This window comes from Platichthys flesus, chromosome 1, assembly GCF_949316205.1.
Source record: "Platichthys flesus chromosome 1, fPlaFle2.1, whole genome shotgun sequence".
Taxonomy (NCBI): Eukaryota; Metazoa; Chordata; class Actinopteri; order Pleuronectiformes; family Pleuronectidae; genus Platichthys; species Platichthys flesus.
The window spans coordinates 18,143,574-18,271,234 of NC_084945.1; the positions used below are offsets into that span (position 1 = coordinate 18,143,574).

A 127,661-nucleotide genomic window follows, 5' to 3' on the forward strand; every position below is an offset into this window, starting at 1 on the left:
GCTTCCTCAAGAAGTTCACCTTCCTCAAAGGTACGAGGGCAGATCAAATACATGGAGTACAAAAAATATGTGTTATAATGAAGTATTAAAGAGTAAGTTCGGTTTCTACGGCAAGAACTTTCCCAAGGAACTATAAATGTTTGCGAGACCAGGGACTAAATTAGTCACAGGTACTTTAGTACTTAGTACTTTGCAAAAGTACACAAAACTTAAGGTTGTCGTTAGCAGCCCTGAACATTCTGATTGGTGGAGTATTGCAGCTTTTTCTGTCTGTGGCTGCAAATACAGTTTTCATGGTGCTTCAGTGCATCAACATGAAGTGAAAAACAAAACCATTTGACAGATGAACTGACGCAAAGTCCAGGCCTAATATTTATGAAGAGGATTGTTGTATGGTCTTCTGCAATACTGCCACCTGCTGGACTAGCTGTCAGCTTTTATGTCAGTAGGCAAATATGTAGAATCCTTCCATTATCCAACAGCCTGAAGGAATCTTTGACTTCCTTGGACAAAAAAATTACACGGAACATGGGGTCTTGTGTTTGAAAAACTATCCCAGTGAATTATGATTACATTGGGGATCAGGTCATTTTAATTGGCACATCATATTCTAAAGTGTCTCTGGCTCCTGTCTGCCTCCCTGCAGGTGCCACTCTGTGTGTGATCAGTGCAGACCGCAGCTCGCTGAGGCAGACGGTGGGCAGGCTGGAGCTGGAGGAGGAGTGGAGGTTCCGGCTCAGCGACGAGTTCCAGACGGCCAACGCCAAAGAGGACCGACCGCTCTTCTTCTTGACTGGGAAACATATATGACGGGAACGCGTGGACACAGTGAGCTACAAACAGTCAGGACTTGAATTGCCAAAGAGAAGCTGCAGTGTTGAATGTACTCACTCACTTTGATGGTCTGGCTTGCTCCATGAATTGTGCCTTTCAAGAGTTCACACTAAAGCCTGAAACATGCTTCTGCGACTGCGTCTGCGTCTTTTCACGCCGCTGTGGCGCAAGACTCGTTTTCATTCATGCTTCCCCAACCGTTGCGCGTCTTACAAAGCAATTCCGCGCCAGAACACTAGGCGGAGTAATGCTTTTTGCCGAGAGACGCCTTCTTTCTTCTTCGTCGATTGTTTATTTACAAAGCCACTGCGGCTCCTCGTAGCCTTTTCCTGGCGAACAAATCCGCCAGTCAGTGACAGGTTATACAAGTGATCATACTATCGGATATCTTCTGCCAAGTGCTCTTCTATTTGATCCATATTCGTTCTTCTAAATCTTCCATGATTTCTGCCGGTATTATGGGGCATGAAACCGGAAATGCAGCTCCAGAAGGGATGTAGAGCAGACCAATCACAGCCTTGCGGGCTGAGTGAGCTTGCGGAGCTTTGCCGTAAATTTTAGAAAAGGGGGTCGACACCCGTCAGCACGTAAGGAGGGATACATAAGCACGCAAGGGACCCGGAAGGGCTCTTGCGCTTACGGGCCCGTGAAAACGCAGAAGCATGTTTCAGGCTTCAGCGATCGGAGACGGCCCACCAAACGACAATTTGCTTGATAAAATCGGGCTAAAAATCGCGTCGAGTGAGCGAGGCTTTATCATGTTACGATTTTTTAATTACGTGTAAATCTTGTCGAGAGGATGCAAAATACTCACCATTGCGGATCATTTCACACTCACATACACAAATAGGATTTATGTCATGAAAGTCATGATCTATAAAAATGTGCTCTGGTAAACGAGACGGCAGGAAACAGCGTCATGATTTTTCTGTGAAAGAGTTCAGATAGTTCAGGAAGTATTCATGAAGGGGCGTTTTGCTGTTTATATTCTCTGTGGTTTGTTTGCCGCTCCATAAAACACTCGATTGATGATGGGTCTAAAGATTATTTGTTTCATAAAGAAGTTACCATTATCTCAGTGCGGGGATAAAAATCAGCTTCTTTACAGATCTGGGATAACAATATATTGGACGCAGAAGGATATACGCAAAATATTGAACCCTTTGTAGAAACGTATTAGTCTCAGTAATTGCTGGTGCTGCTTTTGTATTTCTTCCTGTTGATGTTCTTGCTGCAAACGTCCTCCCAGGTTCACAAAGCATGAGAAGCTTTTAAATGTCAGACACAATCATTTGTGTGCAATTGTAGCCGATTTTTGGCAACAAATGTTTTTTTTTTTTTACTGATTTTCTTGTCGGTTTTACATATGGAATATTTTTGAACAGATGGTATCGTGTAAAAAAAAGTACTTATTTTCTGTGTGTGTAAACGAAAATTGATTAGTGGAGGCGTTTCTCCGTTTGGATGTATTTTGTTTTTTACGCTCTCTGTGACGATTTTATTTGTACTCGTGCACAAATCCTCTGTGTACTGGCAGGGTTTTTAAATGTACAGTTTCCTATGACTTAAATTGTATAAATGTACAGATGTTGTAAATTGCTTGTGTGTGTGTGTGTGTTAATATGTCTCTTCAAACACAATCACAAACACAGGACTTAACCAATCACAGAGGTGAAAGGTGAAATTACTCTGGACTGAGGGTAGCAGCCTCAAGATGGTGTGTCACCTTAAGAAAACAACAAAGAATTTGGAGCTGTTTTGACCCCAGCATCATATTTGTCCATCGAATTTGGAGGTAACCATGTTGCGTATATATGACTCACAAACATGACATAAAACTAAATTACAGTTAAATATGGCAGACCGGGTAAAACAGGTTTCATATGCACAACATTGATATGGTTCCCTGGTTGGAAGAGCAGTGTCCTGTAGAGCCTGAGAGGTCAGGAGACATTCAAGACTGCAGGGTGGACCCTTAGCATTTCAAGTTGTCAGCTGTGGTGTCACACGGGTTTGAAGTCACAGGGTAAACTTTACCTTTCGATAAGAGGCCACGCTGCTGCCCTCAGATGCCCCCTCTGTCCTCTGTCCACCCGCTGCATGGGGGTTTCAACTGTTCACATGGACGTTCTAAACAAGGAGCTCTTTAATGCTCGGAGACAGAAGTTTTTAAATCTGGAAACGGTGTGCTTGGCCAAAAGTGAGAGTCATATACTGGACTAAACTACAAGTGCAGGATGATCTTGATCTATGGCTCACTGGGAGGACTGCCTGTGTTTAGTGAAATCCTCCAAATGGTAATACTGCAGGACAAGTGAGTGGGTGCTTGCCTTAAAGAGAGAAGGAGAGTGCAGCAACTCTGGACCCTCTCAGATTTCCTCCTTGAACTCCATTCCCAGAACACACTCGTTGATAAATTTAGTCTAAAACTCTCTCTGCTTGTCAAACAAGCAACAACTATCCACTCCAGCCAGTCCACAGATTGAAGACTCGGGGCTCATCCAGAACCAGTCAGAAGAGTTCTTGTGCCATGTGGAGAGGACCAGTCAGAATTGGAGGAGCAGGACCTTCAGAGTTCAAGGAGATCTCTGCATCTGTCCACAGGTGCTGTGTTAAACCAGGACAATAGAGACTTTATGAAAGGCGAAACCAGGAATTGAGGAAGCAACCAGTAAACCGATTTTTGGACCACTATGTCTGAGATCCTGTCATGGTCGAAGACTGTACACAATATAGTGCAAAGCAGCACAGGACTGTGAACCCCATGGAGCCATGTCCAGTCAGAAGAGCAAGACATCCACAGTGAGGATGACAGCCTCAACTGGTCCTGGGTCCTGGGTAAACAAACTAAAATACTCTTCTGTATTTCTTCTGCGCCGTTAAATGAACTAAGGACAATTTCATAAAAAAAGAGTAAAAGAGCATTTTGAAAAAACAAACTGTTCAGAGTAGTAGTAGTAGACAAGTTATTTGTATTGGCCTTACCATGTTTTGCTGGAGGTATTACAGTATATAGAGTATATTATCAGTATACTATCAGTATAAACTGTATATACTATATTATACTCTATGTAGTGTTTCATAAAATGTCCTCAGACCCCTTACCTGTGGCAGGACTGTTACTACTAAATAAAAAAAAAGAAACTCAGATTGAATTAATGACTGCAAAAAAAAAAACATTGACTTCTTAAAGTATTTCTCCAAAATGAATCTCCAGCGTGCACCTGTGTATGAAGAGAGGCTTGAGGGTTCACCAGACCGGTCAGAGGGTTTAAAGTTGACTTCCAAGAAATCTTGGCAATGTCCTTCAAACACCGTGATCAAATAACTCGCTCGTTCTGTGTGTGTTTGTGTGTGTGTGTGTGTGTGTGTGTGTGTTTGCATTTGTGGGAGTTGGTGTCGGTGTGTGTTTTTGTGTCTCTCTGTCGTGCAGCCGTATACTTTACAGCCAGTTCTTAGAGTGGGTCTACTGGTTCCAGGGACAAAGTGTAGGAGCTTTCATCTGTGTGTGCAGTATGTGCCAGATCAACCGCTCATAGCTCCACGCATGACCTCAAGCCCACATGCATACTTATTAAGGCATATTACAGCACAGTTTGAAAAGCTATTACATAACGGACTCACCATGCTGCGAGCCTGAGAGGAGCCTTGTGGCAGTGTTAGGTCTCTACATGTGCTGCTCCTCCTTCAGAGTACATCTGCCTGAAGTGAATCGAGTTAACTGCATTAGTTTGTTCATCTGGTTACTTTGACTGGTATTCACCCTGTTAGATCCTTTTTAGTCTCAAACATAAAAACTTCAACATTTAATACTTGTTTAGGCTTTTAAAGTTTAATTACTTCATAGTTAAAACTTTAAAACCTTAAACCAGTAGTTGTTTCCGCCCACACATTATGCAAACATGAATAAATGGTTAAAAATACTTTTGGGATGTAGCAGAAACCAGAAATGGCCCATATTAAAGCAAAAACCAAAATATAAAAAGTATCAATACAGGGTGTTTATATATAAAGAGAGAGATTGAGTATTTGTTTAACATAAAATAAATTCATAGAAGGAAGAATATTTGCTATTAATACAAAATGAATAACAGAGTCTAATAGAGCTTTTTAACTCTCTTTGTGTACATGGAAAATTACTTGGAAGAATCCAATAAATATATGTTTTTATTCCACAAGGTAACTCTGAACTATTCTCTTGTTGAAAATGTTGAAAATGTTGAAAATGTTGAAAATGTTGAAAATGTTGAAAATGTTGAAAATGAGCGTCCTATCTTACAACGTAAATTAGTGGGAAAAAAATCCAGGGTCCGCACCTGGATCCAAATGTGGAACACTGCATCCTTTCTAACAACTTTCTTGGTAATCCATTCAGTTGTTGTTTTGTAATCCTGCTAACTAACAGACAAGCCAACCAACATCAAAACATATGTGAAGAAAAATCATTGTCAGTGTAGTAAAATATCTAATATACTTCATAATCTATATTGGCAAATTAATTATAATTATGCATTTGCACATTCAATTTTGAAACGTTTGTTGATAGCAACCTCTTATTAAATGCAATGCTAATGAACTTCATAACAGCCTGTTGTATTGCTTAAGATAACTCAAGGTCCTCATGAACTGTGAAGACAGACCCATGCATAGTTTATGATGCTCATAAACCTTGGAATCTAACAACTGCTCCACATTACATAAGAGGATTTACATGTATCCTCCAGTCGGCCAGAAGCAGGGAGAGACCACATTCACATCAGGATTAGAGGTGAAAAGAAAAAAAGGTATTAGGACCAGTTCATAAAACTAAATGAGAGACAATCCTGTTTGTCCTAATAGTTTAGTACTACATTTGTTCCAGCATGTGTCGGATGTTGTTGTTTAGTTGGATTTGTGGCTGTGGTCACAGAGCTTTAATAGAAGTTATCTGGCCCCCTGGAAACCAGACTAATCAGATTTCTCTACTCTGCTCATGTCTGCTGTACGACTCCATGTTGGAGGGCGGCCTCAATGGTCAATATGTGATGTGTGTCTCAGGCGAGCCCTCTGATTGGCTCACACAGCCCATACCCCCCTATAGACACCATCTCTATGGCGATGAAAATGAATGCATTCTTGACCTCAGGGAGTGTTCCTGTCAGGCTACCCCTGTCTCAGCAAACCACCTTTTTCCTCTCTCACGTGTCTGTCATGCCCCCCCCCCCACACACACACACACACTCATACACACACACACAGTTCATGCATACAGAAAGTCAATATTAACCCAACTAAATAAACAAACAGAGCACATGGCCACGACCTCAACCGATACAATGCAAAAAAACAAGGTTCAACATTCACAAAAACGCTTATCTCTTTTAAATACATTTACTGAGTCTATACACTACAGGTTTTTTATGTACGCTTATAATATACCATAAGCAACAGTCAACGCAACTTGCAAACTGAAGCAATTAAACCAGTTCTTCTCCTCCGTCACAGATCAGTGGCTTTTTATTGGCTGCCGTACATCCACGCTCACACTGCACTGACATTCTGCAAATTCTCTCTATCTCTTGCCCACTCGTTTCTCTCTCTCTCTCTCTCTCTCTCTCTCTCTCTCTCTCTCTCTCTCTCTCTCTCTCTCTCTCTCTTTCTCTCTCTCCAGCCTACTTGTGTATCCCCCTCTCTAAGCCCCACCTTCCACCTCCCACCCCCCTGTAGTTGGCTACTTGTTGCTCCCTGATGAATGACCTCAGTTCTTAGAAAACTCAACACGTGCTTCCTTGTTCCCGCCTTGGCTGCCTGGTGTTGATCGTGTGTATGTGTGTGCCTGTGTGCTTGTGTGTGTGTGTCCAACAATGGAAATGAAGAGGTGACATGTGAATGTTCAGTACTGTTATGCAGTCCATTTATGTATGTATTGACGGAGAGAGCAAAAACTGATCCATGGCCATGAACTTACTCACATATTGGGTTTGGGGTTTCATACACACACACACAAGTACACACAAAGTCATACACACACACACCTCATTCTTCGGCAGCGGGAGCAGTTGGAGACCAGTTCTCAGAATCAGTGAACAACAACAAAAAGCCATGAGTCCCACGTCGGGGAATAACCTTACATAACCTTACTATGTGTTCTGTGCAACAACTACTGGGGATTGTACAGTGTTTGTGTAGAAGCAATATTTGTAACTTAACTGTTAATGAAATGGAAACCTGGTTTGCAGCCACGCACCAAGCATATACATCCCATACAACAAACAGTCATTTTCAAAACCATTAAATCACATTTTTATGGTTAGAGATTTGATTTGGATGTGGATTCCTGAGAACAGCTCAAATGAACGGAGCATTTTGCATATGTAGTTTGAAATGTGTATGTGTGTGTGTGTAGTTGCATCTTTTTATTTGAGGAGGTCTAAGCGTGTGTGGGCATGTTCCTGCGCCGCTGGCAGAGAACCGAAGCCATTAGATGATTTACATGAGTTCTGGTGCATGTGATTGATCTGCAGTTACTCTTTGTTTAGACAACCTCTGTCTCTTTCTCTAATGGATCCAGTGCTGTATCTCTCTCTGGTTGCTGTGAGAGTGTACATCAGGTTTGCAGTCTCCTTCTCTTTCTCCAGAGGGCAGATACCTATCATGCAGTACCCATGCAACATGTCGATAATTGAGGCAACTGGCCAAGTGAACTGTTGAGAAAATATTAACATACCACAGGCAGTATTCATGCAATCATATTCTAATTATGGGCTACAAGCAGCTGTCAATATAAAGTGGGTCCAATATCATGCATGTGATTTAACTTAATTGTTTTGCAGTAAAAGTTTAGCAGTTTAAGCTTTCTTGATGAGTCTTAAACAGGAATTGTGATGCCAATGGCTGGATGAATTATGTTTTCTGGTTGTCGGTTAATTCGGCCCATTCTATCTACTGTGACCTCAAACCCACTTTTGTGGCATTTTATTCAAAGACCTCCTAAAGACATGGTGACCTCCTAAAGTTTTTAATGCAATATATCAGAAATAACCTGAAGGGACTGAAACTGCACTGATAAGCAGAGTCATGCATTCACAGGGCAGACATTTTTTGTACAAATAAGCAGTAACTACAATGTTTAGGCCTCTTTGTAGTCTTTATGCTAAGCTAAGCTATATGCTAACAAATGGCTGGCTGTGGCCTCCTATTTACCATGCAAATGCAAGAGGCTCTGTAAAGGCTGAGTATTGCTCTGGACTCAAAGCATCACAGCAGGTGGATGGATTGACATTTTGGCAACTGAGACCCAGTCAGTGCATAGCACAGATACGGATGCCTTTGAGCTCCCTGAATGTGACTATTCTTATCTCTGCTCCACTTGTGTGTCCTCAGAACCCTGTTTACTTTTGCTCTCCTCGCAGTCAGACGTCATTCACACATGCATGTAGGATTAGATTAGAATATGTCTGTCTCGGTTGAATCTAGGAAGATGCACAATTTGTTTAAGACAAACTATAAAGTTCATAGTATGTAGTATGAATAACTATGGAGTTTCAAAGGAGAATGTTTTGCTCAACATAAACAAGGCAGTGGTACAATCCATCGTCTCATCATACTCTCATTACTTTATATCTACTGTATTAACTTATCTACTGTTTTAAGAAGAGAGGAGGAATGCAACTGAGACAGCAATAAGACATCTGAACTTCAGCTAAAGCACTGCTGCTACTTAAGCCTCAGGCTTCTAACCACATCTCACTCTAATCAGCTTTCAGCATCAGGGAAAGGAAAATGAAATAAATCAGAGGCCACCTTTTAAAGAGGCATCTTTAAAAAATAAATAAAGTCTACAGTTGATTTCTGTTAAATAAAATAAGTTACAACCATTAACAAGAACCTTTTGGGTTACCAGGAAATGGAATTCAGGGTGTTTAGTTGTGAATATGTCAGGTCATCACAGCAGAAGTCAGCAAGTGATTTGTAACTGTAAATACATTATTACATAATGAATAAAGTGTTGTAGCAACAATCCAAGTGTGCAGTTGTCAAAGTATATTAATACATTAATATCGCTCCATATGCCCAGCAGATGTAGACTGGAGGGGTCTATCTGTTGAATTAAAACTGAAAAAGACCAAGCACATGTCAAGGTGTTAGATACTTTTAAAAGCCAAGACCTACATTTTAAGCCTGACCTCGATTTTGGATTTGATTTATTTATCAGTATTTCAGCCTGTTTTCTTATAAATTATCTAACCATTTTAAGATTGTGTTCCTTTTTTGTATAAAACGGTGAGACAGCATTTCCTCAGTTCCTGTTGTGTACTTCTCAATGTTCTATTAAGCTCTTGCTTTGTATGCACACTTGTGCATGAATGTGTGTATGCACATAAGTATATGTAAGTGCTTTTATGTGAGTCAGTTACGTTTTGTTTGTATTGATAAATGGTACATAAATAAAGTTGATATAAGAGAATAAACAGGTCACCCCAATGATCTCATCATAATAAATCAATAACAAATAAATCAATATTTAATCATACATGAGACAGCAAGGAGGAGAAGTTTACAGTGAATACTGACCAGGGACTGTAGGCAATGAAGATAACATCAAAAATGTATAGATGATTTAGAAAGGGAAAGGTATTATGTCAACAATATGTGACGTCGACACGGGCTCAGCCAATGGGCTCGATGTGTGTCTGCAGTGGGAGGAATATGTTAACTTCGGTTTTAAAAAGCGAAGCTGCTCTCGGTTTTAAAAATAACGTGAGTTGAGAGTCGGCGTCAGCCTGTGATGAGAGGAGCGCACACCGAACCGGAGCAAAACGGCACCAGTGCACCGGGCGACCGGGGGGAGCGGGTCATTCTGGTTTCCTTTGAATGGCGGAAACGCACCCTGAGATACAAGACGCGTGAATAAGTAATGTGAGTAAAAGACGAGAAGAGCGATTTCTATACGATTACAGTCTATGAGTGTGCGATGTGTGTGTTATGTGTTTGTAATGCGTTCGTAATGTGTTTGTTTGAATGACGACACACTGCAGAGCCTCACCCCGTGTGTGCAGATGTTTACATGTCGCCTCACACACACACACACACACACACACATGTCTCTACACCACCGCTGTGTGATCCGCATGTTGATGCACCAACATCACAAACATCTATTTATGTTTGTTGTGTTGAGGAGGTGAAGATGGAGGATGAGGTCAAATGAATACGTGTGTGTGTGTGTGTTTGTGTGTGTAGGTATGACAGTCAGGAGCACTGTAGTGTCAAACTGCTTCAGTCACACTAAATTGATTTATTTTGATAATCCTTATCATCGTGTGGGTGAATCGGCCCGTCTGCTTCCTCCGTCTCAAGCCTCTGTGTTTATATTTGCTTATAGCTGTGCTGTAGTGAGAGAGAGAGAGAGATAGATGGAGAGAGGGAGAGAGAGAGAGAGAGAGAGAGAGAGAGAGAGAGAGAGAGAGAGAGAGAGAGAGAGAATGAATCAAATGAATCAGCCTCTGTGGGGATCGTGTTGTAACTTTGACTCTGCATTGTTGTTCACTTTGGATTCCAGTGACTTTGGAATGTGTTGTTGTTATTGTCGTATAACGATACAGCAAGTCCATTGAATGACTGAGTGACATTATGAGTTGTCTCGTGATTGGTCATTACATAATGGAGGAGCATTGTGATTGGCTGTTTCAGCAAAGATGTCCTGGGAGGAGTGGGCAAGGCTTTGGTAGTAGTAGTGTTTGTGTGTGTGTGTGTGCGTGTGTGTGTGTGTGTGTATGTGTGTGTGTGTGTGTGCGCGTGTTTGTGTGCGTGCGTGCGTGTGTGTGCATGCGTGTGAATACTTGTACTTGTGTCTTTTGAGGACCATTTTGAGCATAGACCTACAGATTGAGGACATTCTTGTTAAGTTGTTAGTTTATTTTGGCCAGTCGTCACTCTTTCAAAGGGCTGTTTAAGTTATAATTATATAACTAGTTTTAGTTTTGGCTTGGGTAAAGTAAATGCTCATAGAGGAGGCAGGGGACTGAGATGTTCATTATTGAAACCACAAAAAGTTAGTTAAAATTGAGTTAAAGTTAGGGTCAAGGGAAGGTTAGGGTCTCTTTAGGACCTTTTCCATAATAAACACTGACCTTGTCAGGTACAGTGGATGTCATGGAGACTGAAGCTCAGTACCAATGAGGCTAAAGGTAATTTCTGAGGTCCTGGTTACGGTTAGAGATTAGAGGTAAGATGTGAATTGTGGTTGGTATAAAATTAGTGTCGGAATTGGTCATGGTTAAGTTTAGTGATAAGGTTTTGGTTAGGGCTGTCCACAATGAAAGGAAGTCAATGTGGTGTCCTAACAAGGTTTGTGTGTGAATGAACGTGGCCTATGTTGACGGTGATATCTGTTCTGAGGCCTGTCCGAGAACGACAGCATGTGACTTTGTGTTTGTACGATTCATAGAAAAAAAACGGGATAAGGGAGCGAGAGTGAGACAAAGGGTGCCATAAAATTATGTAATCAGCCTCTGACACCTCCACTCCCAGTTCTTGGAAAAAAAGTCGGATACACCAAGAGTATACATTCAAAAAATCCATCCTCACATAATGGAATTATATGGAATTTAAATTTCTGAGAATTCCATAGCCCTCTCTGGGAACAGTTTAACTGGAGCTAGTCTCTTCTGAAGTCATAGTCAAACTAAACTATCTGTAGGGCTCAAATGGCTGAGGTAGGAAAATGTGTTTTATGGCATTCGGACTAACTGTTCAAAGAAAGATAAGTCTTGAGACCAGTATGTGTTGCGTATGTGATATTTTTATAAAGATATTGTTATATGTGGTCTGGACAGTGTTAGATTAGTGTTCAAGTGTGTTGTTATGTTACAGCAGGTCGGGCTATATCCTGCTTTAACATTCTTATTATTGTCATCATTATTCTTATTATCATTCATATTGTTATTCTTATTAATCAGAGCTGAACAGTCCTCCTCAGTGCTCTACATTGTGGCCAAAATATTATTCCCTGAGTCAGCATACAGGGATATTATATTTTTTCTCTTCTTCCTTTCTATCTTTCTTTCTGTCTTCCATCCTGATTTGTTGAATAAGTAGTTAGAACAGACTCATGATTACATATTTTGGATTGCACAACGGAGCTGTTTACCATGTACTTGTACATGTGGTTACTTCCACGAATCAACAAAGTACAGCTATCAACAGAACATAAACTAAACTCCTCAGTCCCCTGCCACTCGGAATATGTTTCCCTGCTCTTGTCTCCCTCCCTGTCTCCGGCGGTCCTGCCAAATCAACAACCACACATCGCTCAGCCCCGTGAATGCGTTTCCCTGTCTCCTTCTCTCTACACGGCCATGTTTGGCATTCTAAACAGACAGCATTAGAGGCTGTGGATGAAAAAGACTGGCACGGCACCACAGGATTTAATCTTCACCCTGATGAAGTGTACTGCAGAGAGGAAAGGGCATTTCAGTCACAGTTTTTGTTTGAAATACTTAGAAAACGTATAAGTATTCCTTGAAAAGTAGAATATTTTATTATATTCATGCACCCACACATACACAAACAAAATATCGACAGCACCACAACAATGGAGGATAGAATGTGAAACTGTGGACGGCAACCTCAGCAGCTCAGTATTGCAAGAGTGGCCTGCCTGTGCGGGCAGTGACCGGACTCAGTAGATCAATAATGTATTTTTGATGTAATGGGAAGCAGGAGGGCTCTGTGGTCCATTTAAGGTCATTTGGTCAACATGATGTAAATAAAACTTAATTTCTTGGGCTGAAGAAATGATGAATAAGAAATCAACAAGGGTCCCAACTTTCCTTTTGCTTTTCTCTCCCTGTATGTGTCCAGTTCCAGACCATGAACTATGTGGGTCAGTTGGCGGGCCAGATGTTCGTGCAAGTCAAGGAGCTGTACAGAGGTCTCAACCCCGCAACACTGTCTGGATGCATCGATGTCATCGTGGTGCGGCAGCCCGATGGCTCCCTGCACTGCTCCCCCTTTCACGTCCGCTTCGGCAAGATGGGCGTCCTGCAATCCCGTGAAAAAGTGGTGAGATCAGAGTGCTCGCTCCCTCTCTCACACCTCCCTCATGCACAGTTCATTTGTGTGTTAAAACTTAGTCCTGAAGTATTGATACAAAAGTGCAAAAATAGGAAAGAAAAAATACAGAATTTGCATTCGAACCTGCGGGCACTGGTGTTCTCTGTGTTTTCCTGCGTCCTCCCACAATCCAAAGACTTGGGTTAATTGGCGAATGTAAATTGCTTGTGAGTCGTGTGATTGGCTGGTGACATGGGTGTACCCCACCTTTCAGCACAGTGTCAGCTGGCCTTGGCTCCAGCCCACCGCAGCCCTTAGAGGACCAGCAGAATGGATAATGAATGGAACAATGAATATTCAGCTGGCTGAATTAGGATGAGACAGAACTGGGTTACAGTACATTAAAAAGGAATGAAAGTACAGCAGCTCCGTGTATTGTGTACTGAAGGATGCATCTCTATTTCTTGACAATTGACAAAAGTTTGAGAAAGCTGTTGGTTGGTAAATTCAATTGATGGAAGTTATTGGAAATGTTCGGCATAGAAAAGAGAATTTGATTAGTGGTAGTCAAGGTAAAGGAATCTGTATTTGTAAGAGAAAAAGTTGATCTCAGAGTGAAGTTTTGAATCCATGTTAGTGTGGTTTCAACATGTTAAGGACTGTTTCATGTGTCCTGCAGGTGGACATAGAGATCAACGGGGAGCCGGTGAGTCTGCACATGAAGCTGGGAGAGAATGGAGAGGCCTTCTTCGTCAAAGAGACGGAGAACATGCTGGTGAGTAGTGATTGACAGGGTCATTAGGAGACATGCACAAATATAGGAGGGGACATAACTGACTGACACGAAGGTCGTATGGTTACAGCTAATAAGAGGTGGTGCTACACTGGGAATCTTCTTGCTTTGTGGTCGCTCTTCACTAACGACTGATTTTGTACATACAAAAAATTCGGGATCCACACTCTGTTATAAGGCATTCTTTTTTGTTGTTGTTTTCTTTCAACGATATCCCAGGGAATAAGTCATGGATCATGAAGAAATAATCGCACACATTTAGGAACAAGTACTGCAGCTTGATTAAGTGTAAGGGGACGATGAGTGGGTGAAGCATTAAAGTTATTTTAGTAACTTCAGGATCGACTGTGGAAACTAAAACATTGACACAAATAGTGAATATTTTTTAGCTTTTTTAATCTTTGTATTTTTTCTAATACGATGGTGTCTGGAAAGCAGCTTGGTGATACAACACAATGTTTTGGGATGGGTGTGTTTATATAGTCTGAATATAAAATATGAATCAGCTGTTCATACTGCTATCAAACCAGATTATATATCCTTAGAAATATTTTCATGGCCATACAATTAGTGTTTTACTCAATCAAGATCCCATGCTGTGCTTACTACAGTGTATTCTTCTTGGTATTTGTGCTTGAATGCATTTAATGTGGTTCACTGCTAGATGCCAGCAAAGTCCATTGTGGAAAATACAGAGGCATATGCACAGCCATGGGTTTTTTCTTGGACCCACCTTTCAATTGTCAGTGTGATAATGCCTCAACTAAATCATACAAAGAAAAAATCCTTTCCCATCAAACTGCTGCTGTGCAAGTGGGCACCAACTCCTTTTAAGTGCAAGCAATCGATACCAGGGAACCAGGTTTTCCTCCAGGTTTATGGAGGGAAGAGACAGAAAGAAAGGAAGAAATAAAGAGGTGAGGGAAGGAGAACATGACAGAAAGATGGATGACCTTTCCAGGCAAATGACAAATGCACAAGTTAAATCTCTCTGTTTTGAATGAAGAGTAAAAAAAAACACACACAAAACAATACTGATCTGAGACCCTGCAAAAAATCAGGGAAAGTCTTAAACATGGCATCTGAAATATAAGCTCATGGACAACAAGGAACAAGTGCATCTGTCCCTTTGTGGCATCCTGTCTGCCAGCAGGACGCATCCTGGATATAAACCAACATGGAACTACACTGTGTGCCGCAAAAATGCAAACGTAGCAGAAAATAATCTGACGTGGGAACATTTCCTTTTCTCTGACAACTGATTTTGTAAGGTGATTAGCAAGGACTCATGGGAGGTTTGGGGGGATTTGGAGGGGCTGCTGTGAAGACGTGAACAAGGATAAGTGACAAATCAGGAATTAAGAGTAATAATGTCACAATCCGAGAAGAGCCACTTCCTAATCGGAGGTATTACTTTGGTTAGAATTAGTTTTCATTACTTAATGTCTCCCACGGTCAATCGTTTTCATTTCTCTTTAGAGTGGGTCCTTCAACAATGTTGTGATGCCTCAGCACTTCATAAATTATAAAATAATGGCCTGGTTTGTGTTCGTCAGTTTCGGCCTCGTGTCAAATCCTCTCCCTGCTGCTATTCCCTCTCGGCAGAGTGGAAAACCACCCGGGGGGCTATTAATAGCTCCAACAAATTCTCTGTTTCTACCAATGGTTGCACAGAGACTACTCCCAGACACTGGCTGTTACTGATCTGTGTACAGTCCACACAGAAGGGGGGACATACGTCATACACACATACAGATACTGGGAGAGAGCAGGGCCGGGCAATCAGGTCACACAGCATGTGGCCAGCACAAGACAGACAAGGTCACATGCACACACAAACACGCACACGCATACAGGCCAGTAATGGTTTACTATGTTATCACCTTAATCGACCTGAATGTAAAATGATCAACAGCGTTCATGAGGAACTACTTGACAAGGAGCCCAGTCCCCTGTGCCTCTGACCTTATCCTCCTTCACAATCTCCACCTCTCTCTTCCTCTGGTTGTGGTCTTTTGCTGGGGCTTGTGGTCTGTCAAATAGATCCTGCATGTGAAACATTAACCAAATGTTCCTGCAGAAATGAATCTTCACGCTGTTGAGCATCAGGCGCTTCTAAAAGCCTCAGACATAAAAGGACACGTGGTGTGATCTCTCTTTATATGTATTGTCGGTCAGCTGAACGATTGAAAATATATCCAAAAAGTGGCACATGTATTTATTTAAGTGTGCAGAAAATCCTATGGACAGAAATTACATTTGCAGCTTTGAGAGAAACATTATGTTCTTAGTCTTTGTGGCCTGAGGTACCAAAAACAGTGAAATTAACTGAATGAGGTTTCTGGCATGGATGTCTGCACTGAGGCAATATGTTGTAAGTAGATTAACTGTGACCCGTCATCGTGCACAGTCTGAGCACTTCTCCTCACCCTTCAAAATAAACTTTGTGGAACTGTGTCATAACACGTGCACTGCAAAGCACGCGTCGGCCATGCTCGGATCATCCCTTGAGGTCACTCATTTCCCCGTGTGTCTGTCTTTCTCTTTCTGCTGCAGTCACTGTGGAGAGACGGCTCCAGTGTGATAATGCTAATCTGAGCTCAACAGCAAATCCCCACCAGATCATTTAGACCCCAAAACTAAATTGTATCTCTTCAGTCAGAACCATTTTCTACTCTCACACACATGATATATTGTTTAAGCTGTGCCAGCTTCATTGATCTTCATTGTATAGCTTCATTTGATCTCATGAAGTGAACCATGATGTTGGACCGCAGCGACCTCATGTTATAATGTCATGCTCCTCTGTTGGCAGGAAGTTGTGCCGTCCTACTTGGCAACATCACCCATCATGTCAATCGGAGAGGAGTTAATGGAGTCCCAGCTGGGCAGGGGCCTTCCTCGTCACCATGGTAGGACCTAATAATAAAAAAAAAGAAAACATGCTTGTGCTTTTTTTAACCCCCGTACTGACGACAGTCAAATGGGGGCTTCTGGTTTCATGTTGTCTGTCCCACTCTTTAAAACATGTTGTCTCAAAGAATGCCTTGAGGGAAATTCTTCAAATCTGGTTAAAGCATTCACTTAGACTCAAGGATGAACTGATTGGAGTTTAGTGGCCAAAGGTCAAGGTCACAGTGACCTCAAAATATGTTTTTGATCTTGTGAACCCATTCGCTTAAGATCACCTCGAGATGAATCTATTTAAATTTCGAACAAATGTTCACTTGATTGACTGATTGGATTTCAGTGTTCAAAGGTCAAAGGTCACAGCAAGCTAATATGAGTCTGGGAAAAAATGTATTTGGACTGAAACTGCACTGGTAGATGGAGACATACAGCCACATTGCAGTTATTCAAGTTTTGAACAGTTGTCATGTTTCTGTCTTCGCATAGACACTTTACCCTGCAACTCGCTTCCCGTCCAGAACCTGGGACATCAGCAAAGTGATGGTGTGGTGAACAAGAAGAGGAGGAAGAGGAGGAGGAAGATACGGCAAGAGGGAGGCGGAGGTGGAGGAGGGAGACGAGAAGAGAGCGGGGAAGAGTTCTCGGAGGATGAGGACATGTTTACTATTGACTTGAGCTCGGACGAGGACAGAGACGCTGATGTCAGCAGGTGTGTGTCTGTGTGTGCGTACGTGAGAAAGGGTGTGACTGTGTGTGTGAGGCCTTCAGGGACGAAAATTCAAAACTCCCTTAGCATTTGACTATTTCTTTTGTTAATCTTTATCTGTAAGAGGAGTTAGAGGGACCAAGCCTTGTAAATGCTAGTCAGTCTGTTCCATTGCTGTTGTCAACAGCCTTCTTCATCAGGCACAATGTTGCTTGTGACCCACATTCACAAACACACACTCATCATGCAACATTCCTACACACAGCTATCAGGGGTAATTTGGAGTACACAGTGTATCTTGCATGCAGACTGGAGGAGCCAGGGGATCAAACCACCTGTCTGGTGAGGACGATCCACATGAATGTGCCTGCACGATGACAGTCTACCTACATTCATAACCAAATGTGTCAACTTGAGTTGTTAGGGTTTGTGCTTAATTTATTAAATCCTTTGTGATATAATAAATATTGATTTAAAAAGCATCTGTGAAAGCAGTGAGAAGAGCTTTGGAAAATATCATGAAAATACCAGGAACATAATTTCTCAAAGTAAGATGCTGATGGAGAGAATACAGATATCATTTCAGTGTGCATGTGGGTGCATGTTTGTGTTTGTTTGTGTTTATCTGCGTGAAGGATCAGTGAAAAGCAGCTCTGCTTGCTGGATAGACTCCAGGGATTCATCCTGTTCCCACAGTGCACTCTGTCTCTTTGAAGTAATGGCTCACACTGCCGTCCTTCCTGCAGGGGCTCTGAGCTTTTTTAAGGTCTGCTACTTGGCAGCATGGGAAAATTCCTGAGACCTTTTCCAAAACATGCAGAATGTGTAACTGCTTCATAGTGACCTCGATGAGAAAATCTTCTACGCTGTTTTTATTGACTGGTTACAGATGGAATATTGAATGACTGTAAAAAGCTACATTTTAATTTGTTTGGACCTGCAGAGAGATATTTATTATTGTGTGTGTGTCTTTGTGTGTGTGTGTGTGTTTTGTGATTAGGCCTATGTACGGTGATCATGGGACTACAGCCATCACCCATACACAACCCAGCACTGATTGGACTCGTTCTCAGAGGTATTGTTGGGACATAGAACACACACACACACACACACGATGATGAACTAATCCTGGTCTAGTAAACTTTTCTTAACGCTCTCATCTCTATTCAGTTCAGTTTGTTCTCAGCATTTTAATATATGTATATGTGTTTTAATACACTGTCCTCACTATGAGTAAATAAATTAACTGCCTTTCCCTCTCTCTCTCTCCCTCTGTTTGTCCCTTTTTTCTGTTATTGCTCGTCTTTCTTTTTATCTTCCCTTAGTCAAGCGATTAAAGAGTCTCTTTCCATCCCTCCACCATGTGGTCTGTCCTTCTCCTGTCCTCAGCAGACCTCTCACTTCTCGTCTCTTGTTAGGTATCACCTTCACTTAACCATCTCTCAGTGCTGCCAACCAAGTGAAGAAAAAGATACAATTGGTGCAATTAAATTTTATTAATGAATCCTATGCTGCTGTATTTTGAGGTTTACTTTGTTTCTGCTGTGAAGTACAAACTGAAATAAATCAAACATCTGACCATCTCTCTCCCAGCAACCCTGATGATTCACGGTCATCAACACCAATGAGCGACTCTGAGCTAACCACTCAGAATAAAGACAACCCAGAAATGCTTTGGACCTGGGGGGAGCTGCCACAGGCTGCCCAGGTACACACACACACACACACAGACACAGACACACACACATACAGGTGAAAATGATGGCTTATGGCCACTAATTCCCGAACAAAGTATATCCATAAGTACTGTAAAGGTGCTAATGTTGAAGACCAGTGATTCTCTGATGTGTGTGCGTGTGTGTGTTTGTGTTTGTGTTTGTGTGTGTGTGTGTGTGTGTGTGTGTGTGTGTGTGTGTGTGTGTGCGTGTGTGTGTGTGTGTGTGTGTGTGTGTGTTTGTGTAACCACAATGGTAATTGAAGAAATACAGGGCTGGCAGTTCCCCTATTAGGTACGCACAAGCTCCAGCATGTTAGGGATGGAGCCCGAACAGCAGAGCCAACAAATTTTTTAAATAAATAAGGATACCCATTTGAATACCAATTATTGCATTATAGTAGTATTTGTATATTTTAAAATTCTAAATATATTGGACTATATCGATGCAGTGTTTAGAACGAGCACACAGGGAAGTTAGAGTTCGGGTTAGGATCAGCTTTACTAATATTTTGTGAAAAATCTGTCTCTACAGCCGGACTTCCTGACTTCCCACCTGAAGAAGGAGCTGGACCCGAATGTCTCTGTCCCACTGTCAGCCAGCACTCACTTCAGAGCTATCAGTGACAGAGGACCCCCTTCCCTCACACTCTATGGCACCCAGCCAGGGGAGAGCACTGCTACTGGTGGGCATGAGGACCCTGAGGAAACCAGACACAGAGCCAGAGATGGACTAGGTGATAAGACTGGGTACAAGGCTGGAGGGGAGCCAGGTATTTATATAGGGGACAATTATGCTTCTTTTGTGCAAAGCATTCTCTAGATGTGCTCGGTCAAACATGTCCAGATATGTTTACTTAGCACTTTTCTCAGTTCCGACTCTGAGAACAGAACCTGCCATTTAGTGACCTCCAGAGGTCTTTTTTGATAGTGCAAGTTTCACAGACGTCACTGCTGAGTATTTCAGGAGTCACATCCGCGCATGCATTTACAGGGTGCTCCTGAAGTTAACTTTGTGTTTCAGTAGATTTTATTGAGCCATTACTTTTATTGATTGCATCAATTGATTCTCTGTTGTTGTTTTATTTCCTTAGAGAGGCAGGTGGAGAATGTGGGGCTGTTGTGTACAGAGATTGAGGGTCTAACAGCCGGCTCAGTGTCTCCCAGGATTCTCCTCGATCATCTGGACGAAGGTGGAAACAGAGGAAGTCCCATCAGAACAACCGATTCACCATCCAAGAGGAAAGGTATGTGTTTCTGTGAGCAACACAAAGAATTATCTTGAATGGGAAGTTTTGAAATATAAATATATCTTAAAATAGTCCCTCTGAGCAGGTGCAATATATTTTTCTTTTCAGAAAAGAGGAGCCAACACCTGGGTTCTGATGGTGTGTACCTGGATGACCTTACAGAGCTGGAGCCTGAAGTCGCTGCTCTCTACTTCCCTAAAAGGTATCAGGATCTGAGTGGAACATGTTGATATTCTTAAAAGTACATTTAAAACCCACTTATTTATTCTGGCTTTTATAAAAGGTATAATAATTGTTATCATTATTGTTTATTATATTCTATTAGGCTTTACTACATTTTTTGTTTTGGATAATTATTATTACCTTTTTTACTATCAGTGATTGTGTTTCTCTCTCTCCTCAGCGACGGAGGCAGCAGCTCAATGAAAGCAGACTCGGAGATGATGATGATGGGAGTGCGGGGCGCTAATCAATCGCCACAGTCGGTGGGCAGCAGTGGGATGGACAGTGGCATGGACAGTCTGTCCGACCAGTTAGGAGACCTGCCACACGTCACCATCTCATTGTGTGGAGGGCTCACTGACAACAGGGAGATCACAAGAGGTAGGTCAAGGAAGTAGCAAGGGGGCGCTGTCATCTTTGATTCAGATAAGATAAAATAAAATACATGTTTATTAAAATGTTATGAGTATACAAAATGAATTTGAGTAGAAAACATGCAAGAGTCACTGTAAAGAATCTGAGAGATACATTTTCAAAAAGTATAAGGTCACAGAGATGACACTAAATAATATGTATTTCGTGTGTGTATTTGTCTCTGTGTGTGTGTGTGTGTGGGTGTTCTTCCTGACACAGAGCAGTTCCAGGAGAGGGCAGTTTCTTACAAGCAGTTCTCAGAAAACCCTTCTCTTATTGAGGACCCCAACCTGGTGGTGAAAATAGGAAACAAGTATGTACGGTGATATTCAACACCACACCTATTTCTTGCAGATAGAAGTTCAAGGTTTTTAGAAGTGCTTCTAACTCTCTTTACATCTGATGCAGATACTACAACTGGAACACAGCAGCTCCCGTCATGCTGGCCATGCAGGTCTATCAGAAACCTCTGCCGCAGGTAAGACCACTGCAGTGACACACACATATATATGTCTCACTGTGACTGAATGTTTTGCTTCTTCAGTGTTGTTAGAAGTACTCAGATCTTCAGTTATAGCATCCATTATTAGGAAATTGAGTTATAGTCAGGACTTGTGGAACAGTATATATTATTGGATTACTATTGCTTTGTTGGCTATTATTATTATTATTATTATTATTATTATTATTATTATTATTATTATTATTATTATTATTATTATTATTATTATTACATTTGTTAGATGTTTGTTCACACCCCTGTGCACTCCAGAGCATTTTGTATGCATTAATGCTTATTGACCTAATGTTTCACTCTGGTTCAGTGTTTTCATTGTCAGCATCTTCTCTTTATTTTAACCAATCGCTAAAATGTTACTAAACACTACCAAACAAAGTTAGTTCCTGGCTCTAATGATCATGGACACATCACATCAGAGCTGCCAGTGTTGTACCACAGTGAAATATTGTTTTTAATCTAACTGTTCTCCGGACACTTTAATAATGTCATGTCTTTATCCTCCTCCTCAATTTTGTTCCCTTTTAATTTGCACATTTTATTTCTGCCACCCCTCCAAGTTTTGGTGTTTGAGTTACGTGTTTACTGTGTTTGGGCTCTTCTCGTACTGCCTCCCCGGCCTGTTTGGCTCCAGCCCGCCCCAGCCTGTATGATGTTTACTGGCTTTGCTTTCAGTGTTGGTCAGAGCATGTCTGTATCTTGTCATTTTTTACCATCTTTGTCAATCTGACTGTCTTTGTCTTGCATGCCTCCTTTTCGCTATCCAGTCACAGAATTCTCTTCTTCCTAGGTTTTACTTTAGATCCTTTGATTATTATTTGCATGAACACTGCTTTTAATTTGGCGAGTTATTTAGAGTTGAGTGTTGTCTGAAATGTTTTGTTTGTTAAGTTGCATTTGACATTTTTGGTTCATTTGTTTGTGGGTTTATTTGTTTTGGACACCGAGTTTATTTGAGTTTTTCCGTCAGTTTTGAGTTGTATGTGCACGGTTGTCTTCAGGCGTCGGTGGAGAACATCATGAAGGAGAAGATGCCAAAGAAAGGAGGACGCTGGTGGTTCTCATGGAGGAGCGGGAACAGTGAATCCAAATCGGTAAGTTTACACATTATATCTGAAATCGTCTTTTCGGGGTTGTTTTTTCAGTCGATTAAGTCAGTTGTTACCTTTGACCTCTGTTCAATTCAGGAATCAGTGTCAGAGGCCGGGGGAGTCAGAGGAGAGAGCTCCCTCACGATGGCCTCAGTGAACAGGTCACTTTTTTCATTCTTCTGATTTTTCCACTTTTTGAAATGGCCTCATCTTATACCAAAGTCCTCTTTGATTTTTCAGGATGAAGGATGAGTCGTCCTCGAGTGATGAGGACCACAGATCCTCCAATCACATGTCAGGATCCTGCCAGGCAGAGCCCATGATGAGTTCTGGCAGCATCTGCTATACGAAGACTCTGCGGCTCACCTCAGAGCAGCTGGTACGTTTTCTTACGCCTCCTGAAATATCCAAACAAGTTGGTTAATGGCAGCTTTGTGTCACTATTACATACTGCATGGATTATTTACTATGCAGACCCTCATTCATTCACCGCATTAAGCCTGCACAAAAATTCTATTGTTGGGCTACATATTTAAAATGTGATTTCAAGTTCAAAACTCGATCACAAATATTGGATGGAAAGATAGTTGGCTACATTTTGTGTATCTATATATAAAGTATGTTATTTTCATATTGTAACAGAAGAATGAATTCACAACGACAATGTGAAAATAACCTTGTCATGCCCATTCTTAAGTTGTATGATGTCACAGTAGACCGTGTTACAAATTGTGACCTGCATCTTGCTACATAAGATTGTAAGGAACACCCCACATATTGTTGTGTTTCTGAATTTGTTCATTGTGTGTCTGAGCTTGTCTCTTCATGCATGTGTTGTGTGCGTTTACAGGCCAGCCTGCAGCTGAAGGACGGTCCGAATGAGGTGGTGTTCAGTGTGACAACTCAGTATCAGGGCACCTGTCGCTGCATTGGCGCAATTTATCTTTGGAGCTGGGATGACAAGATAGTCATCTCCGATATAGACGGAACCATCACGAGGTAAGAGACAGCAAGTTAGCCACCCTCTGATGGTAAACCAGTTCACTTTCTGCCGTTCACCAGTAGATGTCACACTTTACTCAGATTCAGGCGCTCACATTCACATGAGAAAAATAAGCTGTAAAGTACATGTGGACTGTTGGTGTGATGTTGCCTCCCTCTTGTGTCGCTATAGGTCCGACACGCTGGGTCACATCCTCCCCAACCTGGGTAAAGACTGGACCCACCAGGGAATCGCACGGCTCTACCACAGAGTCAGCCAGTGAGTGCAACCTCACAGTCCGCACACACTGTACAGAGTGTAGCTGTAAGGACATCGGAATAAAGGTTTTAAAATGAATATCACCTTTATTTTTTTAATTCATTTCATATCTCCTTCAACTGAGCAACATTATTAAGGATTAAATGTTTTACGTTTCCATTTTCTCAACTGTCTGATCGTCACTCTCACAATCTCCTAAACCACAGTGCACAGCTAAATACAAGCTCTGTCTGTGTCACAGGAACGGATATAAATTCATGTACTGCTCGGCGAGGGCCATCGGCATGGCTGACATGACGAGGGGCTACCTGCACTGGGTCAATGAGAGGGGAACCATGCTGCCAATAGGTCCGGTGCTGCTCAGCCCCAGCAGCCTGTTCTCTGCCCTGCACAGGTCAGACACACAACATGGGGATCAGAGCGCTTTGATGGAGCGATCGGACTTCATGTGGACTTGAAGCACAGCAGAAAACGATGTGTTAAATATGATGTTTGTTTACTATTTCATGTTGTGTCGTTAAGGGAGGTGATTGAGAAGAAACCAGAGAAGTTTAAGATCGAGTGTCTCACAGACATTAAGCAGCTTTTCTACCCCAACACTGAACCTTTCTACGCTGCCTTTGGCAACAGAGCTACAGTAAGACGACTGCACGTACACACACAAACACACACACACACGCACACACAAACAGACAGACACACACACACACACACACACACACACACACTATGCAGATGTTGAGGACTACATTAAAGAGATCTTTTTTTTTGTTCATTACTTACGGCCCCATAACTTGTCCTTCTTATGGCGATGCTGATCTGTTTTGTGTATTTGTGATTTCAGGATGTGTATTCCTATAAGGAGGTGGGTGTTCCACTCAACAGGATTTTTACCGTCAATCCCAAAGGGGAGCTCATACAGGAGCATGCCAAGACAAATATCTCATCGTAAGTGATTTTATCTGCTTCTTTTAATTGTTAAATCCATGCAAGCAGTGCACATAAATATGTGAACGTCCCTAATTAAAATCTGTAAATGTCTCACTCTCAGCTTCGGGCGTCTCTGCGATATGGTCGACCATGTCTTTCCAGTCCTGATTCAAAACGGAGGCTCAGACCTCCCCTGCTCTGACACGCTTGACCAGTGCGACTACTGGAACAAAGCACTTCCTGATGGCGCCAACCAGGATGAGGAAGAAGAAGAACCACAGCCCCTCAAGACAAGCTGAGGAAACCCCATTGAATCCAGCACAGAGGTCACTGCACTCCAGCTTTTCTTTAAATCGCAGTCATCACACAACACTGCTGTCAGTGTTTTGTGATTGAAGTGAGTGGAGATGCTGGTTGGATTCATCCAAGAACTTTGAGGAATGTACTCGAACATATAAGGATTTAAGGAACTGAGCGCTGTGACTTAACATAAATAACTGTGACTACTGAAACAAAAGAGAAGTACGGGACCTCAAAAACAACCTTACTGGGGGAAAAATAGGAATTGATTCAACCTGTGTCGGCAAAACAGCAGAACACATTTTAATTCTAGTCAACATTCTCTCCCACATCACATAGTATTTATAGTTGTAGACAGAAAAGCAACAACAAAAAACTCAAGCTTATGTGTGAATATGGATTCATGTCAGGGCTGGTTTGAAATCGATTTCTCTCCATTCATATCGCCTAACAAACGTTTTCTGGATTTTGTACTAAACACAAGTAACTATTAAAAGACCTTTCTTTATTATAAGCATCAGCTGTCACAAGCTGGCTATAGTTAAACAACAATAATGAGCAACTATAAATATATTCTAGTGAGTTATTTAGATCTCAGTTTACGCTCTTTTTGTATCAGTACTTTTTTATATATTTTTATGGAAGAATTCTGGCTTTTCTTTTATCCATAACACACTGCAGCGGTCAGCATCTTGTTCCATCTGCTCGAGGTGTGTGGCTGTAGTCAGCATGTTCAGCAGATACAGCACCAGAAACAACACATAACACTATAGAAAAAAAACATTGGGAAAGTGAAGAAAAAAAAGCACCGATCATGTATCCAGTCATCTTCTGTGCCCAGCTCCTCAGCAGCTCCAGCTAAAGGCGTGTGGTCACTTGACCGTGCTACTGTGAACAGTTCTAGATTTCCAACAAAGTGCTCAGGGTGCTCAAGTGCTCCAGGGACATGCAGGACAATGCAACTACCTTCAGTCAGTGTTCTTGACGTCTGTTTTTGATATACATACATGTGCGTAAATACATTAACTCTAGTGACATGCTAGAATGTAGAACATGAACCACTCGCAGTGTGTGTTATTCCAATGACTAATGCTCATCAATGCAATTACTTTATAAGGTTATACAGGATAAGGTCAGGTTTTGTCAGTTTTATAATGTCATTGCATAAATCAGTATATTTTCTGTCTTATATATTTATTTATTTATATGTGTATGTATACATACATACGCACAAACACACATAGTTGTTCGTAGATGTCTTTCCTTATGTGTTCATCCATAAATAATATTTGCTGTAACACAGTAATCGAAGATGGACGTCTGTCTGTTTATTTTTTTTAGCACTTATATAGATTTAAGTTAGGGGAAACCACTGTAAATAATAATTTACAATATTCTTTTATGAAGTGACCTTTAAAAAAAGAATCTTTTAAAATACTTGTTACTGGTTGTCATTCAAACGCACTTGCATCCATTACTATAACTCTGTCTCCATTAAACCAGTGGCCACCTGTTGCCCCTAAGACGCGTCAGTTTCCACACGTGGCCACGAAAAGCCATAGATCAACGTGCAGTATTTTAAGAAAGCCAATAGACGGATTCACTGTCCCTGAGGTAAAGTCAGCTGGTAATTGGATGTTTTGTTTTGTTGCCTCTGGTTTATCGGGGGCAAAACGCTTTCACCTTTTTGGAAAAATCTAAATAAACCCATGTAAAACTCTGGAGTTGAATGTTCGACAGCTTCAAGAAAAGAAAAAAAAAAAGAATATGACTGTAGTTCCCTGCTGATTTTGTATTATTTGAAAATAATGTGAAAGTAATTCACCAGATTCTAGTTAGAAATCAAGAGGGACATTTGTGCTCTGATATTAATGTGTGATATGTTGAAGAAATGTGAAAACTAAATGCCAGAATACAGTTTAAAAACCTCTGATTGTGTTATACCGTTTGAACATAGGATAGATGTGTATGATGCTGTACTGTGATCCACCCTGTTTGAAGGAAAACTAGTCAGGAGTCCACTGAGAGGAATCCAGTGTAATCTATGTAAGAGAAAAAGTTGCATGTTGTTGTAATGTTAAAACTGCATATTTACATGGATGTAACATTGACTGTTTCTTCCCCTAATCTTTGTACGGCACTTAAAGAAAGGAACAGATTCAATAATTCTGGCTTCCACAATTCATAACAATGGGATTTACAGTTATGAAACAGATTGTCTCAGTTTAGGGCTTTTACTTTGTTATGTATTATTGTTAGTTTGTTTGGAAATAGTTTCTAAATTGAATCATAATCTGCTAATCCTTCTGCCATATTAATAGATCATTTTGTGATTTTCTTTTCATAATTACATTATGAATATCTCCTTATTAGAAGATCTTATCAATGAAATGTGGAAGTCAAAATAAGAAAAGAGGATTTTACTAATGCAACGCTACTCCCTTATTTTAGAGTCAATTGTCTCTCCGATGATGAATGTTCACCTCATTCTTTCTGTGAAAGATTTGTGAAAGGTCTTGACTAATTATCAGGTCTCTCTGTGTTGGCATGAATGTGGATCCGGTCTGCTGTCCTGTGTAAAGGTTTTGCTTTGGGGCGCTCAACAGGCAGCCTACAGCAGGGTGCAGTGCGAGCTACTGTTATCAACGTTGTTGGAATAAAATCTGTGCTAAGGACACATTTTTCAATAAACTCAAATTTGATTACTTCTGTGATAAGCTTGTCAAATCAATGCTCCTTTCTTTGTTGTCTTATTGCAACTTGGACATGAAACCTCAACAGAGCATGATACACTGTAACTCTGAGCAGTTTTCTCATGGTGCTTTCCACATTATTGTATGGAGACCTGCCCCTGGGAGATTGTCGGCTGTATAAGTGGATCAGTTTCTGCTCTGGAGGGAGAAATGAATGTGAACAGCACGGTGGAGGGGCGGGATTCTCTGTTGTCTTTTTGACTAGCATCTGTTTCATGTTTAAAGACAAAGTTGTGTTTTTAGATGACGCTCAATGTTTAAATGCCCCTTTTGTTTCCTGCTGTGTCTCGTTCTCACACTCCTTTTCTTCTTACTGTTCAGTTTTAAATGTCAGTTATAGTACGTGGATGATGAAACACAGAACCCTGCTTGTCAGTTGTAGGAATGAAAACATGAACTTTAGTCTTTTCTTTCCCCTCTCTCGTTTAAACCATTTCATCACATTCCTTCTACTTCTCCATTTCCCCCAAGTGTGACTGCTTGACCTCACACACGCCCACACGCAAACAGAGAGAGACAGAAAGAGTGGGAGATCATCCTCTACATAAATACACATATACATTTAACAAAATACACATGATTGCAGGGTTGTTGTATCAGTCTGTGTAATGCAGGTGTACCTAATAAACTGACCATTTAGTGCATTCCAGACTAGATGGCTTGTTGATGGCGTAACTCTGTTAACAGTGAATCCCTCCGCCAGGCTGGACAGCTGCTGATGTGAGAAGTAGTCCCAGACAAAACAGATCGTTTCTTTAATCATATCCGTCGACACAATGAACTCCGTTCAGAAAGTTAATTTACAAATAACAACAGTTGGTGTTTGAAGTGACTGTGTCAAGGCAGTGAGAAAACAAAACAGATCCCAAATCAGCCAAGTGGTGTTCCGCTGCTCCAGATGTGAACAATTACTAGAGCTATGCGTTCAAGTGGTATCTGAATAATCGGAAAGATGAGTTGCCAACTGGCAAAATTCACGTGACCGCCATCTGAAAGTCGGAAGAATATATTCGAAAGTCGTCTAAAAGTTTTGCTTCGCGAGTTGTCAAGTTAATAACGTCCTCACTAATCAACAATACTTTTACAATCGGCTCCAAGCACAAGTATTTTATGCGAATTGTCATAATCTGGTTTACTTTTCGTCACTTGCAAACTGTCTGCAAATCTCTGACAACTACCAGAACGTATATTTGTATCAGATACAGATAATAAATGACCATTTGTTTTAAATAAATCATTTGTCAAACACAACAATTTGTCATCCTCTTCTTGTTGTTGTTGTTCAAAAATATTATAAAGAGATTTCATGGCGCTGCTTAAATGCTCCAAACACGTTGTATCCAAATCCACATTCCGACTCAAAGCACGTAAACACATCAAAAGCAGAAACACATCACAGCTCAGCAAAGGCTCTTTTCCGAGGAGCACGAGAACGCACCGTCACAAAGAAGCATAGCACGGAGATTACAGCTGCACCAGGTCTGACTCTCCTCTTGTTTATAACCCATGTGTTTGGGGTTTTACTCCGAATCAACTATACACTTAGCATCATCACATAATCTGTCATTGAAATGTGTTTTTAGAACAGACGAAAAAATAAACGTTTTCCGTGGTATCAGACCGAGAAACTTCAGAAGCCTGTTTCCAACTGGGCGGGTTTGCACTGAGCGCTGACAGTACTGTGTGATGTCAGGTTAGGACTCTGAGTCCAGCTCATAACAACACTTCAACTTCTGAAAGAAACGGATTTTACCTTCAGGACAAACGCGTTTTCTCCAGCACATGTTGATAATGAGTTTATCTTGATATGGACACGAGGGTTTGAACCTCTTTTCTGAACAGCCTTAATAATTCCGTGGATTTTCACAATAAGTCAAATTTACACTTCCTCAGGATTCCCGCGGGGTCTTAAAAAGTCTCAAATTTTATAATCTGAATTTTAGGCCAAAAAAATACTTTAAAAGTCTTAAATTTGATTTAGCTAGGTCTTAAAAATGTATTGGATTAGGATGTTACTTCGCGATAACTTGCTCTCCAGTAAATGTTTTTTGGGGAAATGTCCGCGCTAAGTAAGCATTACGGTAATCAGTGAGCTGTAGACTCACTCGTAAGAATGTGTTGGAATTGTATTGTGCACCGTGTCACACAAAATAAGTAGGTCACCAGGCCCATGGTACTACTATTACTACTACTACTACTTCTGTTTTTACTACTTCAAGTAATGATAATAATTATAATACAGTTTAGTCTTAGAGCTGCTCACTGCATAAGCAAATAAAACAGACAAAGCTAATAAAAGCAAGTTACTGTAATTACAAGTCATAATCACACATTACTGCTTGGATTGGATTTTGGTCCTTATATTGTTTTTTAAAGCAGGAAGACATGCACACTAATTGTAAAGTAAAAAGGCTCTTGAACACCAATACAAATTGGAATCAAACTGGCCTCATTGAAATAGGTCCAGATTGAGTTAGGATCCAGAGCGGGTTTTGCAGAATTGAGAAATAAAAAATAAAAAAAGTGAATTTGTTCTTCAGTTCTGTGTTGGAACACGGTGTAAAGGTTCTGTGTTGGGACACCAACTGAAGGACTAGAAACTCTAAGTTCTAGTTTCGTAGACAAGCTGGGAAATCTAGTGCTTTATGAAGCCTCTCACTCAATGTCAGCATTGGCTCCAGTCCCTCTGCAACCCTCAAATGATGATGGATGGATGGATGGATGGATGGATGGTGTACCTACATTTCAAATGTTAAAAGTCAATCTCGATCAAATCACTGCACAGTTGTGGTCATAATGTCCCATTCACAGGGAGATACTGAACACTACTGACACTAAACTATGTCACTAAAAGCTCAAAACTACAAACTTGTGCCCAGAAATATTGAGATTTTTCTAAAATCTTTTCTGAAACCCTGGAAATGCCTCAAACTCATGTCATATAGGATGACATATTCATAGTCTTTTCATTTTATTTTTTCTGCTACAGCAATCAATTCTATCCATAAAATGTCTGCTGAGCTGCACACTGTGAGTGGACCAGGTGGGAATGATGTAAGTCTTCAAGGCACCACAGTGGGGGGCAGCAAACCTTTACACCGCTTCATGAAAGGGCAACCCAAGACTATTGGCGTGAGACACACACACACGTACATACACATACACACACACACGCACACACGCACACGCACACACACACATACACACAAATAAAGGCATAAACGTAACAAATATTGATTCTTCTGTCAGAGAAAATAAATAAAGGCGTAAATAAAAAGCAGTGAAGGTGTCATGTTCGACTCTGTTTTTGATTTCCTTTCAGGTCGTTGTGTTGGTCTTGGGCTCGTCTTTCTTTATCATTTCATTTGCAATGGCAAAAGAACTCTTTAATGAGCCTCTGTGGAGAATCGACCCATCTGGCTTTATTCAGGCAATTCTGGTTGGTATTACAACAAGAGGATCATTGATCATTCGATTTTAGAGACTTAGAGGTGATTGAACAGTGGTTTGCATTGTTTATCACCAGACAACCAGATGTTTGTTGGTTTGAATCCTAGTTCCTGTGTGGAGTTTGCATGTTCTTTGCACATCTCAGTGGTTTTCTGGGTCTACTCCAGGTTCTTCCTCCCACAGTACAGACACATGCAGATTCGGGTTAGGTTCATTGGAGACTCTAATGGCTGTAGGTGTGCATGGCCAATTTATAAACTGCTGAATAACAACAATTCAAAAAACATAGTTAGTAGTTAAGTATCAGCCTTAAGAAATATCTATACTGTTTGTAAGCGATATAATAAAACATCTTTACTCCTTCATTCACAGTTCATCATATGTGGGATTATGTATATTCTGGCAGAGCACAATCCAACCAAGAAAACAGTAAGCTCTCTTTTTGTATTTAAAAAGTATTACAGGCAACTTTATGACCCTGAGCCTTGCAGATACAATTTGTAAGTGATTGTCTGTCTGTCTCTGCTGGCGTCTGCATGTAGGTCACCATATCTTTTGCTCTGAGTATTGTGTCAATACTCACGACGTTGTGGACGGACCTGCACATCCTGCCCGAATTAATACACAGACACCTCAACAGGCATTATGTTTTCAATGACACCCGCCCAGACACAGAAGAAGGATTATGGACATCACATTATGAGGTGATTATTTATTTTCTGGTTATTTGTTGTTGTAATTTGTTGCAAATCAACCTTTTATATTTATCTGTTAAGGCTTTGTTATATGGTAATAATATATATACCATATATGATAATGATTGATCCTTTTCATTGTTTATCATGGTATCAACAGTCAAGGTATGGGTGATACTTCATGTCCCACATGGTGTCTGAGATATGTGTGTTTTTGTTTAGGCCATGGGAAGGAGCTTGGAATGGATCTTTTTATTCTACACTTTTGTTAGTGCAATTATTTTAATTGTAATGTCAACTCTGGCTGGAGCTGCCCTTCGTTCCACAAGGAGTCAGGTAAAACAGCATGAAACCCCCACTTCCCCCCCACTTACACATTAATACAGACAGTGCTGAGAACTTTGATGTAAATGGTCTGTATTTATACAACACTTTTCTATTCTTGATGACCACTAAAAAGTGCTTCACAGTACAGGTTGTTCCCATTCAGCCATTCACACACACATTCATACAGTGCATCTCTGGGCAGCACTTTTTCCGTGAGCAGCAATTCGGGGTTCAGTATCTTTCTCCAAGGATAATTCGGCATGCAGATGGGGAGGACTCTGAATCCATAATCTTCTGGTTTGAGGACGACCGCTCTACCCCCTAAGCCACGGCCGACCTGAATGTCCTAATCGCTAAGCGAACAGTCTCACAATATTTACTAAGCATAAGATGCAGCATGACCAATGAGGACTTCAGTCAAGCATTAGACCTTGTTTATACAGTAGTTTGTGCAACATACCTCCTGAGTGATCCGATCACTAGTGGTCAAAGCTAAAGGCCGGCGCATGCTTCTGCATTTTCAGAGACACGCAAGTACACGCAAGAGCCCTTTACGTGCTGACGTGCGTCGCTTAGTTTTTGTAACTATACGACTTAAGGCCGAATTATAGTCCTACGACTGCAACCGCGGAAGGCCACGCAGTTGCATCGACGGACTCGTTTTGGTTTATGCTTCTCTAACGTGTTGCGCGTGTTGCAACGCAATTCACCGCGGAGTAACGTTTGGAGAACCATACATTAAAACGAGTCCGTCATCACAACTGCGTGAAAAGCCGCAGTCTTAATTGCAGAACCATGCGCCGGCCTTAAGTGCAGGCGTGAACACGTCCTAATGTGTCCTGAGATCTGATCACTCAGATCACATCAGCAGGTGGTCTGTGACACATGTGGACATGTTGTTTTTCGCTGTGTGAACGAAAATGCGTCCTGGTCAACATACGAAGAACCACGTACTCTAACGTCTCAGACAGATTTCACAATACAATGAAGATATTTGTACATTTCTCAATGTCATCACTGACCACCACATTAGGTTTGATACTTTTTTCAAATGGTCTAGTGGCAGAAACTTGGACTATGGGCAGAGAAGGTCTCTGGTTCGTCTCTGGTTCGATTCCACGGAGAGACAACAAAAGACAAACCTGGATTGATCTGTCCAAAAATCCAAGAGTCTCCCTACCCTGTCTAGTGCCCCTGAGCAAGGCACCTTACTCCCCCATCATCTGCTCCCCGAGCGCCGTACATGGTCGCTCACTGCTCTGTGTGTCCTGCACACAGATGGGTTAAATGCAGAGGTTACATTTACCTACCTGCATGAGTGTGCTGTGCATGTCTGTGCATGTGTTTGGTATAAATAAACATATCTTAATCATATTTCATAGCAGAGCTGCATACAGCTCTTGGATTACCTCAGCCCCTCTGCCGACTCACAGACACACAAAAACAAATACACATCTTTGAACTCATACTAGGTCACAACAACATAATTTGGTCCTGGCAAACACAATTGACATTTGTTTTAACATATAGAGCGGGTAAGTGAGATTGGGAGACACAGTCAACCGAACACTGACCATTTGGGATCGGATCTCTCAGGACGGACGTAAACACCAGATCTGAACAGAACCTTCACTTTACTTTTCTCTCCAGGCTGTTGTCATGATGACGGCTGCACCACCTGAAACTCCAGCAGAATGAAGGCCGCAACATAAACCTCTGAAATGGGACAACGTGAGAAGAGAGAAGAACTATGAAGCAACAAGATCCTTGAGCCCTAAATATTAACCAGTACTAACTCGCTTTATATACAAGGCCATACAGATTGTATGTATGTCTGACTAGTATGGCCGTGTAGTGTTTATGTGATCTATTGCTTTACTGTATCGTCAGCAAGGACCTGCAGTTTACTCTGCAGCCAGCAGGCGGTGTGGATTTTCTTCAGTGTTATGTTTACACAATGATGACAGTCCGGGTGAAACTGAAAACCTCAGGCTGCCCATGACACTTTAATGTGTTTTTTTGTTACTATGTAAGCTCTTCTTTAAACAGCGACTCCAATAAACTCAAACACTGTGACACCTTAACACACTGTCCTCTCTTCACAGGAGATAGAACACGAGACATACCAAAAGAGAACAGGGAGTGCAGTGGTATTAATATCATGAAGTGGGTGTCCTTCCTGTGCAACTGTCACCATGAGTTTGCAGAACATAATTTGAGGTGACATTTAATTTTGTGTGCGATTGACTCAAGTTTAGCATTTCGTGAGTTTATGTTTTCCCCTTATTTAATGAAAAGTGCTGGAAAGCCACTGGTTCGTCTCTGGCTGTTGTGGTAAGACCCCGGTCGCATGGTCATTTGCCACATGGCGCCCCCTGTTGGGCTCTACTGTGTCTCCCCCACGCAGCCTTTTCAGCATTTTATTCAGAGACTAGGTGCAAACAAAACTTAAATACAAACATAAATCCAGCAATTTCTGCTTTTGTGTAGTTTCTCTCTCTCTCTCCCTCTCTCCCTCTCTCCCTCTCTCTCTCTCTCTCTCTCTCTCTCTTTCATTTATTTAACGCTGGCAACTTCATGTAAATATAAACACAAACAAGGTTTAATTGTTCATAAACAAAAAAAGACTGAAAATGCATAAATAAAACAATAAAAATTCTGTTAAATCATTACCTTTGAACGGCACTTGCCAAAATTTGTATGAAAAGCAGCTGTTTTACAAGATCCCTGTCACACTTCAATATAAACTGTGTAAACTCAAGAGCAATAAAGGAGAAAGTTATTCAGTTCAAACTATATAATATTGTTGTCATCTTGTATTTGTGTAGTGGACTGTGTATTCACAAACGTTCGACATGCTGTCACAACACTTGGTGCCAATTTGTACAAAGCTTATTACCTATTCACATCACTGGTCAGTCAGTATGACATTTTCTTTGCTTTAGTTCTGATATGTGGGAAGTTGTGTTATGATTTGTAACTTGCCAGTGAGAACGACTGCTGCTGTGATCAGGTAGTGAATACAGGTGGTGCTGCTCATATTGTGTAAACGAGATGTAAAACAAGAGCATCTCTGCAAATACTGTGGGGCGGATCTAACTTCTAGTCAGTTTTATTATTTTAAGCATTATTGTTTTATTTATACCACTACTAGTGCAGACTAAAACGTTGCTTCGTGCATATGAGAACAATCACATACACATTTTTTGGGTAGCAAACACGTGCTTATTAATTTTATCAAGCACACACAGAAACATTCATTTTTCCTCTGGCCATTTGCTGAATGTAAGAAGGCAAGTTCCATTAGCAACACAGAAATACTTATAATAGCTGCACCAACACACATAAACACACACACACAGGCAAAGATTCTCACAATCACTAGAATTCTGCTTGTGATGCAAGGCAGCCACAACTCATCGACACTGCATCTGTCACTCATGTTTGTGTGTTGGTTCGTTTATTTGCAGGATTAAGCAAAAACTGATTTCCACCCAAGGGATGGGGTCAAGTGATGGGATTGTTCTTCATATTTTACAACATTTAAAAGGATATATTCATGATTATTAGATAAGATTCTGATTTGTGACACTCAGTTTGTGACGATTAAGTGAAACAGATTCTTCATCTGCTCACACTATAGACTCTATAGTAAACAACGACTTTATGAACAGTATTGTCCAACTGTGCAGAACTGACGTAAATAGTCATTGATGGCAGTTACATTTCTGAGTATCAAGAGACGTACTGATGAGGTCATTTTAGAAGATGTCCCCTATATGATGCTTCATAATTTAAATGAGGTTACGCTGAAGAACAGAAGCGCCTCTTGGGATAATATAATTGTGACACAGTCAATTTGATTCACCACTTATATAACTTTTTTGGACGAAAACTCGACATAAATACACAAATACATTTAACAAAATACACATGATAGCAGGGTTGATGTATCAGTCTGTGTAATGCAGGTGTACCTAATAAACTGACCCTTGAGTGCCTTCCAGACTAGATGGCTTGTTAATGGCGTCACTATGTTAACGTTGAATCCCTCCGCCAGGCTGGACAGCTGCTGATGTGAGAAGTAGTCCCAGACAAAACAGATCGTTTCTTTAATCATATCCCTCGACACAATAATTATGAGTTCAGAAAGTTAATTTACAAATGAACCAAGTTGGTGTTTGAAATGACTGTGTCAAGGCAGTGAGAAAACAAAACAGATCCCAAATCAGCACAGTGCTGTTCCGCTGCTCCAGATGTGAAAAGTTGCTCGAGCTATGCGTTCAAGTGGTGTTGGAATAATCGGAAAGATGAGTTGCCAACTGGCAAAATAAACGTGAACGCCATCTGAAAGTCGGAAGAATAAATTCGAAAGTCGTCTAAAAGTTTTGCTTCACTGGTACTTTTACAATCAACTCCAAGCAATTGTTCTTTATGCAAAATGTCATAATCTGTGTTACTTTTCGTCACTTGCAAACTGTCTGCAAATCTCTGACAAATACCAGAATGTATATTTTTAGCAGATACAGACAATAGATGACCATATGTTTTAAATGATTCATTTGTCAGACACAATAATTTGTCTTTTTTTTATTTGTTTTTGTGCAAATATTGTAAAGCGATTTCATGGCGTTTCTCAAATGCTCCAAACATGTTGTATCCACATTCAGACCTCAAAGCACGTGAACGCATCAAAAGCAGAAACACATCTCGCGAAATGCTTTTTTCCGAGGAGCACGAGAACGCACCGTCACAAAGAGGCATTACACGGAGCTCCCAGCTGCACCAGGTCTGACTCTCCTCTTGTTTAAAACCCATGTGTCTGGGGTTTGACTCCGAATCAACTACACACTTAGCATCATCACATAATCTGTCATTGAACTGTGTTTTTAGAACAGACGAAAAAACAAGGTTTTCCTCGGTATCAGACCGAGAAACATCAGAAGCCTGTTTCCAACTGGGCGGGTTCGGCCTGTCCTCATATCGCTGCTTGGTTTGGTACTGAGCGCTGACAGTACTGTGTGATGTCAGGTGAGGACTCTGAGTCCAGCTCATAACAACACTTCAACTTCTGAAAGAAACGGATTTTATCTTCAGGAACAACGCGTTTTCTCCAGCACATGTTGATAATGAGTTGATCTTGATATGGACACGAGGGTTTGTTGTTGAGATGGAAACAGATCAACCTCCGTTAGGCCTAAACCTCTTTTTCTGATCAATTTTAACCATATGTAAGTGAGTGTTTTGTCCATATAGAAATATGCGGTGCTCTACTGGACAGTTACATGTTAGCACCTCCTGCTAAAGAAGTAAAATGAGTCTTTATGGTGGATCTGTTTCCAGAGGTTCATGTGAGCTGTAGTTGTTCAACTTCATTTAAATGAGACATATTATGCCCATTTTACCCCAGTTGATATGGCTCCTTGGGGTCTTAATGAAATGTCTGTAACATACCTTTTTCAAAATACCACAAGGATCATTTAAAACAGCACCTTTTTACCCTGTCTAAAACAGCCCTCCTCAGATTGACCTGTTTTGAGTGCCCCGCCCCCCTCTCCCCCTCACCCCTCCTCCCTCCTCCACGAGATAAAAGCGCCCAGATTTTTAGCTATCCATTACCTCTGTGGAAATATGGATACTGTAGACGAAGATACAATCTTGCAACCATATAGTTTTGAACCAGAGTCAGGTGGGCCGAAGCCTGGCTGCGAGAGCCCCAGCACCCCAGCTGCCCAGCGCAGCCCCCCACTGGGAGCAGTGGGAGCTGGAGCAGCAGCAGCATCCTTCCACACTGTTGAGTCAACGTTTAGAGGTGTCCCGGTGGTCTCCGCCTCGACGAGCTTCATGTTTATGCGGCCACTTAGATGTCTTGCGGGTAGCAGCAGCGAGCTAAGGCGAGCTAACCCTAGCCAAGGAGCCGGGCCGACGGAGCCGGGCCGTCTCCCCCCCGGAGCCGATGAGATGATGGTGGGGGGTGGTCTAAGGCCATGTAGCGAGACTCCCTACTTGGGCATGGTTGGAAAATGACGTACTTTTCGGTCGTAATCCCATTCGACGCACTCTAGGGTATCGTTTCTGACGTAGAGGGACCACAACAAATCGCGGGAGTTTTTCTTTTCCAGAGTTTTGGGGACGGTAGACATGCCAGATACCCACACTAACTTGTAGAAGCACTACAAAATTGGAATCTTCATAATATGTCCCCTTTAAATGGATCACTCGTGAGAATGTGTTGGAATTGTAGTGTGCAACGTGTCACACAAAATAAGTATTTTTGACATCATAAGGCACATGCTACTAATATTATACTAATACTATACTACTACTAGCACTACTGCTAGTTCTAATAGTAATATTAATAATACTACAGTTTAGTCTAAAGGCCGGCGCATGGTTCTGAAGCTGCGGCTGCGGCTTTTCATGCAGTTGTGTCGATGGACTCGTTTTAATGTATGGTTCTCCAAGGGTTGCGCGTGTTGCAAAGCAATTCACCACCAGAACACTAGGTGGAGTAATGTTTTTTTTGTCAAAGACGACCTTAGAGACGCCTTCTTTGTGTGTGGCAGTGTTCAACTGTTTATTTACATTGCCACTGCTTTTCCTCAAAGCCGTTTTCTGGAGGACAAATTTGTCCCTGATCTTTCTCCACAACTTCTTACACTCATCGACCTGCAAACCGACGTTAGCCGGGATGTCCTTCCAGGAATTGCAGGCCATCTGCGAGTCCTTGTATTCCATCAATGACGGGTTATACAAGTGGTCATACTTTCGGATCTCTTCTGACAAACGCTCTTCTATTTGGTCCATAATGGTTCTTTTAAATCTTCGTTAATCTCGTTAATCTAATTATGAAGCATGAAACCGGAAATGTGACTCTGGAAAGGATGTAGTTAGCTGACCAATCACAGCCTTGTGGGCTGCGTGAGGCTGGCGTAGCTTTGTCGTATAGTTACAAAAATTGGGCGACGCACGCAAGGGGCTCTTAAGCTTGTGTGTCCTTGCGTGTCTCTGAAAATGCAGAACCATGCGCCGTCCTTTAGGGCTGCTCACTGCATAAGAAAAAAAAACAGACAAAGCTAATAAAAGCAAGTGACTGTTAATACAAGTCATAATTACATACTTCCGCTTGTATTTGATTTTGGGCCTTATACTGTTTTTTTAAAGCAGGAAGACACACAAACTCATTTTAAAGTAAAACGTCTATTGAAGACCAATACAAATCGAAATAAATGTGGCCTCAATGAAAATATGTCCAGATTGAGGTAAGGTCCAGAGCGGGTTTTGAAGAATTGATAAATTAAAACCATTTGAATTTGTTACTGTAGTTCAGTTCTGTGTTGGATTTAGGTGTTAATCATGAATCTTTTACTTGTTCTCATGTCTAACTTTTTATATTAAAGCATAACTCCCTTAGTCTCATTCAACATGAGATGTTCTGGGGAACAGACAGAGTGACATTGTTTTGGTTTAGTTGTTTCGAATGTTTACACAAACAGAACATACAGCCGATAAAGCAGTAACACAATATTCTTTACTCCAATGAACAACACCACTGACCCACAAAGCATCAGCTGTGTCAAGGCTGTTCAAGAAGTGAATATTTTTCCTAGCAACTATCAGAGGAGGAGTGAGATTGGGAGCTGCTGCTCGTCACTTCCTTTAATCCAATGCCAAGAGGGGGGACTACGCCTGAGCACGTAAAATGTTAAAAGTCAATCTCGATCAAATCACTGCACAGTTGTTGTCATAATGTTCCATTCACAGGCAGATGCTGAACACTACTGATACTGAACTATGTCACTAAAAGCTCAAAACTACAAACTTGTGCCCAGAAATATTTCGATTTTTCTAAAATCTTTTCTGAAACCCGAAAAGAGCCTCAAACTCATATAGGATGAAATATTGTTCACTGAAACAAAATTTAGAAATTCTGTGTTTTTAATTTTTTTTTTTTCTGCTACAGCATCAATTCAATCCATAAAATGTCTGCCGAGCTGCACACTGTGAGTGGACCAGATGGGAATGATGCAAGTCTTCAAGGCAACACAGTGGGAGGCAGCAAACCTTTACACCGCTTCATGAAAGGCCAACCCAAGACTATTGGCGTGAGACACACACACACACACACACAAATAGAAGCATAAACGTAACAAATAATGATTCTGATGTCAGAGAAAATAAATAAAAGCATAACTAAAAAAGCAATGAAGGTGTCATGTTCGACTCTGTTTTTGATTTCCTTTCAGGTCGTTGTGTTGGTCTTGGGCTCGTCTTTCTTTATCATTTCATTTGCAATGGCAAAAGAACTCTTTAATGAGCCTCTGTGGAGAATCGACGCACCTGTCATTATTCAGGGAATTCTGGTTGGTATTACAACAAGATGATTATTGATCATTAGATCATAGAGTGAAAGGTGATGGAACAGTCGTTCGCATTGTTTATCACCAAACAACAAGAAGTTTGTTGGTTTGAATCCTAGTTCCTGTGTGGAGTTTGCTAATTCTTTGCACATCTCAGTGGTTTTCTGGGTCTACTCCAGGATCTTCCTCCCACAGTACAGACACATGCAGATTGGGGTTAAATTCATTGGAGACTCTAATGACTGTAGCCGTGAATTATGTTAATAGTTGTTTATCTCTTTATTTGGCAAGGGTGTACCCTGCTTCAAGCTCCAGCTGTGCTATTGATAACAATTGGACGATAGTGTCTTTTTGTCTCAGATTTTTTTTTTTAGTTAAGTATCAGCCTTAAGAAATATCTATACTGTTTGTAAGCAATATAATAAAACATCTTTACTCCTTCTTTCACAGTTCATCATATGTGGGATTATGTATATTCTGGCAGAGCACAATCCAACCAAGAAAACAGTAAGCTCTGTTTTTATATTTAAAAAGTATTACAGGCAACTTTATGACCCTGAGCCTTGCAGATAAAACAGTTGATTATAATATATTATTGACTTACGTCAGCCTTGTCTTTCTGACATGGCTTTTCCTATTAGAGCGATCATAAATTTAATTTTCAGACCGATTTGTCTGCAGGGTTCTCCATGTTGTCTGCATACTGTGTGAACTATTACCAACATTTGTAAGTGATTGTCTGTCTGTCTCTGCTGGCGTCTGCATGTAGGTCACCATATCTTTGGCTCTGGGTATTGTGTCAATACTCACGACATTGGGGACTGACTTTCACTTCCTGCCTGACTTAATACAGACCCACTACTACAGGCATTATGTTGACCGTCACGAAGAAGAAGGATTATGGAGATCAGATTTTGAGGTGATTATTTTTTTTGTGGTCATTTGTTGTTGTTATTTGTTACAAATCAAGCTTTTATATTCATCTGTTAAGGCTTTTTTATATGGTACTGAAAAATGTATACAAACATCATACGGTTGGTTTCTCTTGTATTAATATAAAATGGAAAGTAAATTTACTGATTAGTTAGGAATATAATGAGTGATCCTTTTCAGTATTTATCAAGGTATCAACAGTCAAGGTATGGGTGATACTTCGTGTCCCACATGGTGTCTGAGATATGTGTGTTTTTGTTTAGGCCATGGGAAGGAGCTTGGAATGGATCTTTGTATTCTACACTTTTGTTAGTGCAATTATTTTAATTGTAATGTCAACTCTGGCTGGAGCTGCCCTGCGTTCCACAAAGAGTCAGGTAAAACAGCATGAAACCCCCACTTACACATTAATACAGACAGTGCTGAGAACGTTGAATGTAAATGGTCTGTATTTATACAACACTTTTCTATTCTTGATGACCACTAAAAAGTGCTTCACAGTACAGGTTATTCCCATTCAGCCATTCACACACACATTCATACAGTGCATCTCTGGGCAGCACTTTTTCCGTGAGCAGCAATTCGGGGTTCAGTATCTTGCTCCAAGGATAATTCGGCATGCAGATGGGGAGGACTCTGAATCCATAATCTTCTGGATTGAGGACGACCGCTCTACCCCCTAACCCACGGCCGACCTGAATGTCCTAATCGCTAAGCGAACAGTCTCACAATATTTACTAAGCATAAGATGCAGCATGACCAATGAGGACTTCAGTCAAGCATTAGACCTTGTTTATACAGTAGTTTGTGCCAACATACCTCCTGAGTGATCCGATCACTAGTGGTCAAAGCTAAGTGCAGGTGTGAACACATCCTAATGTGTCCTGAGATCTGATCACTCAGATCACATCAGCAGTTGGTCTGTGAAACATGTGGACATGTTGTTTTTCGCTGTGTGAACGAAAATGCGTTTGGTCAACATACGAAGAACCACGTACTCTAACGTCTCGGACAGATTTCACAATACAATGAAGATATTTGTACATTTCTCAATGTCATCACTGACCACCACATTAGGTTTGACACTTTTTTCAAATGGGTAAAATCATATTTCATAGCAGAGCTGCATACAGCTCTTGGATTATCTCAGCCCCTCTGCCGACTCACAGACACACAAAAACAAATACACATCTTTGAACTCATACTAGGTCACAACAACATAATTTGGTCCTGGCAAACACAATTTGTTTTAACATATAGAGTGGGTAAGTGAGATCAGGAGACACTTTCAACCGAACACTGACCATTTGGGATCGGATCTCTCAGGACGGACGTAAACACCAGATCTGAACAGAACCTTCACTTTACTTTTCTCTCCAGGCTGTTGTCATGATGACGGCTGCACCACCTGAAACTCCAGCAGAATGAAGGCCGCAACATAAACCTCTGAAATGGGACAACGTGAGAAGAGAGAAGAACTATGAAGCAACAAGATCCTTGAGCCCTAAATACTAACCAGTACTAACTCGCTTTATATACAAGGCATTACAGATTGTATGTATGTCTGACTAGTGTGGCCGTGTAGTGTTTATGTGATCTATTGCTTTACTGTATCGTCAGCAAGGACCTGCAGTTTACTCTGCAGCCAGCAGGCGGTGTGGATTTTCTATGACAATCCGGTTAAAACTGAAAACCTCAGGCTGCCCATGACACTTTAATGTGTTTTTTTGTTACTATGTAAGCTCTTCTTTAAACAGCGACTCCAATAAACTCAAACACTGTGACACCTTAACACACTGTCCTCTCTTCACAGGAGATAGAACACGAGACATACCAAAAGAGAACAGGGAGTGCAGTGGTATTAATATCATGAAGTGGGTGTCCTTCCTGTGCAACTGTCACCATGAGTGTGTCACCAAAAATGCGTTTTAGGTGACGTTTTGATTATGTTTGAGACTGACTTGAGTTTAGCATTTCATGAGTTTATGTTTTCACCTAATTTAATAAAAGTGCTGGAAGCGAGTGGTTCGTCCCTGGCTGTTTTGGTGAGACCCTGGTCGCACGCTCATTTGCCACAGTGGCGCCCCCTGTTGGGCTCCACTGTGTCTCCCACACGCAGCCTTTTCAGCATTTTATTCAGTGACTATAGGTGCAAACAAAACTTACATAAAACATAAATCCATCATTTACTTTGAACAGCACTTGCCTGACAATCTACAACATTTGTATGAAAAGCAACTGCTTTACAAGATCCCTGTAACAAATCAATATTAACTATGTAAACTCAAGAGCATTAAAGGAGAAAGTAATTCAGTTCATACTATATAATACTGTCAAATTCTCTGTGTATTTGTAAAATGTCGAATAAACGTATAATTGTCTTTAACTTAAATGCAAACAGAGCAAAACATTTGAATGAAGACTGTCCCTGAGTGACAGGACAATATACATTTCACCTTTGTGACCTGTCCTCAAATCGATGATGCAGAAGTCTTGTGAAAGTCATTCCCATGGGTGAACCGCTGGTGCACACGCATGTGCTCTGTGACTCGGTACTGGCGAGAAAAGGTCATAGGGCAGCATGGGCAGGGAAAGGGCCGTACCCCAAGGTGGCTCCTCACATGTCTATTCAGAGAGCCGCGCTGACTGAAGGAGCGGTCACACAGAGAACACTGGAAAGGTTGGTGGAGTGGTGTTGACAGATGGGATGATGTATTTCTTGGCATGCTGGCCGAGAGAGCAGCTGGTATGCACACAGACAAGGTAGATGATATTGAGGCTTGTACACAGTCTGGTATACAAGGAGGTGAACATGGTGCCAACATGCCGCGCTGGCTTTCACCCTCCTCAGGGTTGGGGACAGCTTTTTGAATGGCGCCGTCATTTGGTCTTTCCAAATTTGTCTTTCCAACCCAAGATTCATTCTTGCACTCATCGAAACTCTTAGCCCCTAGTCTTGCTGCATTCCTACTTTTTCTCTTTTCAACACCTGCTACAGATGCAGCGTCATCCTGTTGCCCACTGACCCCACCCCCAAATATGTCATTTTTGCAGAAAACCATGTCGTCTGATTTGTGTTTGTAAGCCACAAGCAACTCTGCAGGCTTCGCACTAATGTCGAGCAGTAGCACCTGGTCGGGGGTTCCAGTAGCAAAGTGCTGCCTCAGAGACCTGCGACCTGTTTTGGCCTCCTCCTCCTCCTCTTCATCGCTGGACTGGTTCGAATAATCAGCGTGAGAAGGTTTGTGATCGGAGTCTCTGTGCAATAAGCGTGTGTCCTCGTGGCGTAGGCAGTGGTAATGAAGCTGTCCGTGGTATGACTGTCCTACCACACCACACATGAGGTCAGACATGTTGCTGTCCCTTGGCTTTGTAAACGTTAAGCGTGGCTCTGTGATTTCTGAGAGTTCCAGTGATGCGTGTCGTTCAAAGTCAAACAGACGACCAGGGACATTATCCAGAGCAGCAGTGGCTCTTTTCTGTCTGTCAGACTTATTTTCCTGCCGGGCAGAGGCAGTATCGTGTGTGCTTGACTGGGCTCTGTGCAGTGTGGGGAACCAATCCTTCTTTGCTTCATGAAGGTTACAATGGAGCTTCTGTCTATCCATTCTAGCCGGGGCTCTGCTGGAATAACTTTGTTTGTCACTGGATTCCCCCTGAGAGCCACTTCCTGTGTCTGACATCTCCATAGGAAGTGGGGCTGCGTCTCTCAGATCTTGGGAGAGCAGCTCCTCTGCTGCAGCTGTTGTTGAGCCGCTGTGACCGTCTGAGCAGTTCAGATGTTGATGCTTGGAGGGTAAATCATCGAAACTGAGCTCAGCTTTATGCTTCAATCCCCTGATGAATTGGCCGCACATTTTATTCTGTGGCACCGAATCATCTCCAATATATTTAGAGTGATGTTTACTCTGAAATGAAACACAGTGGTTATTATGATCCGTATTGTGGGATAATCCATCGTCCTTATGTTCATCATTTTGTTTCATAAAATAATCTCCATTGCTGCTGTACTGTTGTTCTAACGTGTCGGGTTGATCTCGACTCGATCTGTAACATTTACCATGTTCTGCGCATTGATCTGAGCTATTTTGGTAATCCAAACTCTGCGTTCCAGTCACGTACTCACAGATTCCGTCATCCTGATCCTGTTCCCCATGGTGATTTGTTTGCTTAGGAGTAACACCCTGAGCAATGTCGTCAATGTCTTTGCTTGCTAATCGTGGGATGGCAGCTCTGCTGGAATCGACTGAGACCTTGGATATTGAATGGTACGGAGGCACCTCTGCCAGCTGGTGCATATCTGCTGTGCTGCTGTGGCGTATGACAGGCACTGCCTCACAGTACGGATGTGGCGATGAAGAAGAGGGTGATGATGACTTTCTCTTGCCCTCCACTCTCCTCTCCAGCTCCTCGTCTGTGCTCTTCTGCCAGGTCTCTGTGCCAGCTGAATGAAACTGATCCTTTTGCACCTCTTTGTCCACTTCGGACACTACACGCTCTTCAGCGGAGTCAGGGATTCTTTGAATGAAATCTTGAGGTGTCAGATAAGTAAGTGGTGTGCACTTTCCAGTGTTGACACCATCAGGGCCGTCCTCTGATATACTGCTGCAGTTACTTAAAATACACCTGCTACTACAGCCGTTCGCACCATTTAAACCACTTGTATCTGTTTCTGTGCTTTTAATACAGGAATCCAAACTCGTTGAATGCATTTGCACTTTATCACATGAGTACGGATGATCCACTCTCTCCAGCGGCCCTCCTGTTTCTTCATGTCTTGTTAATGCGTCAACGCTGCATGTTGAAGGTAGATGCCTACTACAGGAGTTTGTTGTAGCTGTACAGATAACGTTTCTACACAGCTCACTCTCATTTCCGGTGGAAACATTTGTTTTATCTGCATCACTCGCCTTAGTCTTCTGCCATGCCCTCAAAGCCTCTTGCAGTTCATCCATCTGCAGGTAGCAGGCGCTAGTGAGCAGGCTGTAGTAGTACTGCTGGATTCGTGAGAATGGCAAAGTCCCAGTATAAATGTAGTCCAAAAGAAGAGCCAGCACAGAACCAGTCAGACAAGGTGCCTGCAGTTCCACCAGGGCACCAGAGGAGGACAAGATAGATGAAAGCACTGGACTAGAAGCGGCCAGGACACACCTGCAGGAGTGAAGAGAAACTAGAATTGTGATGCTGCAAAAACATTATTAAGTTAGAAGTACAACTCCAAATCTAAACAACATTTCAAAAATGTTTACTGTACATGTGCATATGTTTGGTTGGTAACATGTTGCTCACCTGTGTGCAGGATACAGTTGACCTGGGCTCTGTCTCTGTCTGACCACACAGTCACAGAACTGAGCTCGCTGTCTTTGGAGGTTCAGGCTCATCAACAGAGATGCTGTGTGGCTACTAACTATCTGGGCACAAGCCTGGAGAGAACACAGCTCAGTCAGAAGCTCTGCTCAGGTAAGAAGATTGAAGAATGGCACAGAGCACTCTTTGCATAACAGCTTAAACATTCATATACTTTTCTATTTGTCTCGTGCATGTTTTAAATGTTGTTATCTTGTTGCTCTGTTACACGCATCATCTATTGCACTGGGAGAGGGATCTCTCATTCCCAGAGGTTTCTGCATATTATTCCCCGGTAAAAGTTTTTTTAATAGTTTTTACCCTTGTCGAGGATTAAGGACAGACGATACATCTTATATAAATTGTTAAGCTCTTTGTGATTTGTGAATATGGGACAAATAACATTAGATTTGAGCAAAAACTAAAAGAACATAGCCTTATCGCTTATGCTCCAGTTTGAATAATTTATGAGCATTAATATTAAATGTGTATTAAGCACTTCAATTAGATCCTATCATAATTTCAATATACTTAGTAAGTTAATATATAGTCAATATATGTTTTAAATCAGCTTGTACAATAATGAAGACAAAGAAGTAAGAGCACTTTTTTACATATCACTGAAAGCCGTCATAATAATCGGTATTATCTTCATAGCATAAACATTCAAATCGTGAAGATATATCCTCTTACCTCCATGTTATATTTGAAGAGAAGCAAAAAAATAACAGTATCCCGTGGTGTGCAATCTGAAGTTCCCTGTGAGTCTGCTTGCAGCTGAAATGGGAACAGAACCTCCATGGAGGGTATATAGTCCCAGTCAACTATCTACGCACACTGTCTCATTCGGAAAACAATCACACGCTTTTCTTATTGGGAGCATGGCGTGACGTAAAGGGACAGGTGCATATTAGGAGGGCTGGCATCAAACGTCAGAGATTCCATGACCTGTAATGGAGGGGCGCTGAGACCCGCCCACAAAACACCAGTGGGAGGCCACAGAACTATGTCAAACAGATCCACTTTAGCTGTTCACATCATGAGAAGATGGAAGAGTAGAAGTCCGATGTTGTATTTGCAACCTCAGCATTATTTAAACTTATTTAAATTCTCTCAGCGAGCGTGTTTTACTTTGTATTTCTCTTGCAGGAAGGTCAAAGGTCAGGATAATGTACAATAACAAAATAGAAGGACAAAGATGTAACTTATGCGTTTAGACATTTGAGGAAGAAAACTATTGCACTAATCCAGAATTGTAGAGTTAAAGGTTAAACTACGGTATAACCATGGTTGTCAGTGCAGAACATACTACATGTCAACCTAGTTTTCCTCTGCATTCTTACAGTTACAGAAAAGCCACTGTCCAGACACCAAAGAAGAAAATCTGTCCTCTTCTATCTGTTTTAATTCTACACAGGGACGTAGCCGAGCCGCCCAACCCTCAGCTGACGCTTTGTTGACAACTCCATACTAAGCCATCTCTCCACCCTGCACACCATGTGCTTGTCACGCTTTTTTGTCTCCACTGCACTCTAAAGTTTCTGCCACCCCTCTGGCTGTCCACAGCGCAGTAGTAGGCTGACATTATTTTCCCTGGCAACTGTGCAATGGAAATACTACTGCCACACACCATTCCACTGTCACCCATTTAAAATTAGTCCTGTGGGAAAAATCAGATCACAATGTGAACTTTCCAACTTTTGGTGCCAAGTAGTGTGTTGTGTGCACAAGGTGTCGGATCTAAAAAAATGTCAAATAAATTGAACAACTAGAATTATCACCTTCCAGCCATATCCCCTTTCCACTGATAGAGTCTCTGTGTTGTCATTGTTGAAAGAGCAAGCTTATTTTCAGCATCCAGAAGAAAAGTAGAAAAGACACAGGACTTACAATCAGACAAATCATTGCATTTTTTTTAAACTTTATTTTAAAATATATGTCTTAAAGTAAATGCATTTAAGCTTCAAGTTTTATTACCTACATTTTTTTTAGAGTTTGAAGTTGGTTGCCCTAGGCCATCCAACTGTGTATGTTTATATATATATATACAACAATTAGTGTCTTGAAGTGGATGCGGGCAGCCACTGGTAAGCAGTGAAGGGAGCAGAGGAGCGTTGTAGTTTGAGCTCTTTATATACAGTCTATGAGTGTGAGAGAACTGGTAGGTTGAAGACCAGTTGAGCTGCAGCGGTCGGATGGCAGTTGCAGAAAGACCAACCCAGATCGTGAAGGGAGGAAATAAGGACATGGTGGTTGACCATGTCAAGCCCATCACGAAGGTCGAGAAGGGTGACCACAGAGGAGAGAGAGGCAAATCCAGCAGTGAGAAGGTGCTGACAGCAAGGAGGGAAGTCTCAGTTGAGTGGCCTGCCCCAAAACCAGACTGGTGAGGATCAAGAAGGTTGTTCTGGGGAAGATAGTAGTAGAGTTGATTAAAGATAGCACGTTCGACTCCTTTCGAGAGGAAAGGAAGAAGAGAGACAGGTCTGTGTTTGTTTATGTCAGACGGGTTGAGGGTGGGTTTCTTGAGGAGAGGGTTCACTCTTGCCTCCTTAAGTTGTCATACAAGATAGTAGTAGGGTAGTTGTAATAGTAGTAAACAGTAGAGTTATACCGGCCCAGACGTCACCTGGGCCGCTTGCTGGCTAAACAACCGGAAAATGGTGCAAGTGGACAAAGATCAGAAGATGGCAGTAGGGATAGATGTGGCCATCCCAGCAAACAGTCACAGGAAAAAGGAGCATGAGAAGATGGAGAAGTAGAAGGGCTGGAGGAACAGCTGTAACAGATGTGGAAGGTGAAATGCATTGTGATCCCTGTGGTAGAAGGAGCATTAGGGTGAACCCTCCCCTCTGCTGCCACTTCCTGAGAGGGAAAGAGCATAACCAAGCCAAACAGAATAGGAGCAGGGTTGACCCTAAAACTGGGTGAGGGGCTCTAGCAGATCCCTGGCTCAACATCTGAAGCCTCTGCCCAGAAGAGTGCAGGAACAGCTAAGATACTGCACAGAACCCTCAAACTCCCAGGCCTCTGGTAGAGCAGCCGAGCTTGAGGACAACATGACACCCCAATGTGGGATAGGAGGGAGATTTATATATAAATGTAGATATACCACCGTCAACCACTCAAGTTGCTTGATGCCTATAATTGAGACGAAGGAATTTCATCAAAGGTATGAAGTGTATTTTAGGGTATTAATGCTTGAGTTATAGTCCAAACGAGGTTTTGACGTTAAGTGCAAGATACAATTCCCCCAGGCATTCCTGATTGTGTTGACAAGAATGGGAAGGAGGTGAGGTCACAGTGATCTTGACTTTTGACAACCAAATTCCAAATAATGCTCCGAGTCCAAGTCAACGTTTGTGCCAAATTTGGAAGAAATTTCCTACAGGCTTCCGTGAGATATCGCGTTCACGGTCAGCATCATACCCCCAGCTATGGCTGTCACCACTATGGAGGCATGAAAACAAAAGACAAACAAAATATATGACGTGTGATTTTTAAATTTACAAATAAAGATTATTATGAAAGAAAACAGGTTATATATGCAAAGCAAAGAGAGTCTTCCTTGGCTTGCGCACAAGCACACACACTTTACAAAATCAAATGAAGTGATTGTAATAATGCAAATACAATATACATTTAAAAAAAATGATGGTCGTGTGAAACAGAATTTTTTAACAAGCATGCGAACACAGCATTTTAAACCAGACATTGTTGCTGAGGTAGTTGAAATAACAATAAAGTTATCAGGATCAAAACAGGCAGAACAAGTGGCCAATGCTGATGCAATCATTCTCGTAAGGAGGTCAGACAAAGAGATGAGTGGGCATTTTCCCTAAGAGCCAAAATCAGGTCAGGCCTTCTCCCTCAAATCTAAGAATGCCTCAATGTGCATTGAGACTTTAAAAAATTGCACTTGTAAATGCCTGAAACTGATACTCAAGGCTACATTTGCATTTTTATTATTGCAGCAACTGATGCCAAAATGTCCTGGCACACACACACACACACACACTGACATAAACACACACACATAGCAAACATCAAACGGACTGAAGTGGAGCAGGCAGCTGCGTGCCAGTTTGACAGAACATTAAACAGTCTGGCTGTGCCATAGCTAACGTTCTGTGCTACCTTCCAGCACAGATCTTTTTTCACATGCAAGGTGGATTCAACATAATCTCTATGCAAGCAGAAGGAATGCAACAACACACCCCGAAGGCAGGGAACTACCTTTCTGAATAAATGCATCTAGTTCTTATCTTTATGGCTGAAACAGAGCAGGCACACTGATGTACTGACATTTTCTGGGTTTTTAAAAGCAAAAATAAGTTTAAAGCCTCTTATGTTGATAGTAAAAACCTCTTCCATGCAAATTCATTTTTGTTCACTCTGAAATACAAACGTCAACCTGCTAATGGAGCTGGAGGAAAAGTCAGGGGGTCACCATCATTATGGATGTGTTTGTCAAAAATATCATGGAAATCTATTAACAATTATGGAGTATTTCAAGGGTTAAACCAACTGACCAACTCCCCCAGTAAATTACACATATAAGGACAAAGCATTTTCCATGTCTACCACAGCTGTACTCCAATTTGTATGGTCGGAGTTCCAATAATAACTAGAATGGCATTAAGAGAGTGCAAAACTCCGCCAAGGGCCAACCGCCGCCTTATGAGATATGAAAATAGATTTTTATTTAGATCTGACGGAAAATTGGTCGCACTCGTAAATAACTGTCCCCTGTCAAATAAAATGGATTGAGTGGTTTAATAAATATGCCAGATTTATTCTATTAAGATCCACTCATTATTATAGGATTTGGCTGGAGGAAAATAACATCAGCAAAGGGCCTAAAAATACACAAAGGAAAGAAGAAGTGCTTGATCAAAAAAGAGCAAGGATCTTGCATTGATCAGTACTTTCTAAGAAGTCAATCAATTCCCCAGAGTGAAATCTAAAAGCAAAAGCAGCACTTGAACACACTGACATTGTGGGCCACGTTCAACAGTAAATAGGAGGTTTGGGCCTAGGTCAGAGTTGACCCCTGTGGAACAAGGCAACTCCTTCAGAGCGGCGAAAACTGGTAGTCCTGGAAATCCCATGTCAGGAAGAGGCAGCAAGGTGAGCAAAGGCTGTCTCTCAAGCCAGACAGGGGCATAGAGAACAGAACGATCAGCTGGAAGGACCTTTGGGGGATGTAAGCAAGCACAATTAGCTTCCTGCTTGGAGCAACATATGGCTGCACGAAGATGCATCCTTACCACTCTGAGTTCCAAAGAAGACTGCTACCGATGCCTTGCCATCAAAAACATCAAACGCAATTCAGAGGACAACATTTGTCCGTGAGGGGGAACAGGGACAGAAGTGGCCTCCTCCCCTGACCAGGAGTGGTGTAATTTGGAGAAAGCCAGAGACTGAGAGACGTTAGTGGACATGGGCTATAGTGGCATACAGTCCCATCACATATTGTCTCTACCACCCTAAGACCTGACCAGAGACTCTCAAAGGGGTGTTTATCATCTCGCCCTATATTCTAAATCTCAACCTAAGATATCAAGGGAAATGTTCCCTATCCTACAATGTTAAAGAAACCAAAAAAAATGTAATTCCCTGATGTGCCACCTGATCCAGATCCACACCTAGGTTTACTGTGTTCTTCCCTTTCTCTTATCCACATACTTCCACCATGTTTAATCTGTCAAGCAGTGTTTGTGTAACCTGTTTGTATAACCCTGATTGACAAACGCACAAACACATACTTACTTTAGTAGAGTTCAAAATTAAAAACACATGGCAAAAAGATACCGTAACCTCCACACAGGACCACAGACACACACGTTACATCATATACTCGAATCACACACTAGAAAGTCTCCTGCCGTTTACGTCTAAGTCGGTAAGTAGGTAAGTCAGATTTCTGCTCATGTTACATCGTCCAACTGGGGGCTTTCATCCCAAGTCATACTGCATTTCTCTTATCTAATATAAAAAGGGTTTTGAAATAAAAAAAAATGTCTAATAAAGTCTGTAGTGGCACTTTAGTTTTAGTATATTCATCAGAAAACATTCTTATCATACACATGTGTTACCCTGACTGTGTCACAATCTGAAATCACATGAGGTTGTGAGTCAGCGATGCCAGCTCGGAGGGTACAGCTGTCTGCTGCTCCAAGTGGAACTAACAACGTGTCATGGGCACACAAACGTAATGCTCCCACTATCCCACTCACGCAAGGTTTTCAACTTCATCTGATGAAGGTTTTACTTCCCAAGACATTTCTGGTAAAAGCACTAAATGTTAAAAAGTAGATTTTCTTGCCTTTCAAAAATAAACTGTGGTCCTTCAAACATTAAAACCATATTCATTGGTGAATATCTCATTTAAAAAACATGGGCTTTCCCCTCATTTTCTCCAGTGAGATCATTCAATAGTTTGAAAAAGGTTTCCACGAGACCTAGTTTATTGTAACCCATAATCAATTGTAAATGCAAAGCCTCTTGATTGATTTAATGCACGTTTTAGTCATGAATTTGCTTGAGGCTGCAGGAGTCAATGGGATTTAACAGTTGGGAGATTTCTGCACCTGTTGTGTGTGTTCATTCACATAACTTTGAACAGCTACAGAGTTACAGTGCAAACCACATAACAGTGTAAACCACATTACAGTCTATTGTGAATTCTGTCCATCTCATGTGCACTACAAGGCATATTTTGTTTTATAACATTGAATGTGTAGAGGTGTAAACATCAACATCAAAAGAGTTTGTTTGTAAACAATGCCATTTCAGAGCTCCTGGTTAAGATTAGTGATATAATGTGAGGTCAAGGTAAGCCATGAACTAATCATGTTAAGAAATGCTGAGTTCTAACAAGGACAGCTGTACAAACATTTGTTTTGTCAAACGATAAAAGTGAAGATCAAAGACCTAATTACTATCACTGCATAAACTGTTATTGATGTTATTTAGCCATCATAAATATGGGCTATTTAGAAAATGAACGATGTCTCCATAAGCCACGAGCCACGAGTCATAATATTATCATGAAAGCAGGTGGGATGGTTTATCCACAGATGTTGATCAGCTGTCTCCTGCCATTGCAATGGAAATGATAAAGAAAGATGTTCCCAAGACCAAACAAATGACCATGAATAAAAATCTAAAACAATGTGTTACATCACTTCTTTATTTCTTTACACTTCTCTTTTGTCTGACAAGACAGTTGTGACGATAATGCTTCTCAAATTGGTTTGCTGGTATTGTGGTATATGAGCATGTGTGAAAATGTATCCTAGACACATATCTTGATCAGTAATGAGATAACATGTTGCTGCTTACGCAGCAATTATAAATATACTGTCAGGATTTCTCTTGTACAGAGAGGAGAACCGATGACCTAATAACCAGGGTTCAGTTATCTGTGTCTGAATTTGGTTAGCGATACAGAGGAAATGGCAAAAAGTGGGTCGAGTAGGGCTTCTCCTCCAGAGACTTTCAACAGCCTTTCTCCAGTCGCCAGTGTTAAATACATGTTCTCTGTTCTCAGATCCCTCTGGAGGATCAGCAGCAGCAGGAGAGGTAAAAGTCAAACTACTATTTTCAATACAACAGTAGCCATTAAATGCATAATAAAGCCCTTTGGATCATTGAATCAAGTGCATTTTGCATGGAAATATATTACTCTAGGTTGAGTCTGAGAACAGATCTCTAGACCAATCACATGCCTGGTTCTCATCATCTGGGAGGAAATCATTAGAGCCGTCCAGACTCCGTTCATCACCCACCTCATCACCACAATTTTCCGTTGGTGCAAGTTCTCTCTGAGATGTGAGCGATGACAGACGACGTTCCAACAGATTTATTTTATAATCGACTCCTTCTACCTGCTGTGCTTTCCAAGTAGAAACCAAAGTGTTGGTGCTGTCATCAGTGTGTCTTTTTGTTCTTCTTCTGAGCTTTGCACTCAGTCCTCCCTGAGCAGCAGGAGTTCCCACTTCCCTGTCCTCAGTCACATCACAAACACTCGAGTCACGTTTGAGGTTAATCCTTTCTGGAGTCTCCAGGCTGGGACTCCCTCTCTGGACCCTGAGGTGCTGCTGAGCCTGCAGCAGTTTCTTAGGCTTGTTTGGTTTACAGAACCTCCTTTTTGGTGTAAACTCATGGTCGTGTCTGATGGAAGTCTTGCTCCACGACAGCTTCTCTTTTGTAGACTCTCTGCCGCACTGAGACAGCTGATTAGCTCTGACAGTGTTTTGTTTACAAAGAGAAGAGGTGCATTTCTCTGTTTTTTTTATGTCACACTGGGGAGGCTCACTATAAAGCCCACACATATCTTGAATGCATGGTCGTGAACTGAATTCACCTTGTGTCGAGTAGAAGGATGAGGAGGGAGGTGAGGATGACGCAGCATCTACTTTTACAATGGGGGTGGACTGAGCGGAAGGGAGGAAGTGGAGATCTTTTGTGCCTGGTGGAATGAAACTTTCTGTGTTCGTGCATTTAATACTTCTCAGTTTCTGTTTGTCCGGTGTTGAATGTGTGACATTCATTTCGCTCCTCAGGTGCTGCTTGATGCGCAAAGGGCAACGTTCCTCGGTCATCCTGACACTTTCTGCATGTGTGTCGGGCGAGTTAATGTTCCTCATTGGAGAGCAACCGAATAGGTCTACTGAACAATCGTAGGTTTCACCTTCGAGCTGCTCCTCTTGGTTTTCAGAAGACAGCAAGCTCTTGACTTGACTCTTGTTTACATATCCAATTTTGTCCTTGCACACGAGGTCAGACAAATCATTTTTGTCACCAACGTTGTTTGTCGTGTTAGTGATATCCTGTAACATCCATGAGTAGCTCTCTGTTATATGTGTGTTACTTTGACCAACATAAGTTGAGTCATTTGACAAGTTCTTGTCTTGAGATCTTATTTTCTGGTTGTTTCTCACCGTTTCGCTCTGATTTTGCACATTTAGATGTGGCTCAGTTTCACTAACAATGTCAAAATCGTTGTGTTCCCCGCACAAAAACTCTGTGAGACTCTCAGAAAAAGGCAAATCCTCCCACACCACAGAGCTTGATGAAAAGGTTTTGGTGAGTTGTCCCGTAGAAAACCCCTTCGTTTTACAGCTGAGTGGTAAATCCCTTGTTTGGCCAGGCTGGGAGGATCTGAACCAAGAGTTTATAAGGGGGGTGGTTTCAACAGCATTCTCAAAAGACTTGTTTGGGCAATTGGAAAATGATTGACTATTATCAGATCTTCGCTCTGAAGAAAAAGGAGGTGAGGGAGCTCTCTCCTCTGTGACTTTGCTCTTATCCAGACAGCCTCTTTGTACATGATGGGTGGTTTTCTGGCTGCTGCTTTCATTTCCTTTATAATCCTGGGTACCGCAGCCTTCCTCCTGCTCTGCTGATGAAGTAACTAGTCCCAGTGATTGTTCCCATGGAGGAGTTGGAGAAAGGGTGCTGTCTTGGTGCTCTGACCTAGGAGGAAAATAAACAACTATCATGAAATCTCCAAAAAGTAAGAACGTTTTGAAAAGGTACATGTGAAATATGACGATCAAAAGCTTGTTAAACTAACCAGTGACCACTAACCGTTTACAGGAGGAATTAAGAGAAGACTTTAAGTGGGTGTCAGAAGCGTGTTACAACACATAAACATGATTTCAGTGAAGGCTTGTTGGATTGTCCTCGTTTTGAAATAATTTTTGCTTTTATTATATCATTCATTCTTTTCCATTTCAGCACATTAAATTTGCTTTGTTTTTCCTCAAATGAACAAAATTCTTAGGGACAGAAGAATTTGCATTGTTTTACTTTAATTACAAATGTATATGTAATTTGTTTCAGCCCCTCTAAAGACCCTTTAATAAAGAACGTTGAGAATTATCAGATAAAAAGCAGTAGTTATTAGTAGGTCCTTAGTTGTATTACCTTTTTGGGGAGCGGAGAAGAAGACCTGAGGCCGAATGTGAGGAGTTATTAAAGCTGCTGGATGGAGAAAGATGACGAATCAGCAGCAGAGTTGATTCAAAGGGTCTGGAGGTTTTGGACTCCAGCTCATATTCTGCAGCTCTCTGGAGAAGGGCTCGATAGTAGCTGACCACTGAGCAGCCTCCACCTCCTGAGGCTTTGGGGAGAATCATCTGACTGGCGATAAACTGGAGTCTGTCTCCATCTTTACTGAGTGCAGGCCCCCCAAACCGAAGCCCACTCTCTGTTCCGGTGACCTTGAGGAATAGGGATGGTAGAAGTCAAGCGGCATAAAAACAAAATCCAATGTAACATTTTAAGAGGTTGGTCGAAAAAGAGTGCAACTATTTGTCGATTGGACTTTTACATTTCAACCCTGTAATGAGACCTATGATTGAGATCAGAGATTCATATGTTGGATAAAATGAAGTTTGCAAAATGTCTTAACATGTGAAGACATGTTATATACACATAATATTTGGAAACCAAGAAAACCAGTCATGACATTAGCATTATAAACTTATATTATGATTATTCGTTTTCATTCCAAATTCAAACATGGGAAACCTGGGAGGAAAAGTTCCTGTTCAGAATTGTAATGACCTGTTCAAATTCAAAATATACATGCAAGTACAGCACATCAGATAGTCTGTAGTAGTTTGCCTCCAGATCCAGCAGGGGGCTCTCACAAGATTGTTAAGTGAGAGTGACAGGTTTTGAAAGTGACAGTCCTGACCAGCATTGTTACATACTCTGCAAACACCATTAAGGTGCCCATTATACAATAACAATTTTACCTTAATACCAAAGATGAAATGTCTGCCAATGAAACAGTCCTTGACAGCTTTCGCCAACAGTGAGGCTCTGGTTGATGCTCCAGCTTGTCCATCTACAGTCTCCACCAACCTACAAAATTACAAACACAACAAACATGCACACTGCTTTTTACCTAATTGGTAAAAAAAAGCAACAAATCCAGAAGTAATGCTGCATAAAGACCAGGTCCATCTCGTTCTATGTTTGGTCCAAACTACTGAGACTAATGTAAGATATTAAATCCATAAAAAAGGTACCATGAAATGTACTGTACGATGAATGTGAATTAAAATGGACTCGTCCTCTATTCCTCTATTTAAAAATAAGAATAAATAAACATGTTGCTCAACTACAAAAAAAAACGTTACTGACCTCTGTAATCCACTCGCATGGATACCAAAGAATGGGTTCAAGCAGGTTCCAAATACTGTTACTCCAAATATGCATCTGTCCCGGATCACTCTCAGAGAAAGACGATATCGGTAATCAACCTGTTCCCTAAGACAGCTGTAACCACATCTGGAACATCTGGATCTGCGAGGGGCAGACAGGTCCGACACAAGAGGGTGAGCGAGAGGGAGTTATTAGGGTTCAAAAGTCTAAGACCATCTTACGTTTTTGATCACCTTGAACAGGAAATCCCCTTATCTGAGATTACATTAATACTGAGACCACCTTAAGTCTGAGGCCTCCTTAAATCTGAGATCAAGTTAAGTTTGAGAACTGTGGTCATGTGGTCTGTTTGTGAAAACCACCTCAAGCCAGCCACACTTTACAAATTGATGTGTCTTTATGCTGAAATGAAAAAGTAGTTTGCCTCAAATTGTCTCTACAAATCTACAGTAAAACACTTGTACCTGGACATTCCGACCATAAAGAAGAGTGAGGTGACGCAGATATTTCACCTCTCAAGGCTTTAAAAATAATAATATATAATATCAGCAAGCTGCGAGTTCCATAATGAAAAAGTAGCCAAATTTGCTGTTCATTTTCAGTAAAAACACAAATATATATGTCCATTACAGTGTGCTTGTTAATGTCCTGTGTGGAAATCTAATCAAACGTCCATAATAAGTTTCATTAAACTTCGTACATTTATCTTCAGCTATTTTTCTGCTCAATGGATCTGTATCGTAAGACCAGGAATAGAGACGCATCAATTTTCAAAATGTTTACACAATGGACTGTGGTTTTCACAAACGACGGACATCATGGCCGCAGTGTGAGACCCCTTGAAGTGTGAGATCACATAGAGTCTGAAACACATTTCATGTCAGAGCAGCTTCAGTGTTCTGAGATCTTTCGTACCCGACTGAACATTACGTGAGCTTTGCAGGTAAAAGGTTGGTGTGTCCCAGCAAACCTACATCATGGACGGATTCATTCATTTCAGTTGTTAACGAATTCAGATCCGCAGCAACATGAAATGAATGGAGACAAGATAAATGATTTGGTATGCGTTATAACGTGACTCGGACAAGGGAACGTGGGATTTCCTCAGTTTTGTGAACACCCAGTGTTTCCTCCTGAGGAGTGAACAAAGTCTCTTCCTTAGGTCGGTTGTGTTTTTACCTCGTCGGTTCCCGCTGATCGACATCGATCCTGGAGAAGCAGCCTTTGCAGCAGGGATAAAACACACAGGCGTCTTGTACGGACAACACGACACAGCCCACCAGAGCCCGTCTCACCGACATCCACTCTGAGGAGAGTTTACCCTGGCTGCAGCTAGCATGCTAACCTCGAGCTAACGGAGGCGTCTTTCGAAACGAGCGGCTGTTGTCTGTCACAGTAGCTGCTTCAGTACCGGAGAGTACTTATGGCGATAGAAATAAAGACAAAATCAAATATGTAAAGTTGAAGAATATGAGTCTAAAGTCCCTGTGACTGCCTGCGGTTCAATCATTCAACCAGTGTTTACTATGTTCTTCTTCTTTGCTTTTGAATTGCTGGCAGTTGACCCGTGAGTTTGTAGGTGCAATACCGCCACCTATTGGACGTACATTATAAAGTATTTGATGTGGCTCGATGGGTAGATAGAAAGTTACAAATTGAAAAGATAAGAATCGTACATTATAAAGTATTTTATGTGGCTCGATGGGTAGATAGAAAGTAACAAATTGAAAAGATAAGAATCAAATAAAATAAAAAATCCCTTGTATACTATTCACATATCCAATCAATAATAAATGATTATTTATTTATCTGAGCCTACATTTAACATTTCTTCTATATCAACAGGAAAACAAAAAACCTAAGTGACTGTCTCATAACTTATTTCTCTGTATTTTCAATAATTAGTTAACAAATTAAATAACTCACTCAAAGAAAATAACTTATTTGTATGAATAATATATTGTAATAAAACTTAACCAACAGATTGTGGCACACACAATTCTATAGTTATTAGCAACAACAACAACAACAAAAGTTTAGCGCCTCGGTCTTAGTACTGTATTCAAATAAATAGATAAAATATTAATTCTGTCCAAATTTAGCAAATCCATTATAATCTATACATCTTCTTCCATCATCTACAGCAGAACAGCAAAATGTCTACAGCCATGTTCTTTCTATTTCATCCCTATTTCTACATTATTAATATATTTTAACGTTGCTAATTTCCTACAAAAATTATTCTCAGAGAAGTATAACATTTTCACACAACGGTAACTGTTTTAAACATAACATTTCTATTCTCTTGCAGAATAACCTAATGCACCTTTTAAACCATCAGGATTTTAAGAAACTTTACAATTTGGCATCTGCAGGGTGACCGATTATGACCGAATGGCTGTTTTTCTTTGCGCTTGTGATCATTCCAGATAACTTGAGGAATAAATGTTATGTGTTTTATTGTGTAATACTTAGAAAAAACCTCAGTTGTGTCAGAATTAGAACTTTATTAAATACAGGCCATATTTCATCTAAACTGTTCACTGCACATATTTGAATTTGAAGTACAAATGTGAACATGCTCTATTATTGTGTGGGCCACGTTTGAACTGAGGACATCCATATTATAATCCAAACCGACATAGTGACATGATACAAATCTGCAGTGAATGATCAGTGTGACCACAGTTCTATAGATGGCCTGTGTTTTCTACAAAGTGGGAAATGTGAGTGTTGGTTCACCACAGAGGAGCCCTGGTCAGCACCCCCTTCCAGCTGTGAGAGTCCGCAACCTGTGACATGAAAATTGAAACTGAAAAAGTGTGGTGGCAGTGTTGAATTGAGATCAGCGTCTACTCTGGTATTTCTGCCAAGTTTAATATAGTACTAGCAGTTGGACTCACAACACATTCAATGTTACCTGGTTCATTTGAGTCACATATTATCTAATGCTGAGCTAATGGTGAGCTTTCGGGCAATTTTTTTTGTCTGTATAAGGCTCCATCATCTTTGCTGTTTGCAGGGTTATTTAGTACATTACACAGAAAAGTAAAATATAGGGTTTTATCACATTTTCTGCTTGGCAAGATCAATTATGCATTTGGTCAATCTGGTTCATTTGGTAGCCGAATACATTCAATCTATAAATTTCCATTTCTCGGAAAAATGCTGCAGAACCTTGGAGGATATAATGTAAAATACAAAAATATAAATATAAAAAATACCTGGAAGAGTTTCTTAGATCAGTGCAATTAGACGCCCTGATTAGAGGTAAAATTGGAAGTATAAACATTTACTTCTTGGTCGTGGACATAGGAGATGTATTGAATCACAACTACCATAAAAGTGATTTAAAATCATCACTACATTATTAAATGCTTGTTATGTTTAATCCGATTACCTCACCTGCATTCTCCTTTGAAGAAACCTCAGCTTCTGGTTGAGACATTCAATCTCCTGAGACACGACAGAGAGGCCACAGTCACGTGGATGTTATAATGTATATGGATGTAAAATATCACTCTCACGTTTTAACATTGTTGTAAGAGGTCGAGATTGAAGTTAAAATACCTGGCCAAGCTTTTCATTGCGCCTGAGATTGATCTGAGGCAGAAGGTCCTCCAGTCTTTGAATCTGCAACAAAATAACTTAATTGGTATTTTCATGGAAGAATAGTCTAAAGCAATGAAGTTGTGCTTATGTAGATCGGAATTTGGATGTTCTGCTTGGTACATTTACACACTCCAAATAAATCCCATTTCATACCCTCCTGTCAATAGTCTGCAGCCTGGTCTTCATGCTCTTGTTGATCACCGTCATGGGAATGGTTCTGGGCATGGGACGCACTGGGTACAGAAAAATAAGCCTTTTCCTCGGGTTGAATTTGTTTCATCAGTGGTGTAATGTGCAAAAATGGGCATATGAGTCAGGTACATGTAAAGAAGGACTATTATACTTCTGCAACCTGGCTATGTGTGCAAAAACAGTGTTGGTTTGTGTCCTAATTTGTAACTTTATATACATGTCAGTCCATTTTGGTTTTGACCACAGCGACCTATAAGACTTATCAAATAGCATTTTTGTTATATAATTTGAAATTTAATAACAAATAATAAATACTCTGTTGATAAAATAGCTCTAGATTTCCTGGATTGATTTGTTGCCTTTGGACAGCATTGAGGGAGAATTTCTTCTCTGTTTCTAGCCCTTAAGATAATCTGCTATAAAGTTGAGCTCAGCCTTGAGAATGGTATTTACCAAGTGTAAATGTATTTCTCAAAATATCTCGCTGTGAACAGTGCTGTGAAATGTAGAAGCCCAGAGAACAAAACTTTCTCCACAAGAAAACACTGAATCGGCTCTTACCATGCTGAAATATCTTGGCTACCTCTAGCACATAAGGCCTGTTGTGAACAATACATAGCAGCAATTAGTGTTAATAACAGCATTACGGTATGAATAGATGAGCAGAAATATGGGACTAAATGACTACAGACTCCTCACATGTGCTTGCTGTTAGCGGGCATGGAGCTGTTCAGAGGGATCAGACAGCCACGATGGTTCCTGATCTGCACACAGAGGAAACAAATTGTATCCAGCTCATTGTGTTTTTAACCACTTTAATTCCATATCAATAGTTTCAGGTATTTTAGTTTCAGATTTTTCTTTCTTTATAACAATTTTATATATATGCATGACGACAAATATGTCACTGTACCTTGAATATTACATCGCTACAGTTCAGGCCAAAGGTAGTGGTGATGATCTTGAAAAATAAATGGAGACATTGCAAAAGATGTCAAGTATTTACACATCACAGTTTCCTTTGTTTGCGATTTTTAAATAAATATTCATTGTTTATATTCTTGATTTTCCATATGTAAAATAGAAGAGAACAGGTCCACATTTCTAAGTACTGTGTGGCATTTGACTGACACATTCAGCAGCTGCGAAGAAAATGGTTAAAGGGAATGTCGGCATAGATGGATGCATGGATGGATGGATGGATGGATGGATGGACCTTACCTGTATGATCATGGTTACATCAGCTGCTGGAGGGATGGATACCTCTCGAAGAGCCACCACTCTGTCATCTACAGCACACACAACACGTTTTAATATGCCAACGTTTAATGTGATCATGTTTTGTAAATAATAGATTTATTTAGGTTTCATTAAATCCTTCACAGGTCAGATGAGTGGCAGGAGGGGGGGGGGGGGGGGGGCTGACGCTGGTTGCTACCCTCCAATCAACCAAACGAAGAAGAACCATGACCGTAACATAGCAACTGTGTGTCTCGCTTACTGTAAGTTAGTTAAGACACAAAAAGACGTTGTTTGAACTGGTACCTGTATTATCTAGACTGGTACCTGTACTATCTGGACTGGTACCTGTACTATCTGGACTGGTACCTGTTCTATCTGGTATTTGATGACTGCACAGAAACGTGTTGAACATGAACTGGAACCAGACGTGCACGTTTTTCACCTTGATTTCAATGTCTTTCATGACTTTTTATTATTTATAGATGTATAGATGATCAACATTTACGTCTGCCGATTTTGATTAATGATAACCCTTCAGATTAAAAAAAAATAAGTAAAATCTAAGTTCCTCAATACTAAATCACTTCTCTCCAAGGTATCTAGAAAACCCAAACACCGGAATACTTGTCTCACAATAAATGAAGGCTTTTCGTCCCCTCTTTTAATCGCGTCACAACCTCTTTTGATTATCAACCAGTAACTCCCAGCATTCAAATGCAGCTGTGGTTGTCCTCTTGAGCTTGAATGGATATTAACCAGCGACCCCCGTTGTCTTATAAAAGAGAAAAAAACGTCCATCACAGTAACTAATATCGCGGATACGTTCGATTCTTTTGAGAATTTACACAACAAATGAGCGCTCGTGCTCCACGTCGTCTTCGGAGCGATAACGGGGCTGGTTGCCATGGACACGGACGCCCACCTCAAAGAAGAGAAATGATCAATGATCGTTAAATAAATCAGAACCGGGAGGAAATCTACGAACCGTTTTTGTCCAGACGCCTCAGAGCGATCCAGGTCTTTAAAGTGCGAGATCTATCAAACCCGTCGTGAGACATTTCAACCCGCACACACAGCTGTTTGTAAAAGAGGGTCGGACAAACTGGTCACACACTGGTCACACACGAGACACCCGCAACATCCGGCCAGGGAGTTTCATAATAATACCATAGACATACTGGTTTCTTCATGGGCATCTTTATTCCTCAGGGGGCAGTGTTTATGACTGGGCACACATGGTGTCAAAAGATCTGAAATGACTCTACTTTGATCAGTTCATCGTTTCACATCGTTGATTTCTTTTCCCTCCACTGTCAGAGATTGACGTTTTTTGAGTGTTTGTTTGATTACTGTTGTAGCTGAGGTCGAGGTAAAAGCCTATCTGCCTGAAGGCCATCTTTTTTTATTAAAACTTTGCTGAGCAAATTTGTTTTGAATTGACATTGTTTTTATCTATTCATAAATTAAAGGACATATAGTTTAAATACTACGTCAAACTTCGGTGCTTGTATATTGTTATGACTATAGTGGTGCAGGAAAATTAAATTAAATGAAATGAAATTAATTTCAAATAAATTAAATTAAATTAAATTAAATTAAATTAAATTAAATTAAATTAAATTAAATTAAATTAAATTAAATTAAATTAAATTAAATTAAAAGAAACTGCACGCGCACATTCTGCGCAGAAGCCCACTGCCCACCTTCTGCGCAGAAGCCCATTGCGCACCTTCTGTGCAGAGGCACACTGCGCACCTTCTTCGCAGAAGCCCATTGCTCCATCACAACCTTCTGTGAGAATGGATTTAAAAAAAGAACTGTACTTGTGTAACAGTTTTTTAGTTGGTCGCATCAAAAGTAATTTACAGTAAAGTTGAAAAAAATGATGTGCTTCTGTGCCAATATCATCAAACAGCTCCAGAAGGTTTTGAGGTACAACCAGTCACTCTGAACAGACATCAAATGGAGGGATAGTCCAAAGCAAGCAGTTGATGTGCTAATAGTCCAATAGTCCAATAAAACCAAGTATATTTCCTGTCAGCTTCCCTCTTTAGCAATGTGCAATATTGAATTAGCTTGGACCCCTAAAGCATATTTGTATTAAACTATGAAATGGTCTCAATCTCCTTATTAGCCCTCCCTCAATGTTTCTCCTCCCTCTCCCTCTCCCTCTCTCAGCAGCAAAATGACAGGCTGGAGGTTGATTCACATCAGATACCATGCAGCGATTTCAGCCAGAGCAGCAATCCAAGTCACAACCAGAGCCTGTGCCAAAGGGGGTCGTAGTAGTATGGCCATGGCGAGTTGACTAGCATATACTCAACGCCGCTGGATGCACAAAAAGAGAAAAACAAACCCTAACAACATCAACCTCACAACCTCATAGCAGCGTGATGCATACAAAGAGAAGTATAAAAACCTCCTCATTTCGGCAGCATAGTATGGACATTTGCTGATGCCACCACTTGCCTGTGGATAGGCAAGCCAGCATCTAAAACATCCTCCTGGATGGCTCCCTGTGTGAACAGTCGGGCAGCGGCTCGCACAGAATTTGCGCTTCCGGCTCAGGTGTGTCCCTGACGTACACGCTGCGGTGATAGACTGCGGTTAGAGTCAAAGATGAATCAAAAAAAGATTCAATTATCAGGTGCACAATTCAGAAAGCACCGCAATAGAGGAGGAGAAGAAAGAAAAATATAGAGGTAAGAATCAGCCAGATGAGGACATAATTTATGTTTATTCTGTCGACATGCCATGAAATGCTATAATTTTGGTAATGTGGGACACTTTTGCATTTGTCCGAATTCTGGGACTTATTCTGATAACGAAATTAATACCTTTCTGTAATCCTTAGGATGTTTTCTAACCCAAAAAGAAGAAACATAAAGATATCAAAGACAGTTTTCCCTTAAATTAGATAATCTGGGACAGGTTACGTGGTAATTTGAGAAATTTACATTAGGCTTCAAAAGCCTAAATCACATTGATTTATGCATGCCAAGGTCCATATTACCAATCTTTTAATAAGATAATGTAGATTATTCATAGAAATGTATTAATACATTCTATGATGTCCAATTGGAATGTCGGGGCTTACTGACACTTGGATGACACCACATCGTGAGGAGGCATTTTATATTTTGTATCTGTGTTTTGTTTTGCTTCACAGAGTCAAAGGTAAAACAAGAAAACAACAACATGCAATACATCACAATACCAATGATAGAAATAAAATAAAATAAGACAAAATCATATCTGCAGGGACAAAAAACTTTCTTAACTCGAAAAGTTTCCATAAATAATAGCCCTCATATATCAACAATAGATAACTTTTTAAATATGAGTTGAATTATTTGTTATCAGAAAAGTAAAGTTGAATCTGTTCTGCACTCCTCACTCAATTCATGTTGTGTGCTTGGGTATCAGCGGTTCTCAGGAGTCAATCAATCAATCAAATTTTATTTGTAAAGCCCATATTCACAAATCACAATTCGTCTCATAGGGCTTTTACATTGTGTGACATCCTCTGTCCTTAACCCTCAACAAGAGTGAGGAAAAACTACTAAAAACCCTTTTAACAGGGTAAAAATATGTAGAAACCTCAGAGAGAGACGCATGTGAGGCCCAGGACGCATGTGAGCCCCAGGACGCCCTGAAGTGCAATAGATGCCACGTGTAGAGGAAAGCATAATCAGGATAAAGGTTTAAGCAGCATTGATGAGGGTAAACATTTAGAAGGATAACTGAAGGTCAGATACTTGAAGGTCTTCAAGTGTCTTAGGAAAAATACTAAATGTCAAGCAGTCCTGCTGCAATCATAGTCTATGGTCGGCAGCCAGCAAGATCATGATCAACCATCAAGATTGGATGCCACCATAGTCCACAGTAATTGTCCACTGCCGCCAGTTAGGATCCATCATCAGCTGCCACCTCGGTCGTGGTCCACCACCATTATCTGATGCCAACGCGATAAAGGATCCACCATTATCCTCCTCCTTCATGTCTCTCCAGACCAGGTTCTGGGAGATTGATACGGGTGTTGTAAGATGGCAGTCTCTTCTCAATGCTGTCATTGATCTGTTTCGAGAGACACACAGACGCAAAGTGCAAATAGTCAATGATAAAGTATTCTATGTTTGTCAATGCAGACTTTTTGGAATTGGTGTTTATCTACAAAAATAGTTATTTCCATAAGGCTTGGCATCTGTTTCTTTGGTAGACTAACCTTATTCAAATATGCTCATAAAATACAAGATATCAGAATTTGTCAGGGAAATACCGTTGCTACTCACTGTAATGTCTAGTGATGGCCTACCATTACATACGTCAATATTGCATTATCAACATTACTGCCTATGGCAACACAAAATATTTTCTCTGTTAATGATTACAGTATATTAGGCCCACCCAACATCTTGGGACTTGCCCATGCAAGTCCCCAAGACTGACACAAGCCTGATATTAAATCTATGTAAAACCATCTGGACATGGTTTCAAGAACTGCATGTGAAAACTGAAAAAACTGTCCCAGAACCTAAACCAGTGGGATGTAGCCAGACCATTTGTTGAGCCTTGTCTCACCTCCTTCATCTCCTTCCTCAAAGCAGCCAGATCTCCCCCCTTGAGGTCATCCTTCAGTACCTGCAGCTTCTCCACGCACATGGACAGCTGCTCCAACACAAGCTCATATGAGTCTGCAGACGCACTCGTCACTCTGTCCTCACTCTGGAGAGAAGTGGGAGTTATGAGCCATCAACATTGGGGGAAATGAATGTAGTTAAAAATGGTAGGGTCATATTTACCAGTGTGATGTGCTGAAGTTTGTCTGCCAGGTACCCTATCCTCTCTTTAATGTTGGTGAACAAATCAAGATGCGAACGCAGTTCCACAGCAACAGCAGAGCACCTCGACTGTTCTGCCAGCTCCTGTTGTTCACTGTCAAAGCAGAACAGTGAGACAGAACAAGAATTGTGAGACAGAACAAGAATTGCACAGCTGCATACATGCCTCCATTTTCCATTTGCAATTGTGTCGCTGTCTCACTTGTAGAGTTTGAGGCTGTAGGAGAAATCAATCTGCTTGAATTCGGAGAGCAGCAGATCCCTCTGCTTCCTCAGCCCATGCAGGACTACGTCATTCTCTTTCTTTTGCTTCTCCAGCTGTGAGTGTCTTTCCCTTTTTTGGATCAAAGTTCCCACTAACTTCTACACACAGGAGACATGCAATAATATTTGTGATTATTCCACAGCTGAAATAATAATAATAATAGTAATATAAGTGTCTATATCACTTAAAAAATACATAAAACAACACAGAACAACAACAGGATAACATTAGAGGAAATATGAAAACACTCAACATCCATTAGTACAAGTTAAAACCAACTGTACTATAAAGATATGTTTTCATTAATTATTCAAAAAACGGACAAAATACTGGCATGTCTAATCTTCTCAGGCAAGGACTTCCAGAGCCTCTGGACCCTGGTGACAAAAGCCCAATCACCCTCAGTTACCAGCTTTGATTTAGGAACTACTCACGAGTGTTGATAATATAATCTTAGAGTACATAGGAGCATACAGAGTTAGAAGCTCTCAAATGTAACTGGGGGCCAGACTGACAGGACTAGCCACTAAGCCACTCGCCTGCTAGGTCGTCAGGGCCAAAGATAATTAACTCAGTAATAATGTTGATTTCTTCTCTGTCCACATCCGTACCTGGTTCTCTGATTCTCCAACGACCAATTTGATGTTCTTCAAGCTAGCCTCAAAAGTGCGGATGAGTTTCGTCACTTGTGCGATGTTGGCGGTGACGGTCTTGAAGTCCTTATACTGCAGGGAGCAAAGTTTAGAAAGAGTGTTAATATCAATTACTCATTGTCATCTTACACAGTGTTTCTTGTTTAGAAGCAAATTATTATCATTGCAAAAAATGATTGGCCAGTGACAAAGTATGTGATCCAAAGAGGGAACTAGGGAATAACATCGAATTAAAAGCAGTCACTATAATGATATTCCAAAGTTGTAAGACTTGCACAGTATGTACCAATATGTGTGTGTCTTGCTTGTCGTCATCAGACTCAGGAGACACGTCTTTGCGCGCAGCCTCCTGAGCTTTTTTCCTGTGGGCGATGAGGTTGAGCTCCCTCTTATTTTCCTCCTCATCGTACAGTTCTTTCAGCTGCTGGGACTTTGCCTATAGCAGAAAGAAGAAGGAGGGGAAGGAGAGATGGGAATCAAAGGAAGGTCAGAAGGAAACCAACTAGTAATGACTACACTTCAAAACAAAAATGACTTAACGCAGGAGGACTCTGTGAGCAAACGATGCACTTTAACCCACTAAGATGTTAGCTTTGCACTTATTTTGAAGAAACAAAAGGACAGAGAAGGCAGAGCAGCATTGGTTTGGGGAGTGGGAGGTATTTTTTGCACACTGTGTAGTAATTGGGATTGCTAATGTGTGCAAACCTGTAGGCTGTGTCCATTAAAATGAAATAGGGTAGGTGAATAAACATTTTAAAGCCCCTGTAAACACGTAGGTTGTGACTAATAAAACTTGTATCAGTGGTGGGGAGTGAATCCCCCCCCCCCCCCCCCCCCACCGTGAGAAAAGGTCACAAGTTACCTGAAGAGCTTTGTTGGCAAGCTGGGTCTTGTTGTTCTTGGCTTGCAGCTGGTGAAGAGCGGCCTTGTTCTTCTGGATCTCTGTATCCAGATGACCTGACCGGCTCTTGCAGGTCATACTGCCTCCCTGAATTGGTGAGAGTGGAAAAGTGAGGGGCAGAAAGAAAGATAATCTGAAAAAGGTTAAGAGAGGAGGCAAATCTGTGACAAAGGTCAACGACTCTCCTGGACTAGGTCAGGAAGTTTTATTCCACAGTCATCGTGTCACATCTCACTTAATGTCCCCTGTTCAAGGCACATCAGTGTCACACAGGCCAGTATTACCCTGCAGAGCACTGCAGCACAGAACTACGGCTTCTGTGCGTGATAAGAAAATGAACTAATTAGCAGTGTGTGAACAAACACTGATGATATATATGTTTTTTCACTGTTATCCTCAGACAGATTGCACAGTTATTATCTTTCGACAACAAGGAGTGTTTTTTTATACCCCTGTGGGAAACAATGGTGCAGACAATACTCATTAAGAAATATTTCCAGTGAGTTAGTGTAAATGTATGTGACCCACAGCATTATTTTAAGGTTAAAATGTGCATGGTGTATTAACCTGGACGAGAGCTATGAGTTTCTGGTGATCCCTCAGGTTGAACACAGCCTGACTGCACTGAAACCCGGTCTTCTCCATTTGGATCTCCAGTGACCGTAGGAACTGAGAACACACACACACACACACACACACACATAGTTTTTTTTTTTAAATCTTCGACAGGACTCGTCTGTCATCATGAAGAAATAAGCCTTTTTCATGTTTTGCACATCTCTACAAGATATTGAGGCAAAAGTACCCGAGCTGTTTCCTCCTCCTCACGGTCATGGAAATTAGGAGGTGGTGGACAATGTTCATTCTCAGGTTTCAGTCGCTGGTGCTCCTTCCTCAGCAGGACAAGGCGCTGCTGGTATCTCTGGGTAGTGTTTTTCAGCTTATTGAGATGCTTCATCTTAATATTAATATCATTACTCGCTGTTGACTCAGCTTTCTGAGGAAAACGCATTACAAGGAAAGGTGTTGGTGAAAGAATAGAAATAGACATACAGACAGTGAAAGGGGGAAAAACCTTGTTTGAGGATATATTGGAGTTATACCTTTGGTGTGACAAAGGTATTATTAAGCCAAAGGTGCATTGTATAGTACAGTAAGAATGAACCACAAAGGACACTGTATTATTGATTCCTTATTTTACCTTTCCTGGAATGCGAAAGACAGTGCAATCAAAATCCCTGTCAGGAAAAGGAACGACGTTCTGAGTCTCAGCCTAGGAAGCAAAAGCAAAATAAACAGTCAATACACAAAGCGGTAGAGATAAACTTACTTTTTGTGTGGACTACACTAAACTTACAATATTCCTCACTGAAATTTCCTTGGCTATATCCAGGTTCTGCTCCTTCAGCTTGTGTATGGTCTCATCTTTCGTCTTGATGGTGACATGATAGCTCTGCCTCTTTGCTGCCCTGATTTTCTCTGGTGGACATAATTAACCGTTAGATCAAAGAGAACATTAACCATAGTGTTTCCTGTTTCAAATATTAACATTGTAAATTACAATGTCAAGCACAGGTTTCATGAACCCCTTTTCCAACTCACCTGTGTGCTCATCAGTTTCCATTTTGTGTCAAAATTGTAAAACTGTGTTGCAGAATTCTGTTCTTCTGTCTAATGGTTAGTTAACCATTAGATAGTGATGTGTTTGACGTCCGTTTCCTTTGATAAAGACAAACTCAAAGGGATTGCTTGGATCTTTGCCTCCATGTCTTCTCCCTTTGAAGTACCTTTTGTCCTATGTTCCTCGTTTAGACAGTAGAGGTTTGAAATTATGCAAAAGGATGGCTTGATTGACAGGTGACCTCCCCTTTACTTTGGCTGTTAGCCTGTTGTCTGCTCAGCTTCACCTGAGCTAACGAGCCAATCCCAGTCACTGAACATGACAAGTTTTGAGTCACATATCAGATGAATAATATGGTTTGTTGTATGGTTGATTGACCTGACTGAGAAGTTAAAGATGTGTGTATGGCAGATTTTGTAGGAAGAAGAATGCAGTGTTTTATTTTGTATCTATTGATGAGCAGGTGATCAGTGTCTCTGTACCTGGCTTGTTAAATTATATATTTGACTTAGGTTAGCCTCCAGGCAAGATACCCTCTGAAATGATGATGCTAACCGTTTGATTGTTCATTATAGTTATAAATCCACATTTGTGTGTTTGGAGAATCAACATCAATGTTAGATAGATAGATGGATAGATAGATAGATTACTTTATTCATCCCCGAAGGGAAATTAAGTCGTCATAGCAGCCGATACATTTGAATACAATACAACAAAATACAATACAATAGGATAATATTAAAAATATTGAGGTAGAAAGAATAAAAACAGAAACACAAGATAAATAGGTAGATAAGGTGCAGTGGCAAGATGATGGTAATAGTACTGATGATATGCTGGTAATGTTATTGTTAGACAGTATATAAAAATAGTACAGTATATATAGTATATAATATAACATAATATATATTTATATATGATAGTAATTATACCAATATAATAGCAGTATATAGTAATAATGGCAGCAACAGTATATATAATAATAGTAGTAAAAATATAGTAAATACAATAATAATAATAACATGTACACATGTATAAATATGTGTATATAGACTTATATATACAAATAAAGATATACAAAGAGTATGATATAATATGATATGATATATAGTAGAGGTGTAAATATAAGTATTTGACTATACAATAGATAATAATATAATATACTATGAGTGTAATGCTATTGATGCTTCACTTGACTTTGAATGTTAATGTGAGTAACTTCAGTATTTAAATCATTTTAGATAATTGCACCATAAATAACGTTAGTGCAGGTGCTGCATTGGTTGAGTTTGAGTTTGTTATTGCAGCTGTACATGTAAAAATAATTATTTGTAAAAATAACAACAAATGTTTCCATGACAATAAATAGATCAGTACTGTACAGTTCAGACCAGAGCAGCTTAAACAGCTACCTAAAAAGAATCGCAAATATTCAATATTCGCCTATCACAGGACGTGTTGTCATTATTGCACCACTGTTTGATGAAACCATCCATTACATAAATACATTAGAACCTAATATTTCGCAAAAGGAAAAACTTTTTTTGAGGTTCTGGCGTAATCTACAGCCAAAGTCCTTTCTACTGAACACAATTCATCCTTTCCATCTAACTTTGATATAGAATAAAACATATTTCCTCCATAAGTAGTTTATGAGCCTTACACCTTTCCAGTTAATCTTAAAATACTTGTACGGGTAATGTGAAGTAATACTTGTGTGTAGTTTTTGAGTAATCAATTACAAAGTCCCATCTACAGACCAAACATCAGCGTGTTCGTCTAACTTGGATGTGGGATAAAAAAAAATGTCTTCCATAAGTAGTTTATGAGTCTTACATGCATAAATGACGTACTTTTACAGTACCGTTTTGTAGTAATCCACTGCCAAAGTGCAAAAAAACCCATTTCTTTCGTAAGTGTTTATGAACCTAGCATTTTTGTAACAAGACTACTCACACTGCGTGCACAAGTACTATCAAGAACTTTTACAGTGCAGTTTGTGGATTCTCCCAACACTTTCATCTGTATGGTTAAAGCTATTCCGCGTTCATATAAATATCCCTGGTCCAACGCTTATTTAATTCTGCCCAATTATTTGGGTTCCTCCATTTGAAGTATTTTATCCCACACTTTCGAGTTCAAGCGAAAAGTGAAACGTGTGTGAAGCATCTTGCCTTCTCTGTACTCTTTGACTGAGTGAGTGGGACGAACTTCACAGGAAATGATGGCGCAACGTTTACAGTAAGTGCTTTCTTTCCAAATCAGGAGGACGGTGTGTGTGTATGTGTGTGTGTGTGTGCTCACTTCCTCCTTTGAGCATGAGTAAACGACTCATGGTTGGATTGTTGATGGAATAAATTACGTTCCAGCGCGGATCTACACAGGTAGGCAACATCGACGTCACCCGAACACGTCTCAGAGTTATTTGTTGTTTTTAAGGAAGAAACTGATTCGTGTTTGGGTTTGTTTTCAGGCGAGAAAGGATGTTTTCTATTTTGCTGCTGATCGTAGCGATCACTGTCATATCTCTCCCAGGTACGTGTAATATACTGCACATGTAGATCGTTGTTTAAACAAGCATAACCTGACCGCTCTACCTGCCGTCACCGTGTGGTGTCTGTGTCATACAGGTGTTGATACGGAAACACATCTGGACTGCACCAACGACTATGACGAACATATGTTTTGTGAGTTTAAAGCGCAGAACTGCTCTGAATACAATGTGTCTCTCTCCACCAAAAAGAGGTGAGTTGTTGACTTAGTCAGTAGTGAGCCTGTGTATTTCTGTAGTCAACTGTGCATTTTAAGCTTAGTTCTGTTGCAAACATAACAAACACAATTAAAGAGGGGTGTGTGTGGGGATATGATCACATCTTGTTTCGGGCTAACAGCCTGGCAGCTGTTGCTATAATTCAGATGGGATGAGATGAAGACACTTAAAACTGTCGCTGTGTCTTAGTTTGTTGAGTTAAGAACGATCATATTTTAGAAATATTTCATAGTTGATAAAAACAAGATAGTCCAAGCCTAGTAGTGTGCTGTGCTAACTTAAATTGCTACAAAACAATAATAATAATAATAATAATAATAATGATGATTGTTTATATTGAAACTGTAGTTTTACATTCTTGTTTAAAAGTGTTGCATATGTACTATTAAAATCAACTGAGAAGCTAGAAACATGATTTATTCACAGCCTGTTGCACATTCTTTCGTATCCCACAGAGGTTGCATTGCCGAGATGTGCAGTTTCCAGTGTTGTTGCTCTTTCAAAATGGTACTTGTTCCCGAAAGGATTCACACAGTAGAGGTTTGGAGAGGAGACCAAAAAGTGGAGTCCAAAATCATCAATGTCTTACAAAGCAGTAAGTTGGCTGCTGTTGAATGAAGGAAGGATTAACAGGGGATGGGTGCAACACAGGAGGGAGGATCTTCAAGATGCTTTCGTCTCACTTGTCCTTTCCCTGTTCCTCGACAGTTAAGCCCAAAGTCCCAACAATCATCTCAGTAGACGAGGTCAACGGGAATTTCCAAGTCAAGTGGAAAAACAACATGCCGAACTATTTCGAAAGCAGCCTGACTGCTGAAGTGATGTACCGTAAAAAAGGAGATACAAAAAATGTAGGAGAGACGTCCCACTGTATTACTCTGAGATCGATTGTCCTGGACATATAATGACACGGACTAGGCAAAGGCATTGATTTCTTGTTTCTGTATTCCAGGTCACTAAGTCGTTCAAACCACAATCCATTGACAACCTGAATATCTATGAAATATCCGGTGAAGCTTTAGAGCCAAGCACGACATATGCTGTCACTGTGAGGACCTACACTTATTTCAGCGAGAAGTTTAGTGACAGCAGCGAAGAGGTGGAATTCTCAACCCGTAAGTGTCCTCTTCTGTTGACTTTTTATCACACATTATTGCAACGTGAAGAGAATTTCAACAAATAATATAAAAAGTGTATCACAAACATTTTACCAATCCAACCTTTAAGATGTCATGCACTACCAAGGTTTTTATCTTATTCACCTCCTGAAAGCGTCATAGTCATGCTCCTGGAGAGCAAAGGATGGACATATCCATTTTAGAACATAGGACAAGATGGTGAACATCCCATGTATGTTTGAAAGTCTTCCGCACAAATTAAGTTCCCAACTACCAATAGATGTGAGTAAACATTGAATGAGTCAGTAAACTGGGACATGATGAACATTACTGGGGCCTGCCATTGCTGCACGATGTGCTCAAACTGCAGTAAATGTTAAATCATTAGGCTCTTTAAAGATCGGATGATGCCAGGATCTGCTGACGCAGTGTACTTAGGAAACTTATAGGTGTTGAACAGTAGCTCAAGCTGTTATTCTGTGACACATAACACAAGCCTGGTACCAGGTTTGAAGGCATGTACCTCTCTATATTTAATTCTCTTTATTCGATTTCATCTGTACCAACTGTAACTTCCTTCATACGTGTTACTTCCCAGCGGCCTCCCATTTTGCCCTGCTCATGGCTCTCATCCTCAGTCTCAGTATTGCTGCAGTCCTCATCGCCATTGCTGCATTTTACTGTTTTGTAAAGTAAGTTGTGTAGATAAAACATTTACTTTCTTCTCTCTCTGTCAGCACCTTGAATCTCTGAATGAATTAGGTAAAAATGCTTTTCTTTTAAATTCTGTAAATCCCTTTGTCATGTTTGTCACCTAGTTTTTGTCATGTTTGATTTTAGGTTGAGGAGGACATGGGACAATTGTCCAAATCCCAAACTTCCTATTATACGTCCATTTGCTGAAGAGGTGAGACACCCAGCAATCTCCCACAAATCACCAACTTGCAGGTCCAATTGTTGTATAGATATTTATTATCTCCACCAAGGAGGTAAGATTACACATAACCAACTGAACGGATTACCAGGAAACAGCCTTTCAATTTGGCTGTTGATCAGGATCAGGGGCCACATCCAGGAATTCCTCTTCACTTTCTGTAACATTTTCTCGGATAATAATCAAGGGGAAAAAAAACGAGCACATCTAAGGGGACTGATATCGATGAGTGGGTATAATTTGGTGCAGTTTCAAACGAAGCCTTAACGGAATATTGTCACATTTGCAGCCCTAATCTTGTTCATCTTTTTGGTTTCCAGCTCTTGAAGCCCCAGTCGCCCTTCACCTCCTCTGTCAGTGTTGAGCCCCTTATTCAAGATGACATCAAATCCTGGTGAGTATGGCTGCATTGGAGCAATAGCCGTATAACACATTTCCCTCTGTGGGATGTCTATGGGAGCACTTTGGCATATTATTTTAAACCTGTTTCTCGGTTAACAGGTCAAAGGGATCACTGACAGACTTTGGCAGCGGGAACTTACAGCAAAGCAGTGGAATCGGCAGCGGCTCCTCTTGTCTCAGCTACGCTAACACAGAAGCGCCTGACATTATGGCCAGTCGTCTTGATGCCCTCAGTAAAGTGCTACCCGGTATCAGCCCGGTATCACCTCTTACCTCCAATCCTCTCAATAAATCCAATCAAGCCGCTGGTTTATTCTCCGCTCCCTGCACTCCCTGTGGAGTGAAAGCTGTGGAGGTGAATTCTGGATCATCAGGATTTGACAATAAAAGCTATTCAATTCTCATTCCCAACCCGCCACATCAAATAACGACGGAGCGCTCTGAAGTCCAGACACAGGCTGAGATGGTTTGTGAATCTGCTTACTGTCCTGTTCAGGATAAGATGGTGACCCGCCCCGATCAACGTGCGCCAGCTTGTCCACTTCTTAATTTATCTTTGTCAGGTTCACCTCCAATGGCTACAGAGATGTCGTATCAGCAGTGCAATGCAGATTCAGGGCGATTATCATATGAAGAGGACTCCAGTTTGTTCTCAATCTCCAGTGACACAGACACAACCACCTCCTGTTATCCTGCGCCCCGAGTTGAGGCTGGGTATGAGAGCGTTGACGAGGGGGCTGGTAGGTGGACTCAGCCAAATCAAGAAAGGAAGCTGGTCATTATGCGTGATGACAATACCAGCTTCGTGCCCGCTGCCTCACAAAGCTGTCCTCAAGTGGATGATGCCTACCAGTCATTTCAAACTCTAGTGGGGCAGCCTGTGGGAGAGTAACATCCAAACAAATTACCAGTGGAATCATTCACCATCATCTCACTGGCGATTCCAGGTTTCCTTCACTCTTCTCTCTGAGCTTCAAAGACCTTTTCTCTCTTTGCTCTCTGCTGACCTGCCCATGGCAGTTTTCACAGACAGCGGCTATCAGAGTGTGTAGCACTGACTTTTTATGCTTTCCTGTTTTTCCATTCATTTATATGAGTAATATATATAATGTCTGCTTCTCTACTGTTTAGAAATTTAAATACAATGTCAAGAAAACATTTTTAGTAGGAAGATTTTTTCTTCATTTTGCATTCCGAGGATAGAGTCAAATGTACAGAATGCATTTTATATTTCAAGAATGAAGTCAAAGAATTTATCAAACTACTAACGTGGGCCCACATGACTGCATCGATGCTTAAATAAATGAATTGGTTAAATTGCACAAAATGGTTTTTATTAACAAGAGAATTCTCTTTTAGGACATAAACACAGGTTGATGATCCTTGTTAGTTCTCTGCAAAAAAAAATTCAAAGGGAGAAACTACACGATCTTGAAAAGATTGTTAAAACGGGCAGCTTACATAACTGTCAGTCACTCCTTTAACTGGATTTGATGGAAAAAAAACGACTTGACTTTATTTGGGACATTACCACTGTATTACTTTAAATCCTAAATCCTTTGATTTAGTTCTAGTTCTTGACATTTCCACTTTATTCTCGAAATGCATCCTGTCATGTTTCTTCTTATGCCTGACCCTACCCTTCCGTAATGATGAATTAACTTTTGAACTTTAAAGAACTAGTAGTTTGTGAATCCTATGCTACTCCGGACATTTTGTTACATGACATGGTTTGTTTTGATGTTAAACAGCTGTAAAGTTTGTACATAAAAACATTATCTTCCTAGAGAACATGCAGTAATTTTGAGACCAAGGCTTTCTTTAAACGTTTGAACAAAAAAGGCCACAGGGAATTCATGTATCTATATCTCGCATGTCATGGTTAACTAAGGCTCTTTTTCAAATTCAAGTTTTGTGTCTTGGCCATGAATCTGCATACAAGGATTCAAGAGAGCAGAAGTGATTAACGTCTGTGTTTGAACAAGCCTTGAAAAACAGCCGTCATGCTTCCCTGGCAACTTCCTCATAGCTCTTCTGTGGAACTGCTGACACGCTTTCATAGAAACCCACACAAGCGTCACACAGCAGTCTATGCTTATCACCACACTGAGGGAGAAATCGCTTTCCTGATAAGACAACGTGTGAGTCAGTGGTAAATGTTACTATTGTTGTTTATTTTTGGTTCAAATAAAAGTTGCTAACACCGTGGCCTGTGGATCATGGCTTTTTGGTTATTGCTTCTGAGTTATTTATTTTGTTAAACAAAAGAAGATTTTTCAATCGACCTCAGTTTGTCTTTGACACATCTGAAATTAACATTGAGGTTACTGGCACAAACATTGCTGGACTTGTTATTGTGTCTCACAGTAATAACAAAAATGCCCAGTCATATTTAAAATCCACTTACTGATTCATTAGTACATTGGATATGGTAGCACCATGTGAAGCAGCTCATCTGTCTTACAGTATTACTGTAACTCAGCATCCTCCTGGTGGCCATATTTATAAATACACACCATCGCTGAAAAACAGCACAATCACTGATATTAAAGGTGAAGTGTGTAGAATTTAGTGACATCTAGTGGTTAGGTTGCATGTCGCAGCTCAATACCGCTCACTTCACCCTCCCTTTTCAAATATTAAGGAGAAGCAGTAGTAGCCTTCAGTTGTCATAAAAACTCGCTCCAAAATTGCTCCAGATGTAAATATGAGAGTATTTAAATATAAAAGGTCTATTCTTGGGTACAGAAAACAACAATTGGTACAATTACGATGAAAACACACTTGTGAAAACATCACTAGGATTATTATCTATTTAATTTCTGCCAATAGATCCCTTTCACCTAAATCTTACACACTGGGCCTTTAACTCAGCAGGTGACCTGTGCAGAATTAAAGCCAAATACAGATATATTGTACATCTGATTAAGCGCTCATTTTATTTTGAAAAACTGTGAACTAGTACTCATAGTTTTATGCACTTTTACACGCGCATGAGAACAAGATATGTATGTATTTCCTGTAAGTGGAGAAGCCACTTAAGCAGCGAAGAAGGTTTTTGATTGGAAGAATCCAGGGGAGGAGCAATGGTGTCCGAGAGTAACCTCTGATTTAATCTGAGCTCCATTGAAATTTTCTGTCACTGCTGAAACTCTGGTGAAGCTGGTGACGCGCCTGCACCACGGAAGATCTTCTCCTGCACCCCTGACGCTTGGACCGCAGCATGCAGCAACCAGGCCGGCTGAGGCTGAGGCCGTGGCTGGAGGAGCAGATTCATTCTGGGAGGTATCCAGGGGTCAGCTGGCTGGACCAGGTAGAGTGCTGCATCTCACCTTCAGAGGCCAAGACACCCCCACACACACACAACAACACACACACACACAAACACACACACACACACACACACACACACACACACACACACACACACACCAACACACTCACTCACACAACTGCAGATCCACATACTGTACACCTGAAAGCAAAAAAATGTTGCGGGACATTGGTCAGAAAATACATCTGCCAACAATACAACCTGATGTTTTACTCCTTATTCCACAGTCAGCACAAATCTTCCAAGTCCCATGGACACATGCTGCTCGCCATGGCTGGAGTATTGACCGAGATGCTACTCTCTTCAGGAGTTGGGCCATGCACACTGGTAGGAGCCCACAACTGCACTTTCATCACACTGTTTTTTCCTAAATGTGCTTTTTGTCTGGACTCCTCTCCTTCATTCCAGAGTATTTAAGTTTATACACTGGAATTTTACTTTTATTATATTAATAAATAATAGTCTAAAGAAGAATCTTCAGTAAGCCGCATCCTATCTTGTATTTAAATATTTTTTGAAAGGAAATTTCCTATCAGCTCTTTCTCCAGTACAGAGTAATCATGGTTGTTTAGTTTAGTCCAGGTCTTTCTAGATCTACCACATTCCTGGCATCATCAAACTTTGTAGCCAAATGATGAGAATCGAAAGCAATCAATGACAACATCAGTGTTTGTGAATTAATTCAACACAGAATTCGCCTCAGATTAATTCCACTGACAGGGCTGATTAAACCCTGTTTAATCTCACCTTGTTTTAGTGTGAGCAACATACTGATCGAAATATGTAAAACTATAATTAATTACAAATTATGTGAGCTAATCCTTTCATTTCATTCAACTGGCATCTTCTCATGGTGTTCAGGACACTTTAAAAAGTAATGTATAAAATTACCTGCTTATTAAAACCAGATTAGAAACACAACTTTCTTTGGATTTTGCTCATTTGTGGTTTACTCTCTGAACAGAAACCACTTTAATAATTTTAATTAATTTCATGTAATAAATCTAATGTAAGGTGCTTTTGTTTGATCATCTCATCACCAGATGTTCTGGTTTAATGGTTTCTGAGCATAGATGCCATACACACACACACACAAACACACACACGCCTGTCCTGGGAAAGTCATGGTTTGTGACTTTAGCAGCATCACATCACATGGGAAAGCTCCACTGTTCTTGCTGTGAATGTGCAGGAGGATCATGTTGCAGGCAAAGTTCAACCGCTCAATAACAATGATAAAATCCGCAGCAAGAATAGTAAGGTAATAAAAATGATAATACACAGAACATATAAGGATCATCAATATAGTTTTTCAGAGTGGAAAATAGCTGCTGTGTAAAGTTTAAAATAGCTGATAGTACATCTGCTCCTTGTTTGTGTTCTGTAAATGATCCAGGGTCTGTCTTAAGGTCCAAATCACACAGAGGTGCCAAATGTGAGAAAGAACCCAGCAGTAGAAGAAGTCACTTGACTGTTCAGTCGATGATACGTGATCTGTCCTGCCTGTTTTTATTAAGATATCAGCTCATGTACCTGAGGCTTATTTTATTTAGCTGAGTTATCAGTCAACAGATTAATTGTCACTAATTACAACTATATTAGAGACAGTGTTAACAATAACAATATATAGTTATAAATGATTCACACTGATTTGATCGATTAACAAATAACAAACAGCACAAACCTCTGCCAAGGCCCAGCAGTCCCCTTATGAAGCCACATTTAAATTCACTAGATCTGCATATGACCTCATAAACAACCCATCAGTCCCCTAAACAAGTCTGAATTGATCCATTAATTATTCTCTGAGGAATCAATTAAAATGATACAAAATGCTTTATCTTGTAATATTAAAGAATAAATCCTGTTTTGGCCCCTGATCCAGATCTGTGCCAAAATTGAAGCAAGGCCAGGCAAGTCTATTTGTGTTGCACATTTCAACAACAAGGCAATTTAAAGTGCTTTACATAAAATATAAAAGGCATCAGGACAAATTGTAAAAGCAACATAAGACTTAAGAATTTAAAAAGTAATTAAATAATCAAATAGAGAATAAAAGATGAACAAATAAAAAAGAAAGAGTGAAAATAACAGTGCAGTTTAAAAAAAGGTAACTATTTATATTTGACAATCAGTGGCACACAGGACAGTCTTCAGGATTGATTTAAAAGAACCAAGATTTGCAGCTGACCTGCAGTTCTCTGGGAGCTTGTTCCAAAAATGTGTGGAGCGCAACAACTGAATGCTGCTTCTCCATGTAATGGGTTCTTCCTTCAGCCTTACCACAGTTGGTAATCCATCCAGTAACTTGCTAAATAACAGAGCAACCAACAAACAAACTAAAAATGTGTGCCTTTAGCCAATACTCTTTGTTAGAACACACACACACCTAACCTTAAAACATGTCTTCACCTTAAAATGTAATGAATCATGTATAGGGACCTGATTTACCCCCATAATAAGAATGTGTTAATAGATGTAGGTCCCCACCACATTAGTAGTACCTGGACTACACACACAGGCACAGTATTGGACCAGTCTTTGTCCCCGTGCTTGTTCGCTTTAGGACGCTACCATCCAGGCGAAGACAAGCCAGATCCCAAGACGTGGAAGGCAAATTTCCGCTGTGCGTTGAACTCTCTTCCGGACATCTGTGAGCTGCGGGAGCACAGCAGGAAGAGAGGCAGCAACGCCTACAGAGTCTACAGGATGCTGCCCAGTACCCAGGCCCACCGGCGCAGGAGAGGTAGGACCTGCACGGTAAAACGTCCGCTTCACTTCAAGTCTGTTTCAGAAACCTCAGGGTCTGACCTGTTCACCAGCAGGGCTGCGGTCCAGCAGGCACAGAGAGAGGCAGGCCAGTTCAGGTGATGGTACCAACACCGTGCACAGTCGGCAACCCACAACAATAAGACTCAACTCAGACCTAACACAGAGGGTTGAGGCCCCTGCAGAGGACGTATCCAGCAGCTCTCAAGCTCACGGTGAGGGTTGTTGTCGAGGATGTCGATTCTAAAAGATGTTGCCTCATAAAGATGATGCTTATTATTATGTTAATGTGCAGGGATGTGGGAGGCCGAACCAGAGGAGCAGGAACAGACTGAGGCTGTGTTTAAGGTATCCAACATTTTAACCTACTGACTGACAGAAGCAAGTTGTATTCTTCTGAACTAACATTGTGCAGTTCATCCTGTTGTGTCTGCTCCAGCTGATGGACCATTTGAGCAACGCCGACCTCTGGAACCAAAGTGGGGAACAGAGAAAATGGAGAACACACACACTGTGGGACCACTGGCACTGTACGGGACTATATACATATACACACATATCAAAGTATACTGTGCAAATACTATTTAGATAGATCCATGGATGTATACATATATACATAAACAGATTTAGTACTGGATTATTGGCACTGCGGAATTTCCAGTACACAATTTAGAATAACTAAAGTAATAGATGCAAATGAACCAATATTATTATATATAGAGAGAGGCGGTGGTCTAGTGGCAGAAACTTGGACTATGGGCAGAGAAGGTCTCTGGTTCGACTCCACGGAGAGACAACAAAAGACGAACCTGGATTGATCTGTCCAAAAATCCAAGAGGATTCTCTCTATCCTGTCTAGTGCCCCTGAGCAAGGCACCTTACTCCCCCAACGTCTGCTCCCCGAGCGCCGTACATGGTCGCTCACTGCTCTGTGTGTCCTGCACCAGATGGGTTAAAAGCAGAAGTTAAATTTCTCTACCTGCCTGTGCAAGTCTATGCATGTGTTTGGGATAAATAAATGCATCTTAATCCATCTTAATATTGTATTTAACCAGAATATTTTATATATAATGATAGAGCGAGGTTACTGAACAAAAAAAAGGAACCTTCTATAACAGTGACTATATACCAACACAAAATGTACTCAGACACCACTATCAGAACCTCTGCATGGTTCCTGTAGCCATGTAGAAGCTTCCTCCATCTGTCTGCTGGTACTTTGTGCTCCGTTGCATAGGCTTCAGGCTCTCAGTCAGTAGGACTCCTATTATTGGCAGATTTGAGCTCTTTCCAATGGTTTTCAATAGGATTTAGGTCAGGACTCGGTGCCGGTCAGTTTCAAACCCTAACCCTAACCCTCTTCAGACATTCTTTGGTGCTGCAGTGTGTGAGCTTTGTGTCAGTATCCTGCTGAAAGACACAAGTCCTTTCCCCTTTAAGCCTGCACATTTCTCACCACGCAACACATAAACTCAATTCTACATTTGCATTCTTTTTTACTATTATGCAAGTTAGGCATTTTGGTTATACAAAATATGTTCATCTGCATTTATCTCTTCAGATATTCTGAGTGATAAATATAGAAAATGCTTGAATATGGGGAATATTAGTGTGGGATATACCATGAAAAATAAATTGAATAAATAACAGAAGTGCAAGGTACTTGTTTAAGCGTGTGTGTGTGTGCGTGTGTGTGTGTAATCACATGAAGCAAAGTAAGAAATCTTTGCTGCATTGGTGTGAATTTGCTGTTTTCTGCTCTGCAGGTGCTGGTGATGATAACTCGTACTCTCTGCACCAGGAGAACCACTCTGATCTGTTTGGTCCGAATTACCTGAAGGAGCTCTCTGATTGGTCCACAAATCAGCAAAACCTGATGCTGTAGCTGTGGACCAGTGCTTCTCCTGTTGAACATATAATATACATACTATATGTTGTTTCTAACCTTCAGCTGTTTCCTCCTCCTGTCCATCTGCTGTTGTGCATATGATACCTCAAGCATGACACCATTAAATAGAGTGCCTTTGGGCCGTCAATAAATTTGGTTATCAGAAAAACTATGAAGACAAAGGACCCCCTGGAATGTTTACACCATGTGGTTGTGGTCACATGTGTGTGTTAAGTTTGGGGAGATGTGTGTGTCTGTGTTGGTGACAGGTTAGAGAATGTAGTTAGCTTCATCTAACATTAACTTTCAAATAATTTATTACCAAATATCACAACAACACAAATCAAACTTATAAACAGGACATGATTAGAATTGAACAGTCTTTGCTTAGCCCAGTATACGTATTAAGCCCAGTTGTGTTACCCATCCATGAAATGGGGGAAAAGGTTGATGTGCTGTTTGAAGTCCAGTGAAGTGGTCTGTCCAGTCTGTGGCTCTTGTTGTTGTGGTTCTGCTGTGCGATGCAGCTCTCGTGCTGAAGTTCTCAGGCAGGCTCTCATGTCTCCGCCTTTTGGAAAGTTTCAGCAGTCTGCTCCAGGCAGGCCTGCTTGAATGTTGGTAGAGCTTGGATAGGGAGGAAGCTTCTCATGCTGGGTGAGCCGGAGAGCTACACCACACCTCTCCTCCAGGAGAGACTCTTTAAGTCGAAAGAGCGAGAAGAAAGAGGTTACTGGGCTTACATTGGCCTGGTGACCTCATGGGTCATTGGGCCCAGAGTGACCAATAGTGGTTGAAAGTTGTGACCAGTTGAAGTTTAACAACTAGGTGTGTAGTGGAAGTTGAATCACCCTGAGAGACTGAGTTCTGGAGGCTCTCCTTTGTCTTTAGAACAAAGAAACATCGGGTCAGGCTTTGGCTAAACATGTAGTCCGAACTGTAGTTCACAAATACTAGGTACCAACACTGCTGAGCTGACCACTGACAAAGAGAAACAGGAGAGGTGTCGAGCGGACACGGATATTTTGCTTCATCAATCAGTCGGTCATCGTCTGTGCTGAGCACGCTGAGATGAGGATCCAGTTCCAAGCCAAGCTTTCACTAAGTGTCATCATCTTCACTGGGGTTCACCATGGTTCAGTGGCTCTAACTCACTGAAGTGACACCAAGCTCACACCACAGCTCCCAGAGTAAACAGATATCATTTCATTTCAGAGCAGGACCTGTCTTTGCTCTTCTCTGCCTAAGTTTGTTAAGATAGCAGGCAGTAAAATAAAGTACATGCTACTAGGATTGTGTGCTAAGTGGAGTTAAAGAATGACATATATGTATTTTTTGTCTGTATAGTGAATATGATTTCTCCTTTAGATACTTTTTTGTATGTTATATTAATGTTTCCAAGCAATATAAAGATCAACTTGATCTATGTTTATATAATCTGAATTTTTTGCATTTATTTCTATCCTATAAAGACATTATGGTAAGTGACAGCACAGCTCAGGAACATGGGTTGTTACAGTTGCGTCATCTCCCAGTTCATTGGAAGAGCCTAGATCAGCCCGAGGTCATGGATGAACAAAAGGCTGTGTGTATTACCATTACCTAATACATGCGCTGAACTAAAAGAAGCTAACATGTATTGTGGCTGTGCTGTTATGCCTACGTTGCTCTGTTTGTGGAATTCTTAATAAGAGATCTGACTCAACCTGTAAAGGAAGCTTCACTTAACAATGATGTCATCTCATGAAATGTAATATATTAAGTGATTACAAAAACACTGCTTGTAAAACACTGCTGACAGGTTAATGAAGGTTATTATATTTAAGGAAATGGTCCTTCATATAGACTCTAAAAAATATATGTGTACACTGTACGTTCAGTTTCCTAGTTTTAACTCCCTGAAACCAAAAACCCCAAATACAATTCATATTTGTACACTCCTTACTTATGCCTGTGATGTCCGTACTGTTTACAATGGCAGATATATGGACTGATTACACTTGCATGGCAGTGTAACTCTGAAGTGGAGTGGCACTTCAGGTATACTGGCATATCTGAATGTTATGCAGCCTATCATTACCCCAGCCTGGATTTTTTTCTTTCCTCTCCACCCGGAGAACACGTACCTCGGCCAAGCCTGACTTCTCTCTCATAATATTAAAGAAAGCTAAATAAAATCATGGCTGCCCCTTCTTGATCGAATCTGCTCAAAAAGGTAACAGGTCCATTCCTGGCGCGTACCCCACCCTTTCACCAAGTTTTAAGATAATTGTGTAAATCATTTTTTGTTTTCCTTTAAACAGACAAACAGCAATGAAAACCCATTGGCAGAGGTAAAATGCCCTCTTACACAATGCTACACATAAAACTGCATTAACTGTACAGAAGTGTCAGCAATAACATTATATCAGTCACTGTGGCCATTTTTCTGAAGAGACAACTTTTACTTTTGATACTTTAAAAACTATGTTGACCCCAGTGAAATTTTGTATGCAGAACTTTTACTTACAGTGGATTATTTTGCATTAGTTTTAGTTTACTAAAATATTTGTGCATTTCCTCCCCCACTGGTTTCTACAGGAGTCCCTCACTTTTTATATATATATATATATATATATATGTGTTTTTCAGCAGAATGAGCTCAGTCTTCCGCTCTCATCCCCATAGACCCGGGGGATTTGGACCTTAACTGAAAACATGGACCACTCAGTCAGTAAAACATCAACAGATAATATTTATTTGTCATAGTTTATTCTGAAAAAATGCAGTCAGATGAATTTCCCTCAAGGTGGGAGCTACATATCAGGCAGATCCTCAGGAAAAAAAAAGAATAATAACCTAAAATATGTTCGACCCCAAATACAAATAAAACCATGGATCCATTACGTTCATGTTGCGTATTTACAATAGCATTATCATCGTCACGAGAGTCCAAATAAGTCCTGTGACAGGAATCCCAGAAGGAAAATCACATTCAAGCAATCCACCAACACAGCCTGCTGGTCACATTTATATGGTCTGCACACACACACACAGCAGAATACCACAGCATATAACCAAGAGCTGGAAACAAAAACACCTACTAGACTACACTTATTTAGATCTGGTTCTACACAGGAATTACTACAGAAACATTGAAACAATAAACATAGATCTCTGTGGCAATAAACACATCCTTGAACGTGTCTGTGAATGTCGGGGAAAGTGGTTACCAGCAGTTTTAAGGCTGTAAATTATAAGATATTACAAATATGTTTCCAATATCTGTTATTCCATTGCATGGCACCAACAAAGATTATCATTCTTGTATCATGAATAGTTTACAATAGCACTCGTTTTACAATCCACACAGACTTTTTTGTTCGACTTAATAATACAATTACATTCTGTTGTTGAATCACAGGATGCACATGGAGGACAAACAATCACATGTAATTATAGATCCAGGCCTGCTGGTGAGCTCCATACCTCTGACTACACTGATTAATGATGTTTGAAAAATGGAGCCTGGATCAGAACTTTGGACAACGTACGACCACACTGTGCAGGACGACAGACGTAGCAGCCAGTGGATTAAAAGAGAACATTAATTCTTAGCTGAGCATTAACTGACGATCAACAAAATCAGACATGAAGGGCTGCAGGTATGTATTCCTACTAGAAGGTTTAAAATATTTTATGTTGCTTGAGACAGAAAGAAAAACGGGTACAAATTTAACTGATGGTCCATTCAAAAGGATTTTTTTTATATACATACATGATTTAAATGTTGACAAAATACTTGCATGACAACATTTTAACACTAAAGCGATGGGATTACAAACACAAGATGGTTCAGATTCAGGGGAGCCAACATCCAGGTTTTTAAAGACACAGAACAACTAAAATCTCAGGAGGTATAAAACATCTCTGCCGAACTAATAAATGATTTTAAGTGAAGAGAACTTGTCCAATAAGTCATTAAATCTAACAAACTGATCTGACAAATGTCAAGCAAAAAGAGGATGATGGTGATTCTACACATAGTGGGTAAACTAACTGTACGAAACCTGAAGCTGGTTGGGATTTAATTACTTTAAAGTTTACATCTTGAAAAACAAAAAATGCTTATAAAAATATGAATCTTTTTGAAAGGACTAGGCAAGAAATCAAACTAGTAAAAAAAATAATGAACATGACTTCAGAAGGCAGATTAAGAAGTTCATAGTTTATTAAAATTCTATATGGTTCAAATCTAGATGAATATAAAAAAAGAACAGTTGAAATAAATGCAAAATTCCTAAGCAAGTGTGAGTGTACAATGTATGGTCCAGTGTACTCTACTCATTTCAAGTTTATTACAAAACAGCAATTTTCAACCCTGAAAGCAACTCAGAGAATCGTTGAGTATTTTTCAGAATAAAACAATGAACATATAACTCTTTGCTCTGCTACCTGCGACCTGTCCTTTGATAAACCTCTGAGAAGAAAGACAGAAACTGAATGTTCCACATCTCCAGCGTGGCCCAGCCACCATGAGGTCCGTTTACAAATCAGATAATAAATACAGGCATCCAAATGGGCTACAACAGCAAGTATTTTTGAAAATAATTTTCCTCATGCATACACACAAGCATACATCTGACTGAGATTTATGAGCTTTCTAAACCCTCGAATCTACTCTTTAACAATTACTCTTTACAGTGCAACAGTATGGCAGCAAATGGATAGCAGTGCTTTCATTAAAACAAAAAGGAATGGAAAATAAAAATATGTACAACATTATGGAAAAGCAGTAGTTTCATCTTTTGGTCCTGCGTCCATCACAGACAGAACTGCTTTTTTGAAAACGCTTCCTCATATCAACAACAGTAGTTTCCACAAGACGGAAGGGCTGTGTGGGGAAAGAAGGGGGACAAGCGTTAAGATGTCATACGTGGCAGATAGGTGGCGTGTGCGTTAAGTGCAAATCACACATGTTTACCACAAAAGCAGGAATCTATATATATATATATAAATATATATATATATATATTTGATATCATAGGGCTGAATATGTTCAGGCCATACACTGTGTATAAAGATGGACAACATGACAGCTCCCCAACAATGAAGCCAAAGCCTCTCAAACACTGGCTGGTGTCTGGCTGCAGTACGAGTCATAGATCATGGACCAAAATTTTGAGTCAAGGTGCACATCAAATATATTAACGTCCAATATGGTGTCTGTCATTTGAGGTATTTTTATGTCACTGATGTATGACCAAGTGTACATTTTTCCCTAAAGCGTAGTTATTTTGTACTATAGAAACATGGTGAAACGTCATGATTGACAGCTGAGACTGAGTCTCGGTTGGTTGAACGTGTATATCTGTAGGACGTCACTACCGGGGCTCCATCCGCTTATCACTACGACGCAAGCATTGGCTTCAACTTTACAAGAAGGCAGCATTTTTATCTGTGCTATTTTGGCTTGAATTCTGGATAGTGGAAGGAGTTGGAGATGCGGCGTCCATCTTATTTACAATCTAAGGTTTGCTGGATCCTAAATTGAAAAGGTGAAAGTAACCATGGCCACGGGAGTTTAAAAACCAAGGCACGGGGCAACCTCCACCATTACCCAGGCGTCTGGGGCCAGTAAAAAAAAAAACAGCCACTGCCCACAGCAGGCCAGTTTAAAAAAAGAAAACAAAAAGAAAAACATAGAAATTTACGATCACTCAGTTAGTGAGCGATGAGCCACTGGCACACGGGAAATGGAAGTGGTTATATCACCACCAAGCTTATCGAGAAGAAGACATAGTGTACATTCCTTCATACAGACAAGAATTCCCCCAATTAGAACATGACTATGTAAAGTTAAAGCACAAATAGCTGCTGCTATGATTTACCATGATCAGTTAGGACACAGCTTGAGTGGAGTCAGGCCTGTTGACTGGAAGGTCTAGAAAGGTCAGTATTTATCTTCTGACTCAGAAAGAGTGTCGGACGCCGAGGCCAGCATTTCCCAAAGCCTAAATTCCGTGGTTATGATTTCTTATTAAAACAGATGAGTGACCTACATTAAGGCATGAGAAACAGATGTGTTCTCTTTGAAGATGATCTGGTTGTTATTATCGGTGTTTACCCAGAATGCGGCACTGCCCTGTTAAAAGTTGCAGATAAAAGAACACTCGGATGTATTTTAACTGCTTATACATTACATTTAAAAACTGGCGGTAACTGTGTCCCTTTAATAACAAAGTCAGCCTTTTACTAACCACAAGCAGCTCTCAGCATGAACACCCCCGCAAGAGGAACTGAAAACTCTTGGGCTGATTATCAGTTGGACAAATGGATAAAAACAGTGTCACTCACCTCGTTACAACTGTGAACCTTCAGACCCTCCGTGCACGTAGCCCCCTTTAGATTTCATCTGGGACTGAACGAGATCCACCTACACACATCAAATGTTAGTTAGGTGGAAACTTGAGACTGCTGCGCACTTTTCGTTGAATATTCTGGAGAAAACCTTACCGATCCCAATCCTAGGCCCATGTCCCCCGATCCTACGTGTGTGGTGTGAACAAAGTTTGTTGGCTCTCCGATCATGGACCGATCGATCCGTCGCCGTCGTTTCTGAAAATTAGTATGAAATGAATTCAAGGCAATATTAGTAATAACTAAGGGTGGAGATCCTAAATATGAGTCACAAGCTGTTGACTTAAAGCAGTAAGGCCTGTGCTGTAACACAAACATCGTGGTTCCTTTTCACTTATCTTATCTGTTCAAGACTGGCTGACTACAATGTGTTACAACAGCTGGTTGTTCACTCCCACACTGGCCAACCTTATTGAATCTAGATAAGTGTTGGGTGTTTTCAGCTGGGGGCCCTGCCAATTTTCTGTCGAATCTATCATGGAAGGAGCAATTTAATACTCACAACCACAATATCTCTATAAGAAACTGTTTAAGAATAAGGAATATTCTGTACAGTCAAATCTCGAGTGAAGAGGTAGACCAGAGGATCAACAGGCGTGTCCGAAAAGACCAAAGGCCGACTGAAACTTAGCAAAGATCTCCACCACAGTCTTATACAGTTAAAGTGAAAATTCTTAACATTTCAGTTCACACATCAGGGTATTTACAGGACACAGTGAGGGGCCATCGTGAACAAGCAGGTTGTGCTACAGACAGACATTGAGTCTAAATTCAAAGTTCATGGTATATTTTAACCCTAAATATCAGAGGAATTCTGTATATTTGCATTAACTTAAACTGCCGAGATGTGATTCTGAGATTAAGGTAGCTTTCCAATGTTGATGCACATGTGAAATAAAAGTCAGTGTGCTGTAGGTGTATGTTCAACAGCTACATAAAATAAATGAGAAAAGCAGTTTATCCTCCAAAGCTAATCAGCGTAATTTCATACTCACAGGCTGTGGCTGCTCTGCAATGCAGCAGCTGAAACAAACCCAGAACTCAGTCATTCTGAGGCCGACGAAGAAGCCGCAGCAGTTTCCTCTCTCAGTCCAGACGTCTCACAGTCTCTCTTCCTGTTCAGTGTTACCAGAGCCCCAAACACTTGCAGGAAACAGACGACAGACACAGGCCACTGGTTTCTCTGGGGTAAACAGCGGGCACGAGAAAACTGTACTCCCAACACGGGGAACACACTCCTGTGAACATGTTGAAGTTATAAGTGGGGGGGGGGGAAACAACTAAACTAATTTTGGTCATATCAGCAATTATGACGGTATAACGATTGTAAGTAAGTGGGTTGACACTGTTTTCTTTTCTTTTTCCTGTCATGCAGTCAGATCTGGATTTGAAACTTGTGGGCACCACTGATCATTTAGCTGCTGAGGTTAAATGCATGTAACTGAAGGCAGGTACAGTGATGTACCTGCAGCTCAGCCAAAAACACGATAGTTTCCGTTATAGTAAAATGTTTTGCAGTTTATCAGGCGCATTTCATTCTCGGCTCATAGACATTTTTGCTAAAAATGTTCTTTATCCAATGGGATGTTTACCTATATTCAGTATGCTGTTGTTCACACTACAGCCTTGATGAGATATCAATTCTAAGGCCTGAAATGTTACAACACGACTGGAGTGCTCCATTTAGAAGGACAAAGATGGCTATTATACAAAATGAATATGTTGGGACTGGGAAGGCCACAGGGAAGACACACACAGATTGTGTTTCACAGCTGGAACCATGTGGTCAGGCGGTAGGCGATGCAGTTTAAACACAGCTGACTCATTTCAAACCACCCCGAGGATAAATCAAACATCCGTGCGGCAGGACAAGCCCAAAACGGGTCGTCTGGGTGTATGTAATGTCGGATCTCAGCGGACAAAGACGAGGATCGGTCCTGTCACTCATCCAGGGGCTGACAGGAGGATCTGAGGCTGTGACAGATGCAAACAGCTGGCCGACGGAGCCGCTTTCTCTCGCTGGGGCTCTGCAGCTGACACGGGAGCTGTCACCGGGCTCTGGCTGCAGGTGAGTCGTGTCACCAGGCGGCAGCAGCAGCAGATCCACGCCCCGTGTTTATCTCAATGAGCGAGGAGATGCTGCCAGGATCGCCCTTTTGAACACGGGATTAAACGGACGTAATGGGTATTTACAAACAATTGGAGGTTATGCAACTTCGCGTCGCTGCGGCAAACAAGTCCTCCGCCCGCACTCAAGAGTCGGAGCTGACGAGACAAAGCCAGCGGGCGGAGGCGAGGGAGCTACCGAGGCGACACCCAGCGTCTCCGGGTTCATTCAAACTCAATGGCTGTGGAAGTGGAGCAGCGTCGTGCCTGCAGCGGGGCAGCGGTAGCAGCGGCGGCTAGCGGTGGAGTTAGCTCGCATCAGAACGCTACCGCTCCGAGGTTTTTCCCCTACTGACAGCTAGCTAACCAGGCTAACCGAGCCCGTTTCCGAGAGACTTGGCCTGACTGTTCGAACCAAAACGAAACATAAAACAAACCCACATTCTCGCTTATTGTTTACCCGCCGTATGAGGAACACATTTACTACAGTTGTATTCATTTGTAGCGGATGAACTCACCAGATCGCGGCCGGTTAGCGGGAGCAGAAGACAGGAGCGTTCGAACGGCTTGAAGCTAAAGAATGCTAAAGAAAAACAAGCCGGAACTGCGCCCCCTGATTACGTCACAGGAAGTCCGCTGCACAGTGTGACTGCTTCCGTGTTGACCCACGTTTCACGCTGCTCACAGGAGATCCAGATATTCACCGAGAAACGTGGGGTTCGAAATAGTCAAGATGAGGCCGCTAACAGACGATGAGACGAAAACCATGTTCGAGAAGCTGTCGAAATAGTAAGTGAACGCGGAGGACATGTTTGTTTTTGATGTAGCGAGACTCCCGGTTGTACCAGAGACACGAGCACGCTGGTCTGTGTGTGAGATCCGTGTCTTTTCTCATCGACAGCATCGGTGAGAACATCAAGCTGCTCGTGGACCGACCGGACGGCTCCTACTGTTTCAGACTGCACAACGATCGGGTCTACTACATGAGGTGATGGCGGATGGCTTCACGTGAATGGCGTCTTTTCTGATCATATGTTCAAACATCGTTCACTTGACCGTTTCCCCTGTTTTTCCTCTCTTCTTTTTACCGCAGTGAGAAGATTCTGAAGTTGGCCACAAACATCTCCCGGGACAAGCTCGTGTCAGTGGGAACCTGTTTTGGAAAGTTCACAAAGACCAGCAAGTTCCGGCTGCACATCACTGCCCTGGATTATCTGGCCCCCTATGCAAAGGTGACTGCACCACCACAGCTTCTCTTTCCTCAGACACTGTCATTAGAGGTTTGATTAAGACATGCAATCAGAGAGAGTGACCGTAAAAACACATAGTGAGGTGACTCTTTTATTTTAAGCCGAGCTGCACTTTGGATTGATGTGAAAACACAGCTGCACCTCTGGATCATCTCTTATCACAGCTGTAATCTACAGTTATTTTCACTAGCCATGAATGTGCTTGCTCGGGATTGTTCGTTTTTTGGTTGATAGAAGGTCAAAAACAACAAAACACTTCAGTTCACCTTCAGAGCACAGGCTTAGATGGTGAATAGACCTTGTAGGTTTCAAGGTCTCCCGCACTAGTTTGAATACGTTGCCAAAAACTGGCAGATGTTGTGCCTTTTTTTAAGGGATAGTACACCCAGAAATGAAAATTCCCACATTATATTCTCACCCCTATGCAGATGGAGGGGTGGGTGAAGTGTTAGTCCACGAGACACTTTCGGCTTTTCAGGGGTCACCAGTGTAGCAGCTGAATCCCATACAGTTAAAGACATTAGTGACCTATCTTCAGACGCAATAAGACGGCAGTATAACAAATTAACATGCCTCCATTCTACTTGTGTGGGGTCATCCAAGTGTCTGCATGCCCTGGCATTCACATTTCCCGAAAAGATAGCATTTATGATACCCTGAATGCTCCACATCGGAAGATGTCCGCGGACATTAAGTTTAAAACACGCAGGAAATTACCTTGTTCTGTCTCGAATATGAATGTCGTGGCTTGCGGACACTTGGATTACACCACACCAGCATCATGGAGGCATTGTATGGTTTTTCTGTTGTTTTATTACCTCTGAAGAAGGAATCACCATTGACTTCCATTGTGTTGGATTCTGCTCTGACAAAGTTTACCCCTGAGACTCCAGAAGTGTTTAAGCAACTCAAACACTTCACCCACCCATCCACCGGCATAGTGGTGAGTTGATGAGGGCATTTTCATTTTTGGATGAACTATCCCTTTAATGTCATTGGGTGTTTTGGCCTTTTAATGACAAAACAACCTCTTCCAAGGCAGGCCCACCACAGGCTGATCAGACCTGGGTGTGGGTCCCTAGCATCTTGGCTCCCAGTTGGGGTCTTTCCTTCAGAACCAGAGACGTTGGCTAGAGCGTTCGTAAGTCCTCGATGTTTCTTTTATGGTCTGGCACAGGGGTTGTCTTTGGATTGCCAAATCTTTGAGCAACATGATTGTAGATGTGGCAATAAAACCACAGCAGCCTACCTCCGCAGGACAAACTATTGCTTCCAGCCACATTGTTTGGCCTCAGATGCCATTTCTGCATACAGCAGTCTTTTCCGCTCACCCTCTTCATGAACAGCATCCTCCCAGAGTACTGTCAATTCTACACAGTAGACGTAGTCTCTTCTTAGGGTGTGATGAGACTATACAGTTCAGGTTGTTTTTCACGCATGTTGTTATGATGGTTCCCGGTTCCGGCAATGTCGGGAAAAATAGTCACTGTGATCCGATTTCAGGCAAGCAGATGAAGATGAGGATTAAACAAGAATAACAAACAATTCCTCTCTCCACCAAATGATTATTTGGACCTAAGCCTGTCTGTCAGTCAGTGGAATCTTACAGGGACAAAGTGTTAAACCACAACAGAGACATTGTATATGCCTGTTGTTGAAAACAACAGCGTAAGTGTTATTATACCACAAGGCCGATGCTGCTCCAAGAGAGAACACAATCACTAAAAGTTGTGCCCCTGGGTTAATCTGTCAGAGGAGCCCATCGTTTTCTAGTATCGTCTGCATGTCGGTAGATGACCTGCAATCGTAATATCCCCAAAAGGGGGAGGCGCTGCCAAGTTTGGATTTTAGCGTCATTGATACTCGTGGGGAGTTTTTCTGAAACCCAGAAAACCCTTTTGAAGTAATGAACAATTGACTGAAGTACAAAGAGCTGGTCCTGGTTTTACAGAGCAACTAAATTCAAGATACGCACAGACATCCTGCATCACGACACTGATTCCTTAAGTTTACACTTGTTTGTACATCACTGGTTTTCTGGAGTTCTAGTATTAATTAGTTAACACTATATCAAGAGGTAGTGTATGCACCTGCTGAGTGCCTGATGACAATACAAAGATTTGGGTTGAGAACTAATATCTGTGCATCTCAACTTTGTTTAACCTTCAAACATTTCATCACTGACTGAAATGAGATTGGATGAACTCCTGCACATATGAATAACGTGGAATCTCTGCTCGTGTCTTCAGTTCAAGGTCTGGGTGAAGCCTGGAGCGGAGCAGTCCTTCCTCTATGGAAACCATGTGCTAAAATCCGGACTTGGGAGAATCACTGAGAACACTGTGCAGTATCAGGGTGTTGTCGTCTACTCCATGGCCGACGTGCCTCTGGTAAGTCCTGTTACAATGATACTTTTGATCACAGCAGTTGCTTATAATCCCGCTGATGCTGCACGTTGCAACTTTTGTTGGGATGACTAACATACTTCAAATAAGAGCTGTGCCATTTCTTCCAATAATTTTACTCCTGAATTGAATGCATCTGCTGAGGTAAACTTTGGTTGGCTCAGGATCCTATTCTGCCAATTAGGTTTAACTTGTTCTCCTCCACCAATGAGATTTCTGAACCCGTTGTCATTTCTCAGGGTTTCGGAGTCGCAGCTAAATCAACACAGGAGTGCCGGCGAGTGGACCCCATGTCCATTGTCGTGTTCCACCAGACTGATGTGGGAGAGTTCATCAGGAATGAAGATACATTAACCTAAACATGCACAGTAGTCAAGCCTTCCTTTTCCAGTAACATTCATATTTTCGGACATCCAAGGGATAGAAACAAACACCTGTATCGACTCAACGTGTGATACCAGCTAACCTGCGATCTACATGATCCCTTTGAGAGCCTCTTTTTCTGAAAATTGTGAAAATTAAGCAGAATGCTTTTGTAAATGTCATCTTTCCAATAAATCCATTATGTCTTTGTATATATTCTAGTCTGGGTGATCTTGCTGCTGAATACAGGTCTGCAGTGACAATGCATCGTTTATTAGGAAGCAACCAATATCACAAACTGAAATCAAAGTTTATTCAACTAGGTTAACTGTACAAACATCAGGCATGATGCAGGGATAAAGTAAATATTTGACTTAGTTGAACAATAACAATCCATTAATGGCACCAAGTCCTCTTGAACTTTAGACCTTATTTAACTTCTTCAGCGTTCTCCATCTGTCCTTGAGGTTGACGTTTGTTCGACCATTGAAGGAGTACTTTGACTTTATCTTACTCCAGTTCCCCTCTCCAAATTTTTCGACCCCTTCTTTCAACATTGCAGTCTCACTTTCGGTCCACTTCTGCAACACAAAAGGAACATGTTGTCACTTTTCTGCTGCAGTCACAGGTCGAAAACAAGCATCAATGCTTTTAGCTGTTGACGTGGCATTGTAAAGCAACATAGGGCGGGCTCACACTTCACAACAAAGTCTGGATCACTGCGCAGAGAATCAACCAAATCAATGTTATCCTTTTTATACACCAGTGGTTGCTTATTGGGTAGTTAAATTCCGTGACTCCCATTTTTTAATGTAATGAAATAAATTGTACCTGTGAGTGACAAATACAAGTCTTATTATGCTTACATTCTTCCTGTGGCCTGAATTTGAAATGGTGCTCTCTTGCAACCCTTCAGAGGAAAAAGAAAATATATTACTACATGAACATGATTGTCCCAACATTTACAAGGCAGATAAGGTGATGAAATATTCCCACTGTTCTTCCTGGAGGGGAAATGCGTTTCTTCATCGCTCCACGTTTCCTTGGTCTCCTTTGCGGTACTGTACAGTCGTTTCCTATGAACAGGACAAAGGTTTGGTTTCAGTGTTAGGCACCCTGATCCATAATGGTCATTCAAAATACTAAATGTCAATAAAAAACAATTTCAATGCAATTATTTAACTGTTGTGGAGCAAATCTTGGTTAATTCTGTGTATGATTGGGTAGTGTGTTGTGAAAGGTTAATAAACATGGTTAATTTATTGACATTTTAAGCAATTTTAAAAACCCTGCATTAATCCAAATGGCAGCTAGAAAAATCGAATGAATTATCTTTAGAAAAAACTATTCTGTTTTGTTCAGTTAATTAGCCGTAGGAGTGAACTGGTGTAAACGTAAATACCATTTTGAACGGGAAGGGTCTTTATCTTGAGCTGAGTCCTTGTGTGGAGTGGAGCTGGTCTGAGGGCGGGGGTGACGAGGGAACACACTGGGCGAGCTGTCCAACGAAGACTCTATGTTGTCACTGTCATTTTGTCGATCGCTGTTTAAATTGCAGCAGTTTGTCAGACATAATGAATCCTCAACTCAAGACTAACAAGCTTCTTTCAAACATGCACTGAAATCCAGACATGTTCCAGATGTGCTGTGTGTGAGAACACAAATGGCAGTCAGCTGCTCTGGACTTTTTCCACTCCCTTAGTAAAATGTCAGAGTGAGCTCTTTCATAATGCAGCATGAAAATGTGTGAACTTGAATAATACAACGCTTCGCATGAATGTCCAGACTCAATTTTCTGGAACCCTGTTATGAAAACAGCTATAGTGACAACATAAGGTTTGAAAATGTATCTGGACTTACCTGGTGACAGAAACTCTGGACTTCTCAGTTTTCTTTGGGGTTATGAAGCAGGCAGACGTCTCCGGTTGGTCTTCATCACTGTTTAATGATTTGCCTCCACTTTGTGACTTGGGGGAGCTGCTACATGACGAGAGTGGAGTCAAACATTATACAGGAAAGGGAAATAGATCTGTTTTGCCAGAAATTATTATATTCTCTCAAAGTAAATCAAATATAGACTCTTAAGAAGATAAAGAGTGAGGTGATGCACATTCAGATTTACCTCCTGATTGAACTGTGGGACTGGTTATGGATTTCCACCACATCACTTTCATCGTTTGCCCCAGAGACGGGGAGCTCCTTCTCGCTGTCTGTTGACAACACTGTCAATCTCGTCGAGGCTCTGATGTGACAGAACAGTGTTTTAGTGACCAACACTCACAGAGGAATACACAAGCACATGCAAACTACTCACGATGAGACGATGTGGTCTACAAGGTCCGGAGGCAAAAAACACAATCTACAAAATGAGAGTCTGCATACAAATCGTTTCCCTTTATATTAGGCTTTTTTCTTCAGGAATTGTTAGAAATATATGTAATATCAATGATTCTTGTAAAAGTCACTGCTTTAGTTTTTAGAAACTGGCCAACTAGTACAAAATATAAATGAATTCCTCTATTGTACAACTTTTTCAGAGCTTGTAATATTTGAATGTGTTTTCATGAATGTACCATTTTAATGAGTGCATGTATCATAACATGCTACTTCGAGACATCATAAACTTATCTCATGTTCCAGACCTCAGCAGACAGTGACTCAAAGTCTACTAAAGTCAAAACCATCATCTCAACTAACTTGCAGCTTTGGGGAGTGGGTCCCCTAGTTTGAGCTGCATATATTTATTTATTGTTAATTACCTGCTGCGAAGACCGGAGGGTTGTGTGCGCGGCTTCCTGGAGGGTTTGGTGACCTCGTTGTCTATCAGCAGGCTCTGCGAAGAGTTCTCATCGGCTATAGTCGGCGACTGTGGTGACTCCACTTCAAGGACTTGGGTGTCTAGCTCCGGTGAGGCCACTGTACACTGTGAGCTCGACTGGCTGTCTGGCTCGACCACCAGTCGTGCCACAGTGTATAGCCGCCTGGTCCTCAGTGGTGTTGGGGATGACTTTGAGAGTGAACCTGCCTGTGTGTGAGGAGCAGCCTCCGTTTGTGGCGGGTGGTCTGCTACTGAAGCCTCCATCGGGCTGCCCGAGCCTCTCTGAAACACACCGTCCGGCTCCGAGTCCAAACTGGCATCCTCCTTCAAACTAGGTGACAGGCGCAGAAGAAAGTTAGCTGTTCTTTCCTGCTCCTCCCTCTCAACCTCTTCCTCCAGCTGAGCAAATGTCCTCATATCTGATAGTGAAGCCAGCATCTTGTAGGCTGCCTCCAGTCTGGTCCTCTGGATAATATTATGTTTACTGGGAGATAAGAAAGAGACAAGATAAGGAGTTTGAAGTGAATTCTTGCGACAATAAATAATTGTCTGGCTCTAACCCGGTTAAAAGTATAACCTTTATTCTCGTGATATTAGAAGAGTACATTTATGAATTGTTTCAGTATATATAAGCATGTAATACTGATTTAAAGTGATGACAGGGCTAGAGACAGTTTGTAAAATGAGGATGAAAGTTAAATGTTGGTATTTTCACATTATTGATGAGCTTCTATAAAAAGAACTGAAGTTAGCCGGGAGCGAAAGAGAGCATCTACCATGATACGACCAGGGCAGTGTTTATCTGTGGAGTGGACGACGGGCCAGGCTGCGCCTGCTCATCAGGTCCAGCTGCACTGTCATCCTGCTCTGAGAGTCGGGTATCGATCAGCTGTTTTGCTGCCTAGATAACACAAAAAAATGATCAACTCATGTACATAGCCCAAACACACAACAGTGTCATATCTGTGTGTTGGCTGAACATTTTGTATGGGTCACCGAAACATTTAAATTTCCTCATTATCGTAAGCATCCGTACTCTGGTAGCAGAGTAACACAGTGTATATGACATGAGTTCTAGTCAAATTTGAATGTTGGGTTTACAGACACCACACAAACAGTATCCAGGCCTTGTCTGTACTTTTTCTAAAGGACTGGTCACAAGTTACGTCAATTGTATTGGATTTGGCTGCAGCACTGTTTACCCCTGAGACTCCACAAGTGTTTTGTTGACTTCTCCCACCTCTCCATCGGCTTAGGGGTGGGTAGTTAATGAGTGGATTTTTTTTGGGGAACAATCCATTTAAGGTTAACACAGGCAAAAGGTTTCTTATCGGGTCTAAACCAAAATACTTTCACAATGCATGCAAATATACGTGAGTGTTGTTGACAAATCAGCTTCTAATGATGTAAACATTTCCGTTGAAACACCCCAACACACCTTGTGAAGAAAAGGAACGGAGAACGGGCAGAGCCTCTGGCAGAAGGAGAACATCTTTCTCTTGAACTGCCGGAAGTCAGTTTGTTGGATGACCTCATGTGTTTTACTCCTCTGATTGATGAGACCCATGAATATAGCTTTCTAGGACACAAGAGCAGTAAGGTGAAACACAGCATGCACTAAACCCGTTTGAAAGAATGCATCTTTGTGAACATTGTAGAATAGAACACAAACAGTATTTCATTTGGTTTGTAGCAGCAACGTTATTCTGTGGTGTCACTACAAACACAATTAAGCTCAGCACAGAATCTCCTCCACTTACTGATTATCTGCTGAGTCAACATCACACCTACTGCCTCATTGACTTTGTTTACATACACATTGGCATCTCTGTTATGAGGCTGATCCTGGTTTTGATGATATATATATATATCCCCAAGAATCACTTCTATTTAGCTTATCATGTATACAGGGATATGAAACACCAGATTTCTTATATGGTGCTTGAGAAATCTGGCGTTTCATATCCCTGTATACATGATACCCAAAATAGAAGTGATTCTTGGGGATATGACCTTGCTACCGGCTTTAACACAGAAACTGGATACTTCGAACACCAGTATACTAGCTTGCATGTGAACGCAGTCACACTTTCAATCACTAAAACTCTATACACAGTATGATCAATGTACATATTTTAATGGAAATGATAACACACACAGACACACACAGAGCAAGGAATAAAATTATTCTCAAATCTCATTATTTCAGAAGCCTCATTCAGCAGGTCAAATTTCCATCACATGCAGGAGCCAAGAACATAAATCTTAATTCAACCCACTGAAATGATTGAGACCCTGAGTGAACAGGACACTGGTGGACTCACCTTGCCAACCATTGATCTGGGAAAGTGCTTGGTCAGCATCTCTTTAGCTTTGTCAAATTTATTGCTCTTGATGAGAAGCACCACGATCTAAAGACGAAAATAATAAGTCAGTTAATTTTGTAGCACTGGCATTATGATTTAAACCGTAAACCGTTTGGCTTTTGATTTGGGAAGGTAGACTAGAAGTGAAAATGAATGGAAGAGTTGAACCAGTGCAGAGCATGAATTAGACAAATGTTTTTTTTTTTACCATCTCTTTAACTGAAGTGCACACGTTGTCAATCTCCTGCTGTGGGAGGCTACAGTCCTTGCTCAGGCCTTGAAGCAACATTAAGGCTGATTCCAAAGCAGTTATAGACTCGGACGACACATCTGCAGGTAAGAACAAAGCAATGTTCACTGGAGTGTCAAGCTACAATGAACTAGCAGAACTGAATGGATGCTAAACTACTTGAACTGTCTCACATCAACAAGAGCCGAGACGTTGTTTGTGTGCGCAAAAGATCAAATTATGTTTTTACCCTTTCAACCGGTCTAAGTTAACAGATGTGTCCAATGCCAATCTTTGTGAATGAAAACATGTGTTGGCGCTCGCGCGCGCGCGCGAGAGAGAGAGTAGCTAACGTCAGAGGACGTTAGCTAAATATTGGTTCCTTCTTATGAGGCCCGCAAATGCATTCACGCAGATAAAGGAATGAAGCCACACGCGTCACAGACCCCATATGGTCTGAGTGATCAGATCTGGGGAAGCATTGAGGACACAACAGGCTGCATCCAGATATTTACTGAATTTGATCAGACAGCACTTGTGATCTGGTCCCTCAGGGATTGCATCAAGTCTCACCGAGTCTGTCACCCTCGTTTATCAGGAGGAGAAACTCCAACACACGGATCTTTGTTGGCATTGAATCCGTGGACTCCAGAGTCCTATCCAAGACACCTGTGACAAGACAATGAACACACAGGTCACCTCTACTGAACACACATGCACAGTTCATAATACACACTCTGTGGTCTTCAGTCCAATCCATGTCTTTCAGGAGGATCCTGGATGATGTACAGGAAAAGAGTGAGAAACCAGCCAGTAGACCAGTGTGCATTTCTGTCTGTGCGATTCATTTACAATCAGTCACAATGAATCTATTCCCACATATAAATATGGAAGGTTAACTCGTTTTATATTTATATTTCCCCTGCATTTATGACTACTTTGCTGATGTGTATTTTTTGGCTGATGTCTTTGCTGTTGTGAGACTAATAAAAGGATCATCTTATGTTATACTGGGACCCAGAACCTCACTGTCAGTCTGGAAACCTGAGTACTGGACAGGACTGGCATGCTCACGTGATATATAACAATACGAAGTCTGAAAAAATGAAACTAAATTAAAAGGCAGCTGGAGCCACGTCGCAAAAACTGACGCGGTAAACAGAATAGTGTGAAGTTGTGGCGACACCTGAACTCCACAAAGTTCAGCTCGGCGCCGAACGGGAGCCAAACATGGCGGCCGGCCGCTCACTTACTGTCCACGACATGTTTAATGCTGCAGAGGTCGGTGAACTGCTCCCGGTCGAACGCCTGCAGAGCCAGGGACAGGTAGTAGTCGACTATCCAGCGGTTGACGATGCTCTCCTCCTCGGTCCTGACACCGTCCGCAGCTGCCTTTGCCGCCATATTCACATCGTGTCGGCGGAAGCTGAGCCGCGTTCACGGCGCAGCTGATGACGAGGGGGGAGAGGAGAGAGGTGCTCTGTTCCCTTAGTTTGGTTTTTCAGGGTCACGACCCTATTTAAAGGTGGAGAAAATACAATGAGGAGTTTGTATGGTGAAATCAAGAGGATTCAGTATTTGTCGTGTTCAACATTAACGACACAGCGTTATATCAAGGCTCTAGAAAGCGTACGGCCTGAGAGTCCTCACCCAGGGAACACCACTTCCTCCTCTGGATGTTAATTGGCAGATCTCAACAGAAGAAAACACCACACCGCCCCCCACTGGACAAAAGTTTGTCTCTTCTCAAAGGATTTGATTTAGATTTTCTTAGTTATGATGACGTTTAATTTGATTTATAATACTATGGCTTAAGTATCAGGTAAGTTTTGTTCAATCCTCATTGCACAGTCGGTGCATATCACATTGTAGTAATATCTCCATCAACATTGTTTTTGTTTGAATGTTCAGAGTTTGATTTATTGCCTGATTTTATTTTTCTACCACCACAATGGTTATGCTTTCTCCACTGTCCGTTTGTTTGTGTGCAAGATTACACAACAACTGCTAGACAGATTTCCATGTGACTTGGTGGAAGGATGCAGTGCGGGGGTAAGAAGAGAAACCATTTCATTTTAGTGAAGCTCCGGATCAGTAAATGGATCCAGGGATTTTTATTTTTTTATTTTCTGTATCATTTTGAGATAGGGTGTTTTACAACATTCACTTTTCCCAGGAAATAATTCAGGGAGCTTGATGAACAAACTCATCTGTTGGCGACTTTTATGAGTGTTTGAAAAGTGGTGCAGCTTAATTGACTAAAAGAGAACTGTTGATGGAGGAATGGACTCTACTCAGTTGTATACTAAGTGGCTCATTTTCGAAGAAGAGCATTTGCATAACCTTTGGGACACAAAATGTTTCACTCACACTTCACTGCATCTTGTTTCTTAGTTCCCGCAGCCGTCATTTTCTCCAGTTCATCTATACTACATCTTCTGATGGATTAAATGGATATCAAATAATCTACCAGGCTGGTGTTTTATTTGATAGATCAGCAGTATGTTGTGTCAGAGTGAAGCCCACACTTTACACAATATCTAGAAACAAAACTCAGGAATAACATAAGAAATAGCTAATTATGGAAAATCGATTACAATCTCTGATTTTAATCAAGTTTATTATGCAAAAGAATGACATTAAAGATAGAAGACATTTAAAGATTGTGACACATTAATTTAAAAAAGGTTGAATAAAACATTCCATTTATATATTGTTAATAGTAACTTTTATAGTTTTTTTATAAAGCTGAAGGACTTTTGTTCTGGAGGAAATAAAACATTTTGCACCTTCTCATGGCAATGTTGGTAATGATGGTAAATCTGTGGTGGAACCTCCAGCCTGTTAAAAATCTCTACTATACATCACAAAATGATCTTTATCTGAGAATTTAGGCTCAAAAATCCCAAACTAGTCTGAGAAAAACCTTTTGACAGAGTAGTGTTATATTGGTTTACTCAGTTTCACGTGTCCTACAGCTCTCTCTCCATGTTGATCGTTGTTTTACTTAGTCAAACAAAAAAGTGGAGAATCGCTCAAAATACATTTACCACTATGACCCTTTAAAATCCTCATTAATTGATTCTATTGCTGAATGTTAAACTACATACCCTGTAACAGTATCCCACCTCAAGACAAGATGATTTTAACATGTGAGTTTGGTCATGAAGCAGGACTACCCTCTAGTCAAGTAGATGTTAACATCAACAGAGCCAGGTCAAACATTTTACACCATTCGTCACATGATATGAATCCGTTAGCTCTGAGACCTCAGATATTAGTTAAAGTTAAGCTGTGTGTTACTCCTGCCACTGTTACATTAAGTCAGGGCTCAGATATTTTCTTGTAGTGTAAAGGCATTTTGTGTTAATCAGTTTATCGGCCTCTGAGTGGCTCTGGATGTAGTTTTACCCTTAATACTCGGAAATAGTATTCATTTAACAGCGGTCGATTTATCAGCAAGATATCGGTGCATCTACAGAGCTTAACAGCATGATGTCGTTTTCTGAGAAGCCTTAAAATACAATACAATCTGTCTAATGCCTAGGATTTTTACGTCTGTTAACAAGTACACTGAGTACGTTAGCACAAGGGACTTGATGAATACTGACACAGTATGACGCTGCTTGAGCAGGAAAGTGATTCTCCAACATGTATATCCAGTCAACTGACGTGATGCAGCCTAGCAGAATAAAACAAGAAATAAGAGGCCAGCATGAATAAAATCCCCTGATATCAGTCATTCGAATGACAGCGTTTGTTTAAAAGCATCATGGCCATAGAACGTCAGATATCATCATTTAGTGTAAACAGAGGACTTTCTTCTCCTGACGACCACAGATGAGAACGAACAGCAATATATTTTCCAACACGCCATCAAAAAAAACGACTTTTAAGAATCTTGATTCGACAACACTATACCGGCCCGTCAGTCAGAACTGGACTTTAAATCTTGGAACTCCTGACTTAAAAAAGCCACATTCATCCGGTGCAAACAGGCCCATGACTTATGTAGAGTAAAAAAACAGGAGACAGTCGTCACAAAGTGTGAAACACTTTCATAAATATGGCAATAATAACAAAAATCTTTCAAGCTAATAAATTAACTTGACAGAATGATTTTGAAGGCATGGATTAAGTGTCCTAGCGACACTGGGAGAGTATCTGCTTCTGTCCTGCCGCATGATGTCACAGGTCCGACATTTCTGGAGTCAGGTAGGAAAGGCCTCACAAGCCTCTGCTGAGCTCACAGAGACTATGTTCAGTCTGTATAATGAGCCCTGTAGCTCCGCCTCTTTCTGCAAAGCAGCCCCTTTATAATTCTACAGGCTACACAATGGAGCTGGGCTCTGGGGATAAGAATGAGCTCACAACAAGCCAGAGGAGGTCGGACGGGTATTTTAAATTCTCTTTTTCAAAATGTTGAACCACTCGGTGACCAAGGAGCATGCTAAGCAACCATGTCCGAGACTTGGCTCTGAATTGAGGTGGGGGTTGTCGGGTTGCTTTCCACGATTTAAATGCTATGAACTCTTACCCAAACTATTCTCTCCTGTGGATTCCTACTAAACCAATCTATAACTTCAGAACATTCGGTCTTTCCAGCATCCATGGTTTAACCTGAATCACTTGGTAATATATATATATATATATATATATATATATATATATAAAAAAAAAACATAGGGAGGCGTATCATTGGTCTGTGGGTCACCCATCACTTGTAGACAGTGAGACGTGAAGCAGCATGTAAGAGCAGTGGAATGGAAAATTTACCGCATGTATATGACTTATACAAAACTGTGATATTCCCCCCCCCCCAACATGAATATTCAAAATTACTGTAGTCCTCCGTAGTGAGTCATTAAGGTCAACTGTCGAGGTGTTGTCACTGTGATGAAGCTTACAGAAGCTTTAGCAGGTTAAAAAAAATAAAATAAAAGGAGAATTCATTTATACTGGCTTGTTTTACGTTTAAAAAAAAATGTCAGGCAGAGGCAGGAAAACTGATGGAGGAGATGAAGAGACAGGTAAAGCCACTCAGTCCTCTTGAATAAGAATAAGGCTTGTGTTCACAGTAGCCTGTTCATTCATTTGAAGACAGAGAAAAACCTCTTTTTCTGGCAGAGATACTGACTGATTGAATTGTCATACATGCAAAGCAAGGCAGCACAGTATAATTCATGATGTCCATGGTGCTCCGTGTCCAGGCTGCTTTCTCAAGATCCACTCGAGTGATGCATGTCCTTCACTGCGATCCCCTTGTCTAGGTCCGACACAACACTTTCAAGTATTTTCCCGTTTTGATTCCCTCGTCTGGGTCCAGTGATGATGGAGGATATATTGCTGATCTCATCTCCAAAAAAAAATCAAAACCCTAATCTTGAATCTCGTGTGCGTAGCAGCGAAGACAAACCGCTGGAGTTGTTTAATGAAGGTACATACGCTGAGTTCAAACAACACCTCGGATAGTCTCACAAGGAATTAAAGACTCACTTTTTACTTACTGCATGCTTATCCTAAAGACACAAACAAACCAAAGGGCTGCTTCTGTTAAAAACAATATTCCAGCTGCTCAGCAGACTCGTCAGCGTGTAAAAGAGAGGATTCCAAATCTCAGTGGTGGTTGATTGATTCACTGGGGTCCCACTGGTGCAGCCAGTCTGCCTGACACCCACACATGAGAGACAGGTTCAGGGAGCAGGGGTCCATCTAAGCCCGAGATCAGGAGAGGGCGTACAAGAAATCTAGGTGTATGGAGGATCAAGTGTCGATGAGCTGGATCAGACTGAAAACTCAGACCCGCTGCGGCGGCCGTGGGTCAACAGCAACACGCGCCGCAGACGCAGACCCGTGAAAGGATTGCACCATAGCAAAGATGGTGGACCCCCGAACACAGATTTCATTCCTTCCCATCTCACGTTGCGCTCCCACGTGGGCTTCTCGTTTTTAAGACGTTCAATCTCCTGCAAGACATTTAAACAGGTCTGTGAACGAAAGATTCCTCATCAAAGTAGCCAAGCTATTTGCTTTGGCTCATTTACCTGGTAATACAAACAACTTCATTAACATGGGAAAGAGCACTGACCGTCTCGTCGTTGCAGATGGAGTGGATCTGTGTACCAAACATTACAGCTGTGAAAGTGAGGAAGAGGATGGCTTCGAGACAGAGGAAGATGAGGAGCAGCACCGATGCCCCTGGAGAGAACTCACTGCACTCTGATCAGAGAAAGAAGACAAGTTTTTTTAAATGTTGCATAGAACAATTAAAATATCAAATAAAACACACAATAAATTAATAATTCATCTTGAATATGAAATGTCCCAAAAGCCAATGACCTAGAAGCCAAAATACACAAAAGGGTGAAATTCTCTGGGTCACAAACTACCACACTGAAATGTTGCCTCTTTAGGTCCAATTAAGTTGTGGGAACTAATAATCCAGTGTGTGTGTGTGTTCCCTCATTCCTGTCTAGTTGCTGTCGCAGCCTGACCTACCCATACTGGACTGGATGTGCACACAGTAACTATTCCATCATGACCAAACCCATTATCCATTTCTAACTAGCTGGAGTTCTTACTATGTTTACTGTCATTTTACGTCTCCCGCATTGGCCCGGAACGCCGGATTATTTGGAAAAACAAAGTGGTGGAAAATATTTATTTGCGGAGTCAGAGTATCATTCTGTGGAGGGCAGCATTAATTCAATTTCTAAGAATGAGATATCACCTTCCTTTTTCTGGTTCACTCCTACACGGAGGAAGAAAAGATGAAGAGAATCACAACTCCAGTGACCTGAGCAGCAGCTGCTCTTACGACTGGAGTAGAATCTCTTTCTTTTTCCTCCACACTCGGCTCCGACTGTCTTTTCATCTCTCTGAACTGTTTAAATCACTTGTTGTATTGTGTTTCTCACTCTTAAGCTGCACTTCCATCAATGTTTGTGTTCCTGGGTTTGACCCAAACTCATGTTGTAGTTGAAGCTTTGAGACAGAGAGACCTTACCGTTCCACTGGACTTTAATACAGCTGAAGAAGTGCATTCCACTGAGGCCCAGGGCATGGGCAGAAATCAAGGATATGTACATCTGTTGAGGGAAAAAACAGAAGAGGGGGAGACGGTGAGATCAGGCAAAAAGGAGGAGCCACTCCCCTCTCACCAGGTGGGTTTGTGTATACTGTAGTAATGCAGCTTTTTAATTTCATGTTGACCATCAAATTATAAAGCCTTCAGACTCTCAGTTTTTTAGGTGATCTACGCATTTTCTGAAGGCTGAAAGGAGAGGAAAATTAAAATGGAGCCGTGCTTTAACCTTGCACAGCTCAGCCACATGTGACGGCTTTATGTCTTTCATAAAAATTTACCAGTCAGCATATGATTCCATAAAAAAGTGCTGATGTTGTCAGGACAGTAACAAATGGCTATTTCATGTAGACATGTGTCTACACTGCAGAGTTATGAACTGCAGCTAGTTATTTCAACATGACTTAAGAGCAAGATCATTTTAGGATAGACTTATTTTTCCCTTTAGTTCGATATAAATAAAAAGTTATAAATGTGGATTAATAAATAAATGTGAAAAAAAGCATGTGAAAGTCAAGATAAATGGTATTCTCACATGTAAATATTAAACAATAAATAAATAACATTAAGTGATCTAAAAGAAAGAAAAAAAAATTTGAATCCATATCACACCCTGTTATTAGAATTAAACAGAGAACTCCATGAGTACTTCTGTGTACTTACAGTGAAAAGAACAAAAAATCTCTGATTCTTTTCTCCCACACAGTTATTGACCCAGGGACAGTGGTGATCCATCTTCCGGATACATCTTTTACAAATACTGCAGGCAGGAGAGAGAAGATGTTAATGCATCACACACTGACGGCTAATGCTAATGTCATCAATAACAAAAATATGTGCATAAAAATGTTTGAAAAACACATTCACAGACAGCTCCACAGACCTGCAGTGATGCGCCCTCTCAGGCTTGATGCTGCAGCACTTTGGGCACTTGTAGATAACCTCACCAGGCTTCAGCTGCAAGCTCTCCATGTACTCCTTGGTGGCGTTGCCCTTAGGAACTGCCCCCTAAGTCAGTGAAAGACAAAGACTGATAGTTTACAAGAAACAAGTTGACAAGAAACATACAAGAAATGTTAGGTGGCACAGGCTAACACAAGTGAAAGTGTCTTAATTCAGGATTTAAATCACAACCGACTTGTTCAATAACTACAGATCTTTGAGAGTCAAGTCGAACTGGATGTTAACATTTCAACTGAAGATTTAAGATACACTGACTATCTCTAATTTCTGTGGCTTGACACAATTCAGGGTAAACTTGCACTTAGAGCAGAGTCAAAACCCTAGTTTTTTTAGATTAGCGCACACAGAGACTAGTCACAATGTTAATTACGGCAGGATGATCTCTCAGGCTCAAGCTTCTGACTGTGTCATTACACATCCCAGTAGGTTAGGAATCCAAATAATCGATTGCTTGGAAATCCCGACAAGGTGTCGAATCACACAAGAGAAAAAATAAGCTGCTGTGGTTGGCAGAAACTGTATTCATTTATCTGAACTTTGAAGAGATAAGTAGAAATGCACACAATGTTTTGATTCAAATTTGAAAAACATTTCTGTTGGGATCAATAAACGTTGTGAGATCCTTAAATGAAAGGTCCAAGAGCATTCAGTCGTTCAGATGTGGTTGAAACATAAACAAGTAACAGACATTTTTCTAATGAGGATATTTGGTTGAAAAACTTCAAACACGGATGAAATTAAATTGTTGTAGCAGTCGACACAGTAGAAGGCTGCTCTACACAGTACCCTCAGCTCAGTGTACCCAGACTACATCAGGGATTGCTTCCAGCTTGTTCTGAAACTCTTTCTCAAGATCCATAAATAGATTTTTTATATAAGTAAGACTAGTCCTAACACAACAAAGCAACATTTTTGTTTCAACAGTAAATAAAGTATCACTGCTGAACCATCGTTGTAACTCTCCAAATTTACGGTATCCTTCGTTTTCCATGGTTATTTGACCTTTTATTTACTTTCAAACCCTGTTTTGTTTTCGTACTCTCCTTTCTGCAAATCTGTCCTCAACCTCATCCACCCATCCTCTCTTTAACATCCTTACCGGGTCAGTCAACATGGCGCGGAGATGTGACGCCAGTGCAAGCACAGCCAGTGAGTTGAAGGTGGCCCCGTTGAGGAGTGAGTACCAGAAGTTCTTGGCGGGCAGCAGCATGACAAAGTTCACCACAAATTCGGCGTATAGCACCAGGAACCAGGTTATGGCGGCACACACCATGCCGCAGCTGTCCTGAATGAACCACAGGGTACGGTTCCCCGCGGTGTGGTCCGCGTGAGAACTCCCAACCATCACTCCGGCTGCCAGGCTGCCCGTCTCCACATCTGCACCTGCCGACAGCAGTGGGTGGTGCTGCTCCATGTCTCGCAGTCGGTGGTTTGAAGACTGCATCCTGTCTAGAGAGGGGACACAGTCAAAGGAAAGTTTAATTTAGGGCTTCGGACTCACAATAAAACGATTATGTATCCAGCATTTAGTTTAATAACTACACACTTAGCTACACATAAAAAATGTATCAATAAATCAACAGCTTGATATATAGAAATAAAGAAATAAATACAGAAATATATATATGTATACACACACATATGGACACACACACACAAATGCATAAATAAATCAATAGAGAAATATACAAACAAATTATTAAATAATTAGCTTTTTCCTCTCAAACTTTACCTATTATTTTCATTTCTTAATGAATCAACTTCGGTATTCGTGCGTTAATACATTTTTGTATGTGCACTTAAATCATTCATTTATTTATCCATATCTTTTTTGGCAGATTTTGTCCTCGATAATGTGCGTTAGTAAATATACAGTAATGAGTGGCGAAGGGAATTGAGTAACGAGGGGATTATAATTACAATTATATATCCTTAAAACAAGGTTAAACACTTATAACACACTTTTTGTACGGTAAAAAAAACATTACCGTAAAACATGTGGGAAAAGTAAATGTATAAGTAAGGTCGTTCAACATTGACTCAACTCTTCAAGCTTAGTGCCCTTTGAGTGGAGCAGCTGTTATTACATGAGACGCGAGTCACTGGAGGTTTGTCTTGTTTTCATGTCAAGGTCATTAGAGAACCATGTCCAGGGATTCAAGATAAATCAATGGCCGCCTGGGTCCCTTTAGGAAACTGATCCTGCAGCTGAAGTACATGTGCATGAGAGATCCGGGCTAATAATAATCTGTAGACCCAGTTACCTGCTGCTGACAGGCTGAGCTGTGACTCACTGAGACTGCAGAAAATTATAAAACAAAGAGCTAGGTAAACATAAATCTGTGGTTTTAGGATTTTGGTGTAAAAAGAGACCTGATTCTGCATCATTACTAAAACCTGTGTTACAAGAGAGAAGGCAAGGCAAGCCAGAGAAACTGACACACCAACCTGAAGAATTTCACTTGTAGCTGCAACATGGACTTCAAATCAGTTTGAACAAGTCTTTAGCTGACTCTATTGACATAGAAAAAACAGCAGTACAATATAGCATTTGCATAATCGCATAGAGGAAAACCAGACGTAAAAGTAGTCATTGTTGAATCTTCACAAAGCCACAGAACTGATGTGACTTTTAAGCTGAAGCTGCGCATTTCATTTGTTGACGTCGTGTTCTTGCTTTGAAGGAAAGTGACTGCTTCCTCTGCTCAGCATTTAAGTTGAATGAGACATTTCCAGTTAGCAGGGGGGTGCAGAGCCAAGCTGTCAGTCTTTTGCTGACCAACCAACCAGACTGCTTCCTAAACACCACACTTCTTCTGCTGGCATCCAAAAACTTTCCATCACAGAATTGTCAGAATTGCTTATAAAACTGAAATGCAAAAGGAGAAGAAGCCTGTGGAGCTGAAAGACCAAAGCAGAGAACATCTCTCAATGTCCAGACACAGTGACTTCATGGTTATAGGACAGTTGGGTGCTAAACATAGCACTCCCGTTATACATCCTCATTTTGATCAATAATTTGTTGTACTGCTGAGAATCACTAAAACTGGGATATAAAAATAAATGCTTTTAGTTCATATCCTTACTTCCGGTTTCCTACATATTTCCTACTATTGGTGCGATGGTAAATCAGGTTTTAAATGTCATTCCATGTGGTATTTAAAAGGTCTTAACTTTATTTTGGCAACGCCTTTAGAAAACCGGTATTCACTTGTCATGGTGGGTTTCAGCAGTGCTAACTGTGATTTTTACATCTATACTACTGACTTAAAAATTGCTTCCACAGGCTATGTTGCAAGAAAACCCCAGGACAAGAATGTAGCTTTGCATTAAAACATCTAATAATTGACACAGAAACACAGTTTTTACACTTGAACAAAGTTGCAAAATCCTTCAAAAATATAAGCAGCCAGATTACAGACACATTTATACATAGACTGTGTTCCTTTACTGTTAATTCTGACTTTACATTCATTGTGTATTTGTATTAGGATAAAATATTTGATGAAGAAATGTTGCTGCCGTCGAATTTTCTCGAGGTCATGGCTGGGCTAGTGTTTCAGACAAACTGGACCCTGGTGCCAGCCCTCGTCTCAATGAGGGCACGCCAAGGTCAGAGTGGAAACACATCCACTGACACCCACCCCGTGGGGACATGTTGTGGATAAAGATTGGAGTTGTTCTTTTTAGACTGGAACTCAAAAATCACAACTCCATAATGCATGTGATGTGAACTTTGAAAGTTGAATATTCTTAAGTTCACATTTTGGAGGGAAATCCTGTATTTCAGTGAAGACTGAGGTAAAGACAATAAAAAACACAATAAGCTTTTCAGCGATGGACACTGTGTGTTTACGTGTGTTTTTTGTTGGGTACTTTTCAAAATGGAATTTTGAATTTATCGCGACATTTATATAACACACATATTATGCATTAATATACTCATTAAGAACAGCAGCAGGATTGTTTTGCATTGGGCTCAATGATGAGATAATGGATCTATAAAGCCATATAGATCTCCAAGACATCATATATCTTGGAGATCTTTAAGAAAAATGTGGGTTATGCTTTGCCTACTTCCACAGAGCACAGATTCAGGCAGGAACTTTGTATGACGACAACAAAAGGAAAAATACAGTTTTATGACCAGACATAAGAAAGAGGAGCTTGTACCGAATTGGAATTTGGATGAGAGTCACCAGTTGTGTCTAAAAAGCTGTTGCACATGGCAGCCAATCTGGCAGAGAGTCAATAGAGCAGAAGAAGTCAACGGCTGATGATACAACTTGCACCTGCAAATTTGCATGGTCAAGAAAAGATACAAGTAAAGTGCAATGATATATTTTAATTTTAGGATGTGAAATTTTTAACGTTTCGCACAGTCCAGTGAGCGTATGAGTAATAAACAAAAACAACAAAACAGCTGCCACAGTATAAATTGATGACATGAGGGAGAAGCACGTCATTGAATTTCACCTGAATTTCATTTTGAATTTCATTTTGTACGTAAAAAGATCGTCAGATCTGTGTCACTGATCATCTGGCATTAACTGGCAAATAAATGAATCGGAAAGGACGAAATGTCTCAGGGTTTGAAAGTTGATAATGACTCATTGGCTTGATTCACACTTTGCTTCAGTTGAATTAATCACAGCAGTTTGTTGCAATGACGATAAAAAACAGAGACCATTCTAAATGTTGGTCAGTGGGGAAATATGAGCAACAAGGGTCTCAATCAGTAACAATCAACTGGAGTCGGCTGGGGAATAACTCATGGCACATGCACAAGAATACTAGCAGTGTAATCTCTAAACAGATTGTGCGTGTAAATATGCATCTGTGGGCAAGGGGTAGGATTATCGGGCTGGAAGCTTTGTAGATCTTGTATCTAGTTTGACCAATCAGGTTTTAGCAGAATTTGGTTGCAGGCAAGTAAACAGTCCGTGTGGAGAGCACAAGAAGTGCAACTCAATGATCAAAAAGCATCTGCTATCGGCTTTTAGATGTATCTGCATTCATATGCAGATAGCAGCTTGTGTTGTTTGTGGAGAAACGTTGGACTTTGAAAAAAGAAACTCGGTCAGTAAACAGTGCACAGTGAAAGGAGGACAGAGTGTTGGCCTGGATATGCTGTTTACACCAGAAGGCACAAAATACTGTCCATTACCCTGAAGGCTAATGCATTGACAGACAAGATCTGATTGGCTTTGACATTGCTAGTAGTCTTACATGTGCTGGGATGAAGTTCAGCAGATATTCACAAAGCTGAATGCCAGTGAAACCACAGATGCTTAGGAGAAATGCTAGCAAGCATTTTCTGAATTAAAATCCCCTAGAAACACTAATCTCAGTCAAATCCAACAAGAAATGTGACAAAAAAAATATGTGACAAAATAAGTGTGAGGAATAATTATAGTAATGTGAAGAAGACTGTGACCTGCAAAGTGTAATGCTGTGTAGAGGCTCTGTGTGTGTCTAATGAAGAGCGTCCATGTTTACATGACATGTTTATTCAATTCAAAATAGGGTTGATTGTGCCAAATCACCAATGCTGACCGCAGCTGTTTTTTTGTTCAACATGAAAATGAACGTTGTTCTTACGAGGGCAGAAAAACGCTGGCTAATTTAAGACATATTGATTTCTCTGTGGTCAATGGAAGGCAGGTCCATTAAAGCTACAGCAGCTGCATTTCCAGCTGTCTGCCCTTCCCCGTCAGAGGGCACAACACAAGAGCCACCGGTCCCCCTCCTCTCCCCCTCATCTCAGCTTCTTCTTTTCTCCCTGACAAACACAGCTACTCACTCACTTCACTGTCATCCTGCATAAAGAATTGCTTTGCTTCTGTACAATATTCCCAGAACTTGAGGAAAAGGTAACAGCGCGAAAGGCCATCAACAAACTTCATCGACACCCCTCCTAGCGTTCTCACGTACAACCCCTCCAGATAATTTCAGGAGATTATCCAGAATTCAGTGAATGTTTGAAAGCAGCTGGAGATACAAACATTTATCAAATACCACAAGGTTAAGTCACTCACTCAGCTCTAAACTCAATATTTGTCCCCTAACTGAACTGGGCATTTATTCAGATATTCTATCCCTTTAGATTGTGTTTCATTTCTGGAGAGTAATGGCAATGTGAGACTTTAAAAAAAAAACATTTTGTGATTTTACATATAAGCAACGTTTGTTTTCAACAAAACAAGACAGTTATGAAACTAGGAAACATTTTACTGGGCTGCACATGACGAATCAGGTAAAGGCTCTCTGCAAGTGAACTTAGAAGTCTGCTCACTAGGCGGAAGACAGGAGGAATGTCACTCTTCCAGCCTTGCAAGCTGTTTTCCCTGTTTACTGTGAAACCAGAAGATGTACAAGTCAAATGACAACCTACCTAATAAGTTTCCTCTTCACAATAGCATGCTGTGTGGTTTACCTCCTGGACCAGCATTGAAAACGGATCACACATGCAGACTGGCATGTAGGTCGTCACCTAAAAAAGGCAGATACAGAAGAATGTGTCAAGTCTTTACAACTTCAGATTAACACAAAGACTCAAATGCCATTTCACTAGCAGAAGCTTACTCAAACGAATGCAGTCTCATCCATTTTACGACAGCTGTAATGTTCACTGATTGATGAAACAGTGAATACCAATAAATGTGGGCAATACAATGGAAAAACCTTCCGATATACTGTGTCATAGCTTACAGCATTGCAATGTGGGGTTGGATGACGTGCCCAAAAAGTATATAAAGATAAACATTTTCATATCAGTCGATATTGATAATTATCACAATAAATACCACATTTTAAACTCTTCTTAACGAGCAAACACTTGATAAACAGCAACATATTTGAAAACTAAATCGGAGGCTGATCGATTCTTTTTTATACCTCCTGAATGTGCAAAAAAACATGAAGATTAAATGAGCTGAAACTTAAAACCTTACATGAATCTTTGGTGAGGTCATGTTTTTTCAAAAATGAATGTTACCACACGTTGCACAACGGCTGCTTCCTCTCAGGCTCAATGAAACTGAAAGATGTGGGTCCATGATTTTGGAAGTGTTCCCTTTTTTGTCCCAGGAAACACACCCATCACGCCAGCCATTGGTAGCAGTGTGGGGACACTACGAGACAGTCTGTAGTGTAATTACAGAATCTTTGAAATATTGAGGTCAAAAATGAATCCAGTTCTGAGTGTTTTGACTTGGGCAAGGAAACTAAATGTAAAAGTGTTTCTCATAAAGACAGGCTTAAAACCACAACCTTCACTCAGGAGTATTACTCAAATATTACTGTGACATTAAATGATGATTATCGTTATCGAATGATATGAAAATAATTATTGAGATGTAAGTTTGGGCCATCTCCCCCCACATAGGTTTGGACCACCTCAGTGTAGCTGGTCTCTCTTTGCACAGCTCCACACCACAGAGGCAATGCACTCTGGATCGGCCTTAAATCGAACAGTGATGGTCCTCCTCCTTCATGGTGTGAGTCAACACCAGCAGGAACATGCATGTCACCACACGGACATGTACCCACTATGGGCACGAGCAGTGGGTACAGGGTGGCTGCCTAACCTTGAACCCGGACAACCACAAACGGCAGCACCTCAGCAGATTAGTGAGTGAGGTGTGTCTGAGATTAGAGACCTTCCACACACCAGCAGCCCCTCAGCTCCCATCAGCTCCCACCAGCTCCCATAAGCTCCCCAGTTCCCCTCCTCCATCTGCTCAAATCCTCATGACAGTGAAGCTGTCAGTTACCAACAAGACCCGGGTTCAACCGCTCTGCTTCAATGGTAACTGAAAGGTCGTGACTGAGAATTACACACACACAAGCACAACATGCGCGCGCGCACAGACAGAGAGACGCGCATATACACCCACACGGATACATACACACAGATACACACACACGAAGGCTGGTAAGTGTCGCTTGCTCACTAGCCACGAGCGGAAGCTAACAGGGTTAGCCTGCTAACACCTTCAGCTAGCGACGAGTGCTCAAGCCGAGCCTCCCGAACAGCAGCTTCCCGACATACCTCAATGTTCCGGGTTTATTGAGCTGAGGGCGTCTTCATAACACAGAGTAATGTCAGAGAAGCTCCGGCTACAAAGCGGCGGCGGCACATCTCTGACAGACCGACCAGTAACGAGGGAGCTTCCGGGGTCCGCTTCGGCTTTCTCCGGTGTCAATCGCGAATGTCCAGGCAAATAATATTATTGTCGAACGGTGCCACCCCGTGGATGATCACAGAATTACAGCCACATAAAATGCGAAAACCTTCACTACATGGCGCTGTTGTACTCTCTCTCCCTCTGTCTCTCTGTCTCTCGTTCCCTTGCTCTCTCTTAATAATAAACAATTGGAAACTATGTGTTATCTATTTGTTTGTTTATTTTGTTTGTTTATTTGTTCCTGTCCTGTTGAATAACAGAATAGTTCGCTTACAGTTCTGAACTAGTCTTAAGTGCATTAAGGAAGAGAACCCTTGTTTTTGAATGTACTCAACATTTTTGCAGAATATATTTTTTCCACCATTCATTCTCATTAATAACCATATGTTCTTTGAATTGCTCAAACTTTCACAGTGAATGTTCGGTCTTCATGAGTTCCTGTCACAGCTTTATAATGTTTGTGTGGACAGTTCTCAAATCAGCTGCGTTTGGACTGTTCTGCAGCTCAAAACTTGAGAGGAGCAAGTGACTGAATGAATATTTTACAGTGCTGTGGTTTGCCTGATCTGAACTCAGTCTGTCTCTCAAAAGCCCCAAACTCAGAGAATCCTCCTGGAAATCGCTACAATAACCGTGGCCTTGAAATTCAATATACTACAGCTTAATGATGATATAGGTGTAATTCTTTTGGGTGTCTAGATTATTAGGGACCCCTCGTAAACAGCTGACTGCCCTTTTTAATGTTCTCCCTTCTCAAAAGAGACTGAAATGTGCAAAGACGAGACCATCCAGATTCCAGGATAGTATATTTTTTTAATGCACTTTCTCTAGTGGGTTGCTGCAGATGACAATCACCGCTGATTATTGCTCCACAGGCGCTCCTGTCTTATCAAAGAATGTTATACTTTGAGGTGTCATTTATTTAAACATTGGTCGCCAGGATTTACTATTCCTTACAGTTTAAGTACTTGGATTCTACTTCTATGTTTAATACTTATATGTGTTATACTCTGTGATGTTTTGAGAGTGTGTGTATGTCCCTCCTTTAGGTGAATGGACACACCTTAAATGCACTTGTGCCTTGTCTATTAAAATAGAGCCCACAGTCTGACTCTAGTTGTTCGCCCCGGGTGCAAGGGCCAACTCGTAGCAGTGCGTCCCCAGCAGGGAGCAGCAGGACCTTCCTGGCTGCGCTCTCCACTGTCACGTGTCTCCCAAGAGAGGATTATGAGACCAAGACAAAGCAGCTTGGCCCTTCTCTGCCCTGTGTCTGCAGCTGCGCAGTGAAAGCCCAGGACTCTGCCCTCTCCTGTTCCGGTTCAGAGACAATATCAGCTGTCTGTGTTAAAGCGGGGGAGAGAACGCCCCCCCCCCCCCAGCAATCCTCTAAAGCAGCTTAAAGGCTGAATCAGGGGTATGACGCCCTTTCCATTTCCAGAACTACTTCTCTCTCTCTCTCTCTCTCTCTCTCTCTCTCTCTCTCTCTCTCTCTCTCTCTCTCTCTCTCTCTCTCTCTCTCTCTCTCTCTCTCCATTATGGCTAGATGAACATCCGATTGACTGCCAAAGGAGCAGCCACAGTGAAAGCATGTCAATTGTCCCATGCATCCTCCTACAGGCCTCCTCAAGTGTACTCCCCCTTAAACATCTCCAACCTGGACGCAGAACAAAAAACATCAGAGCATGTGAATAACAATCAGAGACAAGCAGGGTTATTTGATTTTAACTCTTGATGCAATCAGGAGTCGTGTATCCGATTAAATAATGAATGCTAAGTGCTCATGTAACAAATAAAATCTCCCACCGGGGACCCTGGGTTCCCATGTGCATTATTGTTTTTGAACCCTCCCTCCTCCATCACTCTCTGTGGAAATGCTGGGTTTCGGAGTGAAATGAAGTGAAGCAGAGTGGAGTGGAGAGGAGAGTGGTTTGGAGAGAGTGTGAGATACGACTGTAGCCGGTCCCCTCATCAGAGTGTGTGTGTGTGTGTGTGTGTGTGTGTGTGTGTCTGTCTGTGTAGGAATAAAAGGGAAAACATAGGGCTTTGCTTACATCAAAGGGTATGAGTAAAAAATACATTCGGAGAGGAAGAGACAAAGAGGAACTGTTCATGACAGGACACAAGTCCAGACCAATGGTAGCACAAAAGTCTTGCTGTCTTTTCTTCACTTGACCTCAGAATGTAATGTAATGGGTGTTTTAAAATGGCATTAGTATTACTCCCATGTATCAACGCCTCAGGAAACCACTTCATCTTAAAATGATATGTTGTATTCTATCTCTGGTGTTGTGTACCATCAAGGGTGCAATGCTATTTATTTAAGCTCGGCAGGTTCTGACCCAGGGGTTGGCAGAGAGTCAATGATGATGAAAGAACATCACTTATTGATTATATAACTGGATACTATACTTATAAGGTAGATAGCATACAGCCAGTGATCACAACACACTGTCTGCTTATGCTCTTTGTGGAAAGACATTTTCTGGAACATAGTTAATGAGGACAATAAAAAAAACAATAACTATATTATGGCTAACAGTGACTAAAGGGGTTCGGTAATAGAAACTGTTCTCTGCTTTTCATTTTAATGGACAATGACCAATGGGGAAACGTCATTACACTGGGCCTGGTCGACCAGTCACATGGTACTGGTCTGATGTCTCTTGCCCCACTACCAATGTCCACCCTCAATTACTGGCAGACTTTGAGGTGGGTTTCCAGGAAACCCCCTTTTCCACTGGTCAAAAAACCCACTAATGCCCAAACATGCAATGGGAATGGATTTAATCTGCATTCATTGCCAGTGCAAATGACTATAAAGGTTATAATCGTCTCTGGCTCCGATCGTCAGTGATGGAAAGTGACACCTGAATGAGCATGCTAATTTGACAAGACAGAGAGCTGAAAGAGCGCCTCAGTCGAACATGAGTCATCGTGGGGGAACAAAACTGAAAGGCAAATTCCTACTTGCAAAGGGGCAAGGAATCAATTGTATTTTTTTATACCCAGTAATTTTGTTCTGACATAAGTCTGTCAGGGCTCAGTGCTGTGCCAATGTGAAGCTGTGAAACGTAAGGGCTCACTCACAGACTTTAATAGACACCTTCAATAAGCTGGAATTTTTTTGCCAAAGGGAATTACACTCAGTTCATCGTATTGCGACAAGGCTAAAGAAGGTGGAAGGGCAATAAACAAAAAAGCATGAAAGACAAGGGGCAACCAACCGCAACTTTGAGCTAAACTGTAAAAATATTCCTTACAAACTTGTGAATTCAATGTTCCAATTCAAACTGTGTGTTCTTGTGCAAAAACTGAACAAGCAGGCCTGAGCTGTTCTGAGAGTCATGATGAGACTTACTACAACTTGAGGGGAATATCTTGTTTTAAGAAAAAAATACAGAGGGAAAAAAAACAGAAAAAACAAAAAGATGAATTAATCATTATGGAATTTAATTCAATTAAATTAAGCTGTGTGGCCTCAATTTATCAGAGCTAAAGAGAGAAAAAGAAGGAGGAAGAAGAGAAGAAATGGGAATATCTGATACAGATATTCCCACTGCATTTGTTTGTTTGTAAACAGGATTACACAAAATCTACTGGGCATTTTATCAGGAAACTTGGTTGAGGTATGTGCTCTGTGAGTGACCTTATAGTTATTATATGGGATAATATAACTTGATTTAGCTAATGTTGCATTAAATAAGCAATTGAGTTCAGACATCACATGACCCCCCTCACCCACCATGCCTTTCAAGGTCTAATTCTGTTCATGCACACTCCAAACAACTGACTGCACAACCATCTGTCTCTGCTTTAAATAATCAAGAGAAATGTTTGAATTCAAACTCTCCTCACACAGTCAAACATAAGAAAGAAGGGGGGGAAGTTTTGACCTGTGGGGGACTCTGGTCCGTGGTGTCGTGAAGAATGACACGATGACGAGAGCTGGGCAATGATGAAATGGCCCCTGACCTCACACAAGCTTATCTCCGCTGCATCCACCTTCATCCTCACATACACACAAATCCTACCTAGGAGCCTTTTAGAGGGGATTTCCTCAGTAGGGCGGTCTGTTGTCTTCTCTATAACTGTGGGAATAAAACAGATGAGGAGACCAGACCATTCCCCCCTCCAGGCCGCACATGGGCTCGCTGTTTGGTTGCAGAGTGCACGTACAGCAAGACGCCCAACTGGAGAGCAAAGAGTGCAGCAAAAATTGGACAGTTATCGCAGGATCCTTAAAGGTCACTAATGTGTCTCTCTGAAAGTGTGCTGTTGTGGCAGAGTTTAATGTCTCTTGAAAGCCCGGTGAAGGACATACAATAACTCCCTCCTTTTAGTGTGTCTTCTATTTTCTGCAGGTTGTTCAGTGGAAACACATCAAGACTTTAGCGAAGGACAAACAAGCACCTCCTTCACCCCACATGATGACAGACTGTGAAGTGGAGGGAGGCGGAGAAGTCTGACTTTTAAATAGATGGTACGAAGCTAATATAGATCTACAACATTCACAGAGAAAACCATGCGACTAACCTGTTGAGCTGACATTGTTCCCCAAACACAACCTCACAACTCTAACCTACCTCTGGAGTTTAGCGTGATGTGACAGGAATAGAGTTAAGCTATGACGCAGCAGATGCCAAGGATCCTTTTGGCTCATCTCAGTTTAGCATGGGACGCTCTCTATATACTGCAGCCCAGTAGACAGGCTTACTCTGCTCTACTTAAAATAAATTACGTTCATGGTTATAGTTCATGGTTTACGTCCAGTCATTGCAATTCCAGAGAATCTCAGTTCTGTTATTTGATCAGAAAAACTCAGTGATGGACAGGCTGAAAGCAATCAGTAAAACTGTACACTTTTCATAAAGGTCAGTGCAGATAAAGGTGCTTCACAATTCACTTATGAGCCAAGAATTAGAGAAAACTAATAAAAGGTTTTGTTGAAAAACTAAAATAATGAAATATTATGAAAACAAGGAAAAATATACAATATATGAATTAAAAAGAAAATAAGTGGGGGTAAAAAGATGTAGTAATAATATTACAGGCATCGAAAATGTAATATAATTTACAACATACATGTAATAACATAGATACAATAAAGTTGTGTCTATAACGCTGAAAAAAAGATATTTAAATACCCAAAAAGTAGTTTAAAATATAAATCCAACAAAAGAAATTTGCTTATTCAGCATGATTTGCCTGTGTAGGCTGCTGGTATTAGCCAGTTAGATTTGCAGGCACAAATGGAAATAGGGAAATGGCTAAATGGTTCCAATCTGCACACCAGCTCCTCAAAGTTTCAGACATGCACTGAAGTCAAGACTTTCTCTTGAAATTCTCCAGAGGGGCTGAAGGTGAAAATGCAGATATCAGAGTTAGTTGCATACAGCAGGAACATTTCTCGGAAGATTAACTGGGGGTGAGTGGGCATGATGAAGAAATTTCTAACATACGAAACAAAGACAAAGGATACAAATATCAACAATGTCAAAGTCAAAGTGCTTTTGGCATTAAGGGCTGACGATGTGCTGTAACGGTGTAAAAGGTCACGGATTTGATTTATGAGATCATCAACAGAACTGGTTCTTCGGCTAAAGCTTTTGATTATGTAGAGTGTTTGCTTAACTCCCGATGTCTGCAGTTCATGTCTGAAAAGGGCTTATTTAGCCCCTTATATCTTATTTCTTAAATACAATGAGTTAAATCCGAGCTTGATATGCATCTATATATGCTAGGTTCATTCTGACTGTGTCTTTAAGAGGCCAAGGGGTGTTTTTTTTATCACAGGTTCAGTCAATCAGCCTCCACACACACACACACACACACACACACACAATGCTTGTCTCTCCACTCTCTATTAAAAGGGAAGCTGAGCTTACCTTAAAAGGCCTCACATAAACTTTGTATTGATTGTGGGAAAATGAGCCGCAGCAGCCAGAGTAAGGACAGTGGTTGGGTGGGGGTTGGTAGCATCGGAGGTAGAATTAGGTGTAGCTCACGGTAAGGTAAGTGGCCAGCGGATGCTCTATGTTAATGAAAAATTCCCCAAAAGATGTGTATAAGGACGTGTATGTGTGTGCGTGGATGTGTGTGTGTGTGCGTGGATGTGTGTGTGTGTGCGTGGGTGGGTGTAGGTCAAGGTTGAGTGTGGATCCTCCTCAGTCTGGACCTTCATTTAGTTGAGGCATGCATGACTCACCCCCACTGCTGCACGCTGCGCTGTGTAAGAGACCACTAGTGGATGAGGTCCATCAATTATTCAACAAAGACAGACTTCCTCTTTCTCTCTCTCTCTCTCTCGCTCCCTCTCTCTCTCTCTCTCTCTCTCTGTGATTCTGTTTCTAACTGACTGAATCTTCCTCTTACTTGAACACTCTCCCTAAATCGCTCGCCTCTCTGTTAAACCGTCCCAAAGCACTTAATACATGCGCAACGCACTTCTTAATTTAAATCTGGGGCCCAGACAAGTAATCTTTGGCTTTTAAGGGATTTTTTTTTCTACAGTAGTAACAAGACATCAAGTCGGCTCTTTGTGATCATGTAAGATTATAAGGTCTGTACATAGGAACGCTGATCCTGGTCTGGGCGCTCCACCACCGGATTACAAGTTGGATGTTAAACTTAGAGGAGTCATATGAGAAGTGATTTAAGGAGATGCTGTTGTGACCACACAGCTGCTCAGAGGTTTGTGGCTACACACCGGCTCAGGGTAAGAAGGTCCTGGACTCAGACTTCATTAACTCTGAACGGATGCTTTCAAAGAGGAGATGGTATGGCCTCCGCTTAGTGTTACAAAAAGAAAAGATTCTTTTAGCTTCAAAATGCACAATGTGCCTGCTCATAAATAATAGTAGTAAAAAGTAAAAAGGAGTAGCAAAGAGAAGAAGTAAAAAGTAGTTTGAGTGCGAACCCGAGGACAGTGGATGTCTGAAAGCAGCTATGCACACGCATTAAGACATTCTAGTCTTCAGGCGAGCCCTACGAACTATGAAGTTTTTGAAAGAAAGCTATTGGGGCCATGTTTGGGTCAATTTTAATTTTGATTAAAATGAATTAAATTTCTGACCCTGGCATTGTTTTAAGGAAAGAAGATCATAGAATCTAAAGGGGGTTCTCACAATTGTTTTGCTGTGGATCAAGGTATTCAGCCGTTAGAGCAACATTAGAGCAAAATGGAATATCTCTTTTACAAAGTGTCCAGTGATATGTGCTTCCTCCAGCTGTTGACGTGCGCCTTTTATGAAATGTTGCAAAACAAATATGTTTCTGTTTTGTAACAGTCCCAAATGCGCCTTATCTAGAAAGCATAGCTGAATGCTAGAGTGAAGTGCAAAAAGTGCAGGAGCTTTTTGCCGGGATTACCAAGAGGAGCTGACAGAGGTTATTAAAGAGTTTCCTGGTGTGTTTGCTCGGGATGTTGATGCATTTTGAAAACATCTCTGTATTTCCCCTTTTGACCATTATCTCACACGAAATGCAGCGGGGTCAAGCAGGATCCATTTTTTGCCTTAAACCGTTGATTCCATATGATGAAAGTGCCTAGAGCAAGACGACAACCTCCATTAAGAGATACATTAGCGGGCATTATACTGCTAATCCCCGGACCTTTAGGGATCTGCTAATCTGGATTATAGTTTGTATATCATTTTAGCATCAATTGTCGCCCCCTCCTCCACAGCAAGTTATATTCCTCTCCTCTGGTTTCCTCTTCATCTTAACCCCTTGAACCTGGGTATGCTTCTATTCAAAGCTCCTGGTTTTTCCCCAGAAAGTCTCAGACAAACACACGTAGATTGTATGCCTATGAGTCACGACAGTGTTTGGTGTCATATGCTGTAAACTGCAGAGAGACAGGTTTTAGCTGCATCCCTCTATACTGTTTGGTGATGACGGCGTGTTAATATGGTCTACCATCCAAGAAGTCCACCCAACATATTAAAAACCATCTGATGCTATGATGCTAAGTGGTATTTCCCCTCTGTCTGTTTGTTTGTTTGTTTGTTTATTTGTTTGTAAGCAAAAACTGAACAGATTTCCACAAAACTTGATGGAAGGATGGGATGTGAACGAAGGAAGATTCCAGTGAATCTTCACAGAGAATAATTCATGAAAAATATCTCTTCACATATATCCACCCCATTCATAAAGGCAAAATTAATGTTAATTGGGATAGAATTTCCAACCACATCATTTTCTAACCTCACTAGAAATCAATTAAGACACTAGTTTTCAAAAGACCCCTGGGAAACATCTAGTCATTCGCTTAGTTTTTTCGACTCTATCCAGCTGCCTGTCAGGAATTTGTATTGGTCTGATGTCAACTGCGAAGACGTGAGGCAAAATACAACACACTGACTGCTGAGTTCCTACACCAGTAATTGAATACCTTGTGGAGAATAACTGAAGAGTGCTTCGTCGAGAGGTGAGCGGTTGCTGTGGAAACATATTCAAAGAACAAGGGAGATCTTAACAAAACATCTGACTCAGCCCGGATACTTGCTATATTAGTCTGACATCACTGTCATCGTTGGCTGTAGTTCAAATATGGAGTTCACTTCACGTTAGAATGGACATATAGAGATTACATTAATCTTATAAAATGTGGTATTTTAATTATAAACTAGCATAAGTAACTGTGCACAAGATTATGGAGCTATGCATAATGTTTTAGTGAGTGAAACAGAAATGAAGCTGAAATTAAATAAATATTTATAACTGAGCCCCTTCCTTCAGATCCTTTGACCTCCAGTCAATGCGGTGCATTGAAGCTTTACCCAGCAGCCACTGCATCATTAGGACTCATTCGCTTCAATAATGCAAAAAGAGCAAAGCAGAGCAAACACCACACACTGTATCTCCCTGCCACCTCTCAACACAGCAGGAGTTGGGTAAACAACACCTTATCTAGTCGATGG

At 41.1% G+C, this 127,661-nt stretch overlaps 14 protein-coding genes across 18 annotated transcripts in view; 7 read left to right on the forward strand and 7 right to left on the reverse strand.

Moving 5' to 3' along the window:
• Positions 1-1,107, forward strand: part of greb1 (growth regulating estrogen receptor binding 1) — a 17,225-nt gene extending 16,118 nt beyond the window's left edge. Inside the window, exons 32-33 of the mRNA XM_062387626.1 lie at positions 1-30; positions 647-1,107. The exon at positions 1-30 is cut by the window's left edge and continues 109 nt beyond it. Of these exons, the coding sequence (XP_062243610.1) occupies positions 1-30; positions 647-810 (194 nt within the window). The 3' untranslated portion in view covers positions 811-1,107. The remainder of the gene's footprint in view (positions 31-646) is intronic.
• Positions 1,108-3,014: 1,907 nt separating this feature from the next.
• lpin1a (lipin 1a) lies at positions 3,015-27,683 on the forward strand. Of its 4 annotated transcripts, none has more exons than XM_062387647.1 (23): positions 3,015-3,672; positions 12,679-12,879; positions 13,550-13,645; positions 16,479-16,575; positions 17,060-17,282; positions 18,280-18,354; positions 18,605-18,697; positions 18,873-18,987; positions 19,529-19,730; positions 20,088-20,240; positions 20,352-20,445; positions 20,647-20,846; positions 21,099-21,192; positions 21,288-21,357; positions 22,398-22,490; positions 22,584-22,648; positions 22,728-22,866; positions 23,338-23,486; positions 23,662-23,748; positions 23,990-24,142; positions 24,271-24,385; positions 24,593-24,696; positions 24,800-27,683. In XM_062387647.1, exons 1-23 carry the CDS (start codon positions 3,607-3,609, stop codon positions 24,975-24,977), a joined length of 2,862 nt encoding a protein of 953 aa, XP_062243631.1. In that variant the 5' UTR covers positions 3,015-3,606; the 3' UTR covers positions 24,978-27,683. The 4 variants fall into 4 exon arrangements, with proteins under 4 accessions (XP_062243631.1, XP_062243622.1, XP_062243649.1 ...); XM_062387638.1 differs by having other exon boundaries at positions 3,017-3,672; positions 19,529-19,766; XM_062387656.1 differs by lacking the exon at positions 3,015-3,672 and adding an exon at positions 9,572-9,732 and having other exon boundaries at positions 19,529-19,766.
• Positions 27,684-29,164: 1,481 nt separating this feature from the next.
• LOC133953645 (uncharacterized) lies at positions 29,165-34,287 on the forward strand. The gene is made up of 7 exons (XM_062387677.1): positions 29,165-29,210; positions 30,721-30,863; positions 31,054-31,170; positions 31,554-31,610; positions 31,724-31,885; positions 32,099-32,212; positions 33,854-34,287. The coding sequence occupies exons 2-7, from the start codon at positions 30,741-30,743 to the stop codon at positions 33,899-33,901; spliced, it is 621 nt and encodes a 206-aa protein (XP_062243661.1). The 5' UTR covers positions 29,165-29,210; positions 30,721-30,740; the 3' UTR covers positions 33,902-34,287.
• A 2,655-nt stretch (positions 34,288-36,942) lies between these two features.
• Positions 36,943-43,518, forward strand: LOC133953661 (uncharacterized). The gene is made up of 7 exons (XM_062387701.1): positions 36,943-36,992; positions 40,167-40,308; positions 40,450-40,566; positions 41,014-41,070; positions 41,333-41,482; positions 41,760-41,873; positions 42,877-43,518. The coding sequence occupies exons 2-7, from the start codon at positions 40,186-40,188 to the stop codon at positions 42,922-42,924; spliced, it is 609 nt and encodes a 202-aa protein (XP_062243685.1). The 5' UTR covers positions 36,943-36,992; positions 40,167-40,185; the 3' UTR covers positions 42,925-43,518.
• A 145-nt stretch (positions 43,519-43,663) lies between these two features.
• LOC133953652 (uncharacterized) lies at positions 43,664-47,828 on the reverse strand. The gene is made up of 3 exons (XM_062387690.1): positions 47,536-47,828; positions 46,786-46,919; positions 43,664-46,647 (listed from the first exon to the last, which is right to left on the reverse strand). The coding sequence occupies exons 1-3, from the start codon at positions 47,641-47,643 to the stop codon at positions 43,968-43,970; spliced, it is 2,922 nt and encodes a 973-aa protein (XP_062243674.1). The 5' UTR covers positions 47,644-47,828; the 3' UTR covers positions 43,664-43,967.
• A 6,188-nt stretch (positions 47,829-54,016) lies between these two features.
• On the reverse strand, positions 54,017-59,574 carry ddias (DNA damage-induced apoptosis suppressor). Its single transcript, XM_062387712.1, has 5 exons — positions 59,206-59,574; positions 58,006-58,167; positions 57,615-57,723; positions 56,779-57,074; positions 54,017-56,325 (listed from the first exon to the last, which is right to left on the reverse strand). The coding sequence occupies exons 1-5, from the start codon at positions 59,325-59,327 to the stop codon at positions 54,534-54,536; spliced, it is 2,481 nt and encodes an 826-aa protein (XP_062243696.1). The 5' UTR covers positions 59,328-59,574; the 3' UTR covers positions 54,017-54,533.
• Positions 59,575-60,040: 466 nt separating this feature from the next.
• On the reverse strand, positions 60,041-64,194 carry si:zfos-1056e6.1 (uncharacterized protein LOC107988029 homolog). Its single transcript, XM_062387724.1, has 9 exons — positions 64,058-64,194; positions 63,052-63,119; positions 62,744-62,791; positions 62,530-62,594; positions 62,392-62,429; positions 61,792-61,871; positions 61,597-61,659; positions 61,432-61,482; positions 60,041-60,818 (listed from the first exon to the last, which is right to left on the reverse strand). The coding sequence occupies exons 1-9, from the start codon at positions 64,128-64,130 to the stop codon at positions 60,765-60,767; spliced, it is 540 nt and encodes a 179-aa protein (XP_062243708.1). The 5' UTR covers positions 64,131-64,194; the 3' UTR covers positions 60,041-60,764.
• Positions 64,195-67,056: 2,862 nt separating this feature from the next.
• Positions 67,057-71,359, reverse strand: LOC133957590 (outer dynein arm-docking complex subunit 3-like). The gene is made up of 12 exons (XM_062392993.1): positions 71,338-71,359; positions 71,093-71,214; positions 70,937-71,008; positions 70,541-70,732; positions 70,303-70,404; positions 69,697-69,822; positions 69,118-69,267; positions 68,790-68,903; positions 68,116-68,276; positions 67,875-68,007; positions 67,654-67,797; positions 67,057-67,149 (listed from the first exon to the last, which is right to left on the reverse strand). The coding sequence occupies exons 1-12, from the start codon at positions 71,357-71,359 to the stop codon at positions 67,057-67,059; spliced, it is 1,431 nt and encodes a 476-aa protein (XP_062248977.1).
• Positions 71,360-73,604: 2,245 nt separating this feature from the next.
• LOC133953687 (uncharacterized) lies at positions 73,605-78,788 on the forward strand. The gene is made up of 10 exons (XM_062387735.1): positions 73,605-73,740; positions 73,830-73,891; positions 73,987-74,101; positions 74,582-74,721; positions 74,835-74,977; positions 75,079-75,241; positions 75,843-75,936; positions 76,085-76,151; positions 76,499-76,572; positions 76,680-78,788. The coding sequence occupies exons 2-10, from the start codon at positions 73,840-73,842 to the stop codon at positions 77,470-77,472; spliced, it is 1,641 nt and encodes a 546-aa protein (XP_062243719.1). The 5' UTR covers positions 73,605-73,740; positions 73,830-73,839; the 3' UTR covers positions 77,473-78,788.
• A 980-nt stretch (positions 78,789-79,768) lies between these two features.
• Positions 79,769-84,792, forward strand: LOC133958686 (interferon regulatory factor 1-like). Its single transcript, XM_062393601.1, has 7 exons — positions 79,769-79,893; positions 80,142-80,241; positions 82,481-82,660; positions 82,740-82,898; positions 82,979-83,031; positions 83,123-83,213; positions 84,450-84,792. The coding sequence occupies exons 1-7, from the start codon at positions 79,804-79,806 to the stop codon at positions 84,566-84,568; spliced, it is 792 nt and encodes a 263-aa protein (XP_062249585.1). The 5' UTR covers positions 79,769-79,803; the 3' UTR covers positions 84,569-84,792.
• Positions 84,793-87,284: 2,492 nt separating this feature from the next.
• cdc42se2 (CDC42 small effector 2) lies at positions 87,285-93,712 on the reverse strand. Its single transcript, XM_062387781.1, has 5 exons — positions 93,592-93,712; positions 91,963-92,205; positions 91,064-91,165; positions 90,905-90,983; positions 87,285-89,441 (listed from the first exon to the last, which is right to left on the reverse strand). The coding sequence occupies exons 2-4, from the start codon at positions 92,014-92,016 to the stop codon at positions 90,909-90,911; spliced, it is 231 nt and encodes a 76-aa protein (XP_062243765.1). The 5' UTR covers positions 92,017-92,205; positions 93,592-93,712; the 3' UTR covers positions 87,285-89,441; positions 90,905-90,908.
• nip7 (NIP7 nucleolar pre-rRNA processing protein) lies at positions 93,701-97,305 on the forward strand. Its single transcript, XM_062387768.1, has 5 exons — positions 93,701-93,862; positions 93,975-94,061; positions 94,167-94,305; positions 96,573-96,713; positions 96,968-97,305. The coding sequence occupies exons 1-5, from the start codon at positions 93,807-93,809 to the stop codon at positions 97,085-97,087; spliced, it is 543 nt and encodes a 180-aa protein (XP_062243752.1). The 5' UTR covers positions 93,701-93,806; the 3' UTR covers positions 97,088-97,305.
• A 77-nt stretch (positions 97,306-97,382) lies between these two features.
• terfa (telomeric repeat binding factor a) lies at positions 97,383-104,022 on the reverse strand. Of its 2 annotated transcripts, none has more exons than XM_062387756.1 (13): positions 103,758-104,022; positions 103,078-103,173; positions 102,484-102,605; positions 102,234-102,320; positions 101,348-101,488; positions 100,686-100,810; positions 99,851-100,393; positions 99,214-99,333; positions 98,952-99,068; positions 98,494-98,634; positions 98,088-98,167; positions 97,958-98,001; positions 97,383-97,672 (listed from the first exon to the last, which is right to left on the reverse strand). In XM_062387756.1, exons 1-13 carry the CDS (start codon positions 103,906-103,908, stop codon positions 97,514-97,516), a joined length of 1,926 nt encoding a protein of 641 aa, XP_062243740.1. In that variant the 5' UTR covers positions 103,909-104,022; the 3' UTR covers positions 97,383-97,513. The 2 variants fall into 2 exon arrangements, with proteins under 2 accessions (XP_062243740.1, XP_062243731.1); XM_062387747.1 differs by having other exon boundaries at positions 98,952-99,071; positions 103,758-104,010.
• A 1,083-nt stretch (positions 104,023-105,105) lies between these two features.
• Positions 105,106-118,886, reverse strand: zdhhc7 (zinc finger DHHC-type palmitoyltransferase 7). The gene is made up of 8 exons (XM_062387790.1): positions 118,605-118,886; positions 116,946-117,044; positions 111,651-112,000; positions 110,472-110,596; positions 110,252-110,348; positions 109,511-109,592; positions 108,593-108,723; positions 105,106-108,470 (listed from the first exon to the last, which is right to left on the reverse strand). Exons 3-8 carry the CDS (start codon positions 111,993-111,995, stop codon positions 108,288-108,290), a joined length of 963 nt encoding a protein of 320 aa, XP_062243774.1. The 5' UTR covers positions 111,996-112,000; positions 116,946-117,044; positions 118,605-118,886; the 3' UTR covers positions 105,106-108,287.
• Positions 118,887-127,661: the final 8,775 nt, after the last annotated feature.

Coding starts and splice junctions, on each gene's coding strand:
- LOC133957590 (XM_062392993.1), bottom strand. CDS start 71,359: ATGGAAACTGATGAGCACACAG. Junction 71,215..71,337: donor GGAAACTGATGAGCACACAG/GTGAGTTGGAAA, acceptor TATGTCCACCAG/AGAAAATCAGGGCAGCAAAG. Junction 67,150..67,653: donor TGAGGAAGGAGATGAAGGAG/GTGAGACAAGGC, acceptor CTCTCGAAACAG/ATCAATGACAGCATTGAGAA.
- LOC133958686 (XM_062393601.1), top strand. CDS start 79,804: ATGCAGCAACCAGGCCGGCTGAGGCTGAGGCCGTGGCTGGAGGAGCAG. Junction 80,242..82,480: donor GAGTTGGGCCATGCACACTG/GTAGGAGCCCAC, acceptor TGTTCGCTTTAG/GACGCTACCATCCAGGCGAA. Junction 83,032..83,122: donor AGACTGAGGCTGTGTTTAAG/GTATCCAACATT, acceptor TGTCTGCTCCAG/CTGATGGACCATTTGAGCAA.
- LOC133953645 (XM_062387677.1), top strand. CDS start 30,741: ATGTCTGCTGAGCTGCACACTGTGAGTGGACCAGGTGGGAATGATGTA. Junction 31,886..32,098: donor TATGGACATCACATTATGAG/GTGATTATTTAT, acceptor GTTTTTGTTTAG/GCCATGGGAAGGAGCTTGGA. Junction 32,213..33,853: donor TTCGTTCCACAAGGAGTCAG/GTAAAACAGCAT, acceptor TTTTCTCTCCAG/GCTGTTGTCATGATGACGGC.
- terfa (XM_062387747.1), bottom strand. CDS start 103,908: ATGGCGGCAAAGGCAGCTGCGGACGGTGTCAGGACCGAGGAGGAGAGC. Junction 99,334..99,850: donor CCCTCCGGTCTTCGCAGCAG/GTAATTAACAAT, acceptor CTGTCACATCAG/AGCCTCGACGAGATTGACAG. Junction 98,002..98,087: donor TTTCCCCTCCAGGAAGAACA/GTGGGAATATTT, acceptor TTTCCTCTGAAG/GGTTGCAAGAGAGCACCATT.
- lpin1a (XM_062387638.1), top strand. CDS start 3,607: ATGTCCAGTCAGAAGAGCAAGACATCCACAGTGAGGATGACAGCCTCA. Junction 3,673..12,678: donor CAACTGGTCCTGGGTCCTGG/GTAAACAAACTA, acceptor GTATGTGTCCAG/TTCCAGACCATGAACTATGT. Junction 22,491..22,583: donor GGAACAGTGAATCCAAATCG/GTAAGTTTACAC, acceptor TGTTCAATTCAG/GAATCAGTGTCAGAGGCCGG.
- LOC133953661 (XM_062387701.1), top strand. CDS start 40,186: ATGTCTGCCGAGCTGCACACTGTGAGTGGACCAGATGGGAATGATGCA. Junction 40,309..40,449: donor GCCAACCCAAGACTATTGGC/GTGAGACACACA, acceptor ATTTCCTTTCAG/GTCGTTGTGTTGGTCTTGGG. Junction 41,071..41,332: donor ACAATCCAACCAAGAAAACA/GTAAGCTCTGTT, acceptor GTCTGCATGTAG/GTCACCATATCTTTGGCTCT.
- LOC133953687 (XM_062387735.1), top strand. CDS start 73,840: ATGTTTTCTATTTTGCTGCTGATCGTAGCGATCACTGTCATATCTCTC. Junction 74,978..75,078: donor AAAAAGGAGATACAAAAAAT/GTAGGAGAGACG, acceptor TCTGTATTCCAG/GTCACTAAGTCGTTCAAACC. Junction 76,152..76,498: donor TACGTCCATTTGCTGAAGAG/GTGAGACACCCA, acceptor TTTGGTTTCCAG/CTCTTGAAGCCCCAGTCGCC.
- LOC133953652 (XM_062387690.1), bottom strand. CDS start 47,643: ATGGAGGTTCTGTTCCCATTTCAGCTGCAAGCAGACTCACAGGGAACT. Junction 46,920..47,535: donor TCTTCAAATATAACATGGAG/GTAAGAGGATAT, acceptor TGTTCTCTCCAG/GCTTGTGCCCAGATAGTTAG. Junction 46,648..46,785: donor CAACTGTATCCTGCACACAG/GTGAGCAACATG, acceptor TCACTCCTGCAG/GTGTGTCCTGGCCGCTTCTA.
- nip7 (XM_062387768.1), top strand. CDS start 93,807: ATGAGGCCGCTAACAGACGATGAGACGAAAACCATGTTCGAGAAGCTG. Junction 94,306..96,572: donor ATCTGGCCCCCTATGCAAAG/GTGACTGCACCA, acceptor TCGTGTCTTCAG/TTCAAGGTCTGGGTGAAGCC. Junction 96,714..96,967: donor CCATGGCCGACGTGCCTCTG/GTAAGTCCTGTT, acceptor GTCATTTCTCAG/GGTTTCGGAGTCGCAGCTAA.
- ddias (XM_062387712.1), bottom strand. CDS start 59,327: ATGTCGGTGAGACGGGCTCTGGTGGGCTGTGTCGTGTTGTCCGTACAA. Junction 57,724..58,005: donor CATGCGAGTGGATTACAGAG/GTCAGTAACGTT, acceptor GTAATTTTGTAG/GTTGGTGGAGACTGTAGATG. Junction 57,075..57,614: donor ATTTCATCTTTGGTATTAAG/GTAAAATTGTTA, acceptor CTATTCCTCAAG/GTCACCGGAACAGAGAGTGG.
- cdc42se2 (XM_062387781.1), bottom strand. CDS start 92,016: ATGACTGAGTTCTGGGTTTGTTTCAGCTGCTGCATTGCAGAGCAGCCA. Junction 91,166..91,962: donor TTGCAGAGCAGCCACAGCCT/GTGAGTATGAAA, acceptor ACTAATTTTCAG/AAACGACGGCGACGGATCGA. Junction 90,984..91,063: donor TGGGCCTAGGATTGGGATCG/GTAAGGTTTTCT, acceptor TGATGTGTGTAG/GTGGATCTCGTTCAGTCCCA.
- zdhhc7 (XM_062387790.1), bottom strand. CDS start 111,995: ATGCAGTCTTCAAACCACCGACTGCGAGACATGGAGCAGCACCACCCA. Junction 110,349..110,471: donor GAGAGGGCGCATCACTGCAG/GTCTGTGGAGCT, acceptor TCCTGCCTGCAG/TATTTGTAAAAGATGTATCC. Junction 109,593..110,251: donor GATTTTTTGTTCTTTTCACT/GTAAGTACACAG, acceptor TTCCCTCAACAG/ATGTACATATCCTTGATTTC.
- si:zfos-1056e6.1 (XM_062387724.1), bottom strand. CDS start 64,130: ATGTCTCACGACGGGTTTGATAGATCTCGCACTTTAAAGACCTGGATC. Junction 61,872..62,391: donor AGCCAAGATATTTCAGCATG/GTAAGAGCCGAT, acceptor TTCTGTACCCAG/TGCGTCCCATGCCCAGAACC. Junction 61,660..61,791: donor TGCAGACTATTGACAGGAGG/GTATGAAATGGG, acceptor ATTTTGTTGCAG/ATTCAAAGACTGGAGGACCT.